The following is a 107503-nucleotide window of genomic DNA, read 5'->3' as shown; positions in this document are numbered from 1 at the left end:
CTTATTTTTTTCTACAAAATTTACCTAAAAAGTTCAAAACTTGCAGCTTATAAAAACCCATCACTGCTTTTGCAATGTATCCATAGTGTATTTCCTCGCATCTACCATCCAGTCTCTACGCCTCTCTCTCTCTCTCTCCATCAAATCATCTTTCGTTCAGAATCTCTCTCATCAGTTCTCTCCATACAACACATGCATACACATACATACATGCCATCATCATCTTTTCTCATCTCTAGTTTTTCATCAGTTTTGTTTCAAAACTCTGTATCTCTCTATATACATACATACGAATCTCATAGATCCATATAAAACTGCTCTAACTGTTAGATGAGATCTAGGGTTTCTTTCTTTTCTTTCAAAATTTGCAGCATATTCTTCAAAATCATGCTTTCTCGCTTGCTATGTTCTAGATCCATGCAAATATAGGGTATATGTACATCCACACACGCTCGGACACCAGTACATACATGTCGTTTACAATAATACTCTCTACATATTTTGAATTGATGTTATAGGAATATATTTATGGAGAGAGCTTCCTTGAGTCCATTCACAGGTCGTGATATGATCCAATTAGCTTCCGACTCATTCATCCAAATACCGAGTCACCAAACTTCGAACTAGACTCGTTAAATGAATGAATGATGCGGTAGACAAATTGGATCATTGATTCTCTTTGATTGGACTGAAGGGAGCTCCCTTTCTTCTTTGTATTCCAATTTTCTTGATTATTATTTCCTGCGTTTAGACATGCTAGATCTGTTATACATATAGTCATAGTTTTATATATATGTAGGCTTCGTATATTTATTTCGAGTAAAATTAACTTCGTGTTTTATGTGTTTCTCTATGTTTCAGGCATGAATAGGCGAAGAAGATTATGACCAATTCTGGGTATATTCAAATTTTGTATCTCTAACTTTCTTCATATCTCTCTAGTCTTTATCTTAGCGTATGTAATCTTCTTAATTCCTAACCTGCGGCTGCCATCTTTCTAGGTCAACTGAGCAAATTAGGTTATAATTTTTTATTATATTACCAATTCTTAAGAACTGAAACGGTGTGTACGTATGTTCTTTCTTTTTTATTCTCTCTCTGGGAATTAGCGGTTGCAATTTACAAGTAGGGTTTTGTCTATTATTTAGATGGCTAGGGTTTAGCGTAATTAAAAATATTTTGTATGAAAAGGAAGAAGAAAGATAAAGTTTGGCGACAAACTCATGAGCTTTGTTTCTCTTGGGGCTTGAAGAGTTAATACTGCAGCAACAAGTTCCCATAATTTTCATTTATTTTACACTTCCCAATTATGGTCCTCCTCCCTCTTCAATGACATTCTTTAGTTTTTCTATAAAATATTGTTGGTATTTATATTCTTTTATAAGCGCTTCGGTTTCTGCTTTTCTAGCCTTAGAAATTGGAAATGATCGATATTATCTGTGTTGTAAAATTCATTTGTTATTCAATTTTATGTATATGACTTGTTAAAATTACTCAAAATTAGATTTTATGGCTTATGTCTCCACAAATTATTGATATTAATGTTGTTACAAATATTTGAAAACATCATGTAACGATATTCACACCTTTAGTTACGAATAATTTTTCCTATGCTCACATGTTACATTGTTATCTACGTGTCGATGTCGGTCTGTATTTCCTGTCACACATTTCACCACTTCCTTATAAACACGTTTCTCTTTACTTTTTAGAACCATCAATAATTATTTTCTATAGTGTATCAAAATATTTTTTCTCGTTTTTCCTTTTTATTTTGGCCCTAACATGTGTTTTCTCTTATGAAGAAATGTTATCGAAACCTAATAAGTATAAAAGGTTATCTAAGCATATGATTTGGCACTTCCTATTATGTCTAAACATCAAGTACAATGGCTTACTATAGGAAAGAAACAAACTTTCGAATTTTTAAAAAGTGAATAAAAAAAGCGAAATTAGAAAGTTCAATAATTTATCTTTAATTATTTTGTAAAACTTAGGACCCAAACCTACGTCGTTTCGCCGAAGGAACGGAAGATTGTAGAGATAGGGGCCACTAGGGTTTTGCTGCAGAAACCGGTAATTACATTCCTTTTTGTACACAAATATACACACTATACGTAGATGTACGTATGCAATTATGATATATCTTCTCCACACAACCTTACATTCGAGACAACTGAAGCTTTCGTTTAATATATCTGGCAGATTAAACGAAAGGGAGATGAACATCTAGGCATACAGAGATTCAATGAAGATTATTTACCAAAAAAAAAGAGATTCAGTGAAGATTGAACATAGGAGAGAGGATCGTGAATGATAACTTATTGGCGATTTAATAAGTAGTAATCATTATATGAATTAAATCATCAAAGTCTAAAACAGATTTAAGACTCGGACTGCTATTCGTTGAGATCTGGTTGGTTAGAAGCAAGTGTAACCAAATGTATAGATTAGTGTAATAGTTCTGTCAAAAGATTTATTTTATTTAATTTCATTGTGAAAACTAAGAATGTCAATGTCATTATTAAGAATCAATTTAAGGAAAAGCTCGTCTCGTGGAAAATTGGATGCCTAGTGATATAAATATGTTTTATGTTGGAATCTATAGACACATTTAGGTTCTTTTTGTTGAAGAGACACATTTAGGTTAACCCTTTTCTTGCTTTTGATTTATATAACCCATAAACCCGTGCTTTTAATTAGAGTTTAACTCTAGTTTTAGCCTTTTAGGTTGTGTACATGCAATAACCGATCATTTCAGTTTTATCACTTGTTGGTTAAATTCATATAAATCAATATTTGGTATTTCTTTTAGTTAATTTTAGCTAGAATCAAACTGAAGCAAGTGATTTTATTTCCTATGAACCCGAAAAACGAAAAAAAAACATGGAAACTGAATCGTACACCAATTCTCCACCCTGTTACTAAACTATTATGTTTGACTATTTGTTCTTCTCACTCTATCGTTAGAAAGAAAGAAAAATGATTGTTTAGTGATGAAGTAGCTTCGGTATTCAAAAGTATACACTGGTAGAACAGTTGTAGACTGGTAGTAGTATTATTCATGTAGGTAAAAAAAAACGTCAAAACTCAAAACCATCACTAACAACAACTCCATTCACGTGACTTACTTGACCCAAATGTAACATACTTGACCCGACTTGTATGGCCACTACGCTACAGACGTAATTGCAAATTTTGAATTATTTGTATAGAGTATAATGAAGTGTAATTTATTTTGTGACAAAAAAAAAAGCAGTGTAATTTCTTGCAAAAAAATGGGAATATCATCACATCAGATTCTCGGTGGAGACCAAAAGTAAAAATAATAAAATAAACCTGCTAGCTTGATTTTGTGTCACGACTTTAACAAGATAAAAAAAAAAATTTAGTCTAATCAAACTTTTTTCTCATCTGTCCATCGGCACATCAAGTCTCATGCCACTCCTTTCTTCTCCATCCATCATTTCTTGTAGTACGAATTTTTTTATTTCATTGTATTAGATTTTATTTTCTTCAATGTTACCATATAAAGTATGATTGGTATTAAGAACTGGTTAGAAATCAACCGTTCATACTTCATACTGTTGCCAATTGGAGTAACAGTTGTAGAATCACGCGATTTGATAATGAGTTAAGTTAAAACCTTTTTTTCCATGACGGCAAGGTTTTTATGGCCCAAAAAACTTACCAATGGCAGAAAAAACTAGAAGAATATGGAGACAGCAATAATTTGATGATAGAAGAAAAAAAACATACGACAGTTACAAGCAATCAAGCATGTCGTCTATTGCTTTGGTACATTCTCTCCAACTTCAAAACAGTTTGAATATTCGTATTTTGTTAGAATATTTTATATACAAACTTCAAATTATGTTTAAGTTATTCTTGAATGTAACCACACCAATAGTGATGATGATTGGTTGGGAAAAATAAATGATAATGAATTGTTGGTGTTATAACACATTATCTAGAGTAAAACATATTGATATTTTTGCAAATCTTAGCCATCTATCTAACTAACTCTTTTTTATCTACTACCTAATTAACCTATTCAAAACAAATCTTCTTACTATGGACTATAGTCTATAGTGCGTAAAAGTAGTCAACCAAGTATCTACATGTATCAAATCTTTGCCATCTTGGTACATACTACATAGTATAAAACTCCGATGTACTAACCTGGTTCGGTTTGCGAGGGCCAATTTTATATTGTAAGTCTGTATGACTCGACTTTGCAGTCAGCAACGTTAAATATACTATGTTTATGAGTTTATCTAAACTATATACAAAATTATAGGAATATAGAACATATAAATTAATTTGTGAAACTTATAAGGTAATTGGAGGAGAGACAAAGGGATTCCAATGCCTTTATTGGACATATAGGTTTGTCCCATGATTTGACTCTGTCCTTCTACAGCTGTCTTAATTAATTTTTTGTAATTTAATATCTCCTAATTTTCTATCCTTCAAATATAAATATATATATATGTGTATATTTTAGTTGGATTTTTACATATAAAACAAGAGATATTGATAGAAAAAGTGAAGCATGGAAGAAGAATACAGAAGTGGGAAACAAAACTGCAGAGATTCCATGAGTCTCTTGTTACTTGCTTCAGTCTTCTTGTAGTCTTCTCATAATCATATCAGCTGTGTCACAGAAGAAATATAACTATTTCCTGGAAAAACTGAAAATTTCTAAGTTTATAAGGCTCACTGACATCATATGATAGTCCAATGGTAAAATCAAAATGAATAGTTAATATATTTTGTCAAGGTGGTTTGTTATATATGGCATTCAAAAACAATAATAAATACGTACTGTTTTGTAAGATACTTAGCATCGGATATATATACATATTCTTTTAAAAACATATTCTATAGTACTTCTTTTCTTTTCTTTTCTTTTATTCTATACTTATTAAATATGAAATACAATATATATATAACACAATATCAGTAACATATTAAAAAATAAATATTAGCAGCATAAAAAAAAAAAAATATAGTTGAACGAAGAGAGGGGATTTGCAAATTGGGTATAGAAGGTGAATGGCTTTATGTTGTGGTGAAATGGAAACACACAACTCATGGCTAAGCAGACACTCTCTCTCTTACCTGTTTCTTTTTATTTTATTCTAAAAAGAGTGAATCCTCAGTTTTCTCCATCACTTGATATGACCATTCAGTAACTTTTTTTTTTTTATTATTTGTAATGTTTTTACATTTATTCACTTACCTATCTCCAATCTACTTTCAAAAACTACCCCAAAAATATATACATATATATCCACGAGATGTTTTTTTCTTTCTTTCTTGGCATGATACAAGTCAAAAATAAAGATTTCGTTTGATTTATACTATGAGTGATCTCACCGTGTCATTTATGTTGGTTTAGTTCAGCGTTCTTAATAATTCTTTCTTCTTATATACTATTCAATTTTCAATTAAAAAAAGTTTTTTTTTCCAAATTATTAAAAAAAAATTCTAATCTGCTTTTCAGGTATGGGGGTCGAAGATTTCCAGATGTTGAAAGTTTGGGATTAAAAGGCATACACTGGATTCTGGAGATGATCAAAGAATAAGCTGCCTTTAAAAAATATACATACAGTATATCAAAAATTCAAATGCATGTTTTGGGTCATTATTCTACTCAGGCCCATTATTATAGAGTTGACCCATATATTTTCTAATGAGGATCTTAAAGCTTAGTAGGCTCAACAAAAAGTTAATTGTAGGCTCAAGTGAAACTAAGTTTTACTGAATTTGAGTCTTTGTAACTGACTGCATATGTTGAGCTGTGTTAATCATAATGACTTTAGAAACTTCAACTTTCCAATCCATGTTTCTTTTTTCTTATACATATATAAATCCAATTCATGTTGAAACTGAAAGCTCTACTCCATACACGTATATGACGTGCAATACAATGTTTGAAACTAAATTCGACAGATTGCGCACTTGATACTTATGATATTTATATTGCGCATTTTCGTGTGTATAAAAAATTCTTATAAATTAAGTCTATACATAACACGTTTTGTTCTCTTATCAAAGTTTCGTTGTGAATTTTTGAAAAAAAAAAAAAGACAGAAAAAAAAGAAAGAAAGAAAAGGAAATCATAATTGAACCTTTAGTTTTGAGGCGCAATCAGCGGCATGAACATATTAATATGGCTACTCAAAAGTCAAAAGACACAATAAAAGAGTCAACTCTTTGATGTTTTCTTCTTTGCATGCGTTATTACTTTCTCAATCATTGTATCTCACTTATAAATCGTATAATTTCTGAATCAAAACATTTCAATTTAAGGTACAACAAAATCCTAAAGTTTCACAACGGATTGCAATTTTTAAAAATCAAGAGTGTCCAAGACCATTTCGATCGGCACACTTAGACTTGACAATATAATTTAACCGATTGTTAATTTCGTTAGCAATCCAAATCCTAAACGAAACTAGATCCATTGAATTAAGATTTTATTTAATTATTCAATACATGCGTCATCATTATTCATGTCCCTACGTTTACATTGCCTTTCTCAGTTCCTTTAGACAACTCTTAAAGAACATTGTCCCAATGACCAACAAAAGAAAAAGCAAAAAAAAAAAAAACGAAAGAGAAACATGAACTCAAAGTCTCTCACTTGCTGTGTTGTGTTCTTACTATACACCAGTTTGTTTTGTTCTACTTCGCAATCCTCTCTTATCCACTTAAACTCCACAACATCAGTCCTTAATGTCACTTTACCACATTCCTTGTCTCAATCCCTTGAGAGTTTCGCCCTCAAGACGTTAACCACTCAACATCATACCGGTGCTCTATACCGAGCTATCTTACCGCAAAATCTCTCCGGTATCGAAGTCTCCATCGTCCGTCTAACCGGTAAGAGCCTGTGGAACTCGGGAGCCAAGTTCAGCAACGTGCTAATTCCAGCAAGGTCAGTATCGGTTCCTCCTGCAAGGAGAGTCGCTATTGTGTACCAAAATCTAGGAAACTGGTCTGACCATTGGTATGCCGTACCTGGTTACCGGTTAATCGCTTCTGTCTTAGGGTTTAAGGTTTTGGACGTTTCGGATCAAGACAACGTCAAAGAGATAAGTCTAAGGATAAAGAATCCTGTAGAGGTCTCGTTTAGGGATCTACCAAAAGACACGGATGAGAAAATGCTATCTAGGGTAAGATGCGTGAGTTTCAAGGCACAGACCAAAGACGAAGAAGCGACTCATATAAGCCGAATGGTTCTCCCGGGAGTGTGTTACGGCTCGAGCCATGGAGATTATTCAGTTGTCGAGCCTTTAGAGAACGATAAGAAAAAGGTCGAGTCGTGGTGGACTTGGTGGTGGTTGTGGATCGTGGGATTTATTTTAGGATTTGGCGTGTTAGGTTTTCTAGGGTTTGTGTGTATAATGGGGATTAGAGTTTCAAGAACGAAGAAGATTGAAGTGATGATGGAGAGACATGCTGTTGATGGTGAAGTGTTTGAAAGCAGATGGGTTGGTGGAAGTAAAATGCCATCTGCAACTGTAACCAGAACGCAACCAGAGCCCGAATCCGGATACGAAAACGAGTCTCATGGATAAATGATTGGGTCTATTTGGTTCAAAATTGTAACTTACTCCTGATATGTCATCACTTACTTTAGTCTTTACCCCTTAATTAGTCCTATATGCAAAGCATTGAATCTGCCGTTGATCTCTTTCAAGCGATTCTTAACACTCTGTTAACACCCATTTCCTGAACTGGTCCCAAATAGATAGTTGAAACTCGTATCTAGACTATGTTAAGACTGTTAGTATGTACTATATATATCAAGACAAAACTATATAATATACATGCATTACTTATTTATGATTCCATAGCCACACAAAAATTTGAAAGAAGAAAGAAGAACTTTAATCCTTGAGGCATTTAGCTGCATCAGCATCTGCCTCGAAACATCTCCGTCGTTCATCTTCACGGGAGTTCTTCTGAAGCCGTGGTGATGACTAGTCTCTCAAGATGTTTTTGTGATCAAAAGAAAACGACATGCAGTTTTCCAATCTAATAGAGAAACTACGAAGCATCGTTGAGGAAGAATTAGTATTGGGCCACCTTACTAAACGAGAAACCAAAAAGGCCGAGACCATGACTTTTCTTTGTCATGGGTCCAGTCCACATAAAAATTAAAAAAGCGTATTGGGAGTTTGGGACACAATCAATCATGACATGTAAAAGTTTATATAACCAAAAACCAAAAACCAAAAAAATTTACAAGTATTATCAAGTTCTAACAAATCAATTACCACAAATATTTAAGGATTGATAAGTTAATAAAATAGTTTGAATCAAATCTCTGAATTCTAAATCGTAAACGGTAGTCTCTAGATAATCTTACTATCTTAGATCCAAAATCCTATGATTAAGCGTAACACACTAACAACACTTCACTTCTTACTCAAAACGTAAACAAAATGGTTTATTAAAATTTTTTTTGTTTCTATTTCCCCCTGCTTACTATTTCTCCCTCGTAATTATCATATCGTGCCAGTTTCACATCGATCTTTGACTTCTTACCAGTTCTCTTTCGGACTTATATCCTCCGTCTATTTTTCCCCGAATCCATACTTCTCTGCCTATTTCCCCATCAAACTGGGTTTACACAGTTTTGGATCTAAAACCGATAAAAACCAATATTAAACCGGTATAAAATTAATTTATACCTAAAAATCGAAATTGAAAAGACTAGAATTTATCTCACCCAAAACCTCTCTATACTTGAATCGTCTTGGTTCTGATTAGCATCAAGAGACTCAAGCAGAGTGGTGTGGTACTGAAGGGCATGGATCACAACGTAAGCAAGAGAGTTCCATTCTTCGAATTAGAGCCCAAAGAGCTATAAAAAAATCAAAAAACGTCTGATTTGTTGTTTTGTAAATGTAAGTTTCTTTGATCCTTTTCGAAAAATTTGTAATCTTCTCCGATCGAGTTTTTTTTTTTTTTTTTTTTTTTTATTTAACATTTTCTTTGCGTGTGTGTATACATACTAGTCCACAATCCAGAACTAGATGTATGTGTATCTATGTAGAGTGATGATTGATTAGACTCGATTTATGTGATGTCGAAGTGAAAAGTTATAATATTTTTTGGAACTTGACCTGCGTTGTAAGATAAAAACTTGACCTGACTTTTGGTGAGATTTGTTTGAGGAAAAGGAAGATCAACAGGAGGTAACCGGAGACGACATAATTTATCGGGAGATTCACCGCAATTGCTTCTTTTTCCGATGAACGGAGAGAGAGAGAGAGGCCAATAAGTCGGGTTTAGAAGAAGCTTGATGCTTAGTAACTCGATTTCAAACGGAACCTTGACTTCTCCGGCGAAAGTTTTGAGATTTTCCTCTGTGAATCGAAGCTCGAACTCGTCGGAGACTGTTGAAGGAGGAGGAGCAACGTCTGTTAATTTAAGAGACGATGCTCTGTTTCTTCTTCTTCCACCAGAAGCGAGTTCTTGCATTAGAGACGACCATTTTCCTCCGTAACCAACATCGAAATCGATGAGTTATGCCTCCTCCGCCTTGAGCTATCATTATAGAGATCTGACGAGAAGCAAATTACGTTTGGGATTTCCTTTTCAATTTCCAGAGAGAAAGGGGAAAAATTGATTTGGGGAACATAATTATGTAATCGAGTTGTAATCCAGTTTAATAGGGTTTAATTTGGTTAATAAGGTTTGTGGTTGGTTAATCAAAACAATAAACCGTTAAAACCAATACGATGAGAAATTAGATGAGAAGTTTAAGTTCGATGGGGAAATAGGCAGAGAAGTATGGATTCGGGGAGAAATAGACGGAGAATATAAGTCCGAAGGAAAACTGGTAAGAAGTCAAAGATTGTGGGAAACTGGCCCGATATGATAGTTCCGAGGGGAAAATAGTACGTCGGTCCCCTTATCTTATTTATATAACCTCTCCTTAAAAAAAATCCATACATATATATTTGTAGTTTAATGATTTTTTCCATACAATTGGATATACAAAAAAAAAAAAATGTAATCTAATATCTAGCCCTGCGAATTCGGGTAATACGGTTCGGTTCGGGTCGGTTATTTCGGTAATCGGGTATTTACAGTTTTTTGAAGCTCTTCCGCAACTAACCGAAATTAAAATCGGTTCGGTTCGGTTCGGATATCGGTTCATTCGGTTATGAGATTAAAAACCCGAATTAACCGACTTTAATTTTTAAAATTTATTTTCAATTTTTTTTGGGTTTTTAAAAACATAATTTCAGTTTTAAAATTCCAATAAAAAGCCCAACAAAAAAGCCCATCAAATAACAATTAGGGTTTTCTTCTTTTGTGGAAGAGGAAGCAGCGGCAGCAGCAGACCACGGCGGTTCACTCTGGCGACATGGAACAAGGCAGAAGAAAATAAGAAGAAGAAGAAAGGCAAAAGAACAGAGAAGAGACTGGTTGAAGTGAGAAGAAATCGAACGAAGAAGAAGAATGGTTCAGAAGAAGAAGAAGAAGAAGAAAGGCGAAAGAACAGAGGAGAGACTGGTTGAAGTGAGAAGAAATCGAACGAAGAAGAAGAATGGTTCAGAGAAATCAAATGAAAGAAGATTGAATGTTGATTGAGACTTGAGAGTCTTCGTGTTATTGTTTGGTGGGAGGAAGGTAAGGCTGCGAGTGAAAAAAAAAACTAGGTTTAGTCAATTAGGTTTAGAAAGAATTTATAGTAGTATCCTTAATTTTCGGTTATCGGTTACCTGTTCGGTTAATCCGACCGAACCGACCCGAAGACATACCCGAACTTTCTCCAGAAATTGTGCTGATTAAACCGAACAAAGAAACACTAACCGAACCGATTTGTTTAAATCTCGGTTCGGTTCGGTTCGGACAAATCGGTTCGGTTATTTTTCCCAGGGCTACTAATATCTATTCATCGTGGTCCTTTTCAAAAAATAATTATACAGATGCCTAATGTCTCTGTAGTCTGTATCATTTTTGGTTTTTTTTTTTTTAAATTGCAAAAGAATTATAGAGGAGTCCAGAACGCATAATTACAAAAGAATTAACAGCAAAACCATCTTATTCAATCGTTTTCCAATTTTTAATAATGCAAATTTCTCTAGCAAAATCGTAAGATTGCAACGTGAGAATATGGATACATATATTATCACGATCGGTTTTGACCAAAAAAAAAAAAAAAAAGAAAAAAAAAATATTATCACGATCGGATTATTGCATGAATCATTTTCTTTCCTAAGATTATTAAAAAAAACTAATGATTACACAAAACAACACGAATGGGACGACCAACGGCGTCGCCGAGAGACGTAATTGGCGCATTAAAGATATCATAGGTCGGCATAAAAGACAAGAACAATGGTATACCTTAATTTTCCACGTTTCAATCGAATTTTATAAAGTAAAACATTGATCAATCGTAGCTTTTTTTTTTTTTTTTTTTTTGGACAAATGATCAATCGTAGCTATAATGTAATCTTTTGGCAGAATAACATGTGGACCATATTCAATGCAAAAATAAATCAAACTATTTCTTTGTTAAGTAAATGAGCAAATTTCGTAATTAATATTTTGATGTGTTAAAAATGAAAAAAAAAAAAAAAAACATTTAGTAGAGATATAACAAAGACATAAGATAAGTGTTCAAAGACCTTGTAATGAATATAGATCGATTTTAAGGACTAAACTGGGAAATTTATTAGATCCTAGAAACCAATCCCACCATGATAAGCTTCTCTTACTTTTAGCAAATGAATTTTGTTCTTGTCTTACATAATCCTACCAAAACTTTATTGATAGCACTCTGCGCACTCCTAAACTCGATATAATCTTTGCAGCCCTTAATCTTTTGGTGGTATAAAGGTTATAAAAACGATGGCAGAAACCGATAATACGAATCTTTTATAGTCGTGTGTATTTAAATAAACTACTAATCTTCTTTTTATTAAGTTCAAATAACTTTTTAATACTATATGGTCGCTGTCTTTTTTAGATTCTTAGCTTGCGCAGACGTCTTCGTTTGATTATTACATTCTCTATGTTGTTGAAACACACATTTTCGTTTAATGTGTACGCATATTATATATCTGCTGAAATGGATCGAAAAGCTTAAAGAAACAGTTGACAATAAAATTATATCAACTAAACTAAAGACTGCGACGAAGTAAAAATTATAAAATTAATTTAATTAGTAATTAACCGAAAATTTATATTTAAATTAAGTGAAAATAGACCAGATTAACACAAAATTGGAAAAATATTGCTAGATTGACATCCTCCTTTAGAGAAAAACTAGATTGACACAATGTTATGTTTAAATTACCAAAAAGCCAACAAAAATCGAAATTGGAAATAAAAAATATAGAATTAAATACTAAATAAAACTAATAATACTGAAACATAACCAAAAAAAAAAGGACATTCAGTTTCTTATTTCTCCTTCCCTACAACCAAGAACAAAAGAGAACCTTTGAAATTGTTTTATTCATATATGTTTGATACTTTCTAACAATTTCAAACCAGCGAACCTGTTTGGTATGATTATGAACCCCAAAAAGGAAGAAAGCATGATTAAATCCACATTGGAGAGGAAGAAGAAGGAATTTATGGAAAAATAAGATGAACCAAAAAAAGAAAAAAATTTCAGTCGATATAGGGGAGGGGAGGCACGATACAAAAGAGAAAAAAGGGTAAATCCTAGATTCTCGCCATATATGGCAACTGCTACAAAAGTCTATCGCTTAACTTAAAAAAAAATCTGTCACCAAAGGCACTAATAAATCTGTCATTACTCTGTAAAAAATCTGTTATAAAAAATCTGTTATCAAACGCGAAATAATAGATTTGTCATTACAGATAACAAATCTGCTGTCACTATATCAACAAAAAACAAAACTGTTATCATTGTATTCATATATAATAAATCTGTTATTAAGCAGCAGATTTTTTAGTAAGAAAAAAAAAACTGTCATAACATAAGAAAATCTGCCACAACATATATTGTACATGTGGGTCAATATAGCAATTTTAAAAAGACTTTCGAAAATCTGTTATCAAACAACAGATTTTCCCTTCAATCCAAAAGTCAGTCATAACTATAAAAAAATCTGTCACCACTAGATGTCAAACTAGCAATTATTTTTACGTTTATAAATCTGTCGCAATGTGACAGATTTTTTAAGTGAAAAATAAAACTGTTGCAACAATCATAAAAAATCTGCCACAAAATTCCTAGAAATTTGACTAAAACAATGAAAATCTGTCATGACTTTATAAATAAGTCTGTCGTGTTAAGAAAATCTGCTGTCCATGAAAAATCTGTCGTTGTACACTTCAAACAAATCTGCCATCAAATTCTGCAAATTAATCTGCCATCTAAAATAAGTCTGCCAAAAAAAAACTACCATCAACAATAAATCTGCCACTTACAAATTAGTCTGCCATTACATGTATGGCAGACTTTTATAAAAAAAAAAAAAAACGAAATTGCAGGAATTTTTTACAAAGGGTAATATTGACTTTTGTTTTTTCCTAACAAAACAAAAAAAGGTATTTTTGGTATGAAACTAACCCAACAGACCCTCAAATTTTAGGAGCTAATCTAGCAATTAACTGTTCAATTTGGGTCAAACTAGTAATTCTCCCTTAAATTAAATTCCGTCCAAATCTGAACAGGTAGTTAATTCCGTTAATCATGGTCGCATGTCAAGATCTAACCCATCCCCCACACCTTTCATCACAACCAGCTGTCTTCCTGCCATCATCATCTTTTTCCTCAATTCTTTTATCATCTATCATTTCCTTTTTGCAACTAGCTAGATTCATTTTTTGGATTTATTAACTCATCCAATCAGAAGATTCAAGGAAAAACTAAAAAAAAAAAAACTTAACCCCAAAAAAATCTAAGTAGTTCCACTAGTGAAGAAATTGTTAGACAGTTGATAATTACTGTTAAATACACACATACCATCAAGATCAAGTGAGGGTTTAATTGTTTGAAACGCAAGTTTTTTAGATGTGACATTTTATGGCGCTTAGTAAACTCTTTTTCTTGTATCCGTCAACTAATATAGTTTAGTTTGGTCTTTAAATTACCTAACCAAAACAGTAAAAACATGAAATAGTAACAAAAACAATAAGTACATATTAAAACACCAGTTGCACTCTTTTTATATTAACCCCTTTGAATCTTTTGCAACTTTTCTACATATACGTAAATCTCACCTTCTAGGCTCCTCCAACTCGTCAAAATTTTCCCCGGGGAGTTTTGATATTTGGTTGGACCATTTAAAGTGAAATCTCCCAGAGATCTTTGCGTTTTCAATCTCAACCTCACACGATCTGTCTTAATCTGGTGTTCTTTTTTTTTTTGGGTTTTTCTTAACACTTTATCCTCTATTTGAAACAACATAATAAGAGTTTTGTGTGTTGGTTGTAAGAGAAAAGGACTTGTTAAGCAGTTAGAAAAGTGGTGGTTGAGGTTTCGGTTTCGTTTTACACGAGATAAGTTAGGGTTTCTTGTTGATCTTTCCACAAGAAAGTTGTCTTCTTCTTCTTCTTCTTCTTGTGATTTCTCCGCCTAATTTTTTGGTGGATTTTAAAACCCCCCCAAGTCTGTGTCTCTTTGTTTGTATCGAGTCTGTTTTGTTATTACTACAATGGAACCATCATCTGGAGTCGGTGCTGAGAAGAGACCACCAACCGTTGACTTGGTCAAGGATAAAAATGGAACCGATCAGATTCTTCTTCAGAGTCCTAAAGGCGCTTCTGTTAAGGTTATTTATTTATTCTTCCGTTTGTGTTATTGGTAGAATCATTCTTGGATGCAAAAAAGATTCATAATTTTGATTCTTGGGATAGAGATAGAGGATAAGATGTTGACTTTTTAAAGATTTGCCCACTAACTGTTTGTTGTTTTTCCTCTTCCAAACTCTTCTTTGCTACTAGAGGATTAGAGTTCATCTTTCAGATTAAAGATATGGGATTCTAATAATTGAAATGGTTCAAGGATTGATAATGCAAGATTCTTTATACTGTTGGATTGTATCCTGTGTTTTTATACATTTGAATTGGTCCAAAAGGTCTGATTTTTAGTGGAATAGGTGTTAATTGAGTTCTCAGAAACAGAGAGTTATATATATATATATATATATATATATATATATAACTTGTCTGATTGCTCTGTTTTTATTGGTGATTTGGGTTCTCATTCTTGTTGAAAGTTGAAGGCTTTTTTAGTTCATGGTTGTTGTTGCTTCAAACTCCCTTAACAAGATATTTTCTTTTGTTTTTGCTTATGGAAACTATGGTTGTTGTGATTCTGGCATCACAATGAACTGATGGTTTTTCTCGGATGATGCTTTGTTCAGATTAGTTTACATGGAGGACAAGTTCTTTCTTGGAAGACTGAGAAGGGTGATGAATTGTTATTCACCAGCGCCAAGGTAAAATAACTCTGCTTTTTCAGCAACTTCTTAGAAAAGTTGGTGAACTTGATGCTCTTGTTTCAGGCCAACTCGAAGCCTCCCCATCCGGTACGAGGAGGAATCCCTATATGCTTTCCTCAGGTACATAGACTCCTCAAACCTTCACATAAGTAACCTTGGTTTTGATCACTTTGCTTAAAAATTTGTACTTTCTGCCTTAAAAAAGTTTGGAACTCGAGGATCACTGGAGCAACACGGGTTTGCAAGAAACAAGATGTGGCTTGTGGAAAACAATCCACCTGCTTTACCTTCATTTGACTCAACCGGCAAAGCCTTTGTCGATTTGGTACTTAAGTCATCCGATGAAGACACTATGAGGATCTGGCCTCACAGGTCTGCAAACCTGATCAAAATAGCATTATCTTGATTCCTCGATATGATGTGATATTGTTTTTTTATTTCTATATTGATTGGTATTGCTCTTGTTATAGCTTTGAGTTTCACCTGAGAGTCTCATTGGCATTAGATGGGAACCTAACACTGATATCACGAGTCAGAAACATCAATTCAAAGCCTTTTAGCTTTGCCATTGCCTATCACACTTACTTCTCCATTTCCGATATTAGGTGAAAACACTGAGTTTAGCCTCTCTCTAGTCTCTCTACTGATCACACCTTAAAGAGTTCTAATGCTTTCTTTCTTTCTTTTTTTTGGTGTTTATCAGTGAAGTTAGACTTGAAGGGCTGGAAACTCTCGACTATCTTGATAACTTGCACGAGAAAGAACGGTTTACAGAGCAAGGCGATGCACTAACCTTTGAATCTGAGATCGATAGAGTGTACCTAAATTCTAAAGACGTGGTTGCTGTTTTCGACCATGAAAGAAAACGCACATTCCTCATCAGGAAAGAAGGTCTACCTGATGTCGGTAAGACCAAAAATATCGAAAACGTTTACCGCCTTTTTTCTCTAACCGGTTTTTAACAAAATCAGAATCTCGGTTTATTGCGCAGTGGTATGGAATCCATGGGAGAAGAAAGCTAGAGCACTGACGGATTTGGGAGATGATGAGTATAAACACATGTTGTGTGTTGATGGAGCAGCTATTGAGAAACCCATCACCTTGAAACCGGGTGAAGAATGGACCGGGAAATTAAACCTCTCGCTTGTCCTATCCACCTGAAATAACCGATACCGGTTATTGGAAAACCGATTCTTCTGTGTGTCTTTTCATTGGCTATTGTTTTTTTATGTATAGTCAGTCTATAGAAGAACATCACAGTGTGTGTGATTGATTCTTCGGTATCAGAATCCGAAATATTAAAAAGGAAACCTGAGATTTGAAAAGGTCACCCATTTTTAGGAAGTGACTAGATAAGATCCTGGTTTTGTGCGAGATTTAACTTGTGCATGAAGATATTGTTATACTATGAAATTTGTATTATTTTATTTGGTTAAATCTTCATTAATAAATAAAGCTTTCTTGTTCTCATGGTTAACAATTCTTGAATAAACACCATTTCTATAACCATAAGCTAGTCTTTTTTTGTTTTGTCGTCCAAGTTTTATATTAATCCATCAATGTACAAGAGCTAACATAAAAACCAACAACCACAGAGACAAATTAGCCTAACCTAGCACACCCTCCAAACCCATTCGAAGGTGCTGGACCTGAGGTACCACAATAAAGGTCCCCCAACAACAAAAAAAATCCCTTAACAAGAGAAACATCCACAAAAGACTCTTAATAAAACAGAGTATAAAGACAAATGGGTATGTTAAGAATAAAAACTAAATAAAAATAATTATTTCTAGATTGAATGGCTTTAGTTAATGGCCTGATACTCATTGCCACTCAATATTGGAGGTAGCGAAAAGAGAAAGAGGAATCAACCGTGGTAAGATGGGTATAAAATCATCACAATAATCATGAAAGATTTGAAATTATTGGTCGATTATGATGCACCATAAATTCTATAATTGGGTCGGTCCAATATTTAATACACCGAAGAAATAGTTACTATTTTTAAAAGAATATACTCTTATTATAAGTATCATCCTATTAATGCCCCCAAAGATAGAGTAGAAGAAGCAAAAGAAAATTATATAAAAATGGTAGAAGTCGATACGCATTGATGGGTTTTGTAAGCTTCATTATGACAAGTAAAGTAGAAAACAAATAAAAACGTAATTTGCTTAAATTGTTTGGTAAGTTAGATAATTTCTTATTTTCTTCCTTATTAACATAATTAACTATTCTCTTTTTGTAAGCGTTGACCAATTAAATCTTTATCATCCGGTTATGTCTATATCGGTTCATAACAAACCGGCTTCACAATTATTGTTTTACAAATAGCTAATGTTCCAATTTATCTACATTCTTTCAGACTAATCAAATTTTCAATATAAACAAATATAGATAAGAAATTCAAAAACCTTAATATGATGACACAATAAAGTTCCGGTACATAAAAGCAAATGGTCCCTCGGTTCAGTATTAAATAACCGGTGACCAATCTGTAAACCGAATTAAAAAAAAAAAAGTCGTATCACAGTGAGTATCTTTCTTCCCCTCGTCACTTTCAACCCACTTTAATGCCAAAAAAAGAGAACAAAATAAATTTATATCCGTTGCTTGGAATTATTATTAAAAACAAAAAAAAATAAAAATAAAAAAATTCACAAAGCTCTTAACTTCACTAGTGTTTCAATGGCGGTTCGTAGCTCCGTTCATCACATTATCACCACTTAGTAGTAATTTATGAGTTCGTCTCTCTTCCTCTCTATTTCTTTATTCAGCAAGCAAACCTGATTCAGTTCTCGAGAAGAAGAAACACTGAGCGCGCAAGAGTCGACAATAAAGTTCAGATCTGGAAAAAAAAAAGCGAGGTTACCAATTCAATTTTTTTCTAGCTTCCAATTATAATAATTTTTAGTCTGTTAATAGAGTTAAGGTTTCACTTTTTTGTCAACTTTATAATTCCCAGAAATTTTAGGTTTTTTTTTTTTTAGAGTTTAAATTAAAGCTTCGAATGTTACAGTTTCGTCACTTTCGAAGCTTAAAGTCTCTCTCTTTCTCTGTCTCCCACTCCTGTTTCGATTTTAAAATAGTTCCAGTTGTGGTCTCATCGCATAGAACAACTTCAAGATTCCCCTTTTACTTTTGTAATCCGCAGTTTTTTGCTTTTTTGGTACCTTTTATTTTAAATTAAAGTTACCAAATTTTTTCACCATTTATATATATCCTCATCATCACTATCATCATCATCAATCAGATTGGTTTTTTGATTTTATCTTTTTCTCCAGCTCCAGATTTTAAAGAAACAGCTCGTTTTTAATGGAAGCTTGGAGCTTTTTTTCATCTCTATGGATTCTGTCTCTGTGTTTGTTTATTATCTATGGAGGAGCAAACGCAGATCCATTAGAAGACAAACGCGCATTACTCGAGTTTCTTACCATTATGCGTCCCACACGCTCACTTAACTGGAACGAGACATCACAAGTCTGCAACATCTGGACCGGAGTTACTTGCAATAAAGACAGATCTCGGATCATAGCTGTTAGACTACCAGGGGTTGGACTCAATGGTCAGATTCCTTCCAACACTATAAGCAGACTCTCTTCTCTCAGAGTCCTCAGTCTCAGATCCAATCGTATCTCCGGAGAGTTCCCATCTGATTTCGTCGAGTTGAAAGACTTGGCCTTTCTTTATCTACAAGACAACACCTTGTCTGGCTCTCTGCCTTTAGATTTCTCTGTTTGGAAGAATCTCTCTAGTGTGAATCTTTCCAACAACGGGTTTAATGGAACAATCCCGAGTTCCTTGTCTCGTCTCAACCGTTTACAGTCGTTGAATCTTGCTAACAACTCGCTTTCTGGTGATATACCTGATCTTAGTGTGGTCACTACTCTCCAACACGTTGACTTGTCCAACAATTATAACCTCAATGGACCTATACCTAGTTGGCTTCGAAGATTCTCGTCTTCTTCTTATGAAGGCATCGGTATTATACCTCCTGGTGACCTCTCCATCTTTCAGCCGCCGCCTCCACTTGCCGAGCAGACTCATCAGAAACAGAAAGATCACTTCTTGGGACTATCCGAGACTGTGTTTCTATTGATCGTTATAGCTGCTTCCATTGTTGTAGTTGCGGCTTTGGCATTTGTGTTGGCTGTTTGTTACGTGAGAAGGAACTTAAGACGAGGTGATGGGATTGTTTCGGATACTAAGCTGCAGAAGAATAAGAAGAAAGGAGGGATGTCTCCTGAGAAATTCGTTTCGAGGATGGAAGATGTGAACAACAGGTTATCTTTCTTTGAAGGATGTAATTACTCGTTTGATCTTGAGGATCTGTTGAGAGCTTCTGCGGAGGTTCTTGGTAAAGGCACGTTTGGGACAACGTATAAAGCTGTTCTTGAAGATGCTACTTCTGTTGCTGTGAAACGGCTTAAGGATGTTGCCGCTGGGAAACGAGATTTCGAGCAGCAGATGGAGATTATTGGAGGTATTAAGCATGAGAACGTTGTGGAGCTTAAGGCTTACTATTATTCCAAAGACGAGAAGCTGATGGTTTATGACTATTTCAGCCAAGGAAGTGTTGCTTCTTTGCTTCATGGTATGTTTTTTTTCTTTTTCTTGATCTAATGGCATCATCGTAGCTACAAGATGTGGTTTTAGGCTCGTTGTTGATTCGACTGGATCTTTACAGGTAACAGAGGAGAAAACAGGATTCCACTAGACTGGGAAACAAGAATGAGAATTGCGATTGGTTCAGCTAAAGGGATTGCTCGTATCCACAAAGAAAACAATGGGAAACTCGTCCATGGGAACATCAAATCTTCAAATATATTCTTGAATTCAGAGCGTAGTGGCTGTGTCTCAGATCTTGGATTAACAGCTGTGATGAGCCCTTTAGCTCCACCTATCTCTAGACAAGCTGGTTACCGTGCACCAGAAGTAACCGACACAAGAAAGTCTTCTCAGTTGTCAGATGTCTACAGCTTCGGCGTCGTGCTGCTTGAACTACTTACCGGAAAATCGCCCATTCACACAACCGCAGGTAAAGTTATATAACCCCGAGGAGACTGAAACATTTTCAACGGTTACAATATGTATTCAGTTCTAATCATTTTTGGGAAATGGAAACTGTAGGGGACGAGATTATCCACTTGGTTCGATGGGTACATTCGGTAGTGAGAGAGGAATGGACAGCAGAAGTATTCGACATCGAGCTTCTGAGGTATGCAAACATAGAGGAAGAGATGGTTGAGATGTTGCAGATTGCAATGTCATGTGTTGTGAAAGCAGCAGACCAGAGGCCGAAGATGTCTGATTTGGTTAGGCTCATCGAGAACGTTGGAAACCGACGAACCAGCAGCATTGAACCCGAATCCAAACCCAAATCAGAAAATGAAGCCTCAGAGGCTTCCACCCCAAGTGAAATTTGAACCTATCAAATTCAAAACTGTTGATTCATCAAATCATATTTATCATGTGAAGTTGTTGTATACTCCTCTGTTTATTTCTTCTCTCTTCGGTTTAGAACCGGTTCATCAAAACACATTTTCTGTTTAGAGGTATTCTTGGTTTTCAAAATTGAGTATGAAATAGATTCAAATTTCCAATTCACAAACTGTATTGCGTAAAGAAGAAGAAACAATTCGAATTCGAATAGGATCATAAACGCAATTAAACTGTGCAAAGGATTCTGGAAAAGAGTTTGGTTTAGCTTTTAAACCAGGGAAGCCGAATGCTTCAAAATTCAAAGCCCAAAATAAAGCCCATTGGGCCTAAACTATTATGAACTACGAGTTAAAAAGATCGTCGGTGTTCATTTTTTACTCGCAGATCCCGGCAGGCATGTGATCTGAACTCCGACAAAATGGAACTAGTGGTCTCAAGAAATGCAATGTTTGGAGGGTTCTATCTTGTAAGAGGCACCACTAGCCTTAATAACCCCACATGGTTATCATCAGGATGATATTTGAATGGAGTTTGCGACTGATAATATATGTTTTTTCATAATACTATATATCTTTTTACTGAAATAACATATTTTCTGAGTCAAAAGAAAAGGAGGTTCATGATAACAGTACATAGTTTTGTCGTGATTGTGTTTTGGAGGAGGAACAGGTAGGTGGTAGAGATTACAATAGGAAGGAGACAAATAAGGCAAGTTACAACGTGAACTTGATTTGTCTAATTCCAGAAAATGACATGTCCTCCTGCTCGTATACTGCAATAAGGCTTTCTCTTCTTCTTTCCAAGTTGCGAAATTAGAAACCCACACACATATACATATTGAAAATCTCAATGTTATATAAATATGTCAATTTTTATGTAAATCCTCATGTCCCCACGAAATCAGTGGTTCAACATGTTTTTTGTTTTGCTTCTCCGCTGTTAAAACGACGGCTTAATTATTAGGAAATTTATGGAGTTAAACCATCTTTAACGTCTTGTTATAATTGGAATGCTACACTATTAACTTGTGTTTTACCAATGTGCATGGCATATAAGTTTTCACGTATAAAACTACAAAGAGTATAAGTTTAGATTGTATACATAAATTGGTTTCCCACACACGGTAGTACATATCTCCCTAGTGTACTAATATATATATATTGAAGCTTATATGAACGATGAAGAAAATAAACTTTATTTTCTCGACAAGGGAAAAAGAAAAACAAACTATCATATCATTTATAAAAAATAGATAACATGAGAATAGACATAACAGTCAACGTCCAATTGCTTTATATGTTCTTCTTTGCCTTTTCTCAAGTCAGGGTCAAAAACTTGTTTTAGGGGTTGTCGACAAGTTACACAAAACAAGAGATAAATTACTTATAACTTTCGTTAAACAAACAATTGCCTTGTTAATATGTAATTATCAAAAATAGTGATTGTAAAAAAGTCAATTTCATGCGTGTTCCAAAACAGTGATGTGTGTATTATAATAGACCAATGGTTCCAGATTTCCTGGTAAAACTGAAAAGCTTTTTTACCCTAACTCTATGTGCTATGTATGAGTATGAGCCTATGACTACGATTATTACTATCTCCAAAAAGTTTTTGATTTTTTTCTAACCTTAGTATTAAATTTGATTGGCTGTGTAGTCCCTTAAAATACGGAGTCAAACGAGGCATTTGTATCTCATTTAACTTTAGTCGTTAGCTCTTTTTATTTACATTTGCAAAGACATGGAAATATTTCACACAACTCACAGGGAGGGATGTACTATATAGCATATTTTATATTGAACCTGAATCTTTCCGGTTGAGGCTCCGGGTTTATGACACCAAATGTAAATAAATAATTCATTATTTCATGGGAATATGTGTAGTTTGTCTAAATTTTCCACAATACAAAACAGTGATACCTATATTAAATTCATTTGTATAAAGTTTATAATTATTTAGACGAACCATTACGACCCATGTCTACACCTTTGGTCATAGCAGTGAACTGGTTCTCAAATATTTTATTCCCTCCGTTTCAAAATATAAAATGTTTTGGAGAAGTTTGTTGTTTTATAATATAGGATGCTTTCAAATTTCAATGCAACTTTTAGATTAGTTTAGTATTTTATATTATGCAGTATTGTTTCTGATTGGTTGAACTTGTTAAAAGTAAAGACTTCTTAATCTGCGTGCTTTGCTTAAAACATCCTATATTTTGAAACGGAGGGAGTATAAATTTGATTGTGAGTACTTTCGCGACAAGTACGGTTTTAAAACGTTGTTTAATCAATAAAACATTTAATTAGTGAGACTATAGCTAGTTAAGGTCATTTATAGTATAATAATGTGATGCACTTCACGAAACCAATATGATTGTGCTAATCAAATCATAAAGGATTCAATGTAATTGGCCGGCAATAAGGTCGTGAAAAAGTGTTGGAAAGAGTTCGTGACTCCATAGTTTAAGGGTTCCCTAATTAGATTTTAATTACAACCTATTAACTTAAGAGTAAAGATGGTATTATTATTTATTGAGATTTGTCTTCACTACATGACAAAATGTGACAAACACTTGCTAGCTCACCGCCCACTTCACCTCCACTCCACTTTGAATATGTGCAATCCAAATTATTTTATGTATCCCATTTTCTAATTAACTTGTTTTCAAATTTTGACTATATATTATTATATATAACGTCAATATTTTATGAGACACTGTTGGGGCTAGAAACAACAATTAGAAGAATAAGTTTGTAAAATGAGATCTGGGCACACTTCCGATACAAATCGACTTAGAATTATGAAAAACAACGAACTGGATTTTTGTGTTCACTTTTTCTATTGATTCGCTCTGAGCTTGATTACATGTGTTGTGTCCTTCACATTCATCTGCTATTTAAACTAGCCCTGGGTTTTCGGAAATTTCGGTTTGTTCGGAACGGCTTATTCGGTTTACGGGTTTAATCGGTAATCTGAAAACTGATCCGAATGATTCCGAACAAAGTTTCGGGTCGGGTTAAACGGTAGTCGGGGTAATCGGTTCGGTTTTCTGAATAAAATGTCAATCCGAATTAAACCGAGATACAATAGATTTCGGTTTTTCTAAACCGAACTAGCCAAAAAAACTGAGACTTTGCTCATCAGCATCCAGCTTCCTCCTCCATGTTAGCCTCGTGACCATCAGCATCCATCTACAAAACATCACAAGTTAACCATTAAAGAAGTTCAAAACAAATAACCCATCTCTGACAAAAGCAAAACAAAACAAGCGTTTAACAGAAACCCTAGTTTGTTGTTAATTTCATCTTTCAAATCCAAAACTAACAACCCAGAAGACGAAACTAGAAGAAATTTAGGAAAATAAATCGGTTTCAAAAAATTGGGGTTAAATTACTCGACGATTTGGGGTTAAACTACTCGAAGAAATGAACACAAATCCAAGTTAAATACATAAACAAGAAAGATTAGAAGAAGAAGAGGTTACCTTTTCGAATTTTCGAAATTAGGGTTAACCAACAGATGATTTCTCAACCACGATTCGATGTAAGACGATGAAGATGAAGGAGAACAACAGAATAAGAACTTTTGATGTTACAAGACGGAGAAGAACAGAAGAAGAAGATAAACGTGAGATCGAGTTTTGGTTGCTCGATGAATCGCCTTCGAGAGAGAACCAAGGGAGCAGCCGCGTGAGAGAGACAAATGATTAGGGTTAATGAGTTTAGGTATTTATACTTCGGTTTAGTAAAACCGATCGGAAATCAGGCACCGAACCGAATTGCCCCGAAACCGAATTGTCAATTTTAATTCCCCCGATCGGTTATCTCCCTCTACACTCCCGGTTTCCGAACACCGAAACAATCGGTTTACTCGGTTCGTTTCGAACAAACCGAACCGAAAACCCAGGGCTAATTTAAACTAAAATTCCTCGAAACCCTTCCTGAACGTCTCGCTGCAATCTCGGCTCCCCAATCCCGATTTCTTCTCCAGGTTGACTTCATCCTCCTGCTCGGGTTTTCCTCCATGGGCCCTTACTGGGCCTCTTTTCCTGGCCTGCGCGTACGCCCTAATGGGCTTATTTGGTGGGCCTTATGATCGTCGAAACCCAACACCAACAATTGCCCCCCAGCCTTTTAACCTATTTTTGGAGGGTTGAAAGGCGAATATCCAGAGAATCTTTCATGTCGTTTCGGTTTCGCGATCTTCCTCGGGGAAGGCTCAATGAATATCGGCTTCCGAGATCTTCGTGATGATTACCCCTCTCTCCTAAGATCCAACGGTGGAGCCGAAAGGTTTGAACGGTTTAGATTAGAGGAGAGAGAGATTCGTGGGATTACAAAGAACGACGTCAATTATGACCTATAAGTCATAAATCACACGTCTCGTCATAACCGCTCACTCATCCACTACTTCAAGGTAATTTTCTTAACCTTCTCTCCTCTGCTCAGTTATTTCTAAGTTTTGATTTCTAGGTTTGCTAGCTCTACTATTTCGCGTTTCTTTCCCTGCTGGGCGTAGTATGTTTATTTCTGTTTTCTTTTGATCCGTTTGCAGTCCGTTGCTGCTGACAACAAGCTGATCGCGCTTTATGAGCGGAGGCTTAAGGATACCCCGCAGGCTGCTGAGCTTGAGAACACAAGGCGGGTGGTTCATGAGCTGACGACGGCTCTCAAGGCTGCTCAAGAGAGAGAGGGAGCTGCAAATGGCAAGTTTGCGAGCCTAGAGGACGAGCTAACGTCCTTGAGGAGTATTCAGGATAAGCTCCTTTCCGTTGAAGCTGACCTCGCTTCCGCCCAGGATGCTCATGCGATGGCGGCAAGGGACCGGGATTTCTTGAAAACGGATAACCGATGGCTGAAGGAGAAAGCCGAGGGTATCGACCAGAAACATGCGGAGGCGACTCGTCGAGCTGTTCGTGAGGCCAAGGAGCGGATGTCCCAAGACTACCGGGCGGTGCTGGATTCAGTGAAGAGCAAGTGGGAGAGGAAGAAAGAGCAGACTGCGGTCGAGAGCGATCTTGCAGAGATCGAGTCCAACCTTCTTTTGATCAAGCAGATCGACGAGGGGAGGACATCAATTGCGGAGGAGGTGCAAGTTCTTGAGACGCAGCGGGCGGTCCTTGCGGTTAGGTCCAACTCCTTGGCGGTTTCGGAATTTTCGGTGAGCAAATTGGACCTTCCTCAGATCTCGGAAGACTCGGTCGCGCCCATGGAGGTTGACGCCGGAACCGGGGTCCCGCGCGGTCTGGACGAGCATGGGAGCAACGCGAGTGCCGCGAAGGATCCGGAGGCTGGGACCGGGGAAGAAGACGTTTGAGTTATGGTGTCTTTATTTTATTTATCGTTTTGAACTTGCGTTATTTGCCCGAAAGGGCTTTTAAATATATTGTTATGACTTGCCTGGGGGGTTTTAACCCAAGACTTTATTTCTTTTCGTTTTTTGGAATCAACTGCCTGAGGAGGCATTTAAACCCTTGTTCTTTTCATATTGTCTTTGTTAACTGTTTCGGGTCGAAACGCGTGAGTTCTAATATGTACTCAGGGTATACGGAACTCTCCTAGGCCGGCTTACGGACAGCGGGAAATGTTCCCCGGGCACTTAATTTGTGAACTCCGTAGAATTCACTAAAAATTTGCTATTTGGGGATGAAGTCCTTTGAGGTTTTCCAAATTGGGTAGTGAAATCTTATTTGCTTTCACGTGAGGTCGTGGGGTGCGGAATGTTAGCTAGAGCTGTGTTGACCTTGTTGTTTTTTTTTGTTTTTGATGAAGTGTTCGAAAAAGCTTGAAACGGTTGCAAGACAGTGCGAAATTCGCATGTGCTGTTTGGTGTCGTAGGTACGTTTATTTGTAGGCAATTTCGTCGCGCCGTTAGAAAGAGTTATTGTTTGTTGATTTGGTATATTTGGTAACGGTGCACCAGGTCATGGTAAAATTCGCGTTTTATTTGGAAAGATTTTGCGGAGCGGATCGAGTTGGGAAGGTGGCTGCGCTCAGGATATTGAGCTGCCTACGTACCCCGTAAGGGGATCAAGCCAGGTCGTAGTTCGATTATTATGGATACCTCTTAGAAGTATTTTTTGAGGTTCATGACGTTCCAAGGCCAGAGCTCGGCTTTACCGTTGCTCTCGTCTACGAGGCGGTATACGCCTTTGCGAACGGCCTCGGTGATACGGAAAGGTCCTTCCCATTTGGTTCCCATTTTGCCGGCGTTCTTTTCTTTTCTGTGATCGAACATTCGACGGAGTACTCGGTCCCCGACGGCAAAACGCCGAGGTCGGATCTTCGAGTTATAGAAGCGAGCGATGGCATTCTGGTAATTTTGAACTCGCACGTAGGCTTGTTCTCTCTTCTCGTCGATGACGTCGAGGTGATCGCGCAGCGCTTCGCTATTTTCCTCCTCATTCTCGGGGGAAACAGCTCGGCGAATACTGCCTATGGTAACTTCTGCCGGTATTACGGCCTCAATTCCGAAGGCTAAAGAGAACGCGGTCTCGCCCGTGCTGCCACGCGGCGTAGTTCGGGTGGCCCACAATACTCCGGGGAGCTGAGCGTCCCAGCCTGACTTCGCGGCGCTCAGACGGCGCTTGAGGCTGTGCAGGATCTATTTGTTGGCTGCTTCGGCCTGCCCGTTTCCTTGGGGGTACCGGGGGGTAGACGGGGTTAGTCGTATACCCCATGTGTCGCAAAACTTTTGAACCACAGCGGACATCAGTTACGATCTCGTAGGGGATTCCGTGTCGACACACCACGTTTTTCCAGAGAAAATCTTTTACGTGTTCACCCGTGATGGACTGGTAGGATTCGGCCTCGATTCATTTAGCAAAGTAATCGGTCACAACCAGTAGGTTAGTAACGCGTCGTTTTCTTGGTCGGCGGGGTCCATCAAAATTTGATTATACCCCGAGAAGGCGTCCATAAAGGAGAGAGTCTCGTGTCCGGCGGTTGCCTCGACCAGTCGATCGATATGAGGAAGCGGATAATTGTCCTTCGGACAGGCTTTGTTGAGATCTTTGAAGTCAATGCAGATCCGCCATTTCCCGTTTTTCTTTTTGACCACTACGGGGTTGGCTAGCCACTCGGCGTACTGGACCTCGCGGATAGACCCTATTTTCAATAGTCGATCCACCTTGTCGTTCACTGCTTTCGCCCTTTCGAGGCCGAGCTTACGACGCTTCTGTTTTATGGGTTTGTAGGTGGGGTCGACGTTGAGCTGGTGAGAAGTCACGCTAATGTCGATTCCTTTCATGTCCGATGAGGACCAGGCGAAGGTGTTATGATTCCGACCCAGAAACTGGATCAGGTCGTTCCTTGTACTAGGTTTGAGATCGGCCCCGATTCCAACGCATCGTTCCGGGTGCCCTTCCATGATTGGGACCTGATCGACCTTGGTCATTACGGGTCCGCGCGAGGCGGGATCTGTGCGCTTAACGAGCTGTCTTGATTCCAGCTCGTCAGTGATCATTAATTGCTATTGGTCGGATTTTTTTATCAGATCGTAGCCGCTTCTGTAACACTGTCTTGAGGTTCGTTGGCTACCGTAGATGGTGGCAATTCTGCCCCGTGACGGGAACTTCACACATTGGTGGTACGTTGACGGGACCGCCTTCATCCCATACAACCAAGGTCTACCGAGGATAGCGTTGAAGGGGGCGGGACGATCGACGACCACGAAGTCGACGAGACGTCGTACCCCACGGGCTTCCACTATGAGGGAAATGGTGCCCTTAGCTAAGGTCGTGTCGCCGGCGAACCCGGTGAGCGGGGTTTTGGCCCCTTTTAGCTCGGAATCAGGATAACCCATCCGCCTAAAAGCATCGTAGAACAAGAGATCGACGGAGCTCCCGGTGTCGATCATTATTCTGGAGAGCTCGCATCCCCCGACGTCTAACCTTACGATTAGAGCATCGTCGTGGGGTTTATCCAGGTCCGCGGTTTCGCTTTCCCAAAACGTAATCTCGTAGTCCGGGTCCGAGCGGGGTTTCCGTTCACGATGGTAACTATCGACCCTACGTTGGTAGGCCTTGATCGAATTAACTGAGTTACGACATAAGGAGGATCCTCCCGTGATGAAGTCGACTCTATGAGTCGGATTTGACTCTTTGAAACATCGGGAGATGAACGGGCGGAAGCTCGCGAGCCTCCGGGGAGCCGGAGGCGGGGTAAATACCGAGCCGGGGGAGGTACGGCAAAGAGAGAGTCCTTTGAACACCAGGTCAATGCGTTTCTTTGGGGCTGGAGGGGGGGAAGATCCCTCGGCCTCGTCGGTCCTTTCGCGCTTAGCTGCAGCTTCTTTGGTAGTGGCGTTAGCTTCTCTCGCCCTTTCTCCCTCTTTTTCGAGGTCGATTTCGCCGAGCTCTCCCGCTTCGTGCTTCCGCGCGAGGAGACGTCCCACGGTTCTGCACTCTTCAGTCGAGTGTCCGCGTATTTTGTGATACTTGCAGAATTTCTCGGGATCGAAGTTCGGGTTTTTTGCTTTGGGTGCGGAGTCAACCGCGAAAGCATGCAAACCAGACTCAAACGGCTCCTTCCGGAGAGTCTTTTTGGGAGGATTGTACGGTGCTTTTGATGACTTATGGATCTCGGCCAGAGCGGCCCGCTCCTCTTCTGCTCGGGCGAAATTAATCGACCTATGGAGTGCGTCGTCGAGCGACGGGGGTTGTCGAACGGTGAGCTCTTCGCGGAATTTCGAGGTGTACCATAAGCCATGCCGAAGGGCTGCCAGGGCAACCTCGTCGTTTAGGTTGGTTATCCTGGCTTTGGTTGACTTGAAGCGATTGATGTAATCGCGGAGCGGTTCGTCTTTTTCTTGGACGAGAAGCCAAAGGTCTGATTTGGTCACCTTAGCTTGGAAAAAGACTGAATACTGCTTCAAAAATGCCGAGGCGAGCTGATCGAAGCTGTCAATGGAGTTGGATTCCAAAGAGGCGAACCATTCCAACGCCGGTCCCACCAGGTTCTCGGCGAAGTAACGGCAGTAGCCGGCTTCACACTCGTCGTCGGTGAGATAAGCTTTTGTTATGGCTAATCTGAAAGCTCGGAGGTGCGCTCCCGGGTCCGTTATGCCCGCATATTCGGGAAGGCGGAGCTTGCCCACGTCACGAAGGCGAACCTTCGCGATTCGGTCTGTGAACGGGGTACGCCTTGTTTCGGCGATCACGCGATCGATGTCTGGGGCTGCGCTTGTTGCCAGGTGCACCTTAGAGCGGATTTGGGCCATCTCGGCGCTTGCCTTATTCATGTACTCGGTTAGGAACTTCGCGCTGAATGCGCCGCTACTCGGAGGTCCGGGAAGACCGAGATCCTCGGTCGTTATTCCTCGTGACGCCCCATTTCTGAGTTCTCCTGTCGGAACTGGATCCAGTCTCACCGAGGAGCCCTCCAGAGCCCCCGAGGTGCGTAGGACCTGCCCTGCTGACCCGACGTCCCCGGATGGGGGATGCTCGTCACGTCGCGAGCTCGCGTTACCATTTAAGACTGACGAGCTCGGAGCTCCGTTGCTCTCTGACGGCGCGAAAACGGGTAACGTTCTGATCCCGGGCGGGGTAACGTGGACCGCCTCAAAGTCGAGACGAGTCCGGGGAAGCGCTCTTTCCGTGGGATTGGTTAAAGCTGTTCCCGAAGAGTACGCGGAATCCCGATAGGATCCGAGATTTGCGCGAGAAGCGAGCTCTTGTTCGTGCCGCTCGATTCTGTTCATGAGGGCCCGATTTGTCGCATCTTGACTTTGGGTCTTATCGATCAGAACGGCGAGCATTCCGCGAATCTCGGACAGATCGTTGCTGACGGGGGTCCCGGAGGAGACCACCGGCGCATGGTGCTGTCTGGGTCGGTTCGTTCCGTTATTCTCTGAACGAGTCCATACTCGGGACTGATTCCTGTTTCCTGTCAAGATCGCGGGGGCCGTGGGAACAACCCCGACGGTAACCCCTGGGTTTGTACTACCGAGATTCTGAGTTTGGGCGGGGCTGTGATGAGTGAGACCCGAACCTCCCAAAATACTTTGGTTCGGTGCTTGACTGTCGTCAAGTGATGAGCCTGTCCCGGGTCTGACTAGATCTGTAACCTCGTTATCGGACTGGGCTGACGCGGGTGCACCCTGGGAAGGTGCACTGATGGAGGTGGATCCGTGGACTGCCGCTGGTGGAGCAGTCTCTGAGATGATTGTGTTAGCGGTGGATGGATCCATTTCGCTGGAGTTCAAAGCAGTCGATTTTTGAGAATAGAAAGACCTAAGTCCCCACAGGCGGCGCCAAGTTGTTGGGGCTAGAAACAACAATTAGAAGAATAAGTTTGTAAAATGAGATCTGGGCAGACTTCCGGTACAAATCGACTTAGAACTATGAAAAACAACGAACTGGACTTTTGTGTTCACTTTTTCTATTGATTCGCTCTGAGCTTGATTACATGTGTTGTGTCCTTCACATTCATCTGCTATTTAAACTAAAATTCCTCGAAACCCTTCCTGAACGTCTCGCTGCAATCTCGGCTCCCCAATCCCGATTTCTTCTCCAGGTTGACTTCATCCTCCTGCTCGGGTTTTCCTCCATGGGCCCTTACTGGGCCTCTTTTCCTGGCATGCGCGTACGCCCTAATGGGCTTATTTGGTGGGCCTTATGATCGTCGAAACCCAACACCAACCGACACCATATTTTTTTTAACGTTTTCTTTCAAATTTACTATATATAACCTTGAGATACTTCAACTATCAAATTCAATATCATTGGAATGTCATGATGTGTTAAGTATATATATATATCTAGTAAACACCGGTTTGAGTTTGTTGTTTGGTGTTTTACCGGCTTCTGTGCTTACAATATACTCCACTAAGTTAAAGTTCTGTGTTATTTTACTTAATTACAAGCACCAATTAAAACAAGATAGTTAAAATTCTAGTAGTAATAGATATTTTGAACAATACATAGAGATGTCAGAATTAACTAACTCTCGCTCTTGGTGCACGAGGTACCATGTTAATAATTGTGTAAGGTGGCAATCTCGAAGATTGAACAACTACAAAATTTCGAGCAACAAAAAGAATCGAAATCGTACATAACAGAAGTAAATGACAAAAATTAATCAAAAATTTAAGCGAATTTTAAGCATCTTCAATATTGATTTCATATTTGTGTTTACATTCAGAATTTTGCATATATGATTTCTGTACCTTCGTTTATAGTCAAGAAAGGATTGAATAATTCCATAATAATAAAACACAAGTTCTTTAGGGACTAGAAACCTAACTTGAAATTATATATTAATCTACAATCATGAAAGGTTAATATTGATATAGTTCACTTAGGTTCTCGGTTTAAATTAAAGTCATATATATACTATGTGTTTTAACATAAAGAAAATTGGATTTTAACCTAAATTAATATCAATAAAATAACAGAAAAACGTATGATAGGCGTACTCCTTTTCTCGAATAATTCTTCTAAGTTAATTTAAACCCGAATGTGTTTCTCGACCAGCATCATTGAAACACTTTCCAGGTACATAACGTACATTCAAACAAGATAATTAGGTCATTATTGAAACTTTACTATTTCTTTCCGTATTTTAATACTACCAAATTCTCTAATCATTATTTTTCCCTCGTGTACACGCTTAATCTAAAGGAAAAAATATTTCACCAATCACGTATTAGTTTCTGGCACCAATTATATCATTAAAAGTTAAAATAAAATGTTAATGCCATTGTTAGGAAGGAATTAGGAAGTTGAATGGTATATGTATAATGTATTTTACTATATACAGTAATCATCGAGAAAATAACTCATTACAACCACCCAACTAATGTTCTTGTCATAAACACTAAAAATGACATCATTTTGTGTCCTTCCAATCCCACACACACACACACACAAAAATGATCGGAAACCATTTTTGTCGAAACTGCAATTAAATATCTTAGAAGAAAGGTTTTGAGTTTTCCCATTATTTCTTCTGTCAAAAGATTATGGGTTTATAAAAAAGAAAAGAAAAAAAGAGACTGAGAAGAGGACGTCAGCCGTCACATGACGGGAGGAAGTGACCAAGTGGAGGGAATAGAAGAAAGAAAGAAAGAAAGAAAGGCTCGAGAAAAGAGACGAACGACGCCGTTAGTTAGCGAACTAAGTAAGTTAACGGAGAGGGTAGGTCCATTGATGGGGTCCTGAGTGGTACCATCGTCGGTCCAACGAGTGTCTCTGTATTCTTAGACAAATAATCCGTACGGTCTCTTTTCTTTGCTTCAAAATCAAACTAACCTTCTTGTTCATCTCTTTATAGGCCATGACCATATTAACTCAGCTCCACAACTTCCATCAATTTTATATGTAACAACACGTTTTATACGGTCCCAATTCTAAACTTATCGTTCAATGTATCGATAATCTTGTTCTAACCGTTCCGACTTGATTCGGTCGATCATGTTATACTATTTTCTTTCAAAACTATGAAATAGTAATGGTATTAATCTCTCTATTGCAAAATTAATCAGTGAAGTTTTTTAACTCGCGATATAAGCTGCTACCTATTAATAAATAATCTTTTATCAATTTTAAACACATACTATTACAATTAATTCATGTATAATGTTATGTTAGTATATAGTATATAACTATATATGATTTGACAGAAATTTGTTCAGCTGTTTAATTGAAATTTGAAAACAAAATACAATATCTAACAGGAATTTTCTATGGGCTTGTAATCTAATAACATGTCAGAAGAGACAAGACTCACAACCATAAAAGCATAGTTATATTACCTCTATAATCAATAATCTAACCAAACATACAGTAAGCTAAAAAAAAAAAGTTGAAAATGATTTTATTTATGATTTTGAGAGATAAAAATATATATTAAATTCATCTAAACTACTAGTAGTACTAATCTTACAAAAACAAAATCAATATAGATGATGTTATCATTTTATTTTATTTACAATTAATGTTTCGAAGTTGAATATAAGGGATATTTAATTTCTTTATTGAATTGTAAAACTGATTAATAAAACACCGTGGTCTACCACTTCTTTTTCTTGTCCAGCGAAAAAAAAACAACTTTCGATTATCACGTAAAAACTATGCACATTGTACATTGTGTGATTTATCGAATTTCTATGAAATTATCGATGTCACAAGAACTGATGATTGTGTAATGATTAATATTTCGTGGACCAACGTAGTTTTTATTATCTTAATATTTAGTGCCTATTACTATACTAATTTATTTCCGGAAACGAAGTTTGATTTGTTGAGAAATGAGAACTTATTTGTCTTTGCTTTTTCCTAATCACCGTTTTTAATTCCTTTTACTTAATGGAACTATTTAGTAGTAGTATACTAGTATAACACAGCATACGAAATCATATGTTATGTGATTCCCGAACAAATTACGTGGCTCGAAGTTAATTTGCTCGTCTAAGGTTTGATGCTTACATAGTTATATTAGTCGGTAGTGATATATACAACGATCTATTTCCCGTTTTTTCTCACACATTTTAAAATTTGTTTTCTACGAAAATCTGTACCACTTACTACAAGTCTACAACTATATGTTTTTCAACTTTATTTAAAATAATGTTCTAAGTAAGCGTATATAGTGTATATAAATATTAAACTAGCCATATTTACTTATAGTATATATGTATAGCACAGAAGTTGGACAAAAACTGTAGTATAACGTTAGAGCAGGCGAATAAAAAAATGAAGGGGAAAGACAAGACAGAACAAACGGTACATGGTTCACATACCCTGCGATCAAAAAATTGCTGCGTTCTTTGGCAATGTAGCATGGGCTTCCAATACCTTCTAATACACTTACATTATTATATACAATTCTATGATACTCACATTAACAAATTCGATCAAAATTAAACATCATAGTTCACTCTATATATATATATATACTGATAATTTAAAAATCAGTTTGTGAATATTAATTAAAATTTGTAAGTGAGAGAGTATCTATCACAATTCACAACTAGCACATGTTCAAATTTTTCTGATAATTAAGTGTTAAATTCTCAAACAAATTCACCACACACATTAAATAATCAAAAATATTCATAGCTAACAAAAACAAACTACCAATTAATACACTTCAATCATGATTTGGGAACTCAACCCTACGATAGATAGGAATGCTGCATAGTTGACCATTGGTCAAAGTATTTCCAAACACTTTTTCTTTTTCTTTTTAACTAGAGAAAATAATCTCATAGTATATATTTGCCTCTCAAGAAATGCCAAATATGCTCGTCTTTAAAAAATATGTCAGTGAATTTAAAGGCACTTTGTTACAACTCACATAAATTTTTTTTGCAGGGAAATAACAGAAAATTAACGGAGTACTAATCAGACAATTAAGAACTAGTAATACAAAACGATTCCAAAAATTACCGTGCATATATGTATATTTGTTTCGTTTTGTTGTGGCGCAACGTCCAAGGTTGTTGTCTGCCACGTCAGCCACCCCCACAGCTGTGTAATAACTAAAAAGTTGGGAAGAAGGTTTTTTGAGTCTGGTAAAGGTTAAAACAGTGGAGTAGTAAAGAACTACGAACCGTAACGGTCTTTTGTATTTTTCTCACTACAACGCAACTTGCCTTATCTGAAATGACCAAAGTAACCCCGTGGTTAAAAAAAGAGAACTTTGCACGGAGGACTTAAATCACCACCTGCCGTTGATTATTTATTTAATTTTAATTAATGGTTCTGGTCAAAAAGTAGGACTGGACCGTGTCTCCGGTATCACGTGACCTGAATCTCTAATTACGAGAACATTTTAAATTTTAAAATTTACACACACTCGTAATTAGTTTAGTAAGATACTAAAATACATGTTTTTTTTCTTCTCTTTCTCTTTGTCAGCTGCATAGGATAAAAGGCACGTCCCAGCCGTTGGATTGGACCCAATTCTGATATAACACGTGTCGATATCTCAATCGTTTGACTTATGCGGCGTTTTGGTTTCGTCAAGCTCTTTTTCTCTGGCTTTAATTTTGTCTTGATTAGTTTTTATTTTTTACTAAATATTAGCCAAAAATTAAAGATTTCTGTCTGATTTTGCTTGTTTAAAAATTTGTTCTTTTATCAAAAAATAAAAAAATTTGGTGGTCGGCACTAATATCTAACTATATCCATTAATGTCATAATTGTTATTTGCGTTACAAACTACTACTACTAATAATTACTGTCGACACATGTTTGTAGTAGTATATGGTTTTGTTTTTTTTTTCTACATTTTTAAAAATATATCAAATTATATAAGAAATTTGAAAATTACACTTAATGTTATAATTATTCGATAACTACACTTTTTAAACAAAAAATGACAAAATACCCTTTCTCTTTATTAAACATCATTTAAATAACTAACTAACTAATAATAATTAGAAATTAAAAAAATAACCAAAATTTGTAATTAATTATTAAATTAATACAAATAATTAAGGAAATATACTATTTAAATAATTAACTAAAAATAATTAAAAATGTTCAAAATAAACTTAAGAAAAATTCCTAATTAATTAGTATTTATTTAAGAAAATTAATAAGAAAATATTTTTACTCTATTAAAAATAAAGAATTATTTAATATTTTGAACAAATAAAATTATTTAAAGTATTTTTTATATGATTTATATTTAAATTTGTTATAAGAAGTTTTTAAGATTATAGAACTTAATATAAATATATCTCAAATTTTTAGACTTATTTCATTCGATGTTGATTTATCTCTAAAGTCGACTTATTGAACTATAGATTTATTTTTCTACTTATGTTGAAATAGTTATCTTCTCCATCGACTTATTTTACAACAGTTGACTTATGTTATGTCTATTGGATTTATAACATCGTCGATCTTTTAAACTATTGACTTATTTTTTTGTTAATCAATTTATATTTATTTTAATAGATTTGTTCATTCATGATAAATTTATCACATTTTACGTTGACTTATTAATAAGGTCGATATTTTAAATTGTTAACTTAAATTTCATTTTTGTCGATTTATTTTAGCTTATATCATCTTGTTTTAAAACTATCGACTAATATTTTGTTTGATTGTTTTTTGTTTAGTCGATCTTTGATGTTGTTGACATATTTGTTTTGTTTGTTGATTTCGGTTTTTTTTGTCCATCGAATTGTTTGGTTTTACTAAACTTATTTAATTTTATGTTGATTTATTAATTTCGTTGAAGTTTTGAACTGTCAATTTATATTTTATTTTGTTGTTTAATTTGTCTTTCCTGACTTATATTGAAAGAGTGAAATTATTTTGTTCTTAATTGATTTTTTACATTGCCTACTTTTTGAACTACTGATTTCTAACAATTTGACAATTTTTATTATTATTTTATTTAAATTAATAATGTTTTAAAACAGAATTTAAAATCATTTAACTTATCTTTAAATCTTGCTTAAAATTCATAATAATATAAATTTACTAGTCTGTAATATTATAATTAAATATGTAACTAACTTAAACAAAGTTTAATTTAATCATATACTTAAACTAATATTATCTAAAATTTTAACTAACATAAATCCAGTAAAAATAAATTCTAGCTAATTTTATTTTGATTTTATAAATTATATTTTAGTTAATAGTTAATGTTATCCACAGTAAATAAATTCATTATGATCTGAAATTCATTTTAAAATTACAAGTATCTCATTTAAAAAAACTAAATTTTATTTATTTTGTTTTTATAAAAATATTAAATTGTTAATTAAGGGCAAAAAATTCATGTATTAATTAAGATATTTTTAATACTTGAATAATTTAGTGTAGATTTCAAATTATTTTAAAAAATTTAGGACACACTATCTCTAAAAATTTCAGTTTCAATTAAATGTACGTTTTGGATTGTAATAGTCTTTTGACAATTGTCTTTCATTCACTTAAACATCATCAATACAAAATCTCTTTACACTAATCATGAACACGTTTTCCATATATGTTCGTATTATTAGGTAAGAAATTCATATTTGTAAACACTATATATATATATGAAAAATTAGTTAGATAACAAAAAAGAGTTAAGTGAATACGAATGCAAATAAATATTCACCTTTAATAATAATAATAAAATATTTTATTTAGTGTTTTTTGAAAAGATTTTTTTTTAAGATATTCGAAAAAAGAAAAGAGGAGTAAAGGAGAAAGAGAGAGAGAGAGTATATGATATGAGCCGTTTCAAGATCCTATAAAAGAGTCTCTCTCTACAATACATGTGCTCTGCCGCTTTTAAATCTCTCTTCTTCTTCCTCGTGTCACTCTGCAAACAAAAAAAAACATTTTTATTTTGTCTCTCTATTTTTCCAGGAATATTTCCTAGAAAAACCCAAGCAAAGCTTTAAGCCTTCCTCTCCCCCAAAAGTAGCATCTTCCCCTTTATTTCTTTCTCTCCTTATCTCTCTCCCTCCCTCTCTCGTTTGTGAAACGATTCCATAAGAATATGACCAAAAGCTCTTTTACCTTACCCCCCCTTTCTTCAACTTTCCCGGAAAAAAAAAAAAAAAATCTTCACGCTTCAAGGCTTCTTCTCTCTCGCAGTGTTTTTTTCGTGCCTTTCTATAAATCAAAAAAAAATTCGCGTCCTTTGAGAAAAATTTTTGTTTCCAAGAGAGAAGAAGAAGAAGAGAAGAGCATCACTCTTGTTCTTCAAGTTTCATCTTTCCTAAAAAAAAATCTATCTTTATTCTTTGTCTCTTTCCTTTTTTTGCTTTATGCTATAAAAACACACACCGAGAGACACAGTCACAGTCTTGAGTGAAAATAAAAAGAGAGAGAAAGAAAAAAAAATGGAAGCGGAGAAGACAACAATGGTTGTACCGAGGGTAAAATTCACAGAGCACAAAACCAACACGACGAGAATCGTACCGGATTTAACCAACAACCACCACCAAACCACCAGGGTTCTTCGTATCTCAGTCACTGACCCTTACGCTACTGATTCCTCTAGCGACGACGAAGATGAAGCACACAACAACAGTTTCGTCTCTAAACGCCGTCGTATCAAGAAGTTCGTCAACGAGGTCGTTCTCGATTCCGGTGCTTCTGTTGTTGCTAATAGCGAAACCGAAACCGAATCGAAGAAGAGAAAGCAGAGAGCGGTTAAATCGGAGCCTACTACTGCTTCTCCGGTTGTTTCAACTACTACGACGACGACGGCGACGGGAGAGAAGAAGTTCCGGGGAGTGAGACAGCGTCCTTGGGGGAAATGGGCGGCGGAGATAAGAGATCCTCAAAAACGTGTACGTCTCTGGTTAGGTACTTACAACACCGCCGAAGAAGCCGCCATGGTTTACGACAGCGCCGCCATTCAGCTCCGTGGTCCCGACGCTCTCACTAATTTCTCTGTTTCTCCTACCACCACCACCACCACCACGACGACGGCTGAGAAAAAATCGCCACCACCTTCTCCGGTGAAAAAGAAGAAGAAGACGACGACGAAGAAGAAGAACAGCAAAACTAAAAACTCCGTTACCGCTTCTTCTACAATCAGCGGAAGCAGCAGCAACGAGTGTCTCTGTTCTCCTGTTTCCGTTCTCCGATCTCCGTTCACCGTCGACGAATTCTCCGGGAGCTCTACAGCGGCGGTTGTTGTCAAGGAAGAGCCGTCGATGACGACGGTGTCGGAAACTTTCTCTGATTTCTCTGCGCCGCTGTTCTCAGATGATGACCTGTTCGATTTCAGAAGCTCGGTGGTTCCAGACTATCTCGGCGGCGGCGATTTATTCGGGGAAGATTTGTTCGCGGTGGATATGTGTACGGATATGAACTTCGGATTCGATTTCGGATCTTCCGGATTATCCAGCTGGCAGATGGAGGACCATTTTCAAGATATTGGGGATTTATTCGGGTCGGATCCTCTTTTAGCTGTTTAAATTTTAAAATAAATAAATAAGTAGTTTTTTTTACCGGCCGTTACTAAACGGAATCCGGAGAAAGTTTTGTATACCGGTGAGATAATCTCGGTGACTGTTCGTTTGTTAATTTGTTTTTTTTTCTTTGGTGTGATATATAATTATATATAAGTCAAATTGTATTAATGTAGTTAAATGATGATATTAATTATGAATTTTATTAACGTTTGTTAAAATGACACCGTCTGTTAACGGTAATGGGAGGTCGTGTTTCTTTTTGCTTCCACGTGGTCTCTGCTCTCTTTATCTCTTTTTAAAATATTTTTGGTCGACCGAAAAAATTCCTTTGATTTTTTTTTAGTGTTGTTGTTGTTGGTGAAGAAGGCACGTGTGATCTCACGTGATGGGAACAATTGAAAAGCTTTTTAAGGCTAATCTTTTTGTTTTCTTGAGGCTAATCATCATTTTTAAGAAAAAAAGAAAAGGCTAATAGTTATTTTATTGTTTACACGGTTACAAACCAGTGTTCAAGAAAGCGCTAGGCGGTATCTGGGCGGTGACCCAGCGCCTAGCGCCTAGAACGTCTAATCGGGGCCTAAACGGTTTTTAGGCGGTTTAGGCGTTTACAACATAAAACATTATATATATAAAATTATGTACAAATATATGTTAGAAAAATAAAAAAATGATAAATTATAAACAAAATTAACAAAAATACATTTATTTAAGTTATATTAACAACATATAAACATTTATAATTACGTATACAAATATAAAACTTAATAATTTAAATCTATATAGTTAAAAATCAAAAATAAATATTAAAATTAAATTAATGTAATTTTAAGCGGTTTAGGTGGTCATCTAGGCGTCTACTGAGCGCCTAGCGCCTAGACGGCGTCTAGGCGGCCGCCTAGACCGCTTTCTTGAACACTGTTACAAGCTAATAATAATCCAATTCCAAACTCAAAAATAAGAATATGAAATAGTGTGATATGCCAGGTAGATTGAGACTAGATACGAAGGAGGGGAGAATCTTAGTTGATTTTGAAATGTGGCACATCATAGAAGAAGCTATAACTTTTGTCAGTTTATTCACAAGAAAATGAGAAAACGAAAATAAATTATTAGGATACTTTCATGAGGATTAAATGAGAAAGAGGCAGTTGGGGTAGTTGATTTGTCTAGTGTGTTTCAATCGCACTCTATTAACAGTTTTATAAAAAAAAGTACGATGTAATGTTACTACGGTTGTTTTGTTATGCACGCAAAAAATCTAATTGCTTTTTAGTACTTTTATACTAAAGCTAGATTGTGCAGTAGATAAGATCGAAACAGTGTTCTTTTATTGCTAATAGATATAATAATTAGGAGCTATTGATATGATTGATTTGATTAAGGTTTACAAACGTTATTCTTATAGACCATAAACGTAAACGCACACGCAAAATGAATTATATATATTGAGAAGTTAAATTTTCTACTGTGTTTGTGTCCTTTTCATATCTCTATCTCATATGTCTCCTTCTCTCATATACTAATTTAGTCGGATTCCTATGGGTTTATCAAATTATATTTGTTGCTTTATACTATTGGTTTGTTGATTTGCATAAATCTAATGGTCCTGAATAATTAAAATATTCATAATTCCTTTTTGTCCATATATTGTTTCATTGTTATTTAGGAATAGTGATGTTGCGATGGGGGTAATTTAAACATTTAAACTTCCTGGTCCATGCCTTGGTTTGATCCTGATCACATACGGTCTTGACTTGGCCAGCTGATCCCAAAGTTAATTAACCGACTAATTGCAAAAATTTTACAACTTGTCTACGTCGATATCTAGTCAGGCTCGGGCCAACTTTGCTTTGCAGGATTGTTGGTCCTCCACAACATGATCTTATTTAAGAGTTGATGGAGCTTATTTTGTAGACGTGATTCACATTCTTTGATGCACTGTTTGCTTGGCTTGTTTCTTACCGTCACACAATCATAAAAAAAATTAAATTTCAGCTTGAACATATTGCTACTTCAAAACAAAAGAGTTAAGTAGATCTTATAAGTAGATGTTTTGGAGCGTTTCACCTAAAAGTATTACTAGATCCCAAAAACTGAATGGGACTGGATTAAGTTCGCATTCCATTGATGGAACCGTTAATTCACACACTCATCATTAGTAATCTAAGCACACACAATTTTTTCCAACAAATAATTTTTAATGAAATTTAACTGTTAATTCGATAAATGATAAAAATGTATCCAACAAAGTGTATACATACATATTCGGGATAACTCTCTTTAGAAGAGAGTCTCCTAAAATTTACATAAGGAAATGGGGTTTTGGTGAAAAAAAACAAAATGTGTACCTAAACAAATTTATTCGAAATATCTGATAAAATATTAAAAAAAGCAACAACCAATATACTAGTTGGTAAAGCGATCTGAAAATAAAAATATAAAAAAAAATCTAGAAAATATAACGATAAAAGATTGAAAAATACATAAATAGAGCAGGGAAAAGAACTGACGACACGTAGGCTAGGAGCCGCAACTACTCGAGAAAGAGCATTGTCGTGTCCCTTTCGTTAAATACTACTCTCTCCTCTCCTGTACTCTCTTTTTCTCCTCTCTGCCCGTAAGGCTCCTCCAGAGGCTACTGCTACTATTCTCAGTCCTTTTTTTTATTATTAGAAATACTACTACATTTCATTTTTCTTTTTTATTTAATAGTTGGATATAAAATGTGAACTAGTAACATTCATATGAAAATAAAAATATTTCCGACAATCTCAGAATTAACCCATGCAACTTGCTGATTTTAGGGTATAATAATATTCTAACACTTATTAAATGAGGACAATAGCTACCGAAAACGCTTTCAAATACAGTATTATTTATTACGTACACAATTCAAAGACGTACTACGGTTAATTATTAGAGAATTCAGAATCTAGATGCAACAATATTGTAAGATTTTTTAGATACGAAAACAAAAAATGCGAAGAAGTATTAATTAGTTTGGTCCCCTCTTCCCAAAAATGTTCATGTGAATTGCGTGATTTTTCATGCATTCCCATCAATATGGTGTCCATTCTTCTATAACAAACAAAAAAAATTCAAAATGCATATGGACTCACATTTTAATCTCATGCTACAACAACAATGCGTATTCAAAGTTGTTGATCAATATAATTAACTGATTCATCAAAGTTTACGTTAAGCATATACAAGTTTATTACTACTGTTAATCACTAAATTGATATAATAATCTTTTGTATATATATATATATATATATGGGTTCAAATTTCAAATATTTAAAGAGGTTCGTTGCATTTATATTTTCGTCAATTCAAAAAGCAAAAATAGTAAAAAAAATCCCATGACTATCCCAGTGCCCCTTCCTAAAATTCGTAAGGCTGATGGTCATTGCCCATAGATATATAATATCTATATATGAATGCATATACAATACATATTACACACAATCATACAAACACATATAATATTTTTATATAGTTATATATATATATATATGTGTAATGGTGTCCCCTCAAGCAAAGATTTTGTTTGTCACAAAATTCCAGAGCTCACTTGCAAGATTTATGCCAAAAGATAAAATGGGGACCTTTCATGAGAGATCTTCTCTCGTGATTTTTCTAATTATACTTAAAACTTTAGCATATATCATGATATATAAATCTTTTGTGACACATTCAACCGTTATTTGGTTAATTTCGAAAGGTAGAAGGATAAATAAAAACTACAAGGTGAGAAAACCACAATGTAAAAGCAAATCCTAACCATTCACGTCATGACATATATTGATCTAACGGTCTCCAACTAAGCATTAACGACCATGTAAGGGGGTAGACATTTACGATGACGCGTCTCAGATATGGAAATGGTACGGCTTTGGATCCCATGGACCAGCGAATCTCGACCATCCACTTGATACCTGTTGGGCCATTGGATAAGCTTTTTCGGTGGGAATGGTTGAAATGAAACCAAGTGTCCAAGTAGATTCTTAACAGTTATTGCCAAAACCAACCAAATTGTTGAACCGGATAAAACCAGGATTATTGTTTATCTGTACCGGTCAACGACTGTCTTTCTTGGCCAAAAAAAAAAAGGACATGATGGTTTCAAACTTTCAACGCAAGTTTTGACTTCTTCCTGGTAATATCTCACTTGACCCTATCCGTATATACATAATGCCTTACTCCGTATTTTTCCGTATTTAATGTTTGGTCTATCATCATTCCATTATCTGTTCTTCTTGCTCACGTCCATTTTTCAAATAATTCAAAAAAGGCTGACATAATGATCTTGACTGAGATTTTATATAAGTACACTACATACGATTTCTAGGTAGAGATATATGCATGTAATTAAACAGTACAAATTAGATAGATGGGGTTAACATTTAGGATATGCATAGTAAAAATTAACATGTGGAATAGAAAGTGAGTGAGACAGTGTCGCATGAAAAGTGGCAGAGACACCATTAATAAATAACATGGACCAACAACAAAGGAATTAAATGATGATGTCTTTCATTTTCAATATTTCACGTACCATTCTCGTGTCATTCCCATGCACTTAACATGTTTGCTCTGCTTCCCTTCCTCCTTTTAATTTTACTGAACTAACCTTCCAACTACTTTTTCGGTTATCTAGCTCTATCTTTCTCTCCATAATGCAACAACAATCTAAAAACCTTCGATTTTGAATACCTTGTACTATAGGTTACTAGTTCCGTGACGATGGTCGCGGCTTAAGTAAAATCATAAATATATACCCCAGAGAGTTTGTGTGTTTCCTCTATACGAATCGGTGATCATCTTAGCTCTTACTAATCAGCTTTTGGTCATCTTAATTAGCTCTTACTAATCAGATTTTGTGCTACGTGCAACATATGGGAAGCCTTCAAAACTGCATTTTGAATCCAAAAGTTAAATATACATATTACTAGAAACGAAAATGTTTAGCAAAACAATTAAATTTGAGACCACTTCCATGATTGATCAGTCTAATTTTCGAAGAAGACAAAAGAACATCTAATATTGTTATTTTGAAAAGGGCTTTATTGAACTATCTAAATTGGGTTTTATTCAGACCCATTTTAAAACTTGCGTTTTTTTTTTGAGGTCATCGTCCCGTGATCGTGGTTGATCCGTTTCACCGGAAACAGAGTCCCCAACCAGTAAGCGGCCAAGAGGCTCTCCAACTTATGAATTGCGTCGCGGAGTCACAGTTCGATCAAGAGACATGTCTCCGATTCTTGCAATCTCTTAGAGAATGTGTTCTCTCAATGGTTCGTTTTTTTGTTATAGCTCTAGTGAATAATCTACGAGTTCGCTCTATTCAATTCTAAAGTAGAGTCAGTGATTAAGCATCATAATCTCAATGGAAATCTTAGTTTTTGTTTGTTGATCTTTGATTTTTTTTGGAACTTACTTATAATATATCCATCATTGATCTATCAAGTATATCAAATACTTGTGCTTTAGCCTTTATTACAGTTTTGACGCTACTCTTGGTTGATTGATTACTCATCTCCCCTCATAGAGACCTTTGAGAAACTAGCACATCTACTAAAACTAGAGAATGTGATGTTGTTGGTGAAGAATTTGGAATTTTTGGTATGTAAATTATGGTGATGGGGAGATCACTCTTATTTTCTGAATAATGGTAATATAAATAAGCCGAAATAGTACGAATCTGAAATGTGCATGTCTCGAAGGGTGTCCTTGCTCCTCAACACTGCCTCGTAACAATTTCGCCTCTGTATCTCCCCTAGGTTTATTTGGTAGTTAACTTGTATGATGCTTTTATGATCGGCCGCCCATTGTTGTAATAGACAATAATGCGTGCGTGTATGCTGCTATGTTAAGACTTGGGTTTGAAATATGCAATTTATTTTAAGACTTGGTTTGAGATTTAAAAAAATCCTAAAGTCTTTCATATATATCTCTTATGGTTTTGTATCCATATATGAACGATGCTTGCTTACTTGTGCTTCTTGATGATGAAGTACTGAAATATTCTTCAATTATTGAAGCCACAACTTTCTTGTAATTATCTAATTAATGGGTCTTAAACAGTTCAACCAACAAGCTCGAATGGTTCCTAGTGTAACAAGAAACCCAATGAAAACTAATCTTGATGACATCTAAATATAGCGGATAAATATTTTTTTTTTAAAAACCAACTATGAATAATCCAAATTTTCATAAGCTGGACATAAGTTGTATAGGCCTAGATTGGAAGTGTTATGAAAGAAGTTTTTTTTTTTTTTTTTTTTTTTTTTTTTAATAATTTTATTATCCAATTAACATTTATTAAAAGAACATATAATATTTAGAAACTACAAATGTTGTCTACTCTTTTCCTCTATGCTTTCATTTGAAACATTTGTCAAGCATTTATCAAGCATTTGTCAAGCATTTATCAAGCATTTACCTCTAACTTATTAATATATATATATGATAATAATTTTATATAATTAATTGATTTTGTAAAAAGTGTCAAAAATTTATGATTTCATAAAACAATAATTTATTTGTTATAAGATAATATTTATCAGTAACTTATAAATGTTATTATTTAAAAGAATATAATAATTTACTTAATATATTAAAAATATTAAAATTAAAATAGAAATGTAGATATAACTAAATAGATTAGCTCAAAATAGCCTACTGATTTTTCTTATACTTTTTTATGTTAATCTTTTCTCATTTTTTTCTTAGAGTATGCTGTATCTTTCATATGTGACGCCGAAAACACTCCTATAGTAACTGATAAGATATCCGACTTGGTAGAACATGTTCAAAATTCTCTTCGAACACTTGATAAGAGATTTCACTTGACTGCAAAAATAGTCATGGTAGGCAATCAGAATCTCGAGTTTATCTGAGCTGATTGATGCACCTCATAGAGAGAGGATATGCATAGTATGCAAAAAAGTGGTTCAATGTGGCTGACCGGTTGATTCTACCGGTTGATTCTATAAGAGATACTAAAGCAAGTTTTCGATAATCAGTTGGCTCCATATTTTTACTTTGTTTCAAGTGATTCATATTTTACTTACTTAGTAAAAGTGTTGAAAGACAATAGCTATAAAGTACTTTTAGCTATTAACTAAAGAACAAAGTCAAGCTATAGTAGCGAGGGAGATCAGGTATGATTTTGGGATTTGATGTACACTAAAACAGCATCACCAATCCAGCGTGTGGTCTTTTTAGTGTAGACCATGTCAACAATTTTGAAACATGTACATGATATGTACCTAACCTATATCTTCTTAAAACACTTCCACACTTTAATGTTTTTTTGCAGATTTGCTCACTAATTTTAAGGTCCAAAAATAAATAAAAAAGGCCTATTTATCAGGGAAGACACGATACGTGTCAAATTTTAATTGGGTAATCAGAAAATAGAAAGAACAATTATTTATTTTTTCCCATTCTCTTCTCCTTTCTCGCGACTCTCTTCTCTCTTTCTCTCTCTCTCTCTCGACGGAACCCGCGAGACACATCTCAAATCCATAGTTTTTCAATCGATTCACACCTCAAATCCATAGTTTTTTAATCGATTCACCTCAATCTTCTCCTAAATATGTTCATCAAGCCATAGTTGATGATAGGTTTGCAAAGATGTCAAAGGAAGAAGCTTCTACCATATTAATTCAGACTACAATTAGGGGATATTTGGTATGTTTTGATATTATTGATCCAGGTTTTGCTTGATTAGAACTTGTGTAGCTTTTATAGCACAGTCAGACATAAAAATATGTAATTGAGATTGGCTAATTTCTCTGAATTCTCTTTGGATATGAGATCAAATGTGAGAGAGAAAGGGTATCTTTTTTTATCAACTGTAACCTTAAACTTCTATGGATTCTCCAATGTAGGCAAGACGAGAAATTGCAGGCGTTGAAGGGGCGGGGATAGACTTAAAGCTACTGCCTTATTAGTGCTTAACTCATAAAATTAGTTCTACTAAACCATGCGGCTTCTCTTGCTTACATTGTTAGTCTTACAGCTTAATTTTCCATCTCTGTTCTTTCATAGCAGTTTAGAAGGATTCAGATTGAAGAAAGTCGTAGGTCATATAGTTCATGTGATGTCAAAGTTACTCCTTAGTTACAAGTTTTGATCAACAGTAGGTTCCTTCCTTATGGTACAGGGGTCAATGAAACCACTACTACCATCAAAGCGGCTGATGGTCTGAAACACATGACATGGAGCTCAGTTTCTCTGAAACCGCTCAGGGGAACCAACATGTGACTAAGTACTGTAACCATTCAGGGTATGCAAACACTTCAGGGCAATTTAAATATTCGACTTTGCTGCTTTTCTTTTTTTTCATTAGTGAAGTTAGGAATCTTTATCATTATTCATGGGTCTTTGACCCTATTAATCCCTTTCCACAGTTAAAATGTGCTCAAGTTCTTAGTGTTAACGCGGTTGACAAAAAACAAGAACACACCTCTGCATTACGCTGCTGGTTACGGGAGGAAAGAGTGTGTAAGAACTCCTCCTAGAGAATGGTGCTGCAGTGTAAGTCTCACCGCACAACTCTTATAGAGAAATAACTCCTCTAAACAATGTGTCACGGGTTTAGTAATATAGATATGTCTTAATGTGTGTGTGTGTGTGGTCTTGCAGGACTCTGCAAAACTTTGACGAAAAGACACCCTTTGATGTGGCAAAGCTCAACAGCCAGCTCGAGGTTGAGAAGGATGCTTTCCTTTTGAGCTTCTGGTTCTTAAGCTCATATCGTCTTTGAGAGAGATTTACCTTGATAGGGTTTCTCTAGTAGAAGGTTGATTTTGTTAGAGTTGTTAATGAGTTGTTTTGATTAATTTAATATTAATTATATTAATTATATGGGTTTCTCTAGTGTTGATGATGGTTAGCCCTTTTAAAATTTGTAATTTTTGTTAAATTCGTTCATGTTTTGACTCCATTATTTACATGCTTTTTACATAGTTTTTTACTTTTTTTTTTTTTTTTGTATGTGTGTATTTGATCCGTAAATATGTAAAAAGTGAGCTAAATATGTAACCGCCCAAAAACTTGTGAACTATAGGGTTGCTCATTCACAAAGTCTCTTCATCCAGCGCCATAAACATCGCATATATAGCGTCTCTCACCTTGTGTGGATGACTGCGTAGAAGAAGAAGCCATGTCCTCCTCCAGATTATTCCCCGAGCCCACCACCACAAGATCTCACTGTAAGTTTCATCCCTTAGCTTGCTCGAATTGTTTATGATATGTATGATCGGGATCTGTCTAGCTAGTTCCTCCTAGTATATTTTGTCATCTGGATAAATTAGATCTGTAAAATTTATTTTTGGCTGATCTTGTTCGTAAAATTGATTGTTTAAATTCGTTTCCTCGTATTTGTTAAAATTTGGTATCGCAGATCGTGACACGTTTGTGATATGGGAATGGGAGGATTACGCAATACCAGAAACACTCAATCCTCGTTCGATTAAGAAGAAAGTCAGATCAGCTCTCAAACACTCAATGCTTTCGGGGACTTGTCCTTCTTGATTTACGCTCCTGAGAATAGATGGTCGATTGAATCGGAAGACAAATTTTATAAAGCTAGAGTTGAAGTCAATCGCCTTAAAGGTATATATGGACTATGCCACTATGAATTAATAATATTCCTTCATTCACATTTTTTTGTATATTCTAACTTGTAGTAATCTCTATATATATCGTCTATCTTTTTCATGTATTGATGTACGTTACGTGATATTACAGGGGATAAACGTACCAGACTTCACAGGCTTCTGGCGGAAGCTATGGTCTCCTCATTTATCTGGACAGCTGAAGATACTAATGTTCTGATACTCTCTGAAAACGTGGAGTACCTTAAACAAGACCCCAGATTCTCCAGTTTTCATGAAGAGTTAATTAGCCAAGGTTTCCCTGTTGCCTTAGCACACCCAGATGATGTTCTCCTTAACCAGGAAGATGAACCTGACTCTGAATATGATGAAGAAGAAGAAACTGCCTCTGATTGTGAAGATGAGTGTGCATGTCTCGAAGGGTGTCCTTGCTCCTCAACAACTGCCTGTAAAAGTCCACAAAGCATATAAATATTATAGATAGACAAATAATAAAATCGTTTCATCAACCCTCCTCATCACAACATTAAGCTTGATATATATATATATATCTAACTATATCTGCATGTATGGTAACCAAAACAATTAAATAGAACAACATCCCTTGAAAGATTTGCAAAGACATGTTATGTACACAAAAAAAAAGCTAGTTCTCGATTGGAATCAGCCAGGGTAGCCGCTAGCTTCCGCTAATGTATCCTCCATCGAATATGCTTTTGAAAAACGGATCAGAAGGCCATTCTCGTTTATCTTGGGATAAGAGAATAAACTGATTATAATAACTCGCACGAAAACATCTTATTAGCCAGAACAATCACATTTAAAGGCGTAGGATTTTTCAATGCCCACAACCAAATGTCACAAAACATGGCACAATGTGTCGCATATTTACCCCCTGTAGAAGTAATTATGTAAATATCAACAACGGAGATTACATGTAATAAGAAGGAAGAAGAAAAGAGCTTAATTAATTAAAGATCAGTGATGGAATTATCACCTTCGGTAAAGACTTGGAATTTGGATCCAACATCGGTTCGGTTCGGTTCGGTTTTGAACAAGCTCCCTTATTTGAACGGAGGATTCAAAGGTTTCTTAGATTTTGAGTGAGAGAGGTTTTGCTTTTTTGTTTTTGTTCTTTTGACAAGGGCTTTATTGAATAATTTTAAATGGGCTTTATTCAGGCCCATTAAAAAACTTGAGTTCTTTTTAAGGTCATCGTCCCGTGATCGTGGCTAATCCGTCTCACCGGAAACAACTCTCTCTGTCTCTAGGGTTTATACATTTCGATGGAGAAACAGAGTCCCAAACCAGTATGCGGCCAAGAAGCTCTCAATCTCCTGAATTGCGTCGCGGATTCACAGTTCGATCAAGAGAAATGTCTCAGATTCTTGCAATCTCTCAGAGAATGCGTTCTCTCAAAGGTTCGTTTTTTATATATTATTATTTCTCTAATGACTGATCTACGAGTTTCGCTATTCAATTCGTAAAGCACAGTCAGTGATTAGCAATCCAAATCTTTAGTTTTTGGTTTTTCTAAAACTTACTTATGCTTTAGTAATATAGTTTTGACGCTGCTATTGGTGATTGATTAATGATTACTCATAGAGAACTTTGAGAAACTAGCTCATTTACTTAAAAACAGAGAATGTGAAGTTTTTGGTGAAGAATTTGGAGTTTATGGTATGCAGGGGAACTAGTAAAACATGCTTTATAGTTAAAGGAAGAAACATTTGTGTTGTTTGTGTTTTTCTTTTCAGTTATGTGATTTGTTACAGTCTCTGAGTGATTTGTCATAGCTTTACAATATGTCTGAGCTTTAATACTCTTACTCTGGACCAATGCAATGAGATGATCCTTCTATGATATGGTTGTTAGTTTTTTTCTAAGAGGTGTATGTATAGCCCATAAATGGTAGGAGGACGTCAGTTTTGTCTTTCATTTCATGATCTTGGTCTATGGTTTTCTCCTCTTTGTTTCTTGAGGGTTTATAACTTTTATATGTCTGACTCCAAACATGGATCTTTACTAAATCTCGTTTTGAGTGCAAACTATCGAAATCTTTCTACTTTCCATTAACGTTTTCTTTTGTTTTTTGGCTGTCTGTGTTAATGTTAATGATGAATGTTACAGAAAGTTAAGAATTTCTCCATACCGGGTCAAGACCATGTCTCTGAGGGAGCAGCTTCAGCTACAAAGAAACCTTCATAAGTCTCTTTTGTTCCCATTTTCTTGTATACTTTTGAGTTGTAGTCACATAGTTGATTTAATGTAATGCCTCGGGGCTCAGAAGTTGGGTCACGTCACGTTTCCCCATTGTTGTCTTGTGTGTTTGAATATTTCATGTGTTATACCATCTTATATTGGCTAATCTTTGATTCTCCATCGCTAACCAGTTCAAATAATCTATACTACTCTTTGATTCTCCATTCGTAAAGGTCGTCTTTTCTTCATGGTCTCTGCTTAAGGAATCTAGTTTCTAACCTGTAAAATCAACAGACGATGAGTTGCTGAATCTGTCCCCACCGATCCAGACAATTTGTGTGCCATGAGGCCACACCAAGGAACCATTGTTCCTCATTTTCCACAAAATAACAGACTGAACCATTCCTTCAACTAAGTAGAGAGGGTAGAACATAACCAAATAGAAATAAACTAAAACTGAAACAAGTAGATAACCTCAAATCCGAGTTTAATTTCGAGCAAGCGCACAGTAAAAGCAAAGTGACGAATGCTCAAAGAAAGAAATAGAAAGTGCACTAGTTTATTATGTTCAATATCAGTTTATCACATTATACAGACAGACAATAATATAAACGTTTCAACCCTCATCACAAATTCACAATGGTAACCAAAACAAACAACAACATTGGAAGATTTGCAAGGGCACAAAAGTTAAGTCTTTGGGATAAATATGAACCTAAGGCTTACGCTTACGTTGAGGGCTTTCCGTTTATGTATCCTCCATCGAATATGCTTGTGAAAAACGGGACAGAAGGCCATTCTCGAGCGAGAGAGAGAGAAAGGGACATCTATATATATATAGAGAGAGAGAGTTCTTACTTTTGTGAGGTATAGGCTATCTTGGGTGGGTATCGCACATGGTTTGGACGTCGGAGGACTGCTGATGAATTGAGAGAGAGACGACTCTGTGAATGTTTTGGGGACACTACTATATCAGAAAGGTGAATCCAAGTATGTCCATTAAAGCCTAAGAGCATCATTAGTGGAGTACCTCTCCTAAGTTATTCTCAAATTAATTAATCATATAATTAATATTAATTTAAGTAAAGCAATCCTAAGAGTATTTTTGCAAAATCATTCATTTACTAGAGAACCCAAATAAGGTTACTCAATCTTTTAAAAAATAATTTTTTAACATAACAACCAAAATGTTTTTTTTTGTTCTTTACCAAAAATACCAAACTTAAACTAACATAATCAGCAACATTTTCATATTGGGGACCCAATTTGCTGTTTCATATTGGAACAAGATTTGAGTTTTCTTATACACATTGTGGATTCTGCAAATAAATTAGAAACTAAAATTGAAATGAAAGCTTGGACCAAGCACAGCTATTTACAAGACAGAGGAGAATGCAACAAAGGAAGAAGATGGATACCCGATGTAGAGACTTCTCTAGCTGCACTATCCTCTGGTTGTTGTTCCCATTGACGAGTCGAGAGTTACGGTAAGGATGAGCCAAAGTGTTTGTAAACGTTCCAAATAGCATCTTGAATCCCCAAAGGTCTAAGAGCCTCGGTTTCTTGGCTTGTGGTCACAACCACTGTTTTGTCTGAAACTTCGACCTTGATCTGTCTGCTAGGAAGGTCCTTGTATAGCTCAGTCCATTTCTGTATTGACCATCCTATGTGTTGCAGAATCACTTCAACCAATATCAAACTCTGCTGCTTTCTCATGTAAATGCTTTACCCAAGTTTTAGCAAAAACAACATCTAAACCCAACTGCTTCAAGTAATCCGTGGATGCACCATTAGCGTAAGCTGTCTGCACAACACCAAGACGAGACTGCTTCCTCCTTTACCATAATCAAGAATGTTTAGTTGCTCTTTGATGAAGAGAGCAAACAAAGATAAAATCTTATCACCATCAAGTAGCTCAACCTTTACATCAGAAGTAGAAGGAACATAAAAGTAAACCAATCGATCTGCATCACCATCCAAACTCGCACACCTTATCCCTACATCTTTTAACCCAAATCCTAAAGGCACAACCTTTTCTTTCTGAACAAAATCAGCATCTACACCTTCATGAAACACAAAGACAGTTCATCCCTTTACAATCTAAAACACAAAGACAACACCTCACACAACACAAGGAAATCTGTCGTAAATCAGACAAACAACCCCAACCCATAAACCCTCCATACAAATCACAAACCAATTAAACATCAAACATTACCCACTCTCACAATCAAATTGAATTTTACCTAAACCCTAACATTAACAACGAGATCAATAATTAAGTGATGAGAAGACAAACCTTCTCTATCTGATTTGTCTCCCGGTGGACCTCGCCGTCTGCTTTACGCCATCAGAAGTAACCGCCGCCGTCGATGTCGCAGAAGGAGGTAGGTCATCGTTTGATGTTTGGTGTATCAATAGGAGTGGCCATCGGTTTTCCGGTTTGGTGTATCAATCGGTGGCGATTCGCTGTCTGGGATGAGAAGAGAGAGACAGAATCGGGGAAGAAAGAAGAAAAATGAGGAAAAAAAAATGATTTTATATTTTTTGATCAACCATTCACAATGAACCACAGTTCTCCAAGGGTTACTCAAAATGCTTCCGGGAGAATCGATTCTCATCTAAATGGATTTTAAATGGATTGTTTATTCATGAATTGGGGCCCAAACCCAAGAGAAATCAGGAGAGTACCCCCAGTAAAGATGGTCTAAAAAACTCATCATTGTATTCTAATAAGGCCATCCTTAATGGCAGAACACATGTGTGTTCTAAGCCCAAATTTATTAATAAAAAAGAGAATAGTGGCTTTAGATCAATTTTTTTGATCTTGAATAAGAACTGATTTAATCTCAGTTCTTACTGGTCGTGGCTTCACGTGATTGGCCAAGAGTTTTTGCAAAGAAAAAAAAAATTTCATTTCTCTTCCTGAGCGTTTCGGTCTCGAAGGCTTCCGTCGTCGTCTCTTCCCGCAAACAGGTTCCCACAATCTCTCTGTTTGATTTGAAGAGCTTGTCCATGTTCTTAGTGACGGATCTTCGTACTGTGTACTTCAATTTAGTTTGATTTGTTTACTAGGGATTTTGATTTTGCAATTTCCCAGAATTGTTTGAAGATTTTGTTTTGATCTGTTACAGAATCTAGTTGTCTCCATGTTACTGTGTAGTAATTCATCTAAATTTTGACAGTTCTTTGGGATTTTTGCTGCTGTGTTCTGTGAGTTGAAGTTGTTAAAGTCCATGATTTTGTTGATTTTGATAAATTGAAAGTATAAACTGGTAGCTTTATAAGACTTATAAACTGGTTAAAATCTCCTCTTGTGTCTTTCATATCTCCAGCTTCGTTTTTTCTCCGATTCGTGAAGCTCCAGTTCTTATCTATTTGATATAGAAGCTCCAATGGTGCGTAATTGACTCTGTGGCTTTACTTTTGAGTTTGTTTAGTGAGAACATGGCTGGAGAAGGTGGAGAGGATGTACCTAGGGATGCTAAGATTGTGAAATCTCTGCTTAAGTCGATGGGTTTGGAGGACTGCGAGCCTCGTGTGATACACCAGTTTCTGGAGCTATGGTACCGGTATGTGGTGGAAGTGTTGACAGATGCTCAGGTTTACTCAGAGCATGCTAGCTATTCAACCCAAAGTTAATTTCAGTTTCTCTCAGCCACCTCCAAGAGAGGTATGCATTGTTGTTGACGATTCCTGCTCGATTTGAATCGAATTAGTTCTTTGGCTTCTTTTTGTAGGTGTTGGAACAATTGAGTGGCCAGACTCCTGTCTTCTCCAAAGGTGAGTCTTACTTCTAAGTTGAATCAATCTTGTAGTTCTTGGAACAATAGTGATTTTGTAGTGAGAATCAGTAGCTATCAGTTGTCTTCTCTGTTTTTTTTAAATGGATTGCTTGGACAATCTATGTAATCATCAGCTTCTAGTAGATAACTTTGTTGTCGATGATGATGAAGAGAGTTCTGAAATAATATGTTATCACTTTTTGCAGCTCGATACACTGTTCATTCTTTTGGTATCAGGGGAGAGAAGGCAATGCAGCTTCTTGAGAGTGGACTGAAGGTTAAAGAATACAAACTCTTGAGAAGGAACTTTAGTGACACTGGTTGCTTTGGTTTTGGTATTCAGGAGCACATTGATTTGGGTATCAAGTAAGTTGTCTGCTTTTATCTTTCTAACACAAACATAGAAAGAGTAGCTTTGTGTAAACATTGATCCAAGCGGGGGTTTTTGTATTTCATCTTAGGTATGATCCATTTACTGGAATCTACGGTATGGACTTCTATTTTGTTCTTGAGAGACCTGGTTACCGTGTGGCACGTCGCAGAAGATGCAAGGCTCGTGTTGTAATCCAGCATAGAGTGACCAAAGATGATGCCATGAAATGGTTCCAGGTGAAGTACGAAGGAGTCATTCTCAACAAGTCTCAGAACATTACCGGCTAAAACAGATGTGTCAAACAAAAATATCTATAATCTGTCTTTATCTTTTCCCCCCAATTCGAATCAGTATTTTCTCAGTTTTGTTTTGCTTCTCTGATCTTCTTCATACATTTTGAATTTTCCTTACATAGATATTTATAATTATATCATTATGGACAAATATATTTATTCTAAGAACAACAAAATTAGTTCCCCCATTTTTTTACCTATGATCTTAACAACTGATCTTAGATTATTTTCACTATATATTTAATCTAAGAACACACAAAAAAGTTCTCCCATTAAGGATGCCCTAATGGTTATATATATATCGTTATTACAGGATATGTAATAAAAAGGAAAACTATAATGGGTTCCTAGTATATTTTGTCATATAATATATTCTGATTCATAACTCTTACTTTATTTTTCTTTAATTGGTGAGACATATAATATAAGGTGTTGATTTAGGTAATGACTAATGAGAGTACAAGCTAAATAATAATATAGTTTATTATTTTTATTTTAGTTTAATGTGTCATATTATATTAATTTTTTAAAATATTAATTTTTTTTGGTCAACAGCTTAAATAGATTAGCTCAAAAGAGCCAATTAAAAATATTAAAATTAAAAATGTAAATATAGATATAATGTTTTATAAAACAATTATAATATAGATTAATTATTTTGTAATTAATGTGTTATATTATATATATATATATATATAGATTTTTAAAAATTATTAAATAACAAATATAATATATACATATAACAATTTATAATATTTATTAAATGTGTGAAAATATATTTAAAATATTATATAGCAGTGAGTGATTATTAAATTTTCTAATTAACTTCATTTAAATTATATATATTTAGTTAATATTCTGGAGCAGTTGAGTAATAAAATATTTAATTTATATTTAATAAATCATATTAACTAAATATATATAATTTAAATTTAATATTTTATCCTTTTTTTATCTCAATCTTTTTTTTTCTCAGAGTATGCTGTGTCTTTCATATGCGACGCCGAACGCACTACCATGGTAAATGATAAGATAGTCGACTTTGTAGACCATGTTCAAAATTCTCTTCAAACAATTAATAAGAGATTTCACTTAACTATAAATAATCATAGTCGGCAATCAGAATTTTGAGTTTATCAGATATAATCGAAAAAATCTATAAACAATGGGTTTCAAGTTAATTGATGCACCTCATAGAAAAAAGATATGCGTCGTATGCAACAAAGTGGTTCAATCATCAACCAACAAACACTATCCTTACCAAAGGCCTTTTGATGTGGCTGAGAGGTTGATTCTACAAGAGATACTAAAACAAGTTTTCGATAATGTGTTGGCTCCATATTTATTTCTCGTTTCAAGTGATTCTGATTTTACTGAATTAGTCAAAAGTGTTGGAAGATAATGGATATAAAATACTTTTAGCTATTAATAATAGAACAAAGTCAAAGCTATGGTAACGAGAGAAATCATGTACGGTTTTGGGATTTGATGTACACTAAAACATCAAATACTAATCCAGACGTGTGGTCTTTTGAATGTAGACCACCATGTCAACGATTTTGAAACATGAACATGATATGCACTTGACTCTTCTTAAAACATGTATTATAATAATAACCATATTTTAATCACTTTTTATAATAATGAGTCAGTTTGGTTTTGCAACATATTGAGCCAAAAAAACTAACGGGCCCAAGGCCCATGGACAGCCGACCAACGATTGACAGCCCTTTAATAATCACAAAGTCTCTCACCTTGTCATCGCGTCTCTCACCATGTCCTCCAGATTATTCCCCGAGCCCACCACTACCAGAGATTACTGTAAGATTCATCTCTTGCTCGAAATTGTTTTATGATGTATGATCGGGATCTGTCTAGCTAGTTCCTCCTCCTAGTATATTTTTGTCATCGATCTGGATTAGATCTGTAGTTTTTTTTTTTCTTTTTTTTTGGCTGATCTTGTTCGTAAAATTGATTGTTTATAAATTCGTTTCCTCGTATTTGGTTAAAACCTGGTATGGCAGGTCGTGACACAATTGTGATATGGGAATGGGAGGATTACGCAACACCAGAAAAACTCAACCCTCGTTCGATTAAGAAGAAAGTCAGATCAGCTCTCAAGAAGGACGGTTATAAAATCGGGGACTTGTCCATCTGGGTTTACGCTCCTGAGAATACATGGTTGATTGATGGGCAATCGAAAGACAAATTTTATCACGCTGGACTTGTAGTCAGTCCCCTTAAAGGTATATTATATACCTGGGCAAAATAACCGATAACCAAATAACCGACCGAAACCGAACCGAAAAAAACTAAACCGAACCGAATCGAAATTCTTCAAATACCCGGATGGTTAGTAAAAATCTATATCCAAACTAACCGAAACCGAACCGAACCGAACCGACAATTAAATGGTTAACCGAAATATCCGAAAACCTAGAAGATATCAAATATTATATACTTAATATTATGCAAAACTATAAAATAAACTTAAAATATAAATTATTTCTAGATTCAAAACAATTAAATATTTTAAATAATCAATATATGTAAATGTTATTATTTTGAATTTACAAAGTTAAATACTATTTTGTAAAATTGAATCAATATTTTTCCCTTTTTTGTATTTTTGTTATTGTATATTTGGTTAATTTTGGTTATATTCGGTTAGTTTTGGTTATATTTGGTTTATTTGGTTAATGTTAATATAATTTATGTTAGTTATGGTTATTTATTTAAATAACCAAACCGAAACCGAACCGAAAGAAACCGAACCGAACTAAACCGAAATTTCATAAATATCCAAATGGTTACTATATTACTATATCCAAAATAACCGAAACCGAATACAACCGAACCGAAACCGAATGGTTAACCGAATGCCCAGGCCTAGGTATATATATATATGGTGATCAAAATTAATATTCCTTCATTCACATTTTTTTGTATATTCTAACTTGTAGTAATCTCTATATATATCGTCTATCTTTTTCATGTATTGATGTACGTTACGTGATATTACAGGGGATAAACGTACCAGACTTCACAGGCTTCTGGCGGAAGCTATGGTCTCCTCATTTATCTGGACAGCTGAAGATACTAATGTTCTGATACTCTCTGAAAACGTGGAGTACCTTAAACAAGACCCCAGATTCTCCAGTTTTCATGAAGAGTTAATTAGCCAAGGTTTCCCTGTTGCCTTAGCACACCCAGATGATGTTCTCCTTAACCAGGAAGATGAACCTGACTCTGAATATGATGAAGAAGAAGAAACTGCCTCTGATTGTGAAGATGAGTTAGCTGACTCCGAATCGAAATGTGCATGTCTCGAAGGGTGTCCTTGCCGCCCCTCAACAACTGCCTATGATGAAAGTCCAAAAAGCACATAAATATTATAGATAGACAAATATTTAGTTGACTCCGAATCGAAATATTTAGGCACTCAACAACAACTGCCTCTGTAAAGGCTTTAAAAACTGTCTCTGAATGGAATTATAACAATTGCCTCTGAAAGGCTTTAAGCATAGTTAGTTATTAGCAATCATAACCTCAATCCAAATCTTAGTTTTTTTGGTTTTTCGATTTGTGTGGAACTTACTTACAATAATATATCCATCACTGATCAAGTATATATCGAATACATATGCTTTAGTAGTACAGTTTTGACGCTTCTCTTGCTAGATTGATTGATTACTCATAGAGAACTTTGAGAAACTAGCACATTTACAAAAAATAGAGAATAAGAAGTTGTTGGTGAAGAATTTGGAGTTTATGGTATGTAAATTATGAAGGGGGGGGAACTAGTAAACATGCTTTATAGTTAAAGACTTAAAGGAAGAAACATGTGTGTTGTTTGTTTTTTCAGTTATTTGATTTGTTACAGTCTCTGAGTGAGTGATTAGCTTTAGTACTCTTTCTCTGGAGCAATGCAATGAGATGATTTTTTTAAGAAATGAAAGATGTTTCTCGAGGAAGCCGTTAGAGAATGATGAAGCTGAATATTATCTGACAATTGTAGGAGGAGTCAGTTTTGTCTTTCATTTCATGATCTTGTTCTATGGTTTTCTCCTCTTTGTTTCTTGAGGGTTTTAACTTCATCTCGTTTTGAGTGTACACTATCGAAATCTTTCTGCTTTCCATTAACGTTTTCTTTTTTGGCTTTCTGTATTTGATGTCAATGAATGTTACAGAAAGTTAAGAATTTCTCCATACCGGGTCAAGACCATGATGTCTCTGAGGGAGCAGCTTCAGCTACAAAGAAACCTTCATAACCTTATTTTGTTCCCATTTTCTTGTATCTTTTGAGTTGTAATCACATAGTTGATTTATTGTAATGCCTCAGGGCTCAAAAGTTAGGTCATGTCACGTTCCCCCATTGTTGTCTTGTGTGTTGAATATTAACATGTTCACGTTTCTACGTTTGTTATACCATCTTATTTTGGCTACTCTTTGATTCTCCATCGCTAACTTGTCTGAGTGATCGACTCCATTTCTAAAGAGATCATCTTTTTTTTTCTCTGCTTTCTTTGGTGTTCGGATTCTCTTACTGCTCATCTTCAGATGTCATTAAGGAACACAGCTTAACAGATTCAATCAAATCTAATGAACAAGCTTGTCACTTAATTCTTATTTTAACTGTTTATGAAACTAATCTTGAAGTAGATAATAGCATAGGATGGAAGCTGCTTCAATTACTGCCTTATGTCAGGCTAAATTCACTTTACCACACAAAGAAAAATAATGTCTTAAATCTCCAAACTCCGAGACAATAACAAGAACATGCAGGGGATATTCATATATGTAGAAATAAAAGCAACAAGTACCAACTTAAAAAAAGATTTGAAGTTTTCAGTTTCAACACTTCCGAACACTGTCCTTCTCCAACTCCTCCAGATCTTGATCACATCTACATAGATATGAAAGGGTCCTGATGCGATGAGTTACTGTGCCTTCCATTGCTTGCTCTTTGATTTCCTTCCTCATCGTCACTAAGCAGCATTATCACATCTGCGTAGAGATTTTGGTCAAAGAACAACATGGTTTAGTATGTCTAAAGCTAAAAACATAATCAGTCAGTGACGACACACAACATATAAAAAGAAAAAACAATTGAATCACCTTCTTTTGAGTCCACCCTAGGTTTCTTTGCAGGTCTTGTACTACATGAAGCCTCACCACCACCGTTCATCTCAGTGATATCATCATCAGCAGACATGATGAATTTGATATCCTTTTCGAAGGTCTGTAGCAACATCTTCTGCATTTCACCAAACTTGTTGGCCACCTTTGCAATCTCTTCCTTCCTCACCAATGCTCGTCCTTGCGTTCTCTGTAGAAACTCAATCGTTTGGATAAGATGCTTGTTCTCTAACACCAGACGCTCATTCTTGTCTTTCAGAATATTGTACTCAGCAATTGAAACAGTTTCGGGCGCTTTGTCCCACCTCTTCTCCGATTGGTTCCAACGACTAGACATTGTTGTCTTCAATCACTTCAAGCTAGATTCAAAACAAAGACACAAATCACAACAACAACAACAACAACAAAAAGTCTGCAAATTTAAAGACGACGCTCTACATCTATCTCTATCTACAAAACCCTAAAGATCAGATCTTTTGTTGACCAAACTAAAATGGTAAAGACAGCTCACAAGATTTGTTCTTCCTAAACCCATACCGGAAACAATTATAAAACAGAGAAAAAAAAAAAGGATCTTTCCAGAGAAAAGCTTACTCGGAAGGGGAAAAGTGTCGATCTTTTTCTCAGTTACAAAGAGAGGAGAGCTCGGCGTCGATGATAGAGAGACTAAGCGACAGAGATGGAATTGAGTCCTATATAACACAAGAGCGGGAAAATGCGAAACGAGTCTTAATTAGAGTATTATATCCACTATAATCATATTTAGAGTAACTAATCAGCCAAGCGGACCCATCCCCATAACCACCTACCACAATTTTTTTATTACATACCTAATATTCCATAAATCTTTAATTACATAAATATATTTACTAAATTTTAATCTGAAAAGAGATTTGGTCAAAGAACATATTTAGTATGGAAAACGCAAAATTAGTATAGACTATCAAAAAAATTATGTGAAGTAACCTTTTAGTATACCATCGTTTGATACACTCTTGTTCACTTAAGGTTTCTTGCAACTTTTGTAGTACCCGAAGCCACATTGTTTCATCTCTCTTTCTTCAAGCGACCTTTAAGTGTTATTCTTTTACGGGGGATGCTATAACCATAGATTGAAAGAGAAGGTAAGGAAAAAAAGCTTCTACTAAATCTCTAAATAAAGGTTTGGCCATCTAGCTAATAAGATGAAAATATTACCACTAGGTCAAAACTCTAGAGCTTCTGACCAGCACATAACCAACTAACACTTGACTGGGGTTGGTCAGCAAAGAATATTTTGGTTGAACATTTATTTACTTGATGTTGCATAGTTTGGACAACAGTAGCCTTCAGTTATTTTTTTAAATGAAGACATATATCTTCAGTTATTTTTATCTCAATAACACAGATAAAACTCATTGTATTGGTGTTCATTTGATTTAGTGTATTGATTTTCTTTTCCATCTTCCTTTAGTGTGGTTCTGTTGCGGAAACAGTCGCATATGACCTAGTCCTGGAAGTGGCCTTGAAACTGCAGCGGTTTCAACAAAGAAACTTGTTGTTATATGGTTCATGGAAATGGCTTTTGGAAGAATTTTCCACTTACTATGGTATATCAGATGTCTACACTACACACCAAGCTTAGGTATACCTTGGATAGGACTGTAAAATTGAAATATGATGCCAGATAACAGAAACTCAACAAATCAAATCATCTCAACAACTTACCTAATGTCCCAGTTGGAAAGATCACGTTAAAAGTCCGCAGTTGCAATCACAAGCTCTGCAACTGTTGGTGATGAAGGGCCAGAGGGCGGACATGCAACAAAGAATGCTCGAAGTCTATTGCACAGATCAGTGCTATTTATAGACGCTGACATGTTTGGAAGGTCAAGAAAACTGCATACCAAAATATAACAAAACACAGGGGCAAGCAACAGCTGCAGGAAAATTTTACAAGAGCTTTAAGTGCTGCATACACATATAAACATCTCAATCAACATAATATTTGATAACATAATGGCACATGAAAGCAATAGTACAGGAGATGCTATAACCATAGACTGAAAGAGAAGCTAAGGTAAGGAAAAGAAGCTTCTATACCAAATCTCCCAAAAAAGTATGGCCATCTAGGTAATTAGAGTACACAAGTCTGTCTATTGTAAGATAAAAATATTACCACTAGTTCAAAACTCTAGAGCTTGTGACCAGCACATAACCAACTAACAGTCATTAAGGAAACACAGCTTAATAAAACTAACTTTGACGTTAAGCTCACTGTCATTAAGGAACACCACAGCTTAACAGATTCAATCAAATCTAATGAACAAGCTTGTCACTTAATTCTTATTTTAACTGTTTATGAAACTAATCTTGAAGTAGATCTAAGATAGGATGGAAGCTGCTTCAATTTTTCCCTTATGTCAGGCTAAATTCACTTACCATACAAAAGAAAAGTTAATGTCTTAATCTCCAAACTCGGAGCCAATAACAAGAACATGCAGGGGATATTCACAGTCATATATGTAGAAATAAAAGCAACAAGAGAAGTTTCCATGAGTTTCAACACTTCCGAATTAACACTGTCCTTCTCCAACTCCTAAATTGATTCCAGATCTTGATCACATGGATATGAAAGGGTCCTGATGCGATGAGTTACGGTGCCTTCCTTTGGTTTCTCTTTGATTTCCTTCTTCATCATCACTAAGCATTATCACATCTGCATAGAGATTTGGTCAAAGAACATGGTTTAGTTTGTCTAAAGCTAAAAAACACAATCAGTCAGTGACACACAACATATAAAAAGAAGAACATTTGAATCACCTTCTTTTGTATCCACCTTAGGTTTCTTTGCAGGTCTTGCACTACCTGAAGCCTCACCACCACCCATCATCTCAGTGATATCATTATCAACAGACATTATGAATTCGAGATCCTTTTCGAAGGTCTCAAGCTTCTTCTGCATTTCACCATACTTGTTGCTCAACTTTGCAATCTCCTCCTTCCTCTCCAATTCTTGTCCTTGCTTTTCCACAATTTCATCAACAGTCAAACCATGCGTTTTCTCTAGAAGCTCAAGCGTTTGGATGAGATTCTCGTTCTCTATCACCAGACTCTCATACTTGTCTTTCAGAATATTGTACTCAGCAATTGGAACAGTTTCGGAAGATTTGTTGCACCTCTTCTCCGATTTGTCCCAACGACTAGACATTGTTGTCTTTCACCACTTCAAGCGTAACCTAGATCAACACAAAGACACAAATCACATCAACAAAAAAAAAGTCTGGAAATTTAAAGACGCTGCTCTACATCTATCTACAAAACCCTAAAGCTCAGATCTTTTGTTGACCAAACTAAAGATGGTAGAGACAGCTCACAAGATTTGGTCTTCCTAAAGCGGATTCCTACCATTTTGACCTAAACCCATACCGGAAACGAAATAAAACAGAGGAAAAAAGGGATCTTTCCAGAGAAAAGCTTACTCGGAAGAGAAAAAGTGTCGATCTTTTTCTCAGTTACAAAGAGAGGAGAGCTCGGCGTCGATGATAGAGAGACGAAGCGACAGAGATGGAATCGTATCAGTCAGTATTAGTGGTGGAGGAGTCTTAGATAACCACAGAGCGGGAAAATGATAAACGAGTGTTAATTAGAGTGTGTAATTAATTAGTACTTATCCACTAAAATCATACTTAGAGTAATCTTCACCACTCATTAGCCAAGCGGACCCATCCCCATATTCACCTACCACACAAATTTTTTATTACATACCTAAAACTAAATTTTAATTTTAATAACCTTAGTAGTATAGACACATATCAAAATCAGTCAAATAACCTTAGTGCCATCGTTTGGACACAACTCTTGCGACCTTAAGTCATCCTTTATCGACGGTTTCGAGAGATAAAAGACAAAAGTTTATATGCAATTCCTAATTGTAGGTCATGATCCTTTTTAGTTTATATACATATCAAACGTATTTATACCTTTATAGTATGATATATAATATATTGATCATAAATGTTTAACATAAATCTTCTTTATTTTGAAAAAAATGTATAACAACAACTATTCAGAATCAAAACTATGACATTAGTTAATCATTAACACACTTGCAATCTTAGTAATATGTTTGATTAACAACTAACTATCTAGACACTAATTGTTTTTTTTCTTCTTCTATTTATCAAACTAGTATAACGTGTTTCAAGTCATCACATTTTGTAAATGATTATCCATCACATTCTTGCCCACTTTTTTATTTTTACATGTTAGTTGTGCTACCACACAAATAATAATTAGTCAAGATCCGAGATTTTTTTTGATAAAATCAATTGGAAAGAAAAACTGCAAATTATTGGAATTTTGTGGTAAAGAAATAAAAAAACGAGACATTGCTTTAACAAAACAACAAAATACCTCTAAGTTAAGAATTTATAAAATTAGTTGATAATATGAATTACTGATATTTTATAACTACAATAATTTTTTTTTTTATATAACTACAATAATTAAAACTATTGTTTTTAACATAATTGTAACATAAAAATTTCCTAAATCAATATTGATTATGATTATGACTTCCATTTTGAAACATGTACATGTTATGTGCATTTGACCTCTATCTTCTTAAAACATCTCCACTCATGTTTTTCTCGGTCACTTCTATTCATCATTGTCTCTTTATTAATATTTCTTACAATTTTATCTTTCCATGTTTTAAATATATATATATATATATTTTTATTATGGTCAATATATTGGTGGAGAACACTTTAAATGAAAACCTAAATTCATAATCATTTGAGAAAAGAGAATGTTCTTATGCGGGTAGTGGTTATGACATATTGCACTTTAAATCAAGTGTATTTCTAATAATAATTGTCAAACTACTGAATTGGGTTTCTCCTAAAATCTTTATCGTAATAAGCATGCCTCGTTTCTGAAAATTCCAACTCGAAACCGTCTGCTCGAAGACCGTTAAGTGGACAGCTGTAGAGATCCCAGTATAGATCAACGAATTCAATAACTGCCATCAATAAGTAAGTATATTTTAAGATATTAATTTTTTTTAAAAAAAATTAAGAAAGCGAGACTTTTACCAACATGTTTTAAAATATTTCTTTACAAATATGATAGTAGATTAAGAAAAGTTAATTCAAATTGTCCCTTACTCATCATCTAGTTCATTCATCTCTACAATTGCTTCATCATATTTAAATGAAATATCTAGTTTATATAGATAAAATAATCTTATTACTTCCATACTCCCACATCACTCTTATTTAGTAGTTCCCATTTATTTTATCACTAACCACACAAAAAAATATTAATTAATTCAGATCCAACATTATTTTGCTAAACCAATTAGAAAGAAAAACTGCAAATTGTTGGAATTTTGTGATAAATAAATAAAAAACGTTACATTGCTTTTAGAAAACAACAAAAAACCTCTAATGGTGATTAAATTAAAAGGTTGAAAGGGTTGAATGGCTATTCATCCAATTTTTAACCATTTGAGATGAATAAATTGGAAAATTATTTAATCTATTTAACCACAAAAGTTGGAAAATTAAACAAATTATAAAATGAATTTTGTTTATTTTTTTTTCATATATCTCATATTTTGAAGATGAATTAGTTGAACGCTATTCAACCAATTTTGTTCAACTTATTTGGTAGTTTCCATTTACTTTATCACTACCCATGAAACAAAATATTAATTTGGCCATATTCGACAAAACTGCAAATTGTTGGAATTTTGTAATAAAGAAATTAAAAACGTTTACATTGCATTAACAAAACAACAAAACCCCTATAATGGTGCAAATTGATGACTTAAATTAAAAGATTGAAAGGGTTGAATGACCACTCATCCAATTTTTTACCATTTGAGATGAGTAAGTTGAAAAAATTATTCAATCTATTTATTCAAAAAATGAGTAATGAAAAAATTATATATAAATTTTGTTTAACTCTTTAACTCTTTCATCTCCTATTTTGTAGATGAATGAGTTACATGTTATTCAATAGATTTTGTTGAACTCATCTTTTGCAACTCGTTCATCACAATTAATGCAACTATCTTCATGATAGAGAGAGACTACATAAAAATAAGAACAAAATTATTTAAAAACTTGACAAAATATTAGGTTGAACTTCAATAGGTGATAGATAGCAAACTACCTTCTTCACATTACATTGTTCCTGCTGAACTGCAAATTATTGAATGAGTTACAACATAACTCTATCATCAAATTGCATTGATTCCGAGACCCATGTATAGTGTGCGTAGGATATGAAGAGCCCATAATTCTCATGGTACTCATGTATGCTAAAAAAAATTTAAAGCCGTTGGCAAGAACGCTTTCAATAAAGGCCTAAACTCATAATCACTTGAGATAAAGAGAATGTTCTTATGTGGGTAGTGGTTGCGACTTGCAACATATAACTTTTATTTCTTTTTATTCCATATATATGAGTTTATGTTATGTAATTATATATATTTAACTAATTAATGGAATTAAATATATTTAAAATATATTTATTTCTATAATTTTAACGTATACATTATGTACTATTTTATATTTACAACCAAAACAAATGCAATATAATATTTGTAGGATTTTAGTTGTTTTAATAGAATCCAATTGTAGAATTTTTGTATACAATAAATGTGAATATCAAATATATATATATATAGTGTAAATTTTTTAGATATTGATCATAAATGTATAACAAAAAACTTCTTTTTTAAGTTATGGAAAAAGATGCACAACCTTAATTAATTGATCGTTAAAGTATTTACAACCTTAATTAATTTGTTTAATTAACAACTATCTATCTAAATACTAATTCTTTTTTTGTATTTATCAAATATACTATGAGCACAGTTTTCAGATTAATGATATACACTCATGTTAGTATGTAAGAAGAAAGAGAGTTTGTTTTTTTTTTTTTGTGGTTTCCGGATACACTCTTATTCACTTCAAGTTTCTCTGCAACTCTTGCATTACCCGACCCGAAGCCACATTGTTTATCTCTGTTTGTTTCTTCAAATGACATTTAAGTCTTATTCTTTTCGACGGTCTCGAGCTGCTTCTGCATTTCACTCACACTTCTTATGGCACATTTCAATCTCTTCCTTCCTACAAATGCTTCTCTCAACTTCTTCCCCAACTCATCTACAGTGAAGTCGTGCGTTTTAACTTTGAATTTGGCTTTCATGTCATCTGCTCTCTCTCTTTAGATTCTCATACTTCTCTTTGTAAATCTCTAGTTAAACAAGTGGAACAGTTTCAGACGATTGATTTGTTGTTGTTGTTGTTGTTTTTGTTGTTGATGTTACCTAACTCCTAAGTCCTAACCAATCATTAAGCCAAGAGGCCCAAACCCCTTCATCACTTGGACACTAATTATCAAAACTAAAGCTTTTTGGCCTTTCCTTCTTTTCTACTCTTTCGGGTGTTAATTACACAAATTATTTGTCTCCTTCAACTTTGCATAAGAAGAGAGAGAAATACAAGGACAAAAGTTTATAGGTGATCCTTTTATATACATATCAAACGTATTTATATATTGATCATTAATGTCCAACGAAAAATTTAATTTGGAAAAAGATGTATAACAACAACTATTCATAATCAAAATTATGCCATTAATTAATCTTTAAAACACTTACAATCTTATTAATTAGTTTAATTTACAACTGACTATCTAGAATTCTTTTTTGTATTTATCAAATACTATGAGCACAGTTTTCAGATTGATAGCTATGTACTCGTGGTGTTACTAGTTTGTAAAGAGTTTTTGTTTGATGTATAATTTTTTTTTTTTTGTAGTAACAAAAATAGCTTTTGTTGAGATTGAATCGAACATTCTATCATAACTCAAGTGATATAATCAGAAAAATAGATTAATACGTATTTATACATTATTTGACTATATGGCTCTTTTTTAGAAATGTTCGAATGTTTTATATCATAAAATAAAGAAAAGTCCATAGAGCTTCTTGAGCTTTGGTCGGTCGAATAAACATAACACACATTACCAAAAACAATATCTTATTTTTACTTCAGATGAAGCTCAAGTGGAGATCAGTCTCCATGAATCATAAGAATGTGCTTCTCATCAAGCTCATCTCCGCTATTCTCATAACTTTTTTCGCTTTCCGTCTCTTCATTCTACACTCCAGTGAGTTTTCTCCGATCTTTGCGTCGGTCACTGGAAAATTCGAAGCTCGGTTACTGCCGCCGGATGTTCTCGTGCCGGAAAACGAAGATCTAATTCCTCAGGGTAAGATCAGTTAGTAGTTAGAAAGCAAAAGTATTTGACTTTTATGTGAATTGTTCATTGTGTGTTTGACTCTTTGTGTCTAAACCTTTGTTTAATAATGAGCATAATTATGAGATCTAGGGGTTTTGGATCTGCAAGATCTAGACTTTTATTTAAGGGTTTTATGAATTGCGGTTTACAGAAATTTTAAGTAAAAGTAAGTGATGATTCATGGATCTTGTTAACATTTTAAAACTGGTTGTGATGATTTGTAACATTTGCCTCTTAATTACACATTTTCATCTTGTTTGGCTATGTTTTTGACAGTTATGATTCTAAAGGTTCTTTGATAGAGTGAGCTCAGTTAGCTGCAATATTCAGTGACTGGTTTCTGATAGAATTGATCTTGATTAGTGTTACAACATTTTTGATTCAAAGTTGATATCACATTGTGGCTGATCAAAGAGGTTTTGGTTTATTTTGTTACTGTTTATGGAATCAGATATTGAAGTAGAGAAGTGTAATCTTTTCGCCGGGAAATGGATCCCAGACTCATTAGGACCAATCTACACAAACAACTCATGCGGTTCGCTCATCGACGGTCACCAAGACTGTATCACCAATGGCCGGCCTGACTCAGATTTTCTCTACTGGAAATGGAAGCCTCATGACTGTTTGTTACCACGTTTTGACCCTCTAAGATTTCTTCAACTTATGAGACATAAATCTTGGGCATTTATTGGTGACTCCATATCACGTAACCACGTTGAATCTCTACTTTGTATGCTCTCCACGGTATAATAATGCTGCTTACTACTAAATTCTCTTTGTGATGCTTCTACTTACTATTAAATTCTCTTTGTGACTTCATAGTTTTCACTTGCCAAGTTCGTTAAATCTGTTTTATTTTTGGGTCTCTCAAAGGTTGAAGTACCGGTTGAAGTGTACCATGACAAGGAGTACAAATCCAAACGTTGGCATTTCCCTCTACATAACCTTACTATATCCAACATTTGGTCTCCATTTCTAGTTCAAGCCGCTATTTTCGAAGACTCAAACGGTGTCTCAACCGCTTTAGTTCAGCTACATCTTGATAAACTCGATGAGACATGGACCAGTCTCATGCCTAGCCTAGACTATGCCATTATCTCAACGGGTAAATGGTTTCTTAAATCCGCGATTTACCACGAAAATGCAAAACCAGTCGGTTGCCATAACTGTCAGGAGAAACCTCACTTGGAAGAGTTAGGATTCGACTATGCTTATAACGCAACGCTGAGGAACGTCATGGACTTCTTAGCTGGGGAAGGTAACTCTAAAGGCACGATCTTTTTCCGGACTTCGACTCCTGATCATTTCCAGAACGGGGAATGGCATAGCGGCGGGACATGTAAGCAAACAGAGCCGGCGAGTGATGATGAAGTTGAGATTAAAAATGTACATAAGATACTAAAAGATATTGAGATTGGTCAGTTCAAGAGGGCGGTTAGAGAGAAGACGGGTCAGGGTTATGGAAATCTAAAGCTTTTGGATTTCACCGGGATGTTGTTGACCCGACCGGATGGTCATCCGGGTGCGTACCGACAGTTCAGACCGTTTGATAAAGACAAAAACGCAAAGGTACAGAACGATTGTCTACATTGGTGCTTGCCTGGTCCGTTTGATTACTTAAATGATGTTATATTGGAAACCATAGTAAATGGCTGAACCGGACCAACACATTGCTAATGGATCAACCCGGAAGAAATTGAAAACCGGTTCTCTCGGGTTAAATAGACTAATACAGTGCAAATTTGTGTGAATTGGAACAAAATGTAAAATTGTGTAAGCAAAATTGATATTTGTTATTAAAAGCTAGCCGGTTTTGTGAAATCAATATTTTTTTTCTGTTTACAATAACCAAATTGTCCGGTTTGAACTCGGTTTAGTTGTCATTGATACACCACACCCACCATACAACTTGATTTGAGTATATCAATAAAGTGATAAAGTTTTCATTCTTCAAAATTAAATAATATTTCCTTAAAAAAAAAAAGAGGATAATAAAAAAATATTCTTCCAACTGTTCAAAATTCAAAAAATGTTAACAAATCTGACCTCGGACGCCAAACAAGTATCAAATCCACGAAAATAATTTTTTTTGAATTTTGAATTATATGACCGTTGTGCGTTTCTTTCTTTATAACCTCCCAAAGATATTTTACAGAGGCTCCACCTAAAATCACACAATCCCTAATTTTCGAAATCTTCTTCTTCTCTCTCTATTGCTTTTTTTTTCTCCGACTTTGAAATGGCTTCAACCGCAGATCCAGCTCCGACGAAGAAACCGAGAAACAGTAGAAAGGCGTTGAAGCAAAAGAACGAGATCGTGGAGACGCCACCAGCGCCAGTCTCCGCCAAGGGGAAACCAGCGAAGTCGTTCGAGCAAGAGCTGATGGAGATGCAGGCGATGATGGAGAAAATGAAGATCGAGAAAGATAAGACGGAGGAGTTGCTTAAGGAGAAAGACGAGATCCTGAGAAAGAAGGAGGAGGAGCTTGAGACCAGAGACGCTGAGCAGGAGAAGCTTAAGTTGGAGTTGAAGAAACTCCAGAAGATGAAGGAGTTCAAACCTAACATGGTATAATCTCCAGATCTATAGCTTTTGGTTCTCGATTTTGGCTAGGTTTTGTGATTAGATTCGAATTCGGTTAGGTTTTGGCATGATTGTACATTTCTAGATCTGGATTTTGGATTTTGATCTGTTTGAGTTCTTAGATTAGGTTGGAATATATCTGGTTAATATGCTGATTCCGCTTGTGTAAATCGATCATTTGTGATTTTGGATTGTTAAAAGTTTCGTCATAGATTTGAGATGAGTCGATTCATTGGTTCAATGGTTTCTGGATAGCTGATTTGAGAGTGTTGTTGTGTGTTTTTTGTTCTTCAGACTTTCGCTTGTGGTCAAACATCTCTCACACAGGCGGAGCAAGAAAAGGCGAATAAGAAGAAGAAGAAGGATTGTCCTGAGACAAAGCGACCATCATCATCATACGTATTGTGGTGTAAAGAACAGTGGGCTGAAATCAAGAAGGAACACCCTGAGGCTGACTTCAAGGAGACTTCCAACATCATTGGTGCTAAATGGAAGTCTCTTAGTGCTGAAGATAAGAAGCCTTACGAGGAGAGGTACTTGGTTGAGAAGGAAGCTTACCTCCAGGTCGTTGCTAAGGAGAAGCGCGAGAAGGAAGCCATGAAGCTTCTGGTAGATGACCAGAAGCAGAAAAATGCAATGGAATTGCTTGATCAGTATCTCAACTTTGTCCAGGAAGCTGAACAGGACAACAAGAAGAAGAACAAGTAAGAACTAGACCTCCTAATGACTACTAATTCAATGACTATATCAAATTGATCATCAATGGTGTAAACTGACTAGAGCTATTTATGGTTTTACAGGAAGGAGAAGGACCCTCGAAAGCCAAAACACCCTGTATCTGCCTTCCTGGCTTATGCAAACGAGAGGAGAGCTGCTTTACGTGAAGAAAACAAGAGCGTCGTGGAGGTAAATCTAATTACTTTAGTCGGCCCTCCAGATCAGTTTTTGTCAGATTCTGAAGCTAACTTATTGCGTTTAATGGTGCTTATAGGTTGCAAAGATAACTGGAGAAGAATGGAAGAACTTGTCAGACAAAAAGAAGGCACCCTTTGAAGAGGTATGTTTCCCATACACATGCTTGCACTCATAGCCATTAAGAGATCTTGAAGTGAATGAACTAAAGTGTAAATATTTAACAGGTGGCAAAGAGGAACAAGGAGACGTACCTGCAAGAAATGGAGGTATACAAGAGGACAAAGGAAGAAGAAGCACTGAGCCAGAAGAAAGAAGAAGAGGAACTCCTGAAACTCCACAAACAAGAAGCTCTTCAACTGCTAAAGAAGAAGGAGAAAACTGATAATCTGATTAAGGTAAAACTCACTTGCACTTTACTCACAATAGTCCATTACCATTTCAGAGACTAACAGGATCGTAATAATTGCTTCTTGCAGAAGGAGAAAGAGACCAAGAAGAAGAAGAATGAAAATGTTGATCCTAACAAACCCAAGAAGCCTGCTTCTTCTTACTTTCTCTTCAGGTATGAATTTTACTTCAAGTTAATCCTAATCTCTGAATTGGTCATTATGCAAGTTTCTAGCTTTCTAAAACAAAACATGTTTTACAGCAAGGACGAGAGGAAGAAGCTGACTGAAGAACGTCCCGGGACAAGTAACTCTACCATCACCGCTCTGATTTCAGTGAAATGGAAGGTAAGCAAAATCACAATTACGAGTTCAAAGAAACATTTGTTTTATATAACAATATTCAAGATATCTGAATACATATTATATCTTTGCAGGAACTGAGTGAAGAAGAGAAGCAAGTTTACAACGGGAAAGCCGCAAAATTGATGGAAGCATACAAAAAGGAACTTGAAGCTTACAACAAGTCTGCAGCAGCTACTACCAGTAGCTAGATAAAAAACTCTCTTAGGATTGAAAACTTGTATGTTCAACCTGTTGAACATTTTATTATTATGCATTGTTAGATTGCTCTAATGACTTTTTAACCCAAAAAAAAAAAAAAATGGATACAAGTTTATCTACTTTATCTTAATTCTCTCGCTGATTTCTTCTTCTCTATGGATGATGACTAGAGTGTCTTTTACAGTATTAAGTATTAACTTTTTAATAATAGATGGACTCATTTAAAAAAGTGGGGAAGGTTGTGTCAATATCGACCGTTGGATTGAACCAATCACCAACGTCGAAGATGGGAGGAGAACTCTCCACGTGGGAGAAATCGCCGTAAGTATAAAACGGTGGCGTATCAGGGAACGAGAAAACGTCTTTACCATCGTCGACGTCAAGCCCGTCGGTTCGAACGGTTAAGTTGGATTTAAGACTCTGGAGAAGGTCCTTTGGCTTTTGGGTCGTAGTAGTAGTAGTAGTAATGGCTGGTTTGAGTCTGGTGTTTTCTTTTTGTGGTGGTGTGATCGCCGCCTGAGAACAGGTGTGTGTTCCTCTGTACGTGACTTCGAAAACAGTCGCGTCACCGTCCGATCTCTGGACTTGCTTCGTAGCCCAACAGTTCTGTGTGCTACGATGAGTGCATCTGTAGTAACTCCTTGGGAATTTTGCGCCTAAAATGTCTTTCTGACCATATTTTCTCCAGCTATAGACATCATCTTGAGGTCCTTCTAAGCCTCTCTCTGGACTTATTCTTACTTTTTCTGACCATTTTGGTAACATCTTCCTGTAAAAATTACCCAAATTAGTATAAAGATAAGATTTTTATATTATGAATTTTTGACATAATTTCAATTTGGTGAAATTGTGAGAAAAAAAAAAAATTTATTGTATTACCTTTTCTTTGAATTGAAAATGTAATCTTGGCGATGATGACTCTCGCTGGAACCTCCTCCGTCGACGAACTCTTCACTTCTCGGACTTCCGTTAATCGACGCCGGTGATTCTGGAACTCCGCCGGGATTTTTCGCCGGGGATAAAGTAACCGGCGTCGGAAGAAGTTGTACGGTCGTTGGTGAGGAGGACCAGTTGAGCAGAAGAAGAGATCTCTCGTAGGTAGAAACTATCTGCTTCACCAGAATCTCGTCCGTCTCAGCCGTAGCCGGAGCTTCTCCGAGTCGTGACTGAAGCTTCTTGGCCGCATCAAGTCCAAGAATAAGTTCGCTTAGCAATGTCTTTTGTTCCCAACTTAGCATATCTTTACCTTCCATTTTGAGTATATGATTCCCAAAATAGAGTTTCTAAAAATAATTTTTTAAAAAATAAGTTAGATAGATACTTAAACAAAGAGTTCACTATAAGAAGATTTTGGTCTGAAATTGCAACCAAACTATGATGAGAAAGATAATATAATGTGTGTTAAAAGTATGATCAAGAAGTGGGTTAATATAAGATTGAAGTATGGTATGTATAATGAGAATGAGAGTGTTTATAAGGTTGTGGTGAAATTGATGAGTGTGGTTTGGAATATATAAGGTATTTGGATTTGAATGTTTGAAATTTTGACCAAATGACGAACCATAAATAAATTGTTTTTTATATATAAAAAATATATGTAATTCCCTTCTAAAGAGAGACAAAACTTTCAAATGTAGAGAAAAGTCTTTGATATAAGGAAAGATAGGGCCAGAGTGTAATCTAGAAGTGGGGTGGTGGTAGTGAAGGTCAAAGGCTGACCAATTCAACATTCCATAATTTTGTTAATGTAGCTATACATTACTTGTATAACCATGTTAATCATATTTTAAATATACTAGTGGTTAATTAAAATAACTAGACAAGACACAACAAGGGTTTAACAAATGTCCCTTTCGATGTAGTATAACTTTTCAAAACTACGACTATGTACATGTGATTGAGATTCTCTATTATTAAATTCCCAATGTTATGTTTTGGTTTGATGCTTTTATTAGTATATGCATTATGACTTATGTGCAATGCAAAAACAAGCTCTATGGATGATAGTTATATACTTATATATCAGTTTTAACAATAAAAATGATATTTCTACACATTCTCATTTTTTAAAAAGAAAATGTACTATTATCATAAAATATTTTAGTTATCGCTTTAATAATATTGGATGACATATTTTCAGATTGTACTTCTCTAATTCTAAACCCTAAACACTTTGCCAAACAGGAAAATAAAATTAAAATATGATGTAAAATTGATCTCATTAGTAGTTTTTCTCATATTTATTAGAAGAAATGGAGTTACTTACTTATATATGTTTTGTTCAAAACAAAAAAAAACTTACTTATATATGTAAGCTATTGTCAAGTTGTCAACTGTTTGTAAATAAGTAATATTAAACTTGATGAGATCGTGAAATCAGTATTATAGTATGAGACAATTGGGATTAATTTGTGCAACAAAATTTGTATTATGAGTATTTCATTATACAGAAAAAAAACTCAGTCATTTACAAAAAACTATGTGATGATTAATTAATACACCAAGAAAGTATAATAAGGTTTTGGCTGACCAAGTCACATTCAGTTATCTCAAATAGTCATATAGGTATGTAACAAAGACATATTGAATTCAAGTGCGCAAAAATATTTCTTATTTTAGTTGAGAGTTGAGACAAATGGCCATTAATTTAGAAAAAACTATTTATACAGAATGATAGTATGTTTTTATTTTAATATTAAATATAGTATATGAAAGACATAATGATATGTTCCAAGAAAAGAAAAGAAAAAAACAGTCATGATTTATAATAAACCAAGAGTATGATAAGGTCTTTGCTGACCAAGTCCAACATCAAGCTATCTCAAATATATATATATATATTTAGTCTGATAAATATTCCATTCGAACGCTCAGTTTTTTTTTTAATTAATACTTTTTAAACTTTCTTTGCCATCAAAATTTTATATAAAATGTAGTAGGACCACTTACTTATATGAAGAAAATAACCTTTGTAAACTGTAAAGAGTTGATTTATAATTATCCCCCTTATCGAAACGTTAATTGCAGCAAATTATTCATAGGTAATTAACCACTATAGTCATATGAACCTCTATTTGATCAAAAAAAAAAAAAAAAAAAAGTCATATGAACCTCATTTACAGTTTCACTCATGGGATCATTTACATACCTATACTTTATTTACTTTGCCCCCCAAAAAAAAAAAAGAAAACCTTTACTTTATTTACTGTGAAATTTACTTCAACGTATAAAAAACGTAATTGCCATAAACGAATTTGTTGATTAATTGATTAAGAATATAGAAAAATCTAAAAGAACAGATATTCCTAAAAAGAGAAAATTAGGACAGAGGATTGGACCGAAGACATTTCAAACCTCTCTCCGCGTGGATTTCCCCTTTTTTACTACTATTTATTATTTGTTTTTCTTATGATTTGTTTTTTTTTTTAAATGGCGTCACTCTCTTTGCGTCATTCAATCATTTTTATAAAGAAATTTGGATCTCATTCATCATTCATTCTTATCTCTCGACAACAACACATACATTTTTTAGTTCACGAACTTATTTATATAATTCACTAGAACTAACTCATGTAATTCACAAATTTATTTGAAATAGTTCACATAAGTCACTAGCCAATCAATATTTCACCTAATTCAGTAGCCAAATAAAACATAAGCCCGAACTGCTTACAAAAATGGAAGAACTTTCATTCATTATTATACTGTATATCTGACTATCTGAGTTGTAAACTTTACGGCATTAACTATCGTATTTATTTTGTGTGTATGTGAGTGTCAACGCTACGCAACACTGTATAATTTCGTTGTATATGTTTATAAGAATGAAATAATTATTTAATTTATTATTTGCTGCTATGCCAAAGAAAGAAAGAATAGCCAATTGGACTCGTTAAAAGAGCAATTAATAAGTAAAGTAGGAAAAGGCCAATCAAACCCCCAAACACTTATGTACGGAAAACACCAAGCTTTCATCTTTCAATTTGTTTAAAATTAGTCAAAGACCAGTTCACACTTTACAAAACAAACAAAATATCCTTCAACTCTTAGCTTTTGTCCTCACAAATTCCAATTTTTGTTTTTTTTTTTTTGTTTTTGCATTAGTAGATATAGCCAACATTTTTTATAAATTAACAAAACAAAAGAATATAAAACGTATATAAATCTGTTAATCAAAACTACTTATAGCTAGCTAATACACACCACCAAACTACAAATGTCATAAACTTCAGGATTTACTATAAACTTTACTCTCTGTTTTTTAACCTCCTTCATTTTTGAAATTACAATTTCATTATATAGTTTTGCCTCTTTACTTCTAAACATAGTAACATACAAAGTACAAACATAAATATATATATTATTAATGGAGGAATTGCAAATAATGATAAATTACATTTTTTAAAAGGAACCGAAGAGGTGAAAAGACTTGCTCAGAAGTTTTCAGAATGCGGAAGAACAAAAGTTAGATCCTCCAGTAGTTCTCAGCTCCGAACACGGCGAAGGACTGACCTTCAGTGATGTCCCAATAACATCTGAACATTTCCACGTCCGATACGTATTCAAACTTCCATGGAGATTAATCTCACTCAAACATATCCCTGTGAGAGTTTTTGTTTTCCAAGTTATAAAATCAAGGAATATATGATGTATATTGGTAAACACTAAGAAATGTATAATTTCTTACCTGTAAAAGGTGAACCCTTCAGTCCCTGAATAGAGCCAGCTTTTCGAACGTTAACTCCCCAAACGTTCTTGATATGTATTCCCTTAACTACTGGAAGAGCATTCGGATTATAATTCGCGTCAGGGTGATCTCCAGTGTCACCGGCTATCTTGATCCCATACTTTGCGGTATCTACGTAGACGTTAGAGATTTTGATGTTTTTGATGTATCCTCCACGACCAATGTTCGTTTTGATGTTGACACCAACGCCCATATTGGATAGAGTGATGTGTTCTGCTACGATGTTCTTGATTCCTCCTGATGTTTCGCTTCCTATTGCGATACCAGCGAACGGGGAAGATCCTGTGATGCGTCGTATCGTTATGTTTGAGCTTGGACGGCCATAAGCGATTCCGTACTGATCCCAACCGCTTTTGATGGCCACAAGGTCGTCTCCTGTTGAGATATAGGAGTCTTCTATGCAGACGTTGACACTGGAATCTATCAACAAATTTAATTTTGTTCAGATGATTAGTAAACGGCTCTGATTCAGACAGAGAATTGCCATTAAAATTTGATCATGTATCAAGTTTGCACACCGATGAGGAGATGAGGTACAATTCTCTAGCATGATATAGCTATTGTACACACAAAAACATATTCAAGTTCTTATCTAGACATGTTTTATATGTATATATCACATCAATCAATCTAGTTAGTTGACTGAAAAAGGAATTGAGAGTAAGACCAAACCTGGATCGATTCCATCAGTGTTGGGCGAATCTTGTGGAGCTAAGATGGTGACGTGATGTATGACAACCTCACTGCCACATATCAACACGAGGAACAGAGTCAATACCAAAAGAAGAGGTTAATATATATCTATGCTTGGGATATCTGAAGGACAGAGCAGTAACTAGCTTTTTTATATACCTGCAATAGACTGGATGAATGTTCCAGAAGGGTGAATTTTGGAAAATAACATTGGAGATTATGATATCCTTAGAGTCCTTGAACTCGATTAGGTTCGGTCTTGTGTACTTTAGCGTTCTACTGCGCCACAAGTTCCACCACACTTCTCCTTGACCGTCTATTGTCCCGTTTTGTCCTGTGTATTTTAGATAGTGTCGCAATGAAATGTCAAAAACAGCGCTAAACATCATATCACCAGAAGGAAATGCACGGGAAACACTCTGTTCCTGGACATGTATTAGAATACTATCTATAGAAATCCTCTTGAGTAACTATAGTTAAAAACAGATTCTTAACCTGATTAGTTCATGTTTTCCTACCCTACCTGAACAATGCATCTCTCAAAGTCTTCAACCTTACATATATATTTTAACTGTGTATTATCTAGCTAAATAGATATTACTGAGAGTATAAGATGGTCCAAACTAACCAGTGATGACAACATCACGAAGACCATCACCATGAATAAAGCTCATATAGCGTCCCCCTGGTAACTCCCTCCCTCTTCCATAAGACGGCAAAGGATCAATCAATGGCCAATTCCGGGTATCCTGAAGTCAACACATAGCAAAATCCAAAAGCTCACAAAACAATTTAAGAGATTCTGCATTTACTCATAATCAAAGTGGTGTTGTCTAGATTCTGTCTTAGGCAAAATGTTATATAATCTCAAAATTAGGCATAAGAGACACACACACACATTGATCTACACTACAGTGACAAGGAGTGGTTTTTTTGTTCTTCACTCACTTGAAGACAAACCAAGCCGAGAATTTAATCAAATAGATAATTGAAATTGAGGTTCAACAAATATGGCAGCATCCCACTACTTCACTGATCTGAGATTCTCACTAAACGACGATGGAAACCCATAACTGTCCTCCACAGTCCCAACTATTGATAACAACACTCTAACCAATACTATAACATTACATACATTAATAGAGAATATAATAACCAAATCTTGACAAACTTTGGAAACCACAAACAACAAAAATTGCCAGCTATGTAAACATAGACATAAGAGCACTACACCACATGGTTACAATAACGTTTTAGCCCCGAGAAAGGACCCATGACGCTTTGTATTGGACCTACCATTACCAATTCCATACCCATATTTATTACTTATCAATTACTATACGTGCAGTGTTCCCTATAAATCATTCTTACAATAAACTTGATTACAAAAACAAACTTTGATTCCATTATTTTCAAAATTCAGATCCAAGCAAACAAGCTAAGTGAAGAAAAAAAAACAATTCTATAATTAGGCTTGCTTTACATAAAAGTCATCTATAGTTGACAAATTTTAAATGAAATATCTTTCCTAACAACTTGATCATTTGAGTATAATCACTTACATAACTGACCACACTCACATTACTGATCTCATTGGAGTATCCACATTAATCACATTGACTAATAAACTAATTTAAATATCAAATCAGCAAAATAACGAATTGTGTCACTCCTTTCAAATGATCTCAATATACCAAAATCCAATTTCAGAATTCAAAATTGGCAAATAAACCCAAAAAAAATTTGAAAATTAGTACCTGAACAGCTTTGATAACAGCACCTTTAGCCAAGTAAAGAGTCATATGGCTAGTGAGATTGAAGCTCTCAGTCAAATACACCCCGGGAGGTATATACAAAAGCGTACCTCCTCTCCTCTTCAGATGCTGAATCCTATAAATCGCCGCTCTAAACGCCTTCGTGTTCACCGTCCGGCCATCCCCTACACCTCCGTAGTCTGTTATCGAGATCTTATCGTTCCGGTACCGTAACGGCACTATACCGGAACACGTCACCTCCGAATCACCCAACGACAACGAAGAAACGATTAGACATGAGAAGAAGAGAACTGAAGCTAAGAGTCTCCACATTTTTCGTCTGTGATTTGAGATATTTTGTAGAGAGAGTAGTCTAATTATGTTTATATCCGTCGACAACGTTCAGAAGAAGAAGGCACGTGCCAGCACACGTGTATTAACAGGCCAGTACAGTACTAGTGATATTTGGGCTTTAACGGCCCAATAGTGTAGGGTTTTTTATTTATTTATTTAGTTAAAAGTTTTGGTGTGGGTTTGTAAAATTGGAGCTAAGATCAGAAAGTTTCAGCGATTTTGGAGATGGAGATGGAGATGGAATTCGAGATGGAGTTCGAGAGTCCGTTGGTGCGTTTATGCATAGAGGAAGCTTGTAAGAGCGGAGACGCGGTGGAACGATGGCGTTTACAGAGGCGGAGTCTTGAGAGGTTGCCTCCTCACCTTGCTGATGCTCTCCTCCGTCGTCTAATCCAGCGGCGACTTCTTTTCCCTTCGTTACTCGAGTAAACAACTCTCTTTTTCTTTTTTAATTCCTTACGTAATTCTGATTCCTGATCTCGAAATGGTTAGCTTGGAGCCTTGGATTTGAGATCAGTGAGTGATCGCTTAGGGATCTTAGTTTTTTTTTTTTTTTGCATGTGATTTTAATTAGGAAAAATTTCGTTTCTCTTTGCTTGAGTTGTTAGATCTGGTAGCTCTAAGAATCGTGTTGGTGTTGGGACATTGTTTAGGGTTTACCGGTTTAGGATTCATTTTATATAAGTCAAAAGTTGAGGAAATGCAATGATTTGCATGGACACTGAAGTATTGTGAGCTCTTTTTGTGTGCAGAGGATTTAAACATTCTGTAGAGAAGATAGATCTCCGAGGCGAAAGCTCCATTAACGCTGAATGGATGGCTTACATTGGAGGCTTTGTTAATTTGTTGTCTCTAAATCTTTCAGATTGCCTGAGAATCAACAATTCTACCCTCTGGCCTATCACAGGTATGTTACATGACATACCTCTCTGATTTTGCATTTGGAGTTTATGACAAATGTGGGTTCTTCTTTTTTTTTTTTTTTTTTTTAATGTGATGTTGGATTTGTTTTAGGATTAAGTAGCTTGACCGAGTTGGATCTTTCAAGATGTATGAAAGTTACAGATGCTGGTGTAAAGCATCTTCAATCTGTTGTAAACCTGGAAAAGTTGTGGATTCCACAGACGGGTGTTACGGAAGCTGGGATTTCTCTTCTTGCTTCACTTAAAAACTTGTCTCTTCTAGATTTGGGCGGCTTACCTGTAACTGATCACAACTTGATTTCTCTCCGGGTACATGATTTTTTTACATTTGCTCTTTCTTTATTTTGTAGTCACTAGTCACTCAGGTTGTTGATGAATTTCAGTTTTGATTGCTTGATGTATTTGATTTAATTGTGTAGCTCAATGGTTGTCGTATATCTAGTTAAATTGTAAGAATTCTGCTAAAATTGTATGTTCTATGTTAGAGTAAGGAGTATTATGTGCATAGAAACTATTTGGTCTTATTTCAGGATTATGGTGTTGTAATTCAAGCATCTTGCTGGTTACTAAACCTTATTACTAATCCATACAAAATGAAGTTCCGTGTATGTGGGATTTAGAATTGTTGTGATAAGATTTTTTCTTTGTCCAAATTCATTTACTACAAACATATACGCACATGTGTACATATCATTTATGAACCTTCCTCTGACCGCCAGTTGCTTTTTGTTTCTCAGGCTCTGACAAAGCTAGAGTACCTTGACATCTGGGGAAGCAACGTAACCAACCTAGGAGTTGTGAGTATACTTAAATTTTCAAACTTGAGCTTCCTCAATCTCTCGTGGACCAGCGTCACACAGACTCCGAACATACCGCACCTGGAATGCTTACACATGAACAAGTGCGACATTCTCTCCATATCAAAAATGCATAACTTCGCACTAGCTTCCTTGAAAAAGTTGGTTTTGTCCGGAGCTACTTTCAGTGCTGAAACCGAGGCCTTTTCCTTCACCAACCAAAGCTCGATAACCTACTTAGATGTTTCCAACACTCCCCTCCAAAACTTCAGCTTCTTAGCAACTATGATTAACCTGGAACATCTTGATCTGAGCTCCACAGCTTTCGGGGATGATGCTGTTGACTTTGTAGCATGTGTTGGCGAGAGTCTGAGGAATCTTAATGTCTCAGATACAAGAATCACTTCTGATGGGGTCGGGAATCTTGCGGGACATGTGCCGCAACTCAACACATTGTCTCTGTCCCAGACATCTGTCGACGATCTTTCCATCTTATTTATCAGCACCATGATGCCTTGTATTAAAGCCCTTGACTTGAGCATGACCGGGATCCATGGTATGTATGATGACCTTTCTAAAAACTAATGAGTGATTAATAACTCAAATCAAAATATAACTCCACGGCTCTCTTTTTTTTTTCCAGGATTTATCCAGCAACAAACTCAACAAGCAGAGCCGTCGTTTGCAGCACTACCGATCTCTATTTTTTTTCCAGTATTTATCCAGCAACAAACTCAACAAGCAGAGCCGTCGTTTGCAGCACTACAGTCTCTAACTTCCCTTGAAATCCTGAGTCTAGAACATCCATACCTGAGCGATACTGCTCTCTCTCCTTTAAGTGGTCTTACCGGATTAACACATTTGTCCCTAAAAAGCAGTTCCCTCACAGATTCCACTCTCCACCATCTCTCCTCTCTCCCAAACCTAGTCAGTCTCGGAGTCCAAGATGCAGTTTTAACCGACAATGGTCTCGAGAAGTTCAGCCCACCTTTAAGGCTGAGAATACTTGACCTCAAAGGTTGTTGGCTTTTAAGCAAAGAAGCTATCGCTGGTCTTTGCAGAAGGTACCCTCACATTAAAGTGAGGCATGAATTTGCACATGACTCTTCTTCTCTCGACCAAAATCAACCTCTTCCTCGCTCATGGCCTCGGCAGAGTTTCGTAACGTTGGCGAGTAGAAGGAACAACCAAAGGCCAGAGAGTTCTGTTGCTGTTCCTAGGAGTTTCTTAGGTACGCGCTTTTCTCACTAACATGCTCAATTTTAACAATTTATAAGGAAGATGGGCTCAAAGTTTGTGTGATACTTGTGGATACAGACCAGAGGGTGAAGTACAGAAGGGAAGTGTTGGTTGCTCTACAGAATTCGCCTTTGTCACAATTGCTTCCACGGGAAGAACTTGTCAGTAGTGCACCGGATATTTTTAGCTGATGTCGTGACAAGAACGGTAATTCAAATGATTTGTAAAAGAGTAGAAACTTGGGGAGATCTTAGCATCTGTCTTGTCAGTCTTGATCTCGATTTCCCTTCCTCGAGTTTGTTTAAGACGTTTAAGACATACAGTAGTAGTACATGTATCGTGTACTAAATTGTACTAGTACTACATTTCGGATACTAGTTGAAAATTATGTACTCTTCTCTGTTTGATCGGATATAACTTCCACTTAAAACATGTGATATGGATAAATTTACGAAAAATTACGAAGACAACTCGGTGTATTTTATTATAAAAAAAGTTAGATAAAATTCAAGTATTCAAACATCAAAGTAGATTTCCATATAAAAGAAGTTTAGCAGCTGTGATCTGACACTATGAAAGTATGAAATACCCAGAATATTGTACACAGATGATAGAAAGAGCCCCTATTAAGTATTAACAGTCTTCGTCATGTAAAAGGAGAGAGCCAAAGAAAAAGCAAGCAAGAGACCGACCACGAGGACGACTCTACCCTCTGGCAGCAAATTTTGCATTTGTGGTCTTGTACATTTCATCGATCACAGTCTGTCAGATGAGGAAAGAGACCGTGTTAATAACTAAATGGCAGTAGATTTTTACGCTTAATAGATGTTTCAATACGTTTTTGTATTACCTGGTAGTATTTTAGCAATTGAGGCCTTTTCTTTTTGTAGGTTGGCGTAAGAAGATCGCGTTCCATGTCAAACGGCACTGGGTCTAGATGAATCGCCTTGATGATCTCGAACCCCTTCATCTGCAAAATCCGACACAAAAAAAAGTTAAAACGAAATAAAAACAGACAACAAAGAATCACGAATCCATAATGGATAAAAACAAGGAATAACCTTTTTCTCTTTGGCCATTTTAACGAGTTCTCCGAGTACGAATTCCTTTGCCTTTTCATTTTGACAGAGAGCGTTGTAGTCACCGCTCACATTGTTATCTGCAGCCCAGTGTTCAAGGATATGCTGGTTTGGATTGGCAATTGCGACTAGGAATGACTCAAAGCTGTTTCCGTACACCCACACCTGATAAATTTGATGAAAAGGCGAGGAAGATTGTGATTAGTTGTAGACGAGATCTACCAAAAACCTATGTGAGAGAGAAGACTACAAGTCTGTAGCTACACTTACGGAATCAACAGCTTGTACTTCACCGTAGATGTTTTCTATGTTCTCGACCGCAACATACTCTCCTTGTGAGAGTTTGAAGATATTCTTCTTCCTGTCAATGATCTTCATGCTTCCATTTGGTTGCCACTCACCGACATCACCTGAGTATGAAAAGAAGGGTATGTGAGAACTGAGAAAGAACTCACCGGATTACAAAAACCGATATTCTAACTAATTTAACATTAAGTGAATACAGGTTCAGAGAAAGGAAAACCTGTGTGCAGCCATCCATCAATGAGAACCTCTTTTGTGAGGTCTTCACGTTTGTAGTATCCAGAGAAAAGAGTCTTTCCTCGAATGCAGATTTCACCACGTGGTTTATCTGCAAGAGCGTCATATTCCATCTCAGGGACAGATTCAAGGCGTACATCAACGTTTGGCACTGGTGGACCAACTGTGCCGAGCATGTCCAGCCTGTCTGGTAGCGAGACAAAAGATCCAGCACAGCTTTCGGTAAGACCTACACAGGAACAACCATACAGAGAGAAAACAGTCAACTAACCACATTCTCTGTTAATGTGGGATCAATATATAACAACACTCTAGTAGGAAAGGACCCATGGGGAGACTCAACTAAAAAACTGTTTGGACAGAAAAATAGTCCATTTGGTTCCCACATTCATGTAGTTGATGTGAAATAGCTCGTTTATCAGTTCATTAGTATATAAGGAATTCAATATAGTGAATGGGATGGGTACCGTATCCTTGTAGAACATGACAGCATGCCACCACTCTCAGAAATGACTCTACATGACTAGCGAGAGGAGCAGCTCCAGATAAAATAATCCTCACATTGCCTCCGAGTCCTTGTTTAACCTAAATGAGAAAGCAATATAAATAATTTCTATGAAATTTCATAGGGAAGAGAGGTAGCCTCTTCGGATATCGTATACCAACTCGCAAGTTATATTAATGAAGAACTTTGTTACCTTGCTGAACACAAGTTTGTCACAAATTGGCGATGCCTCCACATGAGACTGTCCCTTCTTCATATGTCCAAATTTACTGCGAATGTTACGAGTGTGTTAGATCTAATAAAGATTGGTGAAACAGATAAGCAAAGAGAATTCTGACTTACTAGGAAAATGCAGAATCAAACAGCAACTTTTTCAAGAATCCACCATCAGCAAGCTTTTTCTGAAGACCTGTTAGTCATAATAGGTCAATGTATTGAAACACGGTTAAGTCGTAATCAGTCATATGAAATTAAAAAGAAAAATTAGGATATACAGAATTAGAAAATGCGACATCCACCAAAGAAGAAAGAATGAAACCTTAACAGAAATATTCTTGGAATTGAGAATAATATTTACATTTGGGTGTTTAACGTGGTACAAATGTAGAAGCTCAGAGTCAGATATTTGGGATAGACAGATAATACAGTGAGGAAATGAAAATACTTGGGACATATGATATTTCAAACATCTTACCCGAGTATACTCTATCCAGGACACGAGGGACAGCGCAGAAAATAGTTGGTTTAAGCTCACCAAGGTCTTCTATCAACAATTTGACATCCTGAGGAGACAACCCAGAGAAAGTTAAAGTAACAAAGTCAAAACTGGTTTAAATAATAATCTTTGAGCTGTACTGACCCCACGCCAGAAGCCAATTGCAGCACCATGTTGAATAAAACACTCCTCGATAACCCGGTCAAAGATGTGAGCAAGAGGAAGATAAGAAAGATACACATCTTTCACGGACAACTATTGATTTGCACAGCCAAAAAGAAAATCGATTAAGACCAAAGCCAGGTACAGTGGGAACTTAAAGTTTGCACTACTTGTGGATAATGAAAAATGCATGAAAGCAAGAAGGAAACTCACGGCCTCGTTAGCGCTTTTCAGTAGACGGATCACTCCAGCGATTAGAGTAACAATACTTTCGTTCGATATCATCACTCCCTTAGGGTCACCAGTGGTTCCACTAGTATACATAATCGTGCAAATGTCACTTTTCTTTTTGATGGGGAGATCATATTCCTTTCCTTCACCCTGCCAAAAAAAATCACGATGGAAAGTAAAAAAATGGTAAGCATAGATAATAGACCACTTCACAGAATCAGTTTATATCAGGAAAAAGCAGATGAAAAGTCTCATACCAGCTTCAAAAATTCCTCCCAAGCATATATAACCAACCCAAAAGTTTCAGCTTCTTCTTTTTGTTCACGGGAGACACCACCGAAACTCACAACAGCTGTACTTATAAACAATCACATTTGATCATAAGCATCATATGTTAAAAAGCTAAACGGGAATAACACAAAAAAGAATTACTCACTTTTCATGTACTCTGTCGAGTTTGGGCAGGTCTTGAACAACTGATAATGAAAAGGAAAAGGAAGTGATGAGAAAAAGTTCCACAAAGTTGTAAAATTTTTGGTCACGGTCATTAATACATAAAAGTGATAAATATACATTTTAACATTAGAGATGTTATCTTACTGTACCTCAGAGATCTTCTTCTCTTCCACAAAGACAATTGAAACCTCTGAATGGCAAATAATGAATTCCACAGCACCAGCACCTATACAATTAACAAGCAGCAAACATGACAAATCAACTAGCTAAAAATATTGTGGCATCCCACTGGATATCGACTGTTGCATTTATCCTTCAGGTATATATTAAAAAAATACTGAAAAGACATACCTAGTGTATCATATAACGGAACACAATAGAATCCATGTGCATTACAGGCCTAAATAAAAAATTCACAGTCAGTTTCAAACAAAAAACACAATCAATAATATCATATCATGATCCAGCCACTAAATTACCTCCATGCTTATAATCCACTCAGGAGAATTAGCACCATAGATACCACATTTTGCTTCCTAAAATCCCACACATATCAGCAAACACAACAAGATTAAGCAACTGTGAAACTAATCACATTGTAAGCAGAAAACAAAAAAAAAGGAAACAATGAGACTAAAGATTAGATATAATAAAGGAAAAGAACGGATCTTACATCCTTAACTCCACAAGCTCGGAGAGAATTTCCAAGTTTAATGACAATGTCATAGACTTCTTGGTATGTTTGCCAGACATACTTACCCGGCTGAGACGAATCAAATAAAACAAGTGAATATAAATCCTTAATTAACATTCACAAAAACCAAAATCAAAAGGAAACAGCAACAACACCTTTCCATCTACAATCTCGCGGCGTCCAAGCATTGGATTGTTTGGGTACTTCTCAACCGCCATGCTACAAACACACAATTACAGTAGAAACAAACAAAAAAAAAAGGAAAATGTCAAACCAAACAATATCACCAAAAAATACATGCAACAACAAATTCACATCACACGCCAATCAAAACAATGTTTGTTATAGACAAATGGCGAAAATCATTGACCAACAAAATTATATTTCTATCGATCGATTACTCTTAGAGCTCTTATAGATCTGCTTATGATGATCCGTAAAGCTTAAACACTACTACTTCACAGAACAATTTCAAAACAAAAACGATTTAAGTCAGAGCAATTTCCACGATCAGTCAACGAATCGGAGAATGGAACTCATGCATAACAAAAAAGAAAATCTCACCGGAAAACATCCCAACAACTATCCATTCCTTGGATCGGTTCAGGGAAGCCGTCTTTAGCGAAGATACTGCGGTACACAGGTCCAACTGAAGGTCTACCATCGGTACCTTCTTTGCCTTCTTCAACCTGGAATATGTATTTCTTCTGCTCCGCCATGATCGATGATCGAACCAACAACTAGTCAACCAGAAACTTCTTCTTCTCGAGAGAGAGAGAGGGGGAAGGAAGGAAGTGTGAGGAAATAGGGTCCACGCGGCTTTTGGCAGATCGGAGGAGAAGAAGTTAATACACCTGCTACGATTGTGATTGGTTGCTCTTCTCTGACCATAAAAAAAGTCAAAATTTCATATTTCAACCTTTTTAATGGGCTTTTTATTATTAAGCCCATTAAAGTCAATATTATCCATATGGAAATTTTATATTGATTTGTAAATTTATATTTGTTAGCTAATAATTTAGATTTTATTACTAAGATCTCAACAAGAAAATAAAAAGTGTTAGATTTTAGAGTTTATTAGATGAAATCCACAATAATTAATAAATTGATAAGAATCTGCTTAATTCAATGTATGTGTGGACACAATTAACTGCTTGACACCTATTATTATAATTGAAAATGTTATTATAATTTTATGTATAAGTTTAAATTATAATTTGTTTTGCGACCGTTAACAATTTTTCGCGGGTAAACAATCATGGATACATGGAATACAAGTAATTAGTAAATAGCACGGAATAAATGATCCAAACATATTATCACTTTTTATGTTCTTTATATTATTTTGTAATCTTATTGATGTGCGTAAGTGCGTTCTATTATTGTCTCTTATTAATCAGTGAGGTCGAATATGAAATCGCAAAAATCTCGCATTTTACAAACCAAATTATGGATGATATTACATGTAGAAAGCAGATCAGCTAACAAAGTAACGTACCTACAATCTAAATCACTGGATTACTTATCTTGTGCTCTCCCCATTCTTAGATGATATAAGAGAGGAGGGAAAAAAGGAATAGTATCTCATAGAATTGGAGGGTTATTGGCGGGAAAATGTCGATAAAGTCCCTGCTGGTATATATAATAACACTTACTCGTGTTTTGTTAGTAATCGCGACTAGATCCTTCTTTCTCCCCCACAAACCCTTGTGTGCTTATTTAAGACCTTTAAGCTTCTTCTTGACCTTCGTTTCCCCCAAAGTACTTCTCTCTCTCTCGGCGCCTTCGTTTTTATCTATGTCTTGAAAAGTGACAACTTTTAGGGATTTCACAAGCCTGAAAACTTCACCGATACAACCTGGTACTTTCAATTTTATGTATTGCGAGGAATCTAGGGTTTTTTTTTGTTTAGGGAATTTAGGGAATATATCGTTTTGAGTTTTACTTTTCGTCCAATTTCATGTTCTTAATTTATGATTTCAGCTGGAAACTTTGGTGAGTAGTGATTGCGGGAATGGCATCGGGTGGTTTCGAGGATGAGGAGGCTGAGGGAACTGTAACGATCAATGAATTTATCGAACAAATGGATGCTGAAGAGCTGGTTTGTTATTGAATTCTCTTTTCTCCCCATCAGATCAATTTTGTATGTTCATGATTCTTCTTACGAAAGTTTTATACTTTCCCCCAATTTTCACTCCTGTGGTTGGTCATTTTTATGGGGGGCGTATAGGTTCCTGATTTGGGGGTTTTGCTTAAGCCTTAAAATTTGAAATCCATCATATCCTGAAATTGAATTGCGACCTTAAAGTCACATTCTTTTTTGAATCTAGTACAGTAATTTGGATGGTGTTATTGTACCAGTCTCCAGCTTCTTGCTTACTAGTTATGATTTGTGTCAGTGTGTGTGTCTTCATCTGTTTCTATCAATTCAGTAGTGTGTGTGTTTCTGTAATATCATTGCTTTTGTGATTAATTGGTGTGAAGGCAGCGGATTTGGTGTTGGGTGGAGATGAGGGTGATGAGTGTACTTACCCCAAGGGTTACATGAAAAGACAAGCAATTTTCTCATGCATTACATGTACACCAGATGGGAATGCTGGAATCTGCACTGCTTGTTGCTTATCTTGTCATGATGGTCATGAGGTAATATTATGTAGCTGGATTATGTTATCTTTGAATTTGGCTTCGATGTGTTAATTGGTTTCCTAATGGCTTGAACATTGTTGTTCTGGTTATGAAGCTTTTGGAGCTGTGGACTAAGAGGAATTTTCGATGTGATTGTGGGAACTCCAAGTTTGGAACTTTAGCGTGTAAGCTTCTCCCTAGCAAAGATGTCGAAAACTCTGAGAATTCTTACAACCATAATTTCAAAGGCTTGTACTGCACTTGCGACTTACCTTACCCTGACCCAAATGTGGAAGAACAAGTTGAGATGATACAGTGTTGTCTCTGTGAGGATTGGTTTCACGAGGAGCATCTCGGTTTCAAACCTTCAGACAGTGTTGGTAGCCAGGTTTGTGGCCAGTGCTTAATCTTGTGTACGATTGACTTTTCTTTTGTTTTGGCTTTTTAGTTCAATTTCTTATGTGATTCTTATGTGATTATAACAGATTCCAAGAGATGAAGAAGGCGAACCAATCTATGAGGATTTCATTTGTCAAAACTGCTCCCCACTTTGTTCGTTTCTGACACTTTATCCTGAGAAATTGTGGGTTGCTGCTCAAGCAGATTCCACTGGCTGTGCTAATGCTTGTTCAGAGACAATTGAGTCAAACAAAACCAACATGGATGCGGAAGCCGGCCAGCTAGAGAACGGTACTGAAGCAGAGAAATCTGTTATGCGGAAATGTTCTGAGAAGATCAGTGAATCTGAACCTGGCCATCTTGACAACAGTTCTGAAGCAGAGAAATCTGTTGTGCGAAAATGTTCTGAGAAGATGAATGACTCTGAACCCGGCCAGCCTGAGACCAGTACTACTGAAGCCGAGAAATCTGTTGTGCGAAACGGTTCTGACAAGATCAACGACACTGAACCCGTTGCTGCGGCTGGTTGTGCTATTGGGACGAATCTAAACTCGTGTCCTGAATTTGAGAAGAAACCTTTGTTTTTGTCCAAAAACTGGAGGAACATCCTATGCAGATGCGAAAAGTGCGTTGAGATGTATAACCAGAGAAAGGTAAGCTATTTACTTGATGCAGAGGATACAATTGTTGAGTACGAGAAGAAGGCGAAGGAGAAAAGAACAGAGAAACTGGAGAAACAAGAAGGTGAAGCACTTGACTTGTTGAATAATCTCGACCACGTAGCCAAAGTTGAAATCCTTCACGGTATCAGAGACTTCAAAGATGAATTGAAGGGTTTACTGGTATATATCGTCACCTCTATGAAAATATATGATTACATTTTTCAGGAACTCTCTCATCTAAGAGTCTTTTTTGTTTTTGTTTTTGATTTTGTAGGAGTCTGGTAGTGGTGGGCCGTCAAAGGCGATAACAGCTGCAGATATCGAGCAAATGTTTTCAAATCTGAAAAACAAACGCAAAAGGATGGAGTGAGAGGAGTTAAAGGTAGTAAAACTCTTTATCCATCTCATGGTAACTTTCTTTAGATATGTTGTTTCGTTAGTTTGAAATGGGGAGTGAGGAGGTTCCTCGTTCCTCTGCTCTGGTCTATCTTTATCTTCTAAGTTATGCAAAAAACTTTTTTTGTACTTTAGTGTATGAAGTTTGTAGCTTGAGTGTAACAGTCGACTATTATATATAAGCTAATAGTTCTTCTAGAACTTCTATTTACTTCCAATTTTTTCAACTGGTTTTGCATTGATTTGGAATTACAAAGAAACCCCATTAGGAGTAAGTATCACCTCACCTGTATGCAAGATACCCAACCCATGAAAATAAATAAACACTATCTATCATACTGTGAATCGGAAGTGCTCTGAACATGCTAAATGTAAGAGATTTTTTATGTCTTGTACTACTAGAGATTCCCCAATATCAAAACAACTCAAAACATAGAGATTTGAAGTAAGGATCAAATAAACAATTACAGTCTTCTGAACTTCTCCAAATCAGAATGATCCTTTTGCCACCGGCGACTACCCCTTGCGACATACAAAGGAAGTCTACACTTTTCTCAATCTCATATGCTCCTTGGTCAGAGTGTTGGAGATTGCATGCATACCCTACCCTTTGGTAACTCAAGAAGCTCCGTCAAGAAGAGCTTTACATATACAGGCTAGAGCATGCTAGAAGAAGAGTAGTACGTCCTACAAGAAGAAAAAACTATTATAAATTAGGCCATATAAAGTACTAACATTTTAATTTTGGGCTTCGGAAAACCAAATTCAGTTTACATGTGAGTTTTACGATTATATGTAAATATTACTACTACCTGACCAAAAGACACAAAGTTTGTTTGACAGCAAATGAAAACCAAATATTTTTCACCTCAGTTATTGGTTTATTCTTGTCGACATGGGTTATTGTTGTGTTAATAAAAATATTGGGATCAAAGTTGGAAGCTCGTGAGTCGTGGCCCCTTGAAGAAGAGTAAGTAACGACAACCCCCGTGACACCGCCACGTACTTGTCGTCCTTTTGTAAGTTTCCACGAAGTTTCCTTCATGTTCATATATTGATAAGAAGAATTTGATGCAATCCAATTATTATATGACGCGTAGTGCTTAATGATAGGATCATCTGATAAGATCGCTTGTTAATGACATACATTTACGTCTACATGTAGACTATCATGAATTATTTTGTGATCATATGTTATTATTATAAGAATAAATGAAAATAAAGTATGGTATCACATCACTTTCGCACACTTATGCAAACGACGTACCCATTACAACGGTTTCAAACTGTATATCGTGCAGTCTTACGAGGGTGTTTGAAAATTCGTCTAAAATGGCTACAGTTTTTATTGGTTTTGATTTGAGTTTAAAAACCGGTTTTGTTGGTTTTTTTGGTCCGTAAAATCCGGAGAGAATAATTCAAAAGAAATGGGTTTGACATTGTTTGAAACAGATCATACTACGAATGATTGGATTCTATTAATTCTTGAGGGAAAAGAATATGAATGTATCTACAACCACAAGCTAATTTAACATGTAACACTTATTTAATGAGATGGAGTAGATGAGTTTTATATTCGAATTAAAGTATACTATTTTTGTGATTATTGAATCTAACGACGTTTATTAAAAAAAAAAAACAAGACAGGTTGGTGGTTGGTATAAATGTGAGACTGCCAGGTTTTAACACGGTTTTGGTTTGGTTTGAAGACACCAAACTAACCAGAAAGAACATGTACTTGCCTTTTTTATGTCCTCTCCATTCTAAAAAGTAGTAAAGTACAATGTCCACTATAATTTTACGTTTTGGTCTGTTTGATTGAAATTAAAATTTTAGATGCGTGCATGAACAATTCATACGTAACCCACATAAGACATTAGATGAATTAGTATGTTTTTAGCTAGTATATATATATGAACTTCGTTACTTCGATTACCTTATAACCTAATTATTATTTTCTGTCGATTATAATACACGAGAGGAAAGAAAGTATACGACGTAATTTTCTATCAAAGATTTTATAACAACTCGCAAATCAGATTGAAAGATCTGAAAGGTCACGATTCGTCAGCTTAATTAGTTAAGCTATCGCCGTTAATGTTGTTACTAATCTCGCTATCACCATTAATTGAAGACATCTATCTATGACTACATAATTTATTAGCTTATTGCAGTGGATGTGATCATTAGGGTTTCAGTTAATTTCAGTTTCTTTTACAAAATATTGCAGTGGAGTAAGTTAGTACTATACTTTTTTATTTTCTTGAAATTAAATAAATTGCATAAAATTCATTTTCTTATATACGGTTCAGTTGATAATCTAAATTTAAATTTTCGATTCCAATTTGTATATATGGTTAATTAAACTAAATTAAAATTAGCATCTTCACAACCGAATAACAAACTTTTGGTTGGTCGAATTTATAAGCAAATAAAAAAATAAAGATAAAATATAGTCTTTAAAAAAATGAATACAACAGATCAGCATCCTTAGGATGAGTCATCCATCTATCATTAAACAGAAAACACACAACATTATATATAAACTCAACATCACACATTGATCCATACAACTCTTCAAGCTTCCATCAACTTGACCCACACAGAAGAAAAAAAAGAGAAGAAGAAAGACTTTTTTTCTTGGGTATTTCCCAAGTTTTCTTTTTTCTTTCTCAAACTTTTTTTGTGGGTATTTCCCAAAACAGAAACTTTTTTTTTGTTCTTATATTACATATATTTTAAATTTTATAAAAATGGGAAACTGTATGATGGGAGGAAACAACATTGCAAAGATGGTTCAAGAAGAAGAAGAAGTAATGAAGAAAGATTACAAGAGAAAGGATCGTAAAGTCAAGATTGTTCTGAGAAGAGATGAGTTAGAGAAACTCATTCTCTTCCAGCTAAACGCTGGTGGCAACGTTGAAGGCAAAGGAGAAACAACTTTGGCTTCTTTCGGAGATTTTCTCAGGGAGTTAGAAGCAGAGAGATCTGCTGGAGAAGCGGCTGCTAAGGCGGCTGAGGAAGAGGAGGAGTCTCGCCGGACATGTCGCAAGTGGAGACCATCGTTGGAAAGAATCACTGAGTGGCCTGAAGAAACACTTTCGTAATCTCTTTCTTTAATCCTTTTTTTTTTTTTTTTTCATTTTAGAGATTTTTAAAATTTTCGTTTTATTTTATTTTTCTTATTAAAATAGGATTTATCTGTGGGGGAGTTTGTTCTTTTTGCTGATTTTTTTTTTCCCTTTTATTACCGAGGGATATTTTTTCACCTGAGAATTGTTCTGTCTCAGAGTGTTTGAAATCAGCAAAGGCTTATTTACCCTAGAGAAAATCCAAAGAAACAACGAAATTATGTATTTTTATTTTCGTCTTTCATGTAAGGTTCTATTATTGTCAACATAAATAAATTATAAGTTTAGTTTAATTGTTTTTGTTGCTTCTAAAGTTAGTGTTCATATGATCAGTGTTCACAAATCCATTTTTCATTTTACCAACGTGGTGAAGATCAATTTAGGGTTTTAACTACGTGATACATACATAGATTCAGTTTTAGTTACCACAGAAAAAACTTCGAAATATCTAAATGCCTTTAGAAAATTGGAAGTACATGCACTGATGATATTTGAAAATTCGATTTGGTTTAAATTGATTTGCGATTAGAGAAAAAAGCGTATGCGTTAGGGTCCCATAATACTAAAAAAGTGTGAGTAGTTGATTGTCAATTCTAATTTACATTAAGCTTTTCGTTGAAACCTACCCACAACCACAACAATCAACACATAACTGTTACAAGAATAAATTAATAAGTCGTACAACAATTATCACAATCATCCAAATTATACTACTATCTACCTGTAACGAATGACCCAGCTGATCTGTCGTCTTGTCTCGTTGGACATGTAGAAACAGAGAGTAGATGATCAAAATAATATTAATCTCTCTGTTTTGTCAAACTTATCAAATAAATTTTAATCATTATGTTTACCTTTTCAGTAAAAATCAATATTATATCAATATACAATAATATCGTAATAAAGACTATGTTTTTGATAGATCAGTTTTAACTTGTAACTATACAATTAAAAAAAAAACCAATCGTCTCCCTTTTTTTGGTTCAAACGTAAAGCAATTATCTCAATAAATTGTAGTTTGTGTAAAGAAATGTTATCGTTAATACAAACTTAACAAATGATATAGTGATAATTGGGTAATGGATGAACTTGGCTTCACTAGTCTGTTGACTCTGTTCAATCAACTTATCTCCACCATGCTTTGGAATAACTCATGGTTTGTTCTACTTCTACGTCCTCTGCTTTGTTTCTAATTCTGTATTCCCCTTTTTCTTTTCTTTTTTTTTGGCTTCTTTCAATCTTTTTTGCTTTGGAATACACTACTGTCAAACTTTTGTTACATTATTTATCAGGCAACAACATAATATTTCCCCAAACCCTGTTACTTCTATTAATCTATCAAAAATATTGTACTACACTAAAACTACAAAATTATGACAAAATAAATGCAAAATAAACCTAAAATTATTCCAGCAGCCATTTCATTGTCGCTCAGTATTACAGCCAACCATTACCATATTGACTTGAAGCTGATGAACAGGAACGTGTGCGATCTGGTCCACAAGGTGCTCTAAGTCGAAAACGCTGTCGTTTTTGTATTTCGACAGTAGCCTGTGAGCTTCTTGCTTTGTCATCTTGATCTTAACCCTCACGACCTTTTCATCCCTTTCAACCATATTCAAACTCACTTTCTCCTCCAGAGCCATCTCCTTTGGTTCGAGTTTCTGATCATCATCAAACCTCACCGTCTTCTTCGGCTCGATAATTTTATTATTCTCTAACTGAAACCTCACAACCTTACGTGGCTTAGCCGGAGTCTTTTTCTTCTGTTCATCTTCTTCGTCTTCTGTTTCGAACCTCAGCGACTTGTCGATCCTCTTGGCTCTATCCAAGCACCGAGACTTTTTGGTCGACTCTACTGAAACCTCTGAGTCATTTAGAGGCAACGTTATGTCTAAGTCCTCTCTGTACATAGGTTTCGCTTCTAGAACGTTTTCGTACCTTTCTTGAAGTCTGTTGAAGCATTTTGATAAAGAATCCATCATTCTTCTTCTTCTTCTTCTTGATCTTCTCTATTAGCAAAGAGAGAGAGAGAGAGAGGGACTTTAATTTTATGTTATCTTGAAAGTTCTTTTTACTATATATTGAAATGGGGCAGGGTATTATATAGGCGACCAACTTTATACCATATATCTAGAGACACGTAGTGGAGAGTGTGCTTTGGGGTAAGAAGATGACGACATTTTGCCGTGGGATACTAGCATTTAATTTATTCGTATATTTGTTTGCTTTGCTATGCAAAAAATGTAATCAGAACCATCTTTTACGTCGTTAAAATGAAAAAAAACCATCTTTTACGTTAACTATATATATCATGCATGATATATGATCGTTAAAAATTGACAAGTTCATTTGATTTCACAGACGATGTTGAGTTAAGCAGAGAACATCAATGATTTCTAACGATCATATATATAAGTATCTGAATATTTTTCCTCATGAGATTGCAGTTAAAACTTAAAAGTCATATGGTCTAATGAATTAAAGGTAAACATTAAGGAAAAGTGACGTTATGATGCATCATTAATCAGTCAAAAAGCTTTACCATGGGTCCATGACTTTTAAAGTTTTATCTCATTTGCTGCTTCATGATCTGAAAATGACATTTGAGTAAAATTGTCACATTTATCTTTTTTTCAATAATTATCTATCAGAATAATCAACTACCAGACGTTCTTATATACTATTAAACATTTTTTTTGAACTTTCCACAAGTAAATATGGTGCCGTGCCTCTGGGGGTATTTTATATGACATGGTCAATTACTCCATTTTGAATTAGTCTAACTTTAAAAAAAAACAAAAAAACAAAAACAGAAACACCGTAAGAATTGAATAATATCCACAAAACTAAATAGAAATTAAACAAATACGAAAAACAAGTGTTTGTCACAGTCAAAAAATAAAAAAGTGTTTGTCACAGATTCCTTGTCTAATTTTGGCGTAAGGTCACGTTCGACCATATCAACTATTTACAATGTTCTATATATATAGGTCAAGTTTTAGTATGCAAATCTACATAAATAAACACGACCTTGGTCATTACTCAAAATTGGAAGATAATATTGGATTAAGACACACTCACACAACCCATATCTTCCCTTACTAGAAAGTCCAAATCCTCTGTTATTGTTTTCTCAATAAGTAGAAGCGACGGTTTCTAGTTTCTAATAGACGGTGAGGATTTCGTTTCTCAAAATCTTTTTAAAAAGGGGGTTACATTTTGATTACGAAAATACCAAATTTTGTGAAGTGTATCCATACATTTTTTTGGTAATCATCAATTATGAAAATATAGTAACAAATAACATATACATATTCAGATTTTGGTTATATTTGTTGGGTATGATATCAAGAGAATAAGGAAACCATATAAATCCAGGAAAATATACACCAATTCCAGCAATATATCAAAACGTCTATGGACTTGAAAAGTAACTTATCGTTCTCATCAATCATCATATATATATACTCATTGCCTTCTTCTACATTAGAGTTTTCAAGTTGAGTTGCTTATGCAATGGCAAACCAATCTCCACCGGTTCGAGTATTTATTTTCTCTCTCTCTTCACTTCCGAGGTTTTTGCATCACCTTTAAGAGTTTTGCTAACGAGGTTTTTATGTGTGACAACTGTAGACTTGCGTTCTGAGAGTTGGACTCAAATGTTGCAAAGGTTGCCGGGAAAAAGCAAAGAAAAAGATGCTAAGTGTCGCTGGTAATAAATCCACTAGTGAATATTGTTAAAGTTATAATGTTAAATATGCTCATTTTGATTTAGCTACTATTATTTTCGAAACAGGGGTGAATGCAGTTGAGTATAACGTAGAACAAGGGCTCTTAACAGTCTCAGGTGACGTCAACCCAACAACATTGCTTGATAAGCTTACCAAATGGGGCAAAACGGCAGAGCTTGTCTCTGGTCTCGGAGACAACACTTCCCATGTTGTTCCTAGAACCCCGGAACAAAACCGAAACAATACAATGGAGAAGAAGGAGAAGAGACCAACAAAGTGTTGTCTTCTGATGTGCTTTGGGAAGAGAAGTTGTAAATCAAAGGTGGAGCCTTTTGCGCCGATCCCAAATAGGCACCATCGAGGAGTAGGGGCTGAAAACGGCAGTCCAACGCCCTTAATCAACGTTGCTTTACCCCCAACGGTGTATCCTCCTCCGCGAGCAATGCCTGGCTTTACAACACCCATACCATACCCACCTCCTTGGTTTGTGGCGGCAAGACAAGCACAACCATACACTGGTGAAATGTACCGGTCAGTTCCACCACAGTCCCGACCGTATTTTCAGTTAAGACCGACGGAGTTTCCACCTATGGCCAACTCTAGGCTGCATTACCCGCACCACTGAGCACTATTCTCTCGGATGATACATTCAATGCTTTGTTCCTTTCTCTTATTCAAATGCTACGTACGTACATTAAGTTTACAAAATATTTATTTTTCACATGTATCCCAAACATTTTTCGTTAAAAATCAAATATATCGAAAGAACCAAAGGACGATATTTTTTTAACATGCATCCGAAACATGTTAATTAGTTCAACTAGCTTCATTTCGCCGAATACTCTAACGACACCGGGCTTTTCTTGGATCGGATTTAGCCATATTTAGGTGAGATCCGACACCAACAATTAGCAAATCTTATGGGGAAATTAGTATATTTTATCAAAAAGTTATTAGAATTGTTTTATTATATATAACCGTATGTATAATTAGGGTTGCTTATTTAATTAGTAGTGTGCGTAGACAAATAGAGAGAAACAAAAGAGTGGATAATTACTTCTCATCAAGAAAACGCGTTGAAAAGCTTATCAAACTTTGGTGGATTACGACCAACCACCCCTAAAAGATTTTTTTGCGCTTGACTCAGTCATGATTTTATTTTATTAGTCTCTCTACTAGTCTACCCTTTGTCCATCAAACACTCATATTCTGATATCTCATTAGTCATTACTAATAATAACAAAACTATGTTATTTGAGGGGACATATATATCTTACTTTAACCAAAAGAAACTAAAAAAAAAAGCTTTACATATGATTTAAACGATCACAAACAAAAATTGGAGTCTGATAACTTACGGATGGGTGTAATTTGTCAGTGTAATGGTGAAGTGATTATGCGACTGAAAAATAAAATACATAAAAGAAAAACAATTAGCAAAATTGCATTTTAAATTCATTAATTCCGTTATTTTGTAAGCAATACTGAAAATACATAAAAGAAAAACAGTTAGCAAAATTTTCCTCCATATTTGATTTGTTAGAATTGCCCATAATTATATTACATATGATTCCATTCTACACATTTTTTGTTCTCTTCTTTGTGTTTTACGTACTCATAAAACTCAAAACAAAAACATGGGATTGTGTCAAAGAAAAAACAAAAGATTCCTAGTTTGGTTTTTTTGGTAGAGAGGAATATTCGACATAAATTAACCATTGGGAAGGGCTTTTATAAGTAGGTCATATGCTTAAATGGGCCTTACGACCGTAATGTGGCCCACCTTTAAAGAAGGTTCGAAAAAGTCTTAAAACAGAGAAAATTTCCGGTCGCCGTCTAAAACATTCTCCTTTTGGGTACTACTAACTCCGGACGAGAGCGAAAGATCGAGAGAGAAAGAAGAAAGATGAACGTAGTTCAAGGTTTGAAGAGGATCCCTCGCATCAAATTCCCACAGCGTCATCTCAACCCTTCAGGTTTTTTTTTTATTACCTCAAAAAAAATCCTATGCTGAATCTTATATCGTTCTTCGTGTCTACGTTTCATCGATTCGAGAATTTTGTGTACGGGTTTCCATAGTAACGAATCAGAACTGAGATAGTATCTGTTTGTATCCTAGATCTATTCCCGTAGGAATCATTCAGTGTTGTAGATACCTAAGATTTAAGGATACACAAGATTTGTTTAGCCATTAATCCTTTGTCTGTTATCAATTTTTTTGAATCAAATCCTGAGTCGCTGTGGAAGTTGTTATGTTTTAGCTTTTGGTTTTGATATTGATCTGTTTGTTGATGGAAGTCTTCATGAACTTTGACATTTTTACTTGCTGGTATTAAGAGTTTGTTTTTGTGAATTTTGCAGCTTCGGAGGGAAAGACTCAGGTGGTGGCAAATGAAGCAGATACATTGTTCTTCTCCAGTTTGAACGCCCCAAAGACTATAGGCGGGAAGGCATCATCCCAGCCTAAGCGTACTCCTGTTTCAAACGAAGAGATGGAAGCCATTTTGGTAAGTTACTAACTTACTTCATGGACATATATGAATTACACTTTATGATGGTGTTATCATGACACCAAGTACTAAGTTTATGGACCAAAATAACGATATTTGAGTTTCTTTCTGCATTATTATGCGATAGTTTTTGTGCCGTTTCTGACTTACTTCTCCTTTTCTGCAAATCTTTACAGTTGGGAGGCTGCCTCTGATCTTGAATATGATCTGTTGAAGAGAAATGGTGGACCTTTTCTTCATCTTTACCAAGAATATAGAAGAAACTGATGGTTGATGTTTACAACACAACCCTTGATACAATTATATAACTCCGTTTTGCTGTTTTAAAAGTTTTTAACTTTTATACAGATTCACCATTTGATTGGGTGCATTCCACTCACTATTATTTCTGTATGTTTGGAATTTCATCGTTTATTCATTTTTATATCACATGATGAAGATCTTCTAGAACCAGTCAGAGATCTCGTTGCATATACATTCACAGGAACTTACATACAGAGAAGAAGGGAAAGATCACTTATGGTGCTGCTTCCTCCTTTTGAATCTGTTCAATAAAAGGCTCAAGGATACACGACTTTGGATTCTTACCCGGTGGACCTTTCTCTCTTCGTTCAAGCTCTTCAAGCCTGAATGTAATGAGACGGTCCCAGTTTCCTCCTTCGAACAAGACACCAGCTTTTCCATCTGTGATTCTCTGCACAATCCCACAATACATGTGATAAGGACTGTTCTGGTTCTTGACTATAGCGATCATCCCCGGCATGAGAAGTGGTAGCTCTGGCGCTTTTGGTTTCTTATCTGCAGCAACTGCGGATACATCACTTCCTCGTTTTGTGGGTGGTGGTGTTGGTGGAGGTGGTGGGTTTTTCTCAATGAAGGTTTGCAATCCCTTTTCGCCACCGGGAAATCCTCCTGTGAGACCCATCATTTCTTTCTCAAAACCGTCTTCAGGTACTTTAAATGACAAGTTGGTGTCATCGCTCTCTTCCTCTGTCTCGTTCTCGTTCTCAGCCTTTGATGTCTCTTGTTCCTCTTCAATGTTCCTCTTGAGCTCCTTCTCGATACCTTTCTCTCCGTTGCATAGTCCTCTTCCTCCCATCACTTCCCATAGATTGAACTTACCCATGGCCTTTACTTGATGAACGTTTGTTTGCTGCTTTGGGAACATCGACCGGTTTGGAGTTGAGAATTGATGGGTTTGGCCTAGAAATTTTGATCCATGAATTGGAGTTCTCATGGTCGGTATAGTGATCGAAGAAGTCGCCATAATTTTATTTTCGTCTGGCAGAGTAGTTTAGAGCTGCTGACTAAGAGGGGGAGATAGGAAGAAGAAGAAAGAGAGAAAGAAGGAACCAAGCGTGTGTGATTCGCTTGTTATAATGACCACATATCATGATTTCTGTTAGATGAGTTCTTCTATCTATTCCCACTAGTTTGACCTGAACCGGTTTACACGTAACCGGAGGAAACGTAGTAACATTTGGGCTTTGAGTTCAAACTGGACCAATGTACTATGGGCCTAAATCAATCACATCGCGATTGTGATATTTTGTGATTTAAACGAATAATTTGCAAATAATGCGGTTTGTTTATTTAATTAGGGGAAAGTCTGCAAGAACAAGATAAAAGCATATTGGTCAACGACATTCATAATTGGAATCCCAGACAAATATTTTTTTTTAAAATTTGTTTTTGCTGAAAAATAGAATGACATGCAGTTCTATATGTATTACCAAGTAATTAGATTTTAACCCGTAGTATGCCGGAACATATTTATATTTTGTGTTGTATTTAGTTGTTAAATATTAGATGTTTTGTAAATAAAGAATATTATATGCCAAATATTTTAGTGTTAGTAATGTTGACAAATAATAAAATAAGGATTTAATCTGTATTAACACAATTTTAATAATATTTTATTAATTCCAACATGTACTATTTATAATCTATCTACTATATTAACCACATTATATATTATTATATTTTTTTTTCATTTTATTTATTCATAATATTTTAAAATTTTGTTAAGTTTATATATATTAATTATAATATATAAATAATGTGAATTGAAGTTCTTCTTACGTTAAAAATCAAAGATTTTGTTTCCATATTGGTTGCTGTTAGGCATAATTTTAATCATATAAATTATAATAGATAAATTCTATTATAATTGTGATATATTCTATAAATAATAGAGAATTATGCATTCTCTAGAACATTGAGTTAATACCGACCGTAACAGTTAACATTGAGTCAATACCTGCCGTAGCGGTAAGCGTCAAGCCAATACGGGCTGTAACGGTAAGCATCAAGCCAATACGGACCGTAATGGCAATCATCAAGCCAATACGGGCCAACACAACAAACATCGAGCCAATTCGGGCCGTTGTGACAAACAACGAGTCAATAAAGAGCGTAACTGATTTTGTGATTGACTCTGATTTGCTACGACATTATCAAGAGAATATTTGACTCAATCTCATGGAGAGAATATTGGGAACGACCTTATCTCATGAAGAGACGGTTACTCAAACCCAAATCCCATGAGGATTAGGGTTCCTAAACTCGTTGTGTCTTAAACTCTTGTATTTGAGCTCGATACATTAATCAATAAAAACGACTATTCAACATCTTTTTCTTGTTTCCGTAGTCTCTAAACGAATCAATTATTTTTGTCTAGACAGTTGCTATAAATTTTTTAGTTAGAATGGAATGTAAACTATTTAGAAAACAAAATCTGAAATAATGTTATTTTTGGAAATTTTAAAGGGATTAACTTTGTAAATAAGTTTTTAAATATTTATGAAGAATTTACTATGTAGAGATATCTTATTTTAAAACACGTTTTCACATTATTTAGGAATAATTTATTATGTAGAGACATCTATGAGATATTTTAGGAGTTTTATGGATTCTATATTATTTTGTTTTAGAAAATCGACTGTATCATTGAGAGTTTGAGAGATTATAGTAAATTTATTGATTTGTTGTAGATTTAATGGCAATAAAATATTATGTTTTTGGTTGATTTCTTTGGTTTTGCTAATTGAGTTTTGTGAATTATTTAGGAATAACATTACAAAATAACAATTTAAATAAGTACAAATAAAATGATAGAACCTAAAATGTACTTATATAGCTAAAATGTATCTCTACCTCTTCGATAGCGACACATCAATATTTTGATAAGGGAAATTGGCAGCAATAATCAAGAAAAAAATTATAATTCACTAGCTAACCTCTCTAACCATGAAAAGATCATATACTCTATAATATATATAATAATGACAATTCTAACCTCTTGCCAAATTAACCGTTCCACTCGCCCAGCAAACTGTATATGCATGTATTTTCTCTCTATATAGACATATATCTTTGTCATCTCTCATCTATTCTCATTTTTTTTTCTTCCTACTCTTTCATATTTTGCAATAATTTTTTTTAACACACTGTTTTGATTTCATAAACTCAGTTAAAACCACATATTTTTATTTTTATGGTACAGTGATTTAAAGATATTAGGAAGATAAAATTTAGTTCATAAATTAATAATAAAAAAAATATTCATAATATATAGAGAAAAATAACATTCTATTCCATTTTAAAAAAATATATTTCTCAAGTTTCAAATTACATAAATTGAATTATAATTATAAATATATGAACGATTTATAGAGTATATCATTTATTATCAGTGTTTAACTCAGTTGATGTGGTTTGCATATGTTGTATCTTTTAGAGTATAACTTCTTTTTGTTGTGCGTTTATTTTGGTCGTTAGAGTTATTTATGTTTTATCTCTTATGGTTAGCGTTTGATATGGTTGCTTGGGTTGCCTATGTTGTATCCCTTAGGGTATAGCGATTTTTATTGTTATGCGTTTAATTCATATTTTGAGTTGTCTATGTTTTATCTCTTATGATTAGCGTTTGACATGGTTGCTTGGGTGGCCTATGTTGTATCCCTTAGGGTATAGCGTTTTTTTTTGTTATGCGTTAAATTTCATCTTTTGAGTTGTCTATGTTTTATCTCTTACGGTTACCATTTAACACAGTAGATTGGGTTGTGTTTGTTGTATCGCTTAATGTATAGCGTTTTGTGTGTGTTTAAGTTTATGTTCCATACTATTTTATTTTTTCTATACTATTTCATTTACCGTATCTATTTTTTATAACATTTCATTTCAAAATTCACTATTCACATTTTTTTTACACTGCATATACATATATATATATATATAGTTGAGTTTGAATCTTGCAGATCATATACTTTAGTCCTAGACTCTTAGGCCATCTTTATAGGGAGAACACCAAGGGTGTTCTAAACCCAAAAAAATTAGAAAAATAATCAATAGTGGGTTTAGAACACTTTTTTGGTTCTTGATGTAGAACTGATTTTGGCTCAGTTTTAAGCTGACGTGGCAAACTGTGAATGGATACAATTTTTTGCAAATAATTTTTCACAAATTAAAAGAGGATTTGATTGAGAATATATGGAATAAATTTGGACATTAAACTATATATTAATTAAATAAAATGTTTGTGTGCTTTAATTGAGTAATATGTTTGTTTGTTTTTTTTTATCTTTAATGTTTTTTTTGTTTCATAAAAGTTTGGTATTGTATTTTGAATTTTAGTAAAAGTTTTACAAGTTTGCAATTTAAATGTTATTTTTAAAGTTTTTATAAATGTAATATGTTTAAGATTATTATATTATTAAATTTTATGATCTTAAACATGTTCTCCCAATAACAAAGTTCTTAACAAAAGATCTAAACTAATGATCTTACATTATTTTCATAATATTTTTACTCTAAGAACACCCAAAAGTGTTCCCCTTGATGCCCTTAGTATAACTTGTTCTTATTATAAAAACTATTCATCATTTCAAATTTTCAACATCCAATTTTAATTATCCAAGTTATGTCAAATGTAGAAAAACAATTCTAACTTTTTATGATAAATTTCAAAATTTTAATTATTTCTGTTAAAAAAATATATGAAATCAAAATTTAAAAAGGTATAAATTATTTAATCAGATAAATAAATAGATAAAAAATATCTCATACTCCAACACTTCTTTAAAATGCGTGTGTTACTCACAATTACCCCTCTCTTGTCATTTTACACTAGCCAATGGTTACTCTCTTAATTTTTAATGTTAGTTGGGTTGATTTTTTTGTTTTGGTTATGGTACAAATTCGCC

General features: G+C 35.3%; 21 protein-coding genes, 2 long non-coding RNA genes and 1 other non-coding gene across 27 annotated transcripts; 15 read left to right on the top strand and 9 right to left on the bottom strand.

Moving 5' to 3' along the window:
* Positions 1 to 6585: 6585 nt before the first annotated feature.
* LOC104731098 (transmembrane protein, putative (DUF1191)) lies at positions 6586 to 7705 on the top strand. Its single transcript, XM_010450364.3, has one exon. The coding sequence runs from the start codon at positions 6633 to 6635 to the stop codon at positions 7587 to 7589; it is 957 nt and encodes a 318-aa protein (XP_010448666.1). The 5' UTR covers positions 6586 to 6632; the 3' UTR covers positions 7590 to 7705.
* A 196-nt stretch (positions 7706 to 7901) lies between these two features.
* On the bottom strand, positions 7902 to 9501 carry LOC147930294 (scarecrow-like protein 27). The gene is made up of 4 exons (XM_087476799.1): positions 9144 to 9501; positions 8747 to 8859; positions 8563 to 8637; positions 7902 to 7994 (listed from the first exon to the last, which is right to left on the bottom strand). Exons 1-4 carry the CDS (start codon positions 9499 to 9501, stop codon positions 7902 to 7904), a joined length of 639 nt encoding a protein of 212 aa, XP_087332925.1.
* Positions 9502 to 14055: 4554 nt separating this feature from the next.
* Positions 14056 to 16928, top strand: LOC104731097 (putative glucose-6-phosphate 1-epimerase). Its single transcript, XM_010450363.3, has 7 exons — positions 14056 to 14786; positions 15381 to 15455; positions 15522 to 15578; positions 15664 to 15830; positions 15929 to 16063; positions 16162 to 16364; positions 16450 to 16928. The coding sequence occupies exons 1-7, from the start codon at positions 14670 to 14672 to the stop codon at positions 16617 to 16619; spliced, it is 924 nt and encodes a 307-aa protein (XP_010448665.2). The 5' UTR covers positions 14056 to 14669; the 3' UTR covers positions 16620 to 16928.
* A 1102-nt stretch (positions 16929 to 18030) lies between these two features.
* On the top strand, positions 18031 to 21069 carry LOC104731096 (putative inactive receptor kinase At4g23740). Of its 2 annotated transcripts, none has more exons than XM_010450362.3 (4): positions 18031 to 18325; positions 18749 to 20052; positions 20146 to 20496; positions 20589 to 21069. In XM_010450362.3, exons 2-4 carry the CDS (start codon positions 18774 to 18776, stop codon positions 20882 to 20884), a joined length of 1926 nt encoding a protein of 641 aa, XP_010448664.1. In that variant the 5' UTR covers positions 18031 to 18325; positions 18749 to 18773; the 3' UTR covers positions 20885 to 21069. The 2 variants fall into 2 exon arrangements, with proteins under 2 accessions (XP_010448664.1, XP_010448663.1); XM_010450361.3 differs by having other exon boundaries at positions 18743 to 20052.
* Positions 21070 to 38079: 17010 nt separating this feature from the next.
* On the top strand, positions 38080 to 40000 carry LOC104731095 (ethylene-responsive transcription factor CRF2). The gene has a single exon (XM_010450360.3). The coding sequence runs from the start codon at positions 38700 to 38702 to the stop codon at positions 39783 to 39785; it is 1086 nt and encodes a 361-aa protein (XP_010448662.2). The 5' UTR covers positions 38080 to 38699; the 3' UTR covers positions 39786 to 40000.
* A 7190-nt stretch (positions 40001 to 47190) lies between these two features.
* On the top strand, positions 47191 to 50023 carry LOC104731094 (uncharacterized). 2 transcript variants are annotated; one of them, XR_015575175.1, is made up of 8 exons: positions 47191 to 47480; positions 47681 to 47798; positions 47956 to 48078; positions 48203 to 48329; positions 48438 to 48594; positions 48862 to 49006; positions 49198 to 49409; positions 49545 to 50023. It is a non-coding gene; the product is annotated as an uncharacterized LOC104731094 (long non-coding RNA). The 2 variants fall into 2 exon arrangements; XR_015575176.1 differs by lacking the exon at positions 47681 to 47798 and having other exon boundaries at positions 47251 to 47480.
* A 633-nt stretch (positions 50024 to 50656) lies between these two features.
* Positions 50657 to 51779, top strand: LOC104731092 (Cox19-like CHCH family protein). Its single transcript, XM_010450357.2, has 2 exons — positions 50657 to 50832; positions 51542 to 51779. Exons 1-2 carry the CDS (start codon positions 50698 to 50700, stop codon positions 51617 to 51619), a joined length of 213 nt encoding a protein of 70 aa, XP_010448659.1. The 5' UTR covers positions 50657 to 50697; the 3' UTR covers positions 51620 to 51779.
* Positions 51780 to 52841: 1062 nt separating this feature from the next.
* Positions 52842 to 54205, bottom strand: LOC147930293 (uncharacterized). The gene is made up of 2 exons (XR_015573991.1): positions 53913 to 54205; positions 52842 to 53448 (listed from the first exon to the last, which is right to left on the bottom strand). It is a non-coding gene; the product is annotated as an uncharacterized LOC147930293 (long non-coding RNA).
* An 855-nt stretch (positions 54206 to 55060) lies between these two features.
* Positions 55061 to 56145, top strand: LOC104733334 (large ribosomal subunit protein uL5z-like). Its single transcript, XM_010452918.3, has 4 exons — positions 55061 to 55216; positions 55354 to 55396; positions 55605 to 55764; positions 55860 to 56145. Exons 1-4 carry the CDS (start codon positions 55061 to 55063, stop codon positions 56056 to 56058), a joined length of 558 nt encoding a protein of 185 aa, XP_010451220.1. The 3' UTR covers positions 56059 to 56145.
* Positions 56146 to 57742: 1597 nt separating this feature from the next.
* Positions 57743 to 59640, top strand: LOC104731091 (uncharacterized). The gene is made up of 3 exons (XM_010450356.3): positions 57743 to 57885; positions 58089 to 58310; positions 59089 to 59640. Exons 1-3 carry the CDS (start codon positions 57840 to 57842, stop codon positions 59451 to 59453), a joined length of 633 nt encoding a protein of 210 aa, XP_010448658.1. The 5' UTR covers positions 57743 to 57839; the 3' UTR covers positions 59454 to 59640.
* A 1095-nt stretch (positions 59641 to 60735) lies between these two features.
* Positions 60736 to 61933, bottom strand: LOC147930292 (uncharacterized). The gene is made up of 3 exons (XM_087479880.1): positions 61798 to 61933; positions 61183 to 61562; positions 60736 to 61071 (listed from the first exon to the last, which is right to left on the bottom strand). The coding sequence occupies exons 2-3, from the start codon at positions 61538 to 61540 to the stop codon at positions 60971 to 60973; spliced, it is 459 nt and encodes a 152-aa protein (XP_087336006.1). The 5' UTR covers positions 61541 to 61562; positions 61798 to 61933; the 3' UTR covers positions 60736 to 60970.
* A 1639-nt stretch (positions 61934 to 63572) lies between these two features.
* Positions 63573 to 64843, bottom strand: LOC104731090 (uncharacterized). Its single transcript, XM_010450355.2, has 3 exons — positions 64665 to 64843; positions 64006 to 64421; positions 63573 to 63901 (listed from the first exon to the last, which is right to left on the bottom strand). Exons 2-3 carry the CDS (start codon positions 64391 to 64393, stop codon positions 63804 to 63806), a joined length of 486 nt encoding a protein of 161 aa, XP_010448657.1. The 5' UTR covers positions 64394 to 64421; positions 64665 to 64843; the 3' UTR covers positions 63573 to 63803.
* A 4220-nt stretch (positions 64844 to 69063) lies between these two features.
* On the top strand, positions 69064 to 71325 carry TBL24 (TRICHOME BIREFRINGENCE-LIKE 24). Its single transcript, XM_010450354.2, has 3 exons — positions 69064 to 69474; positions 69956 to 70248; positions 70378 to 71325. Exons 1-3 carry the CDS (start codon positions 69258 to 69260, stop codon positions 71158 to 71160), a joined length of 1293 nt encoding a protein of 430 aa, XP_010448656.1. The 5' UTR covers positions 69064 to 69257; the 3' UTR covers positions 71161 to 71325.
* Positions 71326 to 71449: 124 nt separating this feature from the next.
* On the top strand, positions 71450 to 74008 carry 3XHMG-BOX2 (HMG (high mobility group) box protein). Its single transcript, XM_010450352.3, has 8 exons — positions 71450 to 72073; positions 72383 to 72792; positions 72889 to 72994; positions 73080 to 73145; positions 73228 to 73398; positions 73480 to 73565; positions 73653 to 73737; positions 73827 to 74008. The coding sequence occupies exons 1-8, from the start codon at positions 71744 to 71746 to the stop codon at positions 73941 to 73943; spliced, it is 1371 nt and encodes a 456-aa protein (XP_010448654.2). The 5' UTR covers positions 71450 to 71743; the 3' UTR covers positions 73944 to 74008.
* LOC104731087 (putative WRKY transcription factor 53) lies at positions 73761 to 75552 on the bottom strand. The gene is made up of 2 exons (XM_010450353.2): positions 74833 to 75552; positions 73761 to 74722 (listed from the first exon to the last, which is right to left on the bottom strand). Exons 1-2 carry the CDS (start codon positions 75204 to 75206, stop codon positions 74155 to 74157), a joined length of 942 nt encoding a protein of 313 aa, XP_010448655.1. The 5' UTR covers positions 75207 to 75552; the 3' UTR covers positions 73761 to 74154.
* Positions 75553 to 78187: 2635 nt separating this feature from the next.
* Positions 78188 to 81538, bottom strand: LOC104731085 (Pectin lyase-like superfamily protein). Its single transcript, XM_010450351.3, has 6 exons — positions 81151 to 81538; positions 80022 to 80142; positions 79553 to 79727; positions 79373 to 79443; positions 78641 to 79120; positions 78188 to 78554 (listed from the first exon to the last, which is right to left on the bottom strand). Exons 1-6 carry the CDS (start codon positions 81478 to 81480, stop codon positions 78397 to 78399), a joined length of 1335 nt encoding a protein of 444 aa, XP_010448653.1. The 5' UTR covers positions 81481 to 81538; the 3' UTR covers positions 78188 to 78396.
* Positions 81495 to 84872, top strand: LOC104731084 (uncharacterized). The gene is made up of 6 exons (XM_010450350.3): positions 81495 to 81926; positions 82254 to 82408; positions 82516 to 82733; positions 83162 to 83777; positions 83865 to 84452; positions 84539 to 84872. Exons 1-6 carry the CDS (start codon positions 81727 to 81729, stop codon positions 84649 to 84651), a joined length of 1890 nt encoding a protein of 629 aa, XP_010448652.1. The 5' UTR covers positions 81495 to 81726; the 3' UTR covers positions 84652 to 84872.
* A 46-nt stretch (positions 84873 to 84918) lies between these two features.
* LOC104731083 (long chain acyl-CoA synthetase 4) lies at positions 84919 to 89794 on the bottom strand. The gene is made up of 19 exons (XM_010450349.3): positions 89407 to 89794; positions 88998 to 89061; positions 88822 to 88911; positions 88628 to 88684; positions 88500 to 88548; positions 88298 to 88374; positions 88129 to 88168; positions 87950 to 88044; positions 87675 to 87842; positions 87444 to 87554; positions 87279 to 87366; positions 86927 to 86993; positions 86778 to 86853; positions 86547 to 86664; positions 86063 to 86308; positions 85810 to 85949; positions 85522 to 85704; positions 85311 to 85430; positions 84919 to 85222 (listed from the first exon to the last, which is right to left on the bottom strand). Exons 1-19 carry the CDS (start codon positions 89559 to 89561, stop codon positions 85166 to 85168), a joined length of 2001 nt encoding a protein of 666 aa, XP_010448651.1. The 5' UTR covers positions 89562 to 89794; the 3' UTR covers positions 84919 to 85165.
* Positions 89795 to 90495: 701 nt separating this feature from the next.
* Positions 90496 to 93135, top strand: LOC104731082 (PHD finger protein-like protein). Its single transcript, XM_010450347.3, has 6 exons — positions 90496 to 90703; positions 90826 to 90943; positions 91327 to 91485; positions 91583 to 91855; positions 91953 to 92708; positions 92803 to 93135. Exons 2-6 carry the CDS (start codon positions 90857 to 90859, stop codon positions 92896 to 92898), a joined length of 1371 nt encoding a protein of 456 aa, XP_010448649.2. The 5' UTR covers positions 90496 to 90703; positions 90826 to 90856; the 3' UTR covers positions 92899 to 93135.
* Positions 93136 to 95399: 2264 nt separating this feature from the next.
* LOC104731081 (uncharacterized) lies at positions 95400 to 96348 on the top strand. Its single transcript, XM_010450346.2, has one exon. The coding sequence runs from the start codon at positions 95678 to 95680 to the stop codon at positions 96029 to 96031; it is 354 nt and encodes a 117-aa protein (XP_010448648.1). The 5' UTR covers positions 95400 to 95677; the 3' UTR covers positions 96032 to 96348.
* Positions 96349 to 97261: 913 nt separating this feature from the next.
* Positions 97262 to 98150, bottom strand: LOC104731080 (uncharacterized). The gene has a single exon (XM_010450345.3). The coding sequence runs from the start codon at positions 98038 to 98040 to the stop codon at positions 97477 to 97479; it is 564 nt and encodes a 187-aa protein (XP_010448647.2). The 5' UTR covers positions 98041 to 98150; the 3' UTR covers positions 97262 to 97476.
* Positions 98151 to 99546: 1396 nt separating this feature from the next.
* Positions 99547 to 100554, top strand: LOC104733332 (heavy metal-associated isoprenylated plant protein 42-like). 2 transcript variants are annotated; one of them, XM_019233514.2, is made up of 3 exons: positions 99547 to 99601; positions 99692 to 99770; positions 99855 to 100554. In XM_019233514.2, exons 1-3 carry the CDS (start codon positions 99575 to 99577, stop codon positions 100412 to 100414), a joined length of 666 nt encoding a protein of 221 aa, XP_019089059.2. In that variant the 5' UTR covers positions 99547 to 99574; the 3' UTR covers positions 100415 to 100554. The 2 variants fall into 2 exon arrangements, with proteins under 2 accessions (XP_019089059.2, XP_087333785.1); XM_087477659.1 differs by having other exon boundaries at positions 99556 to 99595.
* A 998-nt stretch (positions 100555 to 101552) lies between these two features.
* Positions 101553 to 102752, top strand: LOC104731078 (uncharacterized). Its single transcript, XM_010450343.3, has 3 exons — positions 101553 to 101765; positions 102151 to 102296; positions 102476 to 102752. Exons 1-3 carry the CDS (start codon positions 101696 to 101698, stop codon positions 102491 to 102493), a joined length of 234 nt encoding a protein of 77 aa, XP_010448645.1. The 5' UTR covers positions 101553 to 101695; the 3' UTR covers positions 102494 to 102752.
* Positions 102693 to 103566, bottom strand: LOC104731079 (NAD(P)H-quinone oxidoreductase subunit S, chloroplastic). The gene has a single exon (XR_015575131.1). It is a non-coding gene; the product is annotated as an NAD(P)H-quinone oxidoreductase subunit S, chloroplastic (transcript).
* Positions 103567 to 107503: the final 3937 nt, after the last annotated feature.

Source organism: Camelina sativa, chromosome 12, assembly GCF_030686135.1.
Source record: "Camelina sativa cultivar CO46 ecotype springtype chromosome 12, ASM3068613v1".
In the NCBI taxonomy this organism is placed as follows: Eukaryota; Viridiplantae; Streptophyta; class Magnoliopsida; order Brassicales; family Brassicaceae; genus Camelina; species Camelina sativa.
Note: the sequence above shows the minus strand (reverse complement) of the source record. Positions and strands in the feature narration are given on the sequence as shown.

Bases quoted from the DNA above. Each gene is read 5' to 3' on its own strand.
- LOC104733332 (XM_019233514.2), top strand. From the start codon at position 99,575: ATGGCAAACCAATCTCCACCGGTTCGA. The intron at 99,602-99,691 runs GTATTTATTTTC...TGACAACTGTAG, and splicing joins ACCAATCTCCACCGGTTCGA to ACTTGCGTTCTGAGAGTTGG. The intron at 99,771-99,854 runs GTAATAAATCCA...TTTTCGAAACAG, and splicing joins AAAGATGCTAAGTGTCGCTG to GGGTGAATGCAGTTGAGTAT.
- TBL24 (XM_010450354.2), top strand. From the start codon at position 69,258: ATGAAGCTCAAGTGGAGATCAGTCTCCATGAATCATAAGAATGTGCTT. The intron at 69,475-69,955 runs GTAAGATCAGTT...TTATGGAATCAG, and splicing joins CGAAGATCTAATTCCTCAGG to ATATTGAAGTAGAGAAGTGT. The intron at 70,249-70,377 runs GTATAATAATGC...GGTCTCTCAAAG, and splicing joins TACTTTGTATGCTCTCCACG to GTTGAAGTACCGGTTGAAGT.
- LOC104731078 (XM_010450343.3), top strand. From the start codon at position 101,696: ATGAACGTAGTTCAAGGTTTGAAGAGGATCCCTCGCATCAAATTCCCA. The intron at 101,766-102,150 runs GTTTTTTTTTTA...TGAATTTTGCAG, and splicing joins GCGTCATCTCAACCCTTCAG to CTTCGGAGGGAAAGACTCAG.
- LOC104731085 (XM_010450351.3), bottom strand. From the start codon at position 81,480: ATGTGGAGACTCTTAGCTTCAGTTCTCTTCTTCTCATGTCTAATCGTT. The intron at 79,728-80,021 runs GTTAGTTTGGAC...TAAAATACACAG, and splicing joins TCGTGATGTTGTCATCACTG to GACAAAACGGGACAATAGAC. The intron at 79,444-79,552 runs GTATATAAAAAA...GATATGTGGCAG, and splicing joins ATTCATCCAGTCTATTGCAG to TGAGGTTGTCATACATCACG.
- LOC104731084 (XM_010450350.3), top strand. From the start codon at position 81,727: ATGGAGATGGAGATGGAATTCGAGATGGAGTTCGAGAGTCCGTTGGTG. The intron at 81,927-82,253 runs GTAAACAACTCT...TTTTGTGTGCAG, and splicing joins CTTTTCCCTTCGTTACTCGA to AGGATTTAAACATTCTGTAG. The intron at 82,734-83,161 runs GTACATGATTTT...TTTGTTTCTCAG, and splicing joins ACAACTTGATTTCTCTCCGG to GCTCTGACAAAGCTAGAGTA.
- LOC104731081 (XM_010450346.2), top strand. From the start codon at position 95,678: ATGGGAAACTGTATGATGGGAGGAAACAACATTGCAAAGATGGTTCAA.
- LOC104731082 (XM_010450347.3), top strand. From the start codon at position 90,857: ATGGCATCGGGTGGTTTCGAGGATGAGGAGGCTGAGGGAACTGTAACG. The intron at 91,486-91,582 runs GTAATATTATGT...CTGGTTATGAAG, and splicing joins CTTGTCATGATGGTCATGAG to CTTTTGGAGCTGTGGACTAA. The intron at 92,709-92,802 runs GTATATATCGTC...TTGATTTTGTAG, and splicing joins ATGAATTGAAGGGTTTACTG to GAGTCTGGTAGTGGTGGGCC.
- LOC147930292 (XM_087479880.1), bottom strand. From the start codon at position 61,540: ATGTCTAGTCGTTGGAACCAATCGGAGAAGAGGTGGGACAAAGCGCCC. The intron at 61,072-61,182 runs GTGATTCAATTG...ATCTCTACGCAG, and splicing joins TAGGGTGGACTCAAAAGAAG to ATGTGATAATGCTGCTTAGT.
- LOC147930294 (XM_087476799.1), bottom strand. From the start codon at position 9,501: ATGCAAGAACTCGCTTCTGGTGGAAGAAGAAGAAACAGAGCATCGTCT. The intron at 8,860-9,143 runs GTCAAGTTCCAA...TCTAATTCGAAG, and splicing joins GTTTTTATCTTACAACGCAG to AATGGAACTCTCTTGCTTAC. The intron at 7,995-8,562 runs GTAAGAAGTCAA...TTGAGAGACTAG, and splicing joins ATAAGTCCGAAAGAGAACTG to TCATCACCACGGCTTCAGAA.
- LOC104731080 (XM_010450345.3), bottom strand. From the start codon at position 98,040: ATGATGGATTCTTTATCAAAATGCTTCAACAGACTTCAAGAAAGGTAC.
- 3XHMG-BOX2 (XM_010450352.3), top strand. From the start codon at position 71,744: ATGGCTTCAACCGCAGATCCAGCTCCGACGAAGAAACCGAGAAACAGT. The intron at 72,074-72,382 runs GTATAATCTCCA...TTTGTTCTTCAG, and splicing joins AGGAGTTCAAACCTAACATG to ACTTTCGCTTGTGGTCAAAC. The intron at 72,995-73,079 runs GTAAATCTAATT...TGGTGCTTATAG, and splicing joins AAAACAAGAGCGTCGTGGAG to GTTGCAAAGATAACTGGAGA.
- LOC104731092 (XM_010450357.2), top strand. From the start codon at position 50,698: ATGGAGAAACAGAGTCCCAAACCAGTATGCGGCCAAGAAGCTCTCAAT. The intron at 50,833-51,541 runs GTTCGTTTTTTA...TGAATGTTACAG, and splicing joins GAGAATGCGTTCTCTCAAAG to AAAGTTAAGAATTTCTCCAT.
- LOC104731091 (XM_010450356.3), top strand. From the start codon at position 57,840: ATGTCCTCCAGATTATTCCCCGAGCCCACCACTACCAGAGATTACT. The intron at 57,886-58,088 runs GTAAGATTCATC...CTGGTATGGCAG, and splicing joins CACCACTACCAGAGATTACT to GTCGTGACACAATTGTGATA. The intron at 58,311-59,088 runs GTATATTATATA...GTGATATTACAG, and splicing joins TGTAGTCAGTCCCCTTAAAG to GGGATAAACGTACCAGACTT.
- LOC104731096 (XM_010450362.3), top strand. From the start codon at position 18,774: ATGGAAGCTTGGAGCTTTTTTTCATCTCTATGGATTCTGTCTCTGTGT. The intron at 20,053-20,145 runs GTATGTTTTTTT...GGATCTTTACAG, and splicing joins TGTTGCTTCTTTGCTTCATG to GTAACAGAGGAGAAAACAGG. The intron at 20,497-20,588 runs GTAAAGTTATAT...TGGAAACTGTAG, and splicing joins GCCCATTCACACAACCGCAG to GGGACGAGATTATCCACTTG.
- LOC104731098 (XM_010450364.3), top strand. From the start codon at position 6,633: ATGAACTCAAAGTCTCTCACTTGCTGTGTTGTGTTCTTACTATACACC.
- LOC104731083 (XM_010450349.3), bottom strand. From the start codon at position 89,561: ATGGCGGAGCAGAAGAAATACATATTCCAGGTTGAAGAAGGCAAAGAA. The intron at 89,062-89,406 runs GTGAGATTTTCT...GTGTGTTTGTAG, and splicing joins AGTTGTTGGGATGTTTTCCG to CATGGCGGTTGAGAAGTACC. The intron at 86,994-87,278 runs GTAAGATGTTTG...TATGACTAACAG, and splicing joins CCTGGATAGAGTATACTCGG to GTCTTCAGAAAAAGCTTGCT.
- LOC104731087 (XM_010450353.2), bottom strand. From the start codon at position 75,206: ATGGAAGGTAAAGATATGCTAAGTTGGGAACAAAAGACATTGCTAAGC. The intron at 74,723-74,832 runs GTAATACAATAA...TAATTTTTACAG, and splicing joins ATTTTCAATTCAAAGAAAAG to GAAGATGTTACCAAAATGGT.
- LOC104731097 (XM_010450363.3), top strand. From the start codon at position 14,670: ATGGAACCATCATCTGGAGTCGGTGCTGAGAAGAGACCACCAACCGTT. The intron at 15,579-15,663 runs GTACATAGACTC...GCCTTAAAAAAG, and splicing joins TCCCTATATGCTTTCCTCAG to TTTGGAACTCGAGGATCACT. The intron at 16,064-16,161 runs GTGAAAACACTG...GGTGTTTATCAG, and splicing joins TTCTCCATTTCCGATATTAG to TGAAGTTAGACTTGAAGGGC.
- LOC104731095 (XM_010450360.3), top strand. From the start codon at position 38,700: ATGGAAGCGGAGAAGACAACAATGGTTGTACCGAGGGTAAAATTCACA.
- LOC104731090 (XM_010450355.2), bottom strand. From the start codon at position 64,393: ATGTCTAGTCGTTGGGACAAATCGGAGAAGAGGTGCAACAAATCTTCC. The intron at 63,902-64,005 runs GTGATTCAAATG...ATCTCTATGCAG, and splicing joins TAAGGTGGATACAAAAGAAG to ATGTGATAATGCTTAGTGAT.
- LOC104733334 (XM_010452918.3), top strand. From the start codon at position 55,061: ATGGCTGGAGAAGGTGGAGAGGATGTACCTAGGGATGCTAAGATTGTG. The intron at 55,217-55,353 runs GTTTACTCAGAG...TTCTTTTTGTAG, and splicing joins AAGTGTTGACAGATGCTCAG to GTGTTGGAACAATTGAGTGG. The intron at 55,397-55,604 runs GTGAGTCTTACT...CACTTTTTGCAG, and splicing joins GACTCCTGTCTTCTCCAAAG to CTCGATACACTGTTCATTCT.